Source organism: Ictidomys tridecemlineatus (assembly GCF_052094955.1).
Source record: "Ictidomys tridecemlineatus isolate mIctTri1 chromosome 12 unlocalized genomic scaffold, mIctTri1.hap1 SUPER_12_unloc_5, whole genome shotgun sequence".
In the NCBI taxonomy this organism is placed as follows: Eukaryota; Metazoa; Chordata; class Mammalia; order Rodentia; family Sciuridae; genus Ictidomys; species Ictidomys tridecemlineatus.
In genome coordinates, this window is record NW_027520963.1 from 755,416 (window position 1) to 899,594 (window position 144,179).

Consider the following 144,179-nt stretch of genomic DNA (forward strand, 5'->3'; position numbering starts at 1 on the left):
CTGAGAACACTTGAAATGCAGGTTTCTGCATGCAAGGAACTGTGTGTGACAGATGGCAAAGTTTGCCAAATGCAAACATGCCTACCAGCTCTGAGAAGCCATTCTCATTCACACTTCTTCAACCTGGGAAAAATCCCCATGTGCTCACTGAGAACAAGTTAGCTTGTGCTACTTGAAGCTGCTTCCACAAACAGTTTTACTTCTGCACTTCTAAGCTGTTCTCATCAAGCACATTCAGAGCACAGTTCAGGCATGAAACACAAAGTGCACCAGAAAGAGATCACCAACTTGCAGGAGGAAAGAGGACCAGCTGAGAAGATCAGTTCTCCAAAGTCTCACTGACATCCACTTATCACATTTGTTTACAATATACACTTGAAGTGCAGGTACCCAAATGAGTGAACTGTTTTTGATCAATGGCACAGAGGCTTCAATGTGAAAGCATGCCTGTCACCTGTAAGAAGCAGTTTTGCTTTCTTCTAGCTCACACAGAAGAAAACACCATGTGCCTACTTACAACAAAGTTAGTCTTGCAAGTTGAAACTGCTTGCAGCAAATGGCTTCCATTCCCCACTTGCAGCCATCAGTGGTTGACAGATGGCACAGAGGCTTCAATGTGAAACTGTGAATGCCAATCATTACAAGTGCTTCTGACACTCTAGTTGAACCAGGGAAAGCCCAAAGTGGTCAATGAGAACACACTTTGTTCCTGCAAGTGGAAGCAGCTTGCATAAACTGCTTCAGATAGAAAATTCCAAGCTCTTCTCAGCAAGCACATTCAGAAAACAGTTCTGGCCCAATGGAAAAAGGGACCTAGCAAGAGGATCCCATACATATGATTACCTTCATAAGGTAGCTTCCCAACTTCTGTGTGGAACTGTGTTTCTCCTTGGCCCTTATGCTGTTTTGGAGACCACTAGCTCAGCTTTGTGCAGGATCATCAGACCTGGACTTTTGGCAAGACCTGTACAGCCCTCACACATGCTCAGATGCTACAGGACTTTGCAGACCAGTCCAGACAACAGTAGGCATCCATTCATTGTCTGCAGTCTACAGATTCCTAGATGCATGGCATTCATTATCATCAAATGCAGAATTTTCATCAAAACCATATATATATATGTATGTATATATATATATTTCCAATCTGAATCAAGAAAATCAGAAATATCCCCAAATCCAAAGAGTGGATCTCCTTTGTGATGCTACCAGTGGAAAATTCCACAGCTGACCTCATGGGATGGTACACAGTGAAAACACAGCTGCATGAAAAATATTACATGACATGACCTTCTGGTTATGTAGAAAGTGGCATGTGAAGTACACATGCATGTCTTCTTCAGACATGAGATTCATTTGCAAGACACCTTATCAATGGAAAATACTCCAAAATGGGAGAAATCAGAACCACATCTCCAAAGTATTTCAGAAGAGACCAACTCCATCTGTGTATCTATCGCTCAGTCAGTGTGTGTGCTCTAGTGTGTGTGTGTGTGTGTGTGTGTGTGTGTGTGCGCTCTAGTGTGTCTTTGTTTGTATTTGTACCAAGATAGCCGATACTTCATTGCCCCCATTGGAAAACTGACTCAGATAATGCCATCTGCCAAACTCCTAAAAACCAAACTTCTTGCTAATACAAGGAAACATTCCTTCCTGTTGGTTTGGATGTGTCCTTTAGGAATCACTGCTACATTTAGTATACTCAAATCATCACAGTAGATCAGGAAACAAAAACATATATATTTTAAAATAATAATATATTAATGGAAACAACAAATACAGGATAGAGTAACAACTAGGTTACTAAACAAGGTCAAGGACAATGGCAAACTATAGATACAAACTTTGAAGAAAATAATTATCAATGTAAATATTCCTGGGCTGCCTCAGCCCTGCCCAGGCACACAGCAGCAGAATGGTTTTGCAAGCATCCTCAGGAGGGCTGGAGCCTTCTTTGTAGGATGAGAGGGAGGTTGAGGCTGGATCCACTCATCATTATTTTGGGGGAGGCTCCTTTTCCTCAGCACGAAGATGGGTTTTCTGTGAGGGTTCTTTGCGTAAAATACGTTGGCCTGCGCTGGAATCCTCAGCTCTGGAAAGAGAGGGGTATACAAAATAAGGTGGCTCAGGAGGTGCTCTCTGGGACACCCCAACATCTGAGAGCCTGTGCCAGAAAAGGCCAGAGCCACACACCTGAGAGCTCTCCAATTCAGCACCAATACCAACAAGACAGCCTCCACAGTCCTCCCTGAGGAAGAACTAGGCAGAGCACTTCCACAGACCTAATGTCGGTTCCTACCAAAAGCTTTGGACTCCAGAACATCCCAGGTCCTCTTACATCTGCCAAAGTACACCACTAGGGTTTGCATCTGAAATCTCCCACAAAAGGCTCCTGTGCCGAAGATTCAGTCCACACATGAGCCATCTTCATGAGTGGGTTTGGAGGGAAGCATAGGATGGTGAGTGCTCTGGTGTCAACATAAAATTCTCATTCAAGATGAATACACTACTGGGAGGTGGGAGGGACTGGAAGAAAGGTTGAGCGTGGTTGGAGGAAGACCTAAACAGGGGTGCGCCCTGGGCAATAATACCTTGTTCCTGTAGGCTCCACTGAATCCTCATTCTCCAAGTAGAGGTCCTCCTTCTCCATCTTTCTCTCTCTCCCTCTCTCCCAGCCTTGTTCTCTCTCTCCCAGTCTATGCCTGTTTGGCAAGGGCTGAGAAGCTCTCCACTGCCACACACTAGAGTTTTATAGACAGCCTCAGTACACAACCAAAGAGAAAGTTGTGAAAGCCAGAGAAAAGGCCTAGGATTCCTCAAGTATGGCCACAGTGAGGAAAGGCTGACCAGCACAAATACCACATTAGAGCCATGCTTCTGCATTGGTGGAGCCCACCTCCATGTGAACCAGGCTTCTGAGAATGGAGGCCACATTCCAAATGCTGCCCTATTGAGAACAATGGTTCCAAAGGCCAGCAAAGGGAATGCTTCCCTCCAACATGGTGTATGGTCCAGTGGTGCCATGACCCCAAGTGGGAGAATACAACAGCCCGCTTCTCCTTCCTCTGAACACGTGTTTCCTGTCACCCTCCTCTAACCTAGAGCCTGTTCTCCATCCCTTGTGGGTTGGATGTGAAGATCTCTGCTATGAATTTCTAAGGCTACCAAGGCCCCAGACAGACTTCCTCTTCCATTGATTCTACTAACCTAACAGTAGGTTAAGATAGGAGACAAGTGATTCTAGAACTCATAGGGATGGTGGTCTTCAGCATACATAGGCTGGGATAATGGCTGCTGTGGTGTTTGGCTCACAAAAACCAACCAACCAACCAACGAAAAAGTGCTGGCATTATTATCAGATGAGCTTTGTGGCTACGTGCTCAGGAAGCCCTCATCTGACTCTAGTTAGGGATCATAACCTGGCTATTGGGATCACTCCTTGGCAAGTGAACTCAGGTACAGAAGACCATGGAATTTATGCAAAGACAGATGATTCAAGCTGTCTCCCAGGCTGTGTTTTCTTCCCAATTTCATCCTGTTACTGCTTGCTAGAATCCTGGCAATGCTCTGCCAAGGCAGAGGTTTTCTGGTCACACAGAAGGCTTTCAATCCTACTGCTTCAGTCCACAAAATGCCAGTTCCCTCTTTAGCCCATGCATTCCATGTTCCTCTGAAACCACTCCTATCCCAGACCATGAAAGCATACTGCTCCTGGAAAGAGGCTTTCCTCCTCACTCCTCAAAGATGTCAGCTTTGGATGCCTGTTCATGTACAGGGGAGGCACCTGGTGGGGAGCCACAATATCCACTGGGGTATACCATTGGACCTCGAGACCTTCCACCAGCAGAAGTGCAGTTGGCTTTGTGCACGAACCCAACACACCTATTGGAGTGTTCTTGGGGGTCAGAGACTACACTTTGGTGCTAAGAGTTGACCTGAGTCCACATCCTGACCCTTGCTCTCTGCCATCTGATTGTCCCACTTACTCTGACGGTGAGACATGATTTGGCCCAGCTCATAATCCTCCGGCTTCTCCTGAGTACGCAAGTGTAGGTCGAGGGCCCTGCGGATGACGACAGGAGCCCGATCGTGGCAGGTCACCTGGAGCAGCATGGAAGACAGGCCTTCAGGAAATGGGCCTTGAAGTGACTACTCAAGGACAGTGGGCAGGGGCATTCTGGAGGCACCTCCACTCTAAATACAAGGGCAACATCCATGACCCTACTACCTGAGGCTGACCTCCTGCTCATCGCATGGGCTCTTCCCATAGGCTACTAGCCCAATTTTTGTACATAACTTCCTGGACCTGCCATTGCTCTTTGTGCAGCTGCACTTCTCTCCAAGTGAAAGGACCCCACTACCTGCATACAGATGCAATCTCATCCCACAAGTTGAGAGGAATTGGACAATAGCCTCCAAGATCCCAGGTCAGCCTGAGGATGCAGGCGGCATTGGGAATGGCCTAGGCACAAAACCTACAGGCTTTGGTCTGGATTGCCAGAGCCCAAATCAGACCCAGGAACATGACCACACACAGGAGTGCTGAAACATAGCCACGAGAGCTCCTGGCCTCCAGAGGCTCAGTGCTGGCTGGGGTGTAGGAGGGCACCTCATTCGGCAAGGGTGGTCATTGGGTTACCTGGACATTTAGTGTGCTTGTTCCACATCCATACTGACTCTGCAGAGAGACCCTCTCAGCTCCTTGTTCAAGGAACATGCAGAACCTCACACTGCTGTCCTCCTCCGTAGACGTCAGCATCCCATAGAGTGGAACCTGCAATCTAGGTCCTGGCCTGTTCTCATCTGTCACCTATACCTGCCTCTGCCCTTCTGGACTGCGTGCTGCCACCTGACACACAGACTCCCTCAGACATGGTGGTGGACAAGCTTCTGCTCTCCCTCATCTCAGCTCCAGCCCTTCACACTGACCTCTCCCTTCTTGATTCCCCTCTATCCTCCTGATCATCCAGAAGCTCCAAATTCAAGAGGGCATGAGTAGTCCATGGTATTGGACCAGTGTCTGCTCCCCACCCAGGTGTAAGCACCAGGGGACACCCCTGCTCCCAGGCTTACCAGGACCTTCTTAGCCGACTTTGGACTTTGTATTTCTAAGTGGACACGAATTAAGCAGGTGTCTCCCACCTGCTTGTGGGAATGCGGCCTGGAGGACTTGCAGGTTGATTCTGAGAACTGTGGGGGATGGAACATCAGCAAACCCAGAAACAGAAAGCCACCCCAGCCTGTCAGTTGGCTCTATGGGCTTCTAGCACATATGTCCAGGTGCTGAGGCTTCTTATTTCCCCAGGTGGGAGTGGAATGGCAACACAAGTACAGCTTGAATAAGGTAGGTGTTTACCTCCTTTCTCTTGACCTCGCGGCGTTTCCTCACGATGAAATATTTTATTCGCGGGGTCCTAGACTGATACATGGGTGAGTGGTCAGGGGCCTTGATTTCTGCAGAGCAAAGTGGAGAGAATTGTTAGATGGCACTCAAGGATTTTACCACAAAACACACACAACCCCTGAGAGTCTCCGCCAGGGCGAGCCTGCACCAGAATTGAGAGCCCTCCTATCCAGCTAAAGTGCCACCAAAGACTCCCTCAGTGATTCTTCCCTGGAGAAGATGATGTACAGGATTCTAAACCAAAAGAGCACCAGGCAATGGAAACAGCACCTTGGGCCCAGAACTTCTCAGTGCAGGTTGGATCTGCCAAAGGGACACTGCTAGGCTCTGCATCAGGATTGGCAAAGGCTCCTGTGCTTAGGCCTTTCTCCCCAGGGCAGCCATGCTCACACATGGGCATTCAGGGAAGCGTTGGATGGTGGGCGAATTCATCCCCTTGCCCTGGATGAATCCACTCATGGATGAATACGCGGAGGGGAGGTGGTATCCATCAGAGGTGTGTTGGGCATGGACATGGGAGGACTTCAGCAGGGTGGTGCCCTGGAGAACTCTATTGTTTTCTAGGTTCGCTCTCCTTCCCCTTGTTTCTCATCATGAGCTGTCTGCTTGGTACTTTTATTCTGGTTTTTGTTCTACTTCTGGCTCTTCTTTCTGTCCTGCATCTTCTTGTAGTTCTTTCTGGGTCTTTTTCTTGTTCTTACATGGTTCCTTCTTGTTCTTCTTCTTGTGTATCTCCCTCCACCCTTCCTTCTGTTCACTTCCTTCTTTTTCTTCTTCTTCCTCCTGCTCTTCATCGTGTGATCCTCTCCCCACTCAGTTGTGTCCTCTTTCTCCTCCTCCTTCTCCTTATATCTCTGGCAATGGTGGGGCGTCCTGAGGAGTTCAAATCTATCACACTCTTCTGCCCAGATGCAGCCTCTGTTCAGTAGTCCAAGATGAAATCAGTTCTCAATCAATGGCCAGGAGTGAAACCAAGACCAAAGACAAGTGACTTCCTTTCTTTGTCATTGTCACAGTCAGGAAAGACTTCCTAACAGACACCGTATTCTGGATAGGCTTCTACCTATGGAAGTCCGCACCTCATCTGGACCAGGATTGCTAAAATAGATTCCACCTCCATAAAGTTTCCCCAATGAAAACAAGGTTTCCAAAATCTAGGAGAGGGCCAGCATCACTGCCACCCTCCTGCCATAAGGCATAGATGCCATCACACCTAGTGGGTTCCAGGCCCCCCGTAGTCCTCCCTTTTGACGTCTGTTACACACAAACCTCCCCTGGTCTGGAGCCTGCTCTCAACTGATGCTTGGGTTGAAAGTCTGTTTCTGAAATCATCTTCGTAGATTCTCAGTTTGGTAATTCCTTATTGACTGGCTTATTTTTGTACTAGGGATAAAACCAGAGGCAATTAAGCACTGAGACCATTCCCAGGCCTTTTTACTTGGGTACAGGGTCTCCCTAAGTTTCTGAGGTTGTTTGGAAATCCCCATCCTCCTGCACTGCCTCCCAAGTCCCTGAGATTCGCAGACACTGCCCCTTGCCCAGCTCCTTGCACCTCAGTCTTCCTCATGTGTGAGACAGAGCCAACCCAAATGAGGTGGTGTGGGAAAATTGGAAAACTCACTTACGTGCCCTACAGATGGTGGGTTCTACTGTGGACAGGCTGGGATGGTGGAGGCTAGGAGTGTCTGGCTCACAAGAAAGGAAAGAGCACTGGCATTGTGGACAGCTCAGCATTGTGGCCTCTGTTCTTCAGATGCCCTTCTTTGTTGCTGGAAGGAATAATAACCTGGCCATTCTGATATCTTCAGGAGATGGGCACCCAGGCACAGAGGACTTGGAATTGTTCCCAAAAGAACCCAAACAGGCTGTCCCCTAGCCTTGACTTCCTCTTCACTGAGTCCTGTTCCCAGTTGCTGCAATCCTGACATTCCTGTGAGTAGGCAGGACTTCTCATATCCTGGCCATGGATTGGGACCTGTGCTGCTTCTGTCCATAGCAATGCTGATCCAATCAGGACCCATGTTCTCCTCCTCTTCATTTGAAGGCATCCTTATCAGTGAGCCATAAACCAAACTGATGATGGATTGAGCCTCTCTCTGCCTTGCCCTCATGGATATTAGCTTCACATTGCCAGACCAGGTCCAGGGGAGAACACATTTAGGGAGGTTCAACAGCCCCCTTGGGCCTCATTGAGCACCTCCACATTGGACACGCCCATCACTGCACTTGGTCTCCTGCACCAGGCCCACCACACTTTGGTATTTTGTGGCCAAGGCCCACTTTCTCTTGGCTGTGAGTTATCCTGAGCCCACTGTGGATCATGTCTCCCCACTGTCTGATTGTCCTACTTACTCTCATGCAGAGGAATCATTCTCAGCATCTCAAAGTTGTCCACATCCTCATGCTGCAACAAATTTTGGTCCAAGGCCCTGCGGATGAGGCTCTTCACTGTATCCACACTGGTCACCTGGATCAGGGTGGAATAAATGTCATCAGAGAATGGCTTTTAGAGGAGCTACCCAGAAGACTGTGGTCAAACATTCAGGAGAAATCTCAGCTACATATACAAGGGCACAATCTTGTTATCCTGCTACCTGAGTGTAGCCTCCATATAACCCCTGGGTTCTTGCAACGTGCTACTAGAACAATCTTGGTACAAATATCTGCCTGTACCTGCCATCTCCCCTCCCCCTGGGGAGCCACATTCCACTCAGGTCAAAGGACCAAACTGCCTATGCACAGACATACTCTCATCTCACTGAGACGAGAGCAATGGGCCAGGGATCTGTGCACCAAGTGTGCTCTGGGGTGCAGGCTGCCTTTGTGCGTGGAAGAGGCAGACGCACTGAAAATTTTGGTCCTGACTGCCACTACACAAAATAGACTCAGATACAAGAGTGTGTACTTGAGTGCTTCATGATAGCCTTGAGAGGCCCTGGCCTCTGGAAGCTCGGTGGGGGTCTGGTTGTAATGATGTACTTGACTCAGCACTGGCAGTCACTGAACGTGTCTTCTCTGCAGCTGGACACCTGCAGCATTAGCGTGTCTACTGCACATCCATAGAAATTCTGCCAAGAACCCCTTTAGCTCCGCATTTACATACATGCAAAGGCTAACATTCCGAAGCTTTGGCATGACCCCCCAGGTGATCCCGACCCCAAATTCCCACACCTAGTCATGCTAAGGAGGTTCTCTTCCCTGCTACAAGGAACACATCCCCTCCTACACATGTGACAAGTCACTGCCACCTCCTCTGCTCCAACCTCACTCATTGAGAATACCAAGTTCTAGGCACTGCAGCCTGCACCCTGGACATATCTCTGACTTCATCTGTCCACAGAACTTCCGTCTGCACTTCTGGCCTGCAAAACCCACACTACAACACCCACTCACCACTGGAGCTGGGCATGCTGATGCTCTCCCTCCTCAGGTCAAGCCCTTAAGATGGACCTCTCTCTTCTTTATTTCCCACCACAGCCCCGGGGTTGGCTGTGTCTCCTGCCTTCCACTGTGTGGACACCCAGGAGGCAGCCCTACTGTCGGGCTTACCAGGATGCGCTTTGCCTCTCTCTCGCTCTGTCCCTCTAGGAGGATATAAATAAAGCGGTTGTCTTCCACCTGCTCACTGGAGTGAAGCAGTGAGGAGCTGCTACTGGTGACTTTTCTCATGCAGCACTCATTGCTTTGGGTGGCCTGGGGCAATGATCCTGCAGCCACTGCAGAGCTGCTGCTCACAGCTGCTGGGGTCCTGGATGCCACTGCCACAGAAGGCTCCAAGAACTGTGGGGGATGACAACATCAGCAAAGCCCAGCACCTGCACCCCACCCAGCCTGGCAGTTGGCTCTGTGGGCATTCTACAACATCCATCCAGAACCTGAGGTTCTTGTCCCCTTGGAGGATGTGGAGTGGCACCAGGAGTAAAGAGTGAAGAAGGTGACTGTTTACCTCCTTTGGCTTGACCTTCAACGACTTGCTGGCATCTGTTTCCCGAAGAAGAAAGTCATAATGCACTCCTCCAATCAGGCCGTAATATACTTTCGCATCAGCAGGGATCCTCAGCTCTGGAGAGGCAGGGGCAGAGGCATGGTAGGTGACACTCAAAAAATACACTACCCAACATCCCCCACAACTGAGAGCCTCTGCCAGCTCAGGTCTCACACACAGACCTGAGAGCCCCCGAATCCAGCTACTGTTCCACCAAAGACTCCCCACTGATTCCTCCCTGAGGACCCTCTATGCACAGGAGGTCCAGTACAGGAACACCTTTCAAGGAAATAGCCCCTTGTACCCCAGACTCTCTTAGTTCACGTTGGACCCAACAAAGAGAAACAGCTAGACTTTGTATCTGGATTGGTCACCAAAGACTCATGTGTTGAAGGTTTTCTCCCCACTGCAGCAATGATCACAGGTGGGTTTGGGGAAAAGCATTTGATGGTGGGTGCCTCCACCTTGCCAGTGGATTCATACACTCATACAGGGCTACACTAATTGGAGGGGTATGGTTTGGAGGTGTGTTGAGCATGGGTGGAGGATGTCCACAGCAGGGCTGTGCCATCCAGAGCAATATATTTCTCTTGAATTCCCCACTACTGCATTTCCTGCTCATGAGTATAATTCTCATTCACATTTTTAATCAATGTATTGTTATACTTCTTGTTCACCTTGTGTTTCTCCTTCTTGTTCTTGTTCTTCTTCATCTTCTCCTCATGCTTCTTCTTATAGTCATCTTGAACTTCTTATTCATGGTCTTCTCCTTCAACTTATTTTCATTTTTCTACTCCTCCTTCTCCTCCTCCTCCTCCTCCTCCTCCTCCTCCTCCTCCTCCTCCTCCTCCTTCTCCTTCTTCTTCTTCTTTCTCTCTCTCTCTCTCTCTCTCTCTCTCTCTCTCTCTCTCTCTCTCCCTCCCTCCCTCTCTCCCTCCCTCCCTCCCTCTCTCTCTCCAAGAACAGTCTACAAGCTGTGAAGGGTTCTATTCTACTACACACTTCTCTCTAGAAATGGCCTCTGGTCCTAAGTGGACTCAGTTTGCAATGAATAAAAAGATTGGAAGCCAGAAATGATTCTTCATTGAACTGCTTTTCTCATGTACTCATCTAGGTCAGGAAAGGCTGCCAAAGTAGGCACCCTGTGGTTGTCTGTCTTCTTTGACACAAGACAAAGAAGCCTCTCTTCTTGGCCCTTTGTGGATAATAGCTTTGCAATGCCTCCTCAGGCCAAGGAAAGAACACGATAGGCAGGTCCACAGCCCCTGGGTAACATGAAGAACCTGCAGATTTATGCCCCATCATTACACTTTGTTTTGTGCACAAGTCCCACCATACTCTTCCTGGGCATTGGGCCAACGCACACTGTGTTTTGTCTCCCAGTTATCGTGAGCCCACTGTGACTCACTGCTCCCTACCCTCTGATGGTTCCACTTACTCTGATGGTTCCAGACAATATGCAGAAGCTCATAGTTTTTTGGATCCTTCTGCTGGAGCAAGTGTACATCTAAGGCCTTGCGGATTACGACTGGAGTCCTGTCCTGGGAGGTCACCTGAGCAGGGTTGGAGAAAGCTCATCAGAGAGGGAATTTGGGAGTAGCTACCCAGAGGACAGTGCTCGAGGACAATCAGAGACAAGAGAGCTCTCAACACAAGGGCAGCATCTTGATACCCTGCTACCTGAGGCCTTCATGTGATCATGTGGGGTCTTCCTATGAGCCTCTAGTCCAATCTTGGTACAAGAGTTTGCTTCAACCTGCTATGCCCTACAGGGACAAGGGAATAAGGACCAAAAGGCACACTCTAGTCCCCACAGATGGGAGGAATGGTCCAGTGGACTTCCATATCCCTGCTCTGGTCTGGGATGCAGCTGCATTTTTGTGTGGACCAGGCACAAACCCTAGGTGCTTTGGTCTTGACAGCCAGGGCACAACACACACTAGGACTCTTTAATGATAGGCATGGAAGCTGCTGGGCTCGAGAGTGTCAGTGCTTGCTGGGGTGTCAGGAGGTTTGGACCCAGCAGGTGCAGTGGTTCAACATGGCTCCCCTGGAGGTGGTCACCAGAGTCTCATGATGGATACTCCACACCCAGGAAGATCCTGCAGAGAGAGCCGCTAAATCTCTATTCACATACATGCAAACTAGGACACTAATGGGCCCCTCCAAGGCCCCCAGTTGTCTGTGACCCACACCTACCCACCCTAATCATTCTACAATGGCTCCCTTCCCTTCAACCAACAACATATCCCCTCCCACACACAAGAAAATGACTGCCAACTCCTCTGCTTCAATATACTCCTCCTCAATACCACGGTTCAATATACTCCTCCTCAATACCAAGGTCAGTAGAGGATGGCCTGTACCCTCGATATTTCTCTGACCTCCTCTGAACCCAGCACTCACTCCTGCACTTCTGACCTGCACACCCCCAAACACGCAGGCCCACTCGCACCCAGACCTGGCATGCTGCTGCTCTCCCGCCTCTCTCTTCCTCACTTTCTGCTCTCCTTCCTGACCTTCCAGAAGCTCCAGTTCAAGAACACAGGCCTAGTCCAAAGAGTTTGCTGTGGACTCGGTCTTCCCCACTGTGGGCTCCCAGGAGACTCCCCTGCTCGAAGACTCACCAGGATGCTCCTATACTGTGTTGTCCTTTCATTTTCCAGGTAGATGCGAATGACGCACCTGCCTCTCATCGGATTGGTATATTTGGGCCGTGGGGAGTACTGAGTGGAGACCCCTGATGTCCTGGACTCCGGCTCTGCCCCTTCCCTGGGAGAAGGCTCTGGCTCTGGGGTTGGCTGAGGAGCCGTGACAGGAACTGAGCTTGTAGCTAGAGGAGAAAAGATGCCAACATGACTGCCTTGCCCTGACCTTCGCACAGACAGACAATACCCCTTCTGCCAGGAAGAACTCAGGCCCTTAGCCCACACAGGACCTCTTTGCAAACTAGGGTCACTTCCTGAATGGACAAAGGCTTATCCTAATTTCCAACCCAACACCAGGCATACAGACTCCCTGCAGTGGAACAACAGTCAGACCTTTCCTCATATACCCTTAGGTACTCACCACAGTCCACCTGGCTCTCAGGCTCTGCCTGGCTTGATATGCCATCTTCAATTGGGGCCAGGAGGTGGTGTGCTTGGTGCTCCAGGTTAAAGCCACTCAGGAGGAGCCACACATATGGCAGCAGCTGCTGCAGACTCAGAGAGCCTGGAGGCTGATGGGAAGCCTCGGTGTGGAAGTTCACCCAGGTCCCCAGGAAAGAAGATGAGGCACTGTGGGGAGGCAGGTGTGGAGTCAGCGAAACCCTGGCCTTGCCTTCGCCATGGCCTCCAGAGCAAACCTCTGACCCTACCCTCCTGAACCGTCCCTGGTTCTGAACACACCAGTCCACCTCAGGAAAGACACAGTGGCTGTACAGGCAGGGACAGGACAGGTCGCTAGGCAAAGAACCTTCAATGAAGGAGCGTTAGATTCATGGTATGACCAGCTCTCCCCTCCTCTGGGCAGGCCCGACACTCTTCTTCCTCTTGGCTACCTGCTCTCCAACCTGGAATGCACCTTCCGGGAGTGTCTGTCCTCCTGCCCACTCTTCTCAGGGCTCAAGAGACACCTCCTCCCCTGGCGAGGGCTGCAATGCTACCTCATTCTCTGTGAGCTCTCACTGAGTCCCCCTGAGTAGCGGTGGACCTCTCTTTTCCCATGAGTGCAGACCACATCTCTGTGGCCCTGAGGGAGGACAGGGAGGTGTAGAGTAGGGGATCCATTATCCCAGGGCCTTCCCCAGAGGACCATGACTACCTACAACTCCCTGCCTTACCCCTCCTACTGTTGAAGCCCCACACCTTACACTGCAGGCAGAAAACTGAATTGGGGAGAGCAGTCTTTCCTCAGCCTTCCCAAGTCAAATCACCTTGCAGGTCCCTACTCTAGAAACAGGAGCCCACCCTCTTGACCCCAAGCCCATTCCATGTTGAAGTTGGTCCAAGGGTCCACCATAGTCACTGAAGAGGACAACGTGCAGTTATGCCCCATGGAGTCAGGGATGCAGTCACATGTAGGATATGTACTCATGGCACCTGCGGTTTGAGGCTGACCCCCATGAAAAGGGACACAATGGCAGTCATTTGCACCCCGTTTTTCACTGAATTATGAAACGTGACTGGAAACGTGTCTTCACACAGTGGGTGCTTTCTCCATGTTCATCAGTGAATGAGCCCAAACTGCTGATTCCCACATATCTCTGGGTGTGGGAGCTGCCATGTCCAAAGCCCCTGTCCAGCTATGTCCCAGCTAGGATGCTCTGTCCCACTATGGAAACTAACATGTCTTTATTAACCCAAAAGTGCTTTTCCAAGGCCCGAGTTTTGAGACGCCTCTGGCACAGATCTACGTTCTTCACAAAGCCAACATCACACCAGAAAGACCATCTGGCCTTGCTGAGTCCACCTGGGAATGAGCTCAGTGCACACCATTGAGCTGTGGTGCCCAGTGTGTGGGGACTGCTCCACGGACCTCTGTGGATCAGCTGGAGTCAGAATGGTTTCTCTGCCTGAGAGGGGAAGTTCACTCCCCTTGCAAGGCTGTGGCAGGCACCTCCAGGACTCGTCCCATTCGGGGCTGACATTCCACTATGAGTGTGGTCCTCTATCTCGCTAGGTATCACAAACCTTTGGGTCCCTGAGAGGTACATGGCAGCCCCAAGACCCAGGCATGAGGGGGCTACACACTTGGGCTTGGTGGTCTGGTGCTTACCTTGGGAACAAGAGATCCAGCACCTGCTGGGTGGGGATGAAATCCCAGGAGATTAACCCCATGTTGCTGCTGAAATGTAGGTTTCTCCCACAAATGACAGGCAGGAGCTCATTCCTAAGCTGGTCCTGCCTGTAAGGTTCAAGGCTCTGTACCCTGAAGGGCTCCTCCGTGTTCTCATCATTTTCACCCTGGGTTGGGACCAAGAATGGTGGGTTCAAAATGGAAATGGTGACAAACAGAAAAATGACTTGTGCCAATACACTAGAGTCAAAGCACAATGGGACAGTTCCCATCAGTACAAACACACACACACACACACACACACACACACACATACAGAGTCAGAATAGGAGTCCTGGGCCATTCATCAGGGATTAGACTAGAGGGCCTGCTGGGCTCACCTGCCCTGTGCTACTTACAGTTACTCTTGAGCTCCTCTGCGACAATCTCCAGAGGCTCTGGCGTCTAAGATGAAGCCTCACCCAGTGCATCCACAAAAGGGCTAGTTGGCCCCCCTGAGATTCCTGGGAGCCTGAGGCTCGGCATTGTTTGCAACCACAGGAGAACATCCTTCTCACTCCAGTTTCTCCAACCAAATGAGCTCGGATGGCTTGGTCAGTGAAGTGGGTGCCTGGATACCAGGGTTCCATGTTCTGTTTGATCCATTGTCAAGGCAATGATGTCATTTCCTGTGTCCATACCTGAGCCTCTTTTCACATAAGACCACTTTCAAAAGCCCTATGGGCTGCTGATTTCTCCTCCATGCCTACCCATCTCAGGTGCGCAGGTGTTCACCAACAACTACCCAAACATCCCCACCAAAATCTGCCCTGCTTGGTGCCACTAGAGTTCCAGCTTGGAGCCTTCAAAAATGCATTCACAACTAGTCCTTCCCTCTCAGCAGCTTTTGGACCCTGGTCCCATTAATGTGCAACTCATGCTGTGCCCAGTCTTTTCTGGAAAGTAGGGTAGCATCTAATCTCTAGGGTTTATTGTGTCTATTGGCCCATAACACCCTCTATTCTCTCTGAAACCAGAGATGGGACTCACAGGTGGCTAAAGCACAAATGTAGAGATGGGACAATCACAAGAAGGGCAGAGACAAGAATGCACCCCAACTCAATCAGGCCTGTGTCCCACACAGGAATGTGGCCAATGTCCGTCCCATCGTGGCTGCAGTTCCCTCTCTACACCATGGCAAGTTGGAGGGGACTGAGATGCAGAGGCTGCTCCCCTCTGCCATACAACTTCCCAAGGCTTCTCCTAAGATTTCAAAAGGGCCAAGTGTGTCTAGTGTTGGGGTCTCACAGAGACTCCGAGTTACCACAGCATCCTGCTGCCCAGAACCGGTTCACCCCTCACCTCAAGGGGGCTCAGCCTCTGGATTCATGGGAATTGAAGTAGGTACAGGTGATGGGATATCACCTCCAAGACTGAGTTATGCCAAGTCCATGACCCCTGTCTGCATCCCTGTCTCCAGCACCACTCCCCTCTCTCTCTTTCCTCCTCAGAGCAAACAAATCCATTTAGCAAGTGTGTCCTGTGATAAAGACATGACGGTCACCCATCCTCTCATTACAAAAACACTGAGGCTCAGCCAACATGGATCCTACCAGGAACACAGGCATAAACTCAGAGTCCGATCCTCCCAGCCGAGCCTCAGTGGAGCCTGGACTCCCAGCCTCCTGAGTCAAGGAAACAGAGGTGCCTAGCCAAGCCACCTTGGATGCAGCCGCACAAAAACTGAACTCATCAATGCCCCTTGCTCTCAGTTTTGAGTAAGAGGGGAGGTGGTGTTTCACAACCCTGGACATCAAGTGCAGTCTCCAGGCTTTGGGGTGTACCCTGACCTCTCTATCTGCCCAAGCCCTCCAACTCACACTGGCCTTTTACCCAACCTCCTCCTAGGGCCAAACTCAATCCTGCCTCTCAATTTCTGCTGCCTTCGCCAACACACTGCTCCCCAAAATGAGCAGGGCTGGCTCTCTGTTATCATGCTGGTGCCAGCAGCAATGCCACCCCACTGACATAATTCTGAGTCCCAACCTAGGCACTCCAGCTGTCTTTGCCACACCTGGCCTGTTTGGGCTCTGGCTCTTGCTCTTTTCTTTCATGTGCATGTGTTTTGAGGTTTTGAGTTTCTCCCACTGCAGAACTGCAGCTGTGGCAGGGTAGAGCTCATGAGGGTGACATTCTGAGACACATCCAATTCCATCAGGACTGTTAACTGGGGTGATGCTGGAACACAGTGATGAGTGAACACATGGGAGGTGGTTGGACCCACCTTGCCTCTGAGTGGCTTCCTTTCAGGACAGGAATGTAGGGATGGGAGCCCCTGGCGTGGGATGCTTTGCACAAGGCGTGACCATGGGCTCTCTTTCCTGGCAAAAATGGCTCCAATCAGCATGGAGAGCACTGTCATTCCTGGTGGCTAACAACAGCCCTGGACCCCAGAAAGGAACCCACACTCAAGATTAACGTCCGAGTGTGCGTGTCCTCGAAAAAATGAGGTCTCCTGATCCCAGGTGCAAAGGGGTAAGTCCTCTAACTCCAGGGGCCATGAAGGGACATCTGAGTTTCCCTTGTCCTTCTTTCCCTCTCTGAACCCATGGTGTCCTCACACTAACCACAGTTAGGACCCTGGCCTCATTCCCCAGTTGGGATCATTAGACTCCATAAAGGACAGTCTCTAAGATGCTCAGTAAACCACCACCCTCTGCACAACCCATAACCCTATTCACCCAAGAGGCAAGAGGATTTCTATTCAGGAAAACCAGGAAAGGGAGAGCCTTTCTCAAGGACACAAGGACATTAGTGAGTGAGGGAGTGATTAATGGATGGAGAACTATTTCCACCACCAACTTCCAGGAGCATATATGGCCCTTTGGGCACAGGTACGGACCCTTTTTTTCCAATCAAGTTTTTCAGAGAAGTGAGGCTGCCTTCTAGATGGCACCTCCACACTAAGGGGGTCTCCTACTTCTTCCACATGTATATATTGCAACGGGCCTCCCACTGTGCATCTGAGAACACTCTGTGGGCATCTGTAGCCTTTCAAGACCCCAGAAACCATGCGGGCACCCCAGCACCAGCAGAGCATTTGTGCACATCACAACAATCACCCCGGGTGAGAACTCTCCATTCCACTCTGTACTATGCCCTGCCATCTGTACTGATCAGTCCAACCCCTCTCCTTCCTGTTTCTTGATTATACTACCATGGTTCCCACACATGGATGCCAGGGTGCTTGTGGACCCCCAACCATTTGGGTTCCAGGAACAAATGCCACAGTGGAATGTGTTTGCGAACTTCTGGATGACAGGAAGTCCCACCCTCCAGGTTTTCATCTTCAATGTAATGAGTGCAGAGGGAGCCAGGAGGGCTCTGTCAGGTAGAGAGGTGGGAGCTGATGGAGCCTCAACTAAGTGCCCAGGACTCTGGGTTCAGAGCTGGTGTTATGTGGAATTGTTGAGAGATGTGACGAAAACCCAGCTCACTATATGCAGAGACAGCAGATGCCCTCACGTGGTCAGGCTGCTGTGCTTCTCAGAGCCCCAAGATGTTCCACAGGTGTGGAGGTGGGGAACCCACGTGCCAGCCCAGGCTGCTCCTGAGCACCTCTACCTGGATTCGAAGCACGTGACTCTGCATCAGAGTCATCACATCAATGTATCCAGGCCCCCCACCCCAAAAGTTCTCTCAGAGACACTGAAGTTCAACTGGCTCTGGATTTGACCTTTTCTCTGGGATTCTGGGGGCCCATTAATTAGGAGGTCACAACAATTCTCAGCACACAGGCTGAGCCTACTGAGATCCCAGGAGTATCCAGGCATTGCTTCTATTTCTAGTCCATCATGACCCATGACACTGTGGACACGTATTGCACTCACTAAAGAAACCACCAGGCCCAGGGCCTTTGTGCCACTGGCCTGCAGAGATCTGGAGGAGCAGGTAACCTATAGGCTGCGTGGAACCAAAGACCCTAGATCCTGAGATCTGAGCTGGACACACAGCTCATGTGCACACAGTCACCACTGTCACTGAGAGTGCAATTGAAACACCCGCAGAGTTAGCAGTGGACCTGGTATGCCCACGAGTGAGGGTGATCTGCATTTCTTGAAAATGATCGTGTCCAGAGAAAGGCAAATTTTGTAGGATTTCACTTATCTCAGATTCTCAATTATCAGGTTCATAAAAAGTAAATACCATGTTCTTTTCCTAGGCCTCAAGGGCACTAGAATTCAGCATTGATGGCAAGAGTATGTCCACGTGAGTTCTGGAGATGCATGGTGGTGACGCCTATACACCAACATGAACATGCTTAATGCCACTCAACTGTGTACTCCAAAATGGTTTAATTACAAAACGGATGTTTGGTGTCAATTACCACAATGTAAACACTTGGGAGACTGCTGATTGACTTATCTTAGCATAGTTTGTGTTGTATTGGCACTGGGTAATTCATAGCACAGATTTTATTTCTCAAACTTGGGAGGCTGGAAGACCAAGACCGGGGGCCAACTTGTAAGAACGTTCTTGTTGTGTCCTCCTGGGGAAGCAGGTGAAAGAAGGACAAGGGCTGATTTGAGAAGCCCTTTCCCAGGGAAGGAGAATCCATGGCCTAAGCACGTCTTCAAGTTCCCACCCACTAACACTTCATAATGCAGAGACAGAATAGAATGACAGCCCATGCTCCCCAGAACATCCCAACTTTTGGCATGAGTCCATTTCTGCAACATTTCACAAGTCATGATTTTGGATAAGACAAGAGTTAAGCTGAACACATGGGGAGCGGGCTCCCTTCTCGTCTGCTGCTTGCAGTGTTGCAGGTGGCCTTACAAGCCATCACTGAGGTTCTGCACAACAGCTCCGACTGCCCCCCCATCACATCCCCATGAGGCTGACTCACACACAAGTCCTGAACACTCCCAAGGCCAGAAACCAGAAATGTTACAAGAAATCCAAGGGAGATTTGTTCAAAGTCAGCCCAAAACACCAGTCCACACAGGCTCAAGTCTCTTACAAAAGTGCCCGAGTATTTGCATTTAAACCCTGCATATCTTCTTCCTGTAGCACTTCCATTATCTCCAGATGACTTCTGACACCTAATACAATGAAAGGGCAGTGTGATTCTCTGTAACACTGTAAGATCCAGGAAACAATGAGGAGAGAAGTATCTGTCCAGAGAGACACAACTCCTTTCCTAATAGTTTGGATTTCCAGCTGGTGGGGATCATGGATGCAGAAGAATGGGTGCAGGGCCAACTGCACTTTCTTGCTTTGCATTGAGGGGAGGAAACACTGCAGCCAGGATGAGGGCTTCTAGGAGCTGATATCCTTCAATTCAACATCTGGACACATCTGACCTTCAGGCTGGAAGACTTTCTAGCAGGGGATCCAAGGACTTGCCTACTGTGGAAGGAATCCAAAAGAATAACTTACTTTAAAGGACATCAAAGAGGTTCAGGAGGGAGGGAGCCAACCCAATTGTCTAGACCACTTTTAGAGGTCAGGGGGTGGGTTCCAATGCAAAACACCGCAGTCCCATGGAGAATTCTGCAGTGTGTTGGTGATTAAGGAGAATGTGTGAATCCAGGGGTCACTAGGTCCTCTCAGCCATAAGGAGGGAACCTGCCATAAAGGAACTAGGACAAGGGTGCGAGGAATGCTCACTGGGGGGAGATCTGAAGGAAGGAAAGTGTACTCATTAGAAAAGTGTCCCCTGAAAATTCTTAGCCAGCCAAAAGTCGTGCGAACTTGTGTGGAAAAAGAGTCTTTGCACAGTGATGAAGCTAAGAGCTCACATGATGGAACACGGCATCAACTGGGACCAAATCCAATTTCTGAGATTCTTGTAGGAAGAGGAGAGTCTGGACCCAGAGACCAGGGAGACTTGGGGATACAGCCTAAGTGAGGATGGAGTCAGGAGGGGATGCCCATATGGGAACCACAGATCGTGGGCAGCAGTAGGAGAGTGGGAAGGGCTGGGAGAGTTGGGGGGACAGTCCCCTTGAAACTTGGGAGGGGTTATGGAACTGGGACAGCCCAACACCTACTGTGATGAGCCTCTGGAGCTCAACGGAAGACACATCCTCTGTTGTCGGCCACCCAGTTGACAGAGTTTGGTTGCAGCAGCCTAGGACCCAGCTGAAGGTCTGAGTTGTTGGCCATGCAGGTTGGATCTGGACCACAGACACCCTCATCAGAGACTGTAGGGTCTCATCCCTGAGGCAAGACAAGCACCAAGTCAGGCCAGGTGGGGAAACGGCGAGGCACACACTCTGGGGGCTGGTGCCTGTGTTACTGGGAGCACTTCTGATCCCAATTCCCTGATCTGCTGCCAACACAGGCTACAGAGGAGGGTACAGGGACACAGACCACAGATCTGCCCCACTCAGTGGGCCCAGGCCAACACCACACCCAGCAGCCTCGTGCCATACCCAGTGAGTCTCGAAGCGGCCCCCTCTTCCCATCCTGAGAGCTCTTCCCTTCCTCATGTGCCACTAGCTCCCTACTGTCTCTGGCAATATCTACTCTGTGAGATGACAACATCCATGGGTACTGCTCTCTCATCCCAGGACAGTGTGGTCCCACACACCCTGGTGAAATGGGCCGCCTGGAAGCTGGACCTGGAGGTTGTTGAGGCTGAATGGCAGGTATGGTCCTCTGGCACTTTATTATTTAAGTTAAAAACACAAAAACAAAAACAAAAAACGGGTCTTGGTGCTCAAAAATGTTTGATTTGCATATTCTCATCCCCTAACCCCAATATTTTCATTATTTCCTCACATATGAAATCTTACTAGGAGAAAGTTAATTTCGTATTATACAAAGTTGATTGAAATAACATTGGTATAAATAATCAATCACCATACTTTCAATTTTTGTTCCGCTTTCCTCTTAGAAACCACATGGATACAAGAGAACAGAGGACAGACTCATGGAAATGCTTGAAATGACAAGAAGCTCCCACTCAAGCTCAGCATTTAGTCCTGGACAGGGTAAGACCAGGCCACTTTGACATCTGTTCCAAAGAGTCTACCAGACAGAATCCTCTGACTGATCCCTGACTGAGCCATAGGAACTGGCTAGAAAAGCCTTGACATCCTCAATACATTCTTCACTTCAGAATACTTGACAACCATTGATATCCATCTCTCGTTACCTTGTTCCCCAGCCAACCATTCTTCAACAAATTCAAAGGAGCAACTCATGCAAGCACACAGAGAGAGGTGTTCACTACAAACATCCATGCGTGAAAAAGATAACTGGTATTTCTTGTTTGGGCTATTTCAAATGAAATCCCTTCTGCATGACCTCCACAAACAAAAGGAAAATATTTGTGAAATTCCCACATAGAAGAGAAGATACACTTGCCAAGGAGGCAGTGCCAAGAATTTTGACACTCCAAATGTAGAGTGTGTGTTTAGGAAGCAGTCACAGTTTCCATGAGAGAGTCCCATGAAATCAATTGGGAAGATCCATGCTCTAGCCCTACCATGCACGTGATGTGACTTGAAAGAGTCATTTAGTCTTAGTAACCATCATCACTAACCACTAAGTCAATGAATAAAGGTCCTCAGGTGTCAAGCGACAAAATGTGGGATGAGCATGGATGAGGATGGGTGGGAGAATCCTCCCCCTCTAACACAATTAGGGAAGGATGTGCTGCCCTCAAGTGGCTGGGGGACCTGGGATCCTGCCACAGAGGGGGATTCCAAACCTCACATCCCCTGACCCAGGCCAGAAGACCAGGTAGAGTCCAAGGACCCTGGGGTGGCCCAATGGCAATAAAGGTCAAAAGGAACTAGGGATCTGCCTGGACCCTCAATCCCCTACTCTGAGCAGGGCTGCATGACGAGGCCAGAGGCCATCCACAGCAATCTGCCTTTATAGGAAAACAGGGACTGCAGGCTGCCTCTGGCTCACTGAATCAGGGTGGTGTTTTCATAAAGCAAGACCACTTCCTCACATTTGACCAGCAGCTCATGCGCTGACAGCACAATGGCTGGCTTGACTCAGGCCCTGAGAAATAAAATAGAAAATTCATAGCAAACACATCTTTAGCTCTTCCACATCATCAGGGGGTGCGATTCATCCGTCAACAAAGGGGTCTGAAATGGTGTCTAAACATGCTGGGGACTCACCTCTGTGTGAAACTCTTCAGGAAAAGGGGGATCAAATCTCATGAAGCAACTCTTCTCCCTTCTAGCCCATGGGCAATGCAAGGAACCTGCATGATACCAGAGGCTCACTTCTCTCTTCTGATGTCTTCTGGAAATGAATCATTAATGCTTCCTTCAAGGTGAAGCAGAAGCCTGCATTCCCAGCTGCACAGAAGTGTCTGAGGGCACTGTCTCCCTTAAAACCGAAGAAGAAAAACAGGTCATTAAAGAGGCATATGGATTAGAGTACATGTTCAATGATCCATCCTCCCTGGAGCCTTCCACACGCCCATCTTCCACATTCACAGAGCAATGCTTGGCCATTCTCAAAGACCAGGAGACCATGATGCTCATCACCAGGAAGTCATTAAAGGACTCGAACAGAGCAGCATGGGTTGTAGAAGGTGGCACACCAAGGATCTTCAGCTCTGCTGCTACAACACAAGACCTTAACTTCAGTATTGACTTTCTGCCACCTACCAAGTACGATATTAGTGTCAAGCACAACATGCAGACATGCAAGTAGCAGGTGACACCCCACATCCATTTACAGAAGTGGGCAACATCTGCATTGGAACAAGAAAGTATCTTATCCTTACTGATAAAAATCATAAGAAACAAAGAATAAAATGGATGCAAGATTTCTCATTTCACTATTACGTAGCTGTTGGAATTCCCTATTAAAAAATACCTCCTCCAAAATGAAAAGTATCTCAGACATGTGTCAACTATTCAATGGATGACATTTTAAAACTATGGCCTTTACTTAATATTTATGTATGCTATAGCCCTGCCTAATGCTCTTTGAGAAAGGAGCACATAGAATTGGATCTTTGAAAACCTCACATTTGCTGATAAATATTACTGCTTATGTCAGGCATGGTGAAGTGAAAAGTGGGACTTTGGATGCTCAAAGAACACAATGTTGTGGGATTGGTGTCCCTGATTCATAGACAGTATGTGGTTTCTATGAAAGCCAGTGAGGGAGCAGGAGTAAGGAAGCTCATTGAACAGATGACCTCAGGGGATACTGGCAAGTAGGCCAAATTGAAGAACATGTTCCAGCTAACAATGGTATTTGGGCTCCTGAGCCCAGACTGGTTGTTAAAAAAGGTGCAGACAGGCAGTGTTCATGTACAAAATGTCTACCATTTAAAGGTGGGTAATTTAAATGGCATCTAGTTACACATCTGAAAAAATGGTCTGCCAACTTATGAATTTCACTTTAACAACAACAAGAAAAAAAAAAAACCAGACAATTGTGGGAGGCCATCCTCGCACGTGATTTGATTTACTTCCCTGGCTGGGTGAGAGGCGCTCAAACATAGTTGTGTCAGAGCCATTCCCCACCCTTTCCCAGGTCCGAGGGCTTGTCCATGCAGAGGCGTGCCTGGCCACTGACCTGAAGACCCAATCGTTGCCCTTGACCTTGGGATGCTGCCCCCCTTAACGTTCACTGGATGGGATTTTCCCTTGAATTTTTTATTCCCCAATAAAAGCTTACTCCCTGCATGCTCTCCCTCTCTCCCTAGTCTCTTGTGTAAACCTCGCCACCACATTAGGTGGCTAGAAGTGGGAGCTAGAAGAAGCCGTCTCAGAGCTGTGTGAAAGGTAATGAGAGTCTTGTGTCTTTAATTTAAAACTCACTAGCAATTTCTTATGAACTGAACCTTCTTTCATGAAGCTCGAGCTGGTCGCAAGGCAGAAACAATGAGACATATAAAGATAAAACCTTGTCTTCACCAGGACGCCTAGAAATAGGTTTTATTTGGCTCATGCAAATAGCTTTCAATAGAAATTCTGATTTCTGAATGAACCCATTTAATTTTATAATGCACAGATCACAAGGCTTTCTTTACAGAATATTCTCTTCTTCCTCTTAAAGTCTCACATAGAAAATGTCTCACAGGACATCTGAGGGGAATGACCCAAAGGATGAGAGAATGGCTGGAACCGTTCTCAAATGTGCCCATGTAGCCTAAAGTGTAAAGGCATCTAATTGTTATCTAAAACAATTATGAACCTATTTGATCCATTATTAATAAATATCACCACTTTATCACTTGAAGCAAATCACAGAAAATTGGAAACAGATGATCATTGGCTTTGATACCTTTACTTCCATTTCATTACCCAGAGATGATCAACTCTATACTTCAAATGATGCAAATTTATTACAGAATGCCTAAGATCCTGAGGATTTATTTTGGCTCAGCCCATGGTATTGCTTCATTATTTTATTATTTTGTAAGTAATAAAATGTAACTTCATGTTGGATAATATATTCAAGTCATGAAAATATCATCCAACATCATTCTTCCCATTAGCCCAATTTCTCTGCATGCTCACTTACTCTTTAGGAATTTTACTAATTATTTGAAGGTTCTAGAGGACCTGTTAGACTCGTAATGGACAAACAATCCAACATACTCCAGGGTATGTAAGGGTGCCATAAGAAAATAAGGTCAGCCTACAGCAATGGGCAGCTGCCTGCCCCAGGGTGGGAGGAGCCCTGGCCATGGCACCAGGGCTGCTGGGCAGCAGAAGCCTCCACAGCCCTGCAGGGAGCCTGGAGCACAGCTCTGCAGAACCATGCCTAGCCCTGGACAGATGCACATGAGTTCCCATCACAGGCTAGAGTGACAGTCCCAGGTGCATGCCTGTCATGCCAGCCACCAGGGAGGCTGAGGAAGAGGAACCTTCGAGGTCAGCCTTGGCAACTTGACCCCGTGGCAGAGGGGAAAAAGTTTACAGGGGTCTCTGAGGGTGTAGCTCAGGTAGGTCACTTGCCTAACAGGCTCAAGGACCTGGGTTCAATCCCCAGAACCACACATACACCAAAAAGTGACCTTGGAACATGGTTTAAAATGATGGGTCAGGTACACAGAAGGAACAGGAGAGGGTTTTTAAAGCGAGGACTTAAAACAAAATCCACAGGTGCGACAGGAAAACAAAAGGACACAGAGTCAGTGAGACCTGAAATACCTGGGCAGGTCTGTCTTTTAACCTGCCTCCTGCCCCCAGGTCACACTGGGCTCCTCCATCGGCCCTCCCCTCTCCAGGGGGCCTGCGGATGGATCAGGCCACCTCTTCTCCTCTGAGGTCCAAGGCGCAGGCCACACTGCTGAGGCCACCGCATCCTGAACAGGACCCTGCAAATCAAAACCCACCAGCTGTGACCAGCAGCTCCGCTGAGAAAAGCCCTTAGGTGAGAACCAGGACAGCAGGGTTGGGCGGTGGGCGCTGTGGGGACCGCCCTGGGCTCCAGGGGACAGGCAACCCGGGGCCGAGGTTCCAGGGCGGCGTCAGAGTCCTCCTGGGGTCCCAACCTCCTGTGGGCGTCTAGACCTGGGCCGCTCCAGGCCAGCTCACCTTCTCCGCTCCTGGATCCCGGGTGCTGGACCCACCACACCCGGAGCTGCAGCCCCGCCTCCAGGGCGCTACTTCCGGGCTCCTCCCACACGGAGCTGTGGGGGACCAGGCTCCATGTTCCCGCCCTGGCATAGGCCCCGCCCCCGTCTCCCTGGGGAAGGTGGGGCCCTTGGAGCCCTGCCAGAGGAGCTGTCACCTCAGGTGGTGAGCTAAGGCGGGACAGCAACTAACTAGAGTCCTCACCTGTCCCCAGCTTCCTAGGAGTGAGGCCTGTGGCTGCAAAAACGAGATCCAATTATATGCTTTCCTATAAGAGACTCAATTTTACACTCAGAAGTTATAAAAGAAATCTTAATTTTATAAATTAATCCTCTATCTTAACCCCAGAGTTTTAGAACAATTATCCTAGGGGCCACATTCAGGCTTCCAGCTGGCTGGAAGGAAACGGTGATCATGACCCTGGGCTGGCCTGAGCGAGGGGATCCCCGTTCCTGAGCTTCCTGGGAACTGGAGCAGCACCTTGCCCACTGTCCAGAAGCATCAAGGCATGGTGCAGGCCACTTTCCCCCACCTCCAGGCGGGAGCAGCCTCAGCCCTCTTTGAAGCCACTCAGGTTCCCATGTCTACTCCTGACCTAGGAGCCGAAGACTGGCAGCCTCAGTGCCCCATGTGCACCCAGCAGTCATGCTGCGACTCCAGAGGCTGTTCTGCCCCAGGCCCCCATGGCCTGTGTTCCAGCTGCTGCTGAGTAACAGTGGTCGCTGTGCTGCGCAGGGGAAGGCTGAGCCCTCCTTCCTTCCTTCCTTCTCACCCCTCCTTTGCTGTTTGCTGCCCACCTCCCTGTTCATCTGTCTGGCAGGCTGGGCACTCCCACAGTGGGCACGCCTTTCCTTCTGGCACCTTCCCACTCCATGAGGCAATGCTGCTTACCTGTTTTTTTTTTTTTAAATTCCTTTAGAGAAACCTCCTGATTTTTCCAAACCTAAGATGGCCAGAAAGTTCTTTGTCACCAAAGGTTACCTGAGTTGAAGAAGTAAGAACATATCCTCTTGACCTCACACGGGGACCAGCAGTCTCTGGTGGCAGAGGTGCTGTGATTGGGGTGAATGGGCCTCAGGTAGGCCATATCCTATTTATTTTTAGCAATAATATAACAGCATTAAAAGAGAGGTAAAGAATGCATCAAGGAGAGTAACTAAGAACAGAGTAGGGACAAAGAGCATGAGAAGAAGATTAACATTAAACAGGGATGAGAGGTGGGAGGGAAAGGGAGAGAGAAGGGAAATTGCATGGAAATGGAAGGAGACCCTCAGGGTTATACAAAATTACATACAAGAGGAAGTGAGGGGAAAGGGAAAAATAATACAAGGGGGAGAAATGAATTACAGTAGAGGGGGTAGAGAGAGAAGAGGGGAGGGGAGGGGAGGGGAGGGGGGATAGTAGAGGATAGGAAAGGCAGCAGAATACAACAGACACGAGTATGGCAATATGTAAATCAATGGAAGTGTAACTGATGTGATTCTGCAATCTGTATACGGGGTAAAAATGGGAGTTCATAACCCACTTGAATCAAAGTGTGAAATATGATATATCAAGAACTATGTAATGTTTTGAACAACCAACAATAAAAATAAAAAAAAGAAAAAAGAATGCATCAAAAAGGCAAAGGGAAGTCCATTTCTAGCACCGCCACACACACGTGCACGTAGCTTCCTTCTACAGGCCAGTGCTTCTTGGTGCTCAGAACTCAGAGTTAAAATTCGGAGCTTCCCCTCCCCTAAGGGGCTGAGAACCTGATCACTGCAAATTGAACCCTTTGTACAAGAGCTCCAGAACGAGAGAGGTAATTCCTATTTAACCCTGAGAGAAGGCTAAACAATATAGAGCACTAAGTTAGATCTGAAACAGCTCCAGAGTCAGAAAGCCAAGCCTTGGGGAGCCTGAGACACCTGTGTGCTCCCTGCCACGATGACAGCGCCCCCTAGCCTGTCCCAGCCCAGCCAGCTCGCTGAACAGTCTGCTGGGCCCCTGTGCAGGACCCTGGAGCTCTCTCCAGGGAGCAGGGGTCTGCCCAGCTTCATCCGCATTTTCAAGGTCTCTTGACACCCACAGGCTACACTCATGTAAGGCTGTGGGCTGGGGCAGCTAGGACCCTAGGGGACAAAGGGCTCTGAGACAAATACTGGGCTTCCTGCTCTTGGCGCTGCTGCTCCACTGTTCTGTGCTCGCTGGCGTCCTGGAAAGACCCCTCGTGTCTCCTGGGAGCAGAGACATGGCTGAGCCAAGGTGGAGCTGGTAGGCAGGGCAGGTGGGGCTGGAGGTGGATGCTCCTTGGAAAGAGAAGAGAGGGCTGCAGGTGCCACACTCGCTCCCTTCTCTCTGTAGGTAGCAGGATGGGTGGCGAGGATGCCCAGTTGGGTCAGTCCTGCCTTTGCCCCTCCAGGTGCTCAGGCAGGGCAGCAACATCCTAAAGTTCACATCTGGCCCCTGACCTTGACCTATGTACACCGCAGCCCATGGTCCACGGCTTTGGAAAGGCCTAGGGCCTCTGGTTTCACTGCCATGGCCTGCTGTCGGTGAGCCAGCCTGTCCCTGGGTCACAACAGCAGGGTGCCCAAACCCACCCTTAGCATCACCAGGGACGCACACGGCAGGATCCCGCCATGTGCAGAGGCAATGCCAGGACAGCCCAATCTGGGTAAGGGGCAGGGGCGGCAGCAGCAGGGCGCCTGAGAGGCATGCTCTGATACCAAAGGTCTGGGTGCCCGTGTGCACTACACTCAAGCGAGAGCCTCAGTCCCTGAGGTTGGGGACAAGGACCCAGGGCCCTTCTTAGTAAGCCAACACACAGAAGAGTGCTCCTAGTTTCATCCACCCCCTGCACCACAGTCAAACCTGACCTTGAGATGGTGAAGGGACCTAAAAGCTAGTATCTGGAGCCACAGAAACTGCCGGAAGCGCTGTGCTGACAGGGCAGCGGGGGTGCCCTGGGCTCCCAGAGGAGCGGCTGGCAGCAGCAGCAAGAGGGAGAACTAGGCCCCATGGGTCCGGCTGGCCCCTGACAAAGACCGCTACTGTGCTGCTTCTCCTCACACTGGGAAAAAAACACAATTTTTCTGAGAAAAGATTTGCCAAAAAAGGGCCACGAACATCCAGGAAAGAAAAAAGAGGCGGGGCAGGTAAGGAGAGATTAATCCCCAGGAGCACGTTATTAACAGTTACTGAAAGACTCAACACCCGTGTGTGATGACAAGCACCTGTCAGCTCTGGAGAAGGAACAGGGGATATTTAAAGCAAGGCCCTGACCCAGGGGCGAAGCCACCACTCAGTCTGCTTCCCCTGCTGCTCCCCAACCTGCATCAGGCTCACCGTCTCCTGTCCCCTGTGTGACCTGGAGGAAGGCCCTCTCATCCCTCCAATCGGTTAACATCTGTTTTAAATTCCTCAATCCTCTTCATTTGAACAAATTTCAGGAAATGGCAGCATGTATCTACCTGGTGTGCACTGACATTTATTTGGATATAATATAATTATGATATAGACAATTATAGCCAACACCATTGTGTTTCCCTATAGCCACGGACTATAAATATGGACTAAGTGTTTTATATACTTGCTTTCAATTAAACCTCATTAGAGCTGGAGGGAATTGACATTGCTATTATCCCCATTTTAAAGAGGCAGCCACTGAAACCCTGAGAGAAGGTTACATGACTACAGGGGATCCAGTGAGAACTGGAAGTTCTGGGATCTCCCCAGGAAAAGGCAAATGAAACCATGGTGAGAAACTGCTGTTCCCTTTTTAAAATGGTCTAAACAGAAAAATCATATCACATGCTGCCAAGAACACGGAATCACTGAAACCCGTGCACAGAGAGGGGGAGAGGGTCAATGGCACAGGCGTTCAGGGAAGCAGCCAGACCAACACCAGATGTAACAACAAACCCTCTGCTAGGCAGTCCTACTTGAGATGTAGGTAGCCTCACATCCACACACGCAGAAACGTGTATGCAAATATTTAGAGCAGGTTTATTTATAGTTACCCAAACCTAGAAAAACCCAAATGACCACCAACTAGAGGATGATAAACACATGGTGGCATGTCCATGAAATGCAGCAGTAACCATTTAGAATGAACAGGAACAAATCACTAACAAAGGCAACAGCGTGGACGAGCCTCAGATGTATGATGGTCCAAGACGCCAGACTCAGAGGCTGCAGGCCGCAGGCCACATGAGTCCACCTATGGCATCTGGGAAAGGCCAAAGTGCTGGGGAAGAAAACTGAGGAGTGCTTCCCCAAGTCCAGAGCTGGGAGCTGACAACAGAGGGACACAAAAGAACCTTTGAGAGCAAAGGGAATATTCTTTGGATTGTGGTGATTGTCACGTGATCGGTACATTTGTCAAAACTCCAGGAACTGCAACCCCCAAATCATAAATTTTACCGCATGCAAGTAAAACCTAAATAAACCTAAGATTAAAAAAAAAAAAAAGTTCATACTGTAGTAACTTGGCCACATCAGTGTTTATAGCAGCTCAATTCACAGTAGCCAAGCTACGGAACCAACCTAGGTGCCCTTCAACAGATGAATGGATGAGGAAAATGTGGTATCTATACACACAAGAGAGCATTACTTAGCCTAAAGAAGAAGGAAACTATAGCATTTGCCAATAAATGGATGGAACTGGAGATTATCATGCTAAGTGAAATATGCTAGTCAGTCCCCAAAAACCAAAGGCCAAATGTTCTCTCTGATATGCAGATGCTAAAGCACAATAAGGGGAGGGGAGGGAAGAAGAAAAGTTCATTGGATTAGACAAAGAGTGTGAGGGGGAGGGAGAGGGGCTGGAAATAGGAAAGACAGCAGAATGAGTGGGACGTCACTTTCCTGTGTTTACATATGAACCCACGACCAGTGGAACTCCACACTATGTACAACCACAAGAATGGGAAGTCGCACACCATGTATGTAGGATATGTCAAAATACATTCTCCTGTCCTATAAAACCAAAAAGAACAAGTAAAAAAAGATTTCCCTGAAGATAGGCCCAGGCATTGGTAAGTCTCATTTGTTCAAAAGTAGCTGAAGGATTTATTACCAAGTCTGTCACTTGAGCTTAGTGTTAAAGAAGAGTAAATGATGCTAAGCTTTATTATTTTTCTATTTCTCTTCTGCTCTTTGGCAAAAATAATTAATTAGGTAAAAAGTAAATGACAAGAGACAGCCAAGCAGGGGGGACCCAAGGCAGATGCAACCTGGGGCCGAGTGCCCCGCGGTCACTGCCCGGGAAGCGGGACGCACCTGAGCATGCTCCGTGACCTTTGGGTGAGAGACCTCAGTTTCACCAGGAGTTGAGGCTGCCTCCGCATGGTCATCATCTGCTGGAAAACACTGCCTTGCGCTGTCAAACAGAAACAGACCCACAGCTGTCAGCGCTCGGAACGGGTAAGACTATTTGTTAAGACTATTAAGTGACAGGTCAGCACAACTGGTGGTTATAGCAGGCAGGAGGCGCCCACATCCCTCCGGCTGTCAGAAGAGACCTGGCGGTGACAGACACCTGCGGCCTCCCTACAGCACCCCTGGCCACTAGGGCAGATGGCCGCAGCAGCACGCAGGGAAAGGGGGAAGGGCACATGCGGCCCCAGGAAGAAGCACCTACACCCCAAACCCCAACTCCTTCCTGTTCCAAGGAGGAGAGAGCCTGCCACTGGGGCAGCAGCCAGGGTTGGTGTCCTGGACCACACAAGGACGGGAGGGCTGAGGCGTGCGAGGGGGCTCCAGCCGTCAGCCCACAGCTTCCCGGGGGAGGGCCCATCTGTGCTGCCCTCCACTCCCTTCCCTGGTGTCCCCTGGCCAACAGACATACTGACGGGTGCTCCATCTTCCTGGAGGGTGAGGTGGCATGCATGTCACGATTTCAATGCCTACACGCCCTGACCCTGAAATGGGCCATCTCTGAGGAAGCCGGCTTCACTCACTCTGTACCTGCCACAGCATCAGCTCAGCGTTCAGCGACAGAACTAACGCAGGGCCCCATTTCTCACGATTTTCAACATTATAGTCTTACATGTGCTACCAAAAAAACAATCACTGAGATAAAAATGACTAAGATCACATCACCAAATGGCACATCTTAAAACATGGGAATCCAAGTAGAAACTGTCATGCTTACTGGAATACGGCTGCCTTCTCTGAAGCCTCTGCCATTTGTTTCATCTTTAAGGAAAAGGAGGTGCCACGGTTTGGATCTGAGGTGTTCCCCAAAGGCCCACAAATTAAAGGCCTGGTCACCAGCCTGTGGCACTGAGGGAGAAGGTGTGGGACCTTTAAGAGATGGGGCCTTATGGGAGGAGGCTAGGACACTGGTCAGTTGAAGATACTGGACCCCAACCCTTCCTCTGAGTCCTGGCAACCATGAGATGAACAGGCCTCCTCTGCCATGTGCTCCCACCTTGATGTCACAGGCTCAAAGAAACGGCCAAGCAATCATGGACGGAAACCCGTGAAGCAAAATAAACCTCTTTCTTCTGAAGTTGATTATCTCAGGTACGTTGTCACAGTGACGGAAAGCTGACAGAAGGCAGCGCACCCCTGCAGTACCTCTTCTGGACACGGAAGGGTCCACTTCAACACCTTTTTCATAAGGAGTGCCACCATTCAAGAAGAGCTCGTAAGTCCTGTGAAGGAATAACATACTATGATGGCTGCGCATGGCGGGCATTCCGGAGACACCTGAACCAGAAGTGAAACATTTTTAGCACAAATGTATTCATTCTATTTATGTCTCATTGATGGATGAGAATGACAGTGTTGACCCTTCCATGGGGTGTCATCTCAGCAAAGAGACTCTGCCCCAAGCATCAACACAGAAAATGTACTTATATGAAAATGAGAAAGATTTTTGTTATTAAGATGGGCCTGAGGCTGTAGCTCAGTGGTAGAGCACCTGCCTTGCACACGTGAGGCACTGGGTTCGGTCCTCAGCACCAATAAAAATAAACAAATAAAAATAAAGATGTTTTGACTTGAATGACTTGTTAATAGCAAGTAATTACTGTTTTTAAATGTGTTGAATCAATATTTAAAATTAAGCCATTATGAATTTATATGATTTTTAAAATAAAACAGTAACATAGATCGTTGTAAAATGTTGGAATGGGGGCTGGGGTTGTGGCTTGGAGGTAGAACACTTGCCTAGCATGCGTGAGGCACTGGGTTCGATCCTCAGCACCACATAAAATAAAAAATAAAAATATTGTGTCTACCGATAACTAGAAAATAAATATTTAAGAAAAATGTTGGAATGGCATAGACAGGACACGTAAAAAGTGAAAAATTCCTCTGTCCTTCCCCCTACTTCAGTAAGTCTCCTGCCCTGTCTGTCACCCACCCTGTGACTCCCTGTGCCTCACAATACACATCAGAATGCTTCCCTATCGACCGAGCTCCACCTTCTAGGAAATAACTGGGACCTCACTTTGCCAAGGTGGAATTTTGGATGTTTCCTTATTTTTTTCTTCTAAGTATAAGTGAAAACCCTGAACATATTTTTTAAAGAATCATAAGAAACTTGAGTTTCTGTATTCACTCCTGATAATGGGGCGCCCCTCCTGCTCCGGCTAGGATGAAATTAGAAACTAGGGTTCAGTGGTAAGGAGGCTGTGCAGGGCATGTTATCCAAGTTAATCCTCACCAGGAGCTTGTGGGGTAGAAATTATTTCCCCAGATTAAAGGTGGGGGAATTTGGACACTATGGCGCATACCTCCTGTTATACAGGCAGTGTGGGACCCAGCACCCTGAGTTTCCGTAATGACAAATTTAGAATCTTGATCACCATCCTCCCTACTGCTTGTCCATCTGTAGCCCTCTGTGAATGTCCTGTTTATATCCTAGACTTAGATCTTTATTTTCCCCATTTAAAAATTCAGATGAGCTGGGTGAGGAGGCACATGCCTATGATCCCAGTGACTTGGGAGGCTGAGGCAGATGGATCACAAGTCAAAGACAGCCTCAGTAACTTAGTGAGGTCCTACGTAACTCAGCGAGACTCTGTCTCAAAATAACAAATAAAAAGGACTGGAGATGTGGCTCAGTGGTTAAGCACCCCTGGGTTCAATCACTGGAACCAATAAATAAATAAATACAAATTCAGATGATCTTTTACTTATTAGTTTTCAAGGGCTCTTTTTACGTTAGGGCTAACAACATTCCAACTTTGTGGTATGCATGAGGATATTTGCTTCTAGCTTGCACTGTGCTTTTAAAGTTTAAATTTGCTTACAGGAGGGCTGGGGCTGAGGTAGAGCACTTGCCTAGCAAGTGCGGGGCCCTGGGTTCAGTCCTCAGTACCACATAAAAATAAATAAATAAAGGTATTGTGTCCAACTACAACTAAAAAATAAATATTAAAAAAACTGCTATAATTTCAATGTCCTACACAGATTCACAGAGGACCTGGGGACCCTGGACTTAGCTTTTGCACTGTTTTCAGCATGGTGGAATGTGCCAGTACTTCAGGGAACAGTCCCAGCAGGCAGATAGTGCAAGCATATTCTAGAACATGTCCTATGTGTCCTTCTCCCTCTCTGGGTGAGGGTGTGTGTGTTGCTTTCATACACTACTTTATACAACACTAAAATCAACATTAAAAGCCCTCGCCCCAAAAGCTGTTGACATGCCAACAGAACAAACCTGAGTTCCTTGATCCTAAAAAAAGAACTTCTACAAAATCACACAACTGCTAGGAATTCGCAGAGCACTTACTTTGCTGGTATTGGAACGCCACTGGCATCGAAGAGCCTGAGAAACACCCAGCCGCAACTCAACTCTCCTCTCTCACCCGTTGACTAGGAAATAAAACAAGTCTGAGAAACAACATCTGAACGAGTCAAATTATAAGCACATGCAAGCCCCTGAAAGGAACAAGGCCAGTATCCCCGCTTAGGGCTAAGCAGTTCTGCCCCAGAAAATCAAATGAAACGTGGTGGGTCCCGGGTACAGCAGAGGTGGCACTTTAAGTGACCCATCATTAACTACCAGTCCAACATATAGCCACACCTGTAGATAGGCCTTTGTACTAGTGTGTGGGGGGGTGAGGTTCTTTGCCTCACCTCTGTTGGCCCCCAAATTTTAGCTAAACGACCATCACAGGGAGGAGGATACACCAGCTCCTTTTGGAAAAATTGTACCACCAATAACACCATCAGCAAAAATACCCCGGCACTGCCACAAGTTGCTGCACCAACAGATAGTTCACAATGCATAAATGTGATACATAGTCGAGGCAAGTTCTGTCAGCAGTTCAGTGATAGCTATTGTAACAATAGCAACAGAGTCTTGGGGTGGTGACAGAGGGGCTGTGAAAGCAAGGGGGACACAGGAGTACCCTGTACTTGCTGGGAACTTAAACTACACTAAAAATCAAAGTCTTAAAATATTCCCGTGTGGAATATGTGGAGAGGCCTGTCTTTGCTGCACAACACCAACTATTGCCATTAGAGTCTAAATTCTGCCCATATCATTGAGGCTGTTATCATGGTCACCTGCTGGGGCTGAGCTGAAGGAAAGAGTCAGGGTGCAGAGGAGCCCCCTGGATCCTTCCACAAACCCTCCCCGTGGCCCTGGGAACCTGGCTGCCTCTGAGGCAACAGGAGGAGCAGCTGGGGCAGCCCAGCCTCACACTTCTGCTCCCTGGGAGGTTTTTGTCATGGCCTGTGTCACTGTGGGAGGATAACTGTTACCTTGTTGACAGTAATAAGTGGCAACATCGTCAGGTTCCAGGCTGCTGATGGTGAGAGTGAAATCTGTCCCAGATCCACTGCCACTGAACCTCGAGGAGACCCCAGATTCCAAACTGGTTGCATAATAGATGAGGAGCTTAGGAGCTCAGACTGGTTTCTGCTGGTACCAGTATAAATAATTGCTAATGCCCTGACTAGCCCTGCAGGTGATGGTGACGCTGTCTCCAGAAGACACAGGCAAGGAGGATGGAGACTGGGTCATCATGATGTCACATCTAACACCTGCCATTAAAAACATAAAAAGAAATATCTTTGCAAGTAGTGATGTTGCAAGAGGACTTTCCTGAGTAGCCAGACAGCACTGACCACACTGTGATTAGTAAATCCCCAGTACTGTCCCTCCTTACCTGGGAGGCAGAGCAGCAGGAGCCCCAGGAGCTGAGCAGGGGCCCTCATGGCCATGCTGTGTGCTGACGGGGACTGACTCCTGCACAGGGTGTGAGCAGCCTCTTAAGAAGCCCTCAGGGCAGTGGGCTGTGCTGTGGGCACATGCAAATCAGCAGGGCTGGGCAGGCTGGGCACAGCTGCAGGGCGGGCTCCTCCTGGTCAATCAACACAGGCTCAGTGTGTCCAGGTGTCCCAGGTCAGACCAGGGCAGCTCAGATTTGCTTGGGGGGAACATGGTTCCCTGGGGCCACAGGACACAGTCAGCCCCCTGAGCTGTGAGTGGTGATCTGTAGTCACTTTCTGGTTGAGGACAGGCTGTCCTTGTGCCTTAAGCACAGTTCTGTGTTGGTGACCCTTGGAGGAGGAGGGGACATTACAGAAGCAAGGGGATAGTTTATGCTTTGGAGGTAAAAACAGAAATAAAGACAGAAAGAGAGGAAGATGTGTAAACTCACTGAGGGGTTTGGGGTTTCTGGACATTGGCACAGCATGGGTAAGAGGCAGGGAGGAGGGACCCACCCATGGACCCAGCCCTCTCTGCCTCAGAGCCCCACAGAGTACACTCACACCCATCATGGTGCCCATCTTCCCCAGACCAGCAGGTCTAAGGCCAGTCAGGCTCTTCCTCTTAACTATATCTTAGGAGAAGTAAGAATAATTTTACAAACTAGTGAAAGTACTTTAGAGATTGAAGATTGGAGAATATAGGTCATGTTTAGCATCTTAGTAAACTCAGTAAAGATCCAGATTTCGTATATAATTCTGCTTTACCAGTATTACCACATGTGTTTTTAAGTCTTAGTAATACCTCATGACCTCAAGAGGGCTGCAATGTTTCTAAACATCATGTCCTCCTTCAGGTCCTCTTGTAAATTTTTCAGAAATAAAGCAGGACAAAGTTCTTCACCCCTGCTCTTCTAAGAGTTATCAAAAAACCTTCTAAATAACTGTCCACAATCTTTTTTTCTTTTCTTTTCTTTCTATTTTTACTTTTCTCTTTCTTTCTTTCTTTTCCTTTAATTTTCCCCTTCGGTGCTGTTGACTGAAACTAAGGCCATGTGCATGCTGCACAGTTCTCCACCTCTGAGTCAGAGGTCTAGGGAGGAGTTTCACCATGCTCAGCTGCCCACACACTCAGAGGCTGCTGCAGATAGGGACATGGTTCCTGGAGTCTTGGCTGCTTATCAAGATGGTGACAGTCCTTGGAGTCAGCATGTCATGCTGCTTCTACAGGAATGCAGGGTGCTGAAGTTCAGGGTTTGTGGAGGCTTCCACTGATATTTAGAAGGATGTCTGCCCTCCCTGGGGGCTAGTGCTGTGGTGCTGCACCTGCAGAACCTGGTGAGCATCCTGCTCAGGAGAGTGGGTGGCAGCTCCAGGGCACCCACAGGGCATATGTAGGTGACATCCATACAATCAACACAAAGTGGAAACACCCAGAGTCTGTTCATGGACTGGGAGGTCAGAGGGGAGTCTTATGCCCTTCATGCAGGTGGAGGAGGTCATGGTGTCTCTTCATAGGAACATGGTCCTTTGGGGGCAGGTATCTTGTTCTGCATGTGAGATACTGAGCTTGTGACTTCTAAAGTTCCTTGGCCAGGACAGCTGGCATTGTCTTGCATTTTCACTGATGAAAAAACCATAGCAAAGTGTCCTTGAGTGGGTTCTGGAGGTTTTACCAGACAACTCCCTCAGTGGTTGGCTATTAAAGAAAGTCATGTCCAGGTGTGTTGAGCTAGAACTGGATTCACACTCTTTCCCATTCAGGGTCAGACACCAGGAGGCAGGAATGTGACAGGATTTTTTTCTTTTGAAAGGTAGGACAGGTCACTCAGATGTCAGCTCCATGGGATGGTCCTGGGAAAGCCGCCTTCCACAAATCCCCACCTCCTGGGAACCCTGGGCCCTCCATCTGTGGAGAAGCAGGAATGGCAGAAAGAGCCTCCTTGTGCTGCACACAAAGCAAAAAAGCTGTGGTTGCATCCACATCCCAGGGTCAGAATGTGGGAGATCCTCCCTTTTACCCTGGCTTCAATGTGAACAGGACCTGGGAGCAATTTCTGGAACCATTTGACAGTGTCTGTGCTTGGACAGATCTAACCCCATACTGTTGAGGTCAAAATGAGGAGGATATAAATGTCTGGGAATCAAACTGCACTGAGGGATTCACCTTTAACTGCCTGTGCTTGGGATCTCATGGCTCTTCCAGAGACTCCATCCTCATCTGGTAAATAGGAAAATAACACCAAGTGTCCCCATCCTCTCTAATCACTCACATTTCTTCCAGGGAAGCAAAGAGGGCCCAGGAGACCATGCATCTTTCAGACCTGAATGAACCTTGGTTTCCACTCACACAACCTTTCCAGGAGCAGTGGGAAGAGAAAAATGCAAACGATCTGACTGGCGGCCTCTGGGGGAAGCTGCTGTACCCCAGGGGGAGGGTGGCAGAGGGACTGTGAGGTTTCTGACAGGGATGGAACCACTGTGGTAACCTGCATGGTCTTGCAGACAGTAACACACTGCAGCCTCCCCAGGCTCCTGGCTGTGATGGGAGGGTGAAGACTGTCCCTGACCCACTGCCACTGAACTGGACTGGGATGCCACTGGCCCTGCTGGATGCATTCTAGATGAGGCATCTGGGAGCCTGCCCAGGCCTCTGATGGTACCAGAAAAAGGAGCTGCCAACAATCTGATTGGCCCTGCAGGTGAGGGTGGCTCTTTCCCCTGGAAACAAAGCCATGAGCGTGTAGTCTGTGTCAGCACAGTTTCTCCTGTGGTCCCTGAGATGTAAAGAGAACAGAAAGGTCACCTGTGCAGTCTAGGTCATACCCCAGTCTCCACAGTAGAGCCAGGACCTTGCAGCAACCAGAGCTTGAATCAGTGGGCTTGCTAAACAGAGGTGCCAGGACACAGGACCCAAGCACAATGAAAGAGTTTTCACAGGTGTGTAGAACCATCCCATGATCCCTCACCTGGGAGCCAGAGTAACAGGAGGCAGAGGAGCTGACTGGGGGCTGCCATGGCTCCCTCTGGGTCCCATCGGAGGCAAAACTTCCCAGAGCCCTGGTCACCATGTCCCAGCAACATGAAGTCATCCACGTTCCTGAGATTTACTAAATGAGCAACTTTAGCTACCAGGGAAAACTTGTAAAGGACACTATATGTACATCTATTGAAAGGAAAGGGGAGTGTATCTGTGAAAATGTTTTTCCAATTTGAAAAGTGACAGATGGCCCAGATGACAATGTCATGAAGTGACCTGGTTCAACTCTGCTGGGGTGGGAGAGGCTTCAAGTACCAGCTGTGCCTTCAAAGCTCAGAAACAGAGAATGGTGTAACCAAGTGTCTCTGTCAGGACAGATACAGGGACCAGCTACAGGGCCCAGTCACAGAGCTGACACTACCTGCCACAGACCTCTGGCTGAACTTGTAGTGTTCTGGAATCCACTGAAGCTCAGGCCTCAGACCTGAGCTCAGGCAAAGATAACTCTCTTGTTCTAGGTCAAATAACTCTCTTGTTCTAGCCTGAAGTAACTGTGGTCATGTGGACACCAGGCAGCACTGCCCCATGTGACTCTACATGGATGGCCTCATGTTGCTTGGACATGATGAGCAGGAAATGGCAAGAACTCTGGTGTCCAGAGAAAACCATGCTCTTCAGAGGTGGGCTGCAGACCTACAGCAACTGACAGGCCTGTCACATTGAAAAGATGTTGGGGCCCAGATATCTTATGGCTGCTGCTTCCTCTCCTTCAGAAGAAGGACAAGGCATTGCTCCTTGCTCCTCTAATCACTGAGAAGAAAGATCAGTGCTGGCTGGGCTCTGTGCAGAGCTGAGATGGCACCCTCCATGAGGTGAGCTGCACCAACCACTCATCAGCTACCTGGGAAGCCTGTCTGTGCTGCAGCGTCCAGAGCAGGACACTCTGTAGCAGGCTTGTGCTGTGACCCAGGAGCCCTGCTGTGTGGCCATGGGGCCCAGCACATTGCTAGGGGTAGGGGTGTTTGTACTAGATGAGGACAGTGTGTGTGTCTCTGACAAGTCCCCAATAAGAGTTACAGCAGAGACCTGCAGAGCACTAGAGAAGAGCAGGCCAATCCCAAGAAATAAAACAGAAGGAAAGAAAAAAAGGAAGGAAGGAAGGAAGGAAGGGAGAGAGGGAAGAGGGAAGGAGAAAGAATGACTACTGACTGTTCTAAAAGCAGCTCCAAGGCATCCCTGAGCCCTGGCACCATGCCCTGGGCACTGAGTGACTGAGCTGCTCACCACAGGGGAGTGTGGGACTCAGCACAGGGCAGCACCAACTGGGCCCAGCTCTGCTTACATTAAGATGGAAGTGGTACATTGAGATTGGACTTGAGGAGATGCAGAGGCTCCACTTAACACACACACAGTGTCCCAGGGTCCCAAGAGCCTTCCCTTTCCTTATAGCATAACTTGACCTCTGTGACCTCATTGATGTTACACATATGTTTATGCCAGAGGGAAAGAAGCTAGACTGTATTCAAATGGCACAAAGAAGGTGCACTGCCTTCCCGGTGCAGCCATGGTAATGGGGACAACTGACTTATTACTTGAGGTTAGCAGATGTCTGAGCAGAGCACATGGTCATAACCTTGATGTGGACAGAGGAGTGATCTGAGCCCAAGATGTGAGCATTGTTTTCTGGGGTCTGTGCAAGGCTGGTGAGCATGGCCCCTGTTAAGAGCAACAATACTCCAGAGCTCCAGAGGCTGCAGCTTGTGCTAAACCCACCTGCCTGCAGAAGCCAGGAAACTCCAGTTTCAAAACTATTGCAGTGACGGTCTCCTGCTTCTTACTAAATGGCTCATAGAAGTTCACCTGGGAGTGTATCAGGACCCAGGAAACTTGATGGACACGTGTCAAAAGCAGATGATAAGTTGCCACCAGAGAAGGTAAGGTAAGATTGGGAGCCCTCAGAGGATGAGTAGGTAGAACTGTTGTGGGTCCTGCCCAGGCCAAGGTACCACAGAGAAGAGGCACTGGCACCTGCTATGGGATGCCTGGGGAAGAGGAGGGTTCAAGGATAAACCAGCACAGTGAGCTGATATTGCTGTTGCTGTAGGCACCAGATATTGGTCCCAGGGGCACTTAACCACTGATCCACACCCCAGCCAGCACCTTTTCTGTTTTCTATGCTGCATGTGGGAATCACAACAGTTGTGTGCACATTATTGTCTGTGCTGTAGTTTGGGTGAGTGTCCCTGAGGAGCTCCTGGGCTAGTTCCGGAATCCACAGGCTCCACCTTCCCTCAGAGGAGCTGTGGTTTTTGAAAGTTGTGACTTAGACTGTAATTCCATGTATTTCAAATCTGAGGAAGGAATCCAAACTGACACAGAGAGCTGGATCCTTCCGTAAAGTGACAGTCACTCACTAAACCTGGAGGAAATGGTCATGTCTCACCTGTTGGGGCTGAGAAGGAAAGAGGGTGGGGTGCAGAGGACCCTCCCTGGCCCTTCCTACCACAGTCTACTAGAGACCTCCAGAGCCTGGTGTCCCTGAGCCGTGCCCTCAGCAGGTGGAGGCAGCAGGAGGAGCAGCTGGGGCAGCCCAGCCTCACACTTCTGCTCCCCGGGAGGTTTTTGTCATGGCCTGTGTCACTGTGGGAGGATAACTGTAGCCTTGTACACAGTAATAAGTGGCAGTATCTTCAGGCTCCAGGCTGCTGATGTTGAGAGTGTAATCTGTCCCAGATCCACTGCCACTGAACCTCGAGGGGACCCCAGGTTGCAGATTGGATGCCTTATATATCAGGGGTTTAGGAGCTTGCCCTGGCTTCTGTTGATGCCAAGCTAACCAACTGTTAATATTCTGACTGGCCCTGCAGGTGATGGTGACTCTGTCTCCTGGAGATGCAGACAGGGAGGATGGAGACTGGGTCATCATGATGTCACATCTGGCCCCTGACATTGGAAACATAAAAATAATTATCCTTAATTAATCATGTTTCAGGAGGACTTCCCTGAAGAGCCAGGCAGCACTGACCACTGGGCTGAGCACACCCCCCAGAGTTGTCCCTTCTTACCTGGGAGGCAGAGCAGCAGGAGCCCCAGGAGCTGAGCAGGGACCCTCATGGCCATTCTGTGTCCTGACTGGGACTGACTCCTGCACAGGGTGTGAGCAGCCTCTTAAGAAGTCCTCAGGGCAGTGGGCTGTGCTGTGGGCACATGCAAATCAGCAGGGCTGGGCAGGGCTGGGCAGGGCTGGGCAGGGCTGGGCACAGCTGCAGGGCTGGCTTTTCTCAGTCACTCATCACTGGCCGAGCATCCCCAGTGATCTCAGCTGAGACCAGTACAGCACAAATGGGTATGCAGAGAGCTTGTTTCTCCCTGGGGTCATTTTGTAACAAAAGATATTTTAGAGACTATTTTCAAACTGAGAAATGCACGGAAAGGTTTCTATAAATTAAGCATTTCATGGTGGTTTTTAAATGGTGATGGAGAATTTTTTTTTTGTAGAGAACACACAGTATAGTCTTGGCAGAGAGCTGGTGGGGCTTTAACTTACTCCAAAATGACCCTGATTGGTAAGAACTCTGTGTTGTCTGTGCATATCTGTGACTTTAAAGTGGTTTCTTCTCTTTAAATTAGATAATTTTTCAGAAACATGTTCAGTGCATTAAAAGCTATTTGAAATAGCTGTCATTCATTATGTAGGGCCAGTGAAAAGTCCAGCAGATGCTCAAACATGACTCTTGGTGAGTGTGTCACTCGCCGTCCCTGTCACCTGTAGCTGCAGATCTCTTTGGAGCTCAGGGGCTGAATGGCTGCAGCTCATCCTTGACTTGGGCTCTCCCCTATTCTGTCCCTTTCTGACATGTGGCATTGCTTCCCAGAGATCACCATCACAAAGGGCTGGTTATTGAGGCCAGGCCTGGTGACTAAGTGACAGCCACTGCTACCCAGTGCATTTCCCTGATATGCACCATGGATGCCCCCTTCTGCTCTTCCCTGCAGCAGTGAGGGGCAGCTCATCCTGACCCAGGCTCCACCTCCTGTGGGCCTCTCCAGGAGAATCTCAGCCTCCTGTGCAGCCAGCACAGATGCACATGGAGGAGAAATTGGACCCAGGTGAACTTGGGCACAGATTCAAACAGCTCCTGTGTCACCTCCTGTGCCTTTGCTTTAGACGTCCATCCCAGCTCAGCAGCAGGGGAAGTGGAGCCAGCTGTGTCTTCAGCATCCATACCCTGGCAGCTGAGGACCAGGGGTCTCCCTGCTGAATACAGGCTGAGGGGTCTGGCTGCAGTACCACGGGCTGAGCACACACCTGCTGCCTTTCCAGGGGCCTGAACTACAGGAGCCTTGCTAGAAAGCAGCCCAGACAGAGCCAGTTCCAACAAGCTCTGTTCAAGTTTGAGAGTCTTTCCCCATTTTTCTGACTTTATTGGCAGTCCTTACTGGTGCCTTGTCCTTTGATGCCACACTGTGTTTGTGCTGATTCCCTAGGGACACCTATGCTCAGTCTGCTCTCTGAGGCTCAGGAGGCAGCTGTGCTGCACACAAGGCAGACACAGGGCCTGGGCTGACCATTCCCAGGACAGTTCCAGAGGGAAATGGCAGGAGAGGCACACATCCCAGCCCCTCAGCTCAGCTGGAGTCACCAGGGGCATTTTCTCTGTTTCCATGTGGGCTTGAGCTGCCACCATCCTCAGCAGTGTGGCTCGTAATGGAGTGACTGCATAGTCCTCTTTGTCCTGGGACTCAACCTAGGAGAGAAACAGATCCTATTCCTGCAGGGCATCCCTGGTCCGAGATCTCACCTCTCCTCCTCTATTATTAAGAAAATTCCAGAAATATTTATTTTCCTTTGCCAATGTCTCCTAGATTGGATTTATGGAGTGATTCCTTTCTGTTTGTCCAAGATCAAGGCAGCCTTTATCAAATATCTGTGCAACATGAGGGCCAGTGTAATCAAATCACCAGCTTTTAAATCCTCAAGCCAGAGGACCCCGAGTCACATTTTATTCTAGTCTCTTTATAGATTGGCCTTGTGACAGTCAACTCAGAAGGGGAAGTGACAATGAGGAGGATGGTGCCATGATGGAGGAAGGGGCAAGGATCAGGGATTGGGAGCATCTTGGAGGAGGAAAGGCAGACTAAGATTCTCTCCTCGGGAACCTCCAGAAGGAACACCGTCTGAGAGAGCCTGTGACCTCCAGAACTGTGGGCTCCATGTGTGCTGTGTGGAGCCCGAGAGGTCCTGGGATATGTTGCAACAGCTGCAGGAAACTCAGGAGGAGAGAGAGGGCTTGCCATCCCTGAGTGGGTGGCTGTCCTCTCTGCTCCCAGTATTCCCATGTTTTTATCACCTGATGTTGGATTTGACAAGAGACAGATACAGTTTCACTGAAGAAGATCTAGCCCCAGAGTTTTTCTTAGGAAGACAATCTCATGGGCAAAGCCCCTTGATTACACTTGTTGCATTGTGGGTAAGTGACACTAAAGGGGAACCCACAGCACTTGAGCAAGGAGGAGACTCTTGTCTATGTGCTTGGGTTTCTTGGTATTTTTTAGTGGAAGTAGGGTTGGGACTCACAGGACCCCATCTGAGGGCACATCACTCAGTGGCGTCTCCTCTGAATTCACGAGGGCAAGTCACCGTCACTGCACACAGGGCTGCACTGTCCTCAGAGCTGTGGTCCTGCCCTCTCACACATCCTGGCCCACTGCTGACCCTTAGTTCTGACCCCACTCCATGAGTCCTCAGGGAACTGTCATCATTGCCAGGTTGTGGTCATTGCAGATCACAAAGTGAAATTAAAAATGCTCATAAATTGCTGATGGGGAGACTTGGCCCAGTGAGTACAGAGCCCCAGCAGTCCTGGGCCTGAGCTGGGCACAGCTCCCAAGATTGAGGGTCCCTCCTGGGCAGGACATAGATACTTCCTCAGGGCTTCTGAGATCTGGCCTCTGGGCTTTATTTTAAAAGTCAAGTTTGTTCGCATTCTCATGGCAGGTAGATGTCACAACAACGTGTGGGATTTGGGGTCTGTGGACCCAGTGTCTTGACTGTGGATTCATTCTTTCACATTTTTAAAAAATACTTTTATTTGTAGATAAACACGATATCTTTATTTTATCTCTATGTGGTGCTGAGGATCGAACTCAGTGCCTTCCACATTCAAGGTGAGCGTTCTTCCTTTGAGCCACATCCCCAGCTCTCTTTCACATTCCTGAAGATGATCTTCTTCCATCTGTCACTGGGCAGGATTCTGTAGGAAATGCAAATGATTTGTGGAACAAGTTAAGGAGAGAAGACTAACATTTCACAAGAAATTCATACAGATACCCTTACACAATTTTTAAACCTAATGGATATGAACCATTAGGATTTTAAATGGACTTGCCATGATCCAAACTCTTGATATAAAATCATTTCAAATTACTTTCTGTCCCCAATGGGAAGCAGGATCTTAGGTTCCTATCGCTGCATTCTGTGTATCACACTGTGTTCTGACATGTGACTGAAATGACCCATTGTTACATCAGATGTAAATTTGGAGCACTTCTTCAAATAGACCTGTTGAAAGCAAACCATCTGTATCCATTTACAAGTAAAATAAAATCAAATTCAATTCCATGTAATGATGATGTCATGAAAATAATCCACTTTTATATTTTCTTTTAGCAAAAGATTAAAATTCTCATCTTGAAAACTGTTGAAGATATTTATAAAATTCCTAAAATTTGAGGTAAAAAATAAAAACCTCTATTTTTTCTGTGCTACATGGTGTATACTTGTTCTTCATTATTCAGTTTCTGCCCTTTATTTTCAAAACTCACAATAAGAATGGGGTGAACTGCCTTTTCAATCAGTGAACAGTAACTGGGGCAAATAAAATATGTTGGATTAGGATCTATATCTGCCTTGATTGGGCTCAAAAGGCAAACATTGCTATAAATAATCCACTTCTTCCTTCTCTAAGGGTTGGTGTATCATATGATTTCCTAAACATGTTCATCAAAAGGGTAGATGGTAAAGTGGATGTGAGAAATTAGGTCAGTGAGAAAATGGAATTTCTGAATATTACTAAATATGTGAAAAATAACAGCCCACCATTCATTTCCAGCAGGTACTGGACTTCTGTTCCATTGATCTGCACCAATGACCTGCTTTTCATGTGGAGTAATTTCTCAACAACTGTGGGCAAATGAGGAAGAGTTGGGCTGAGCTGTCACTCAGCTCTGCCTGTCACGCCTCTCTCCTCCTGCTGCTCCTCCATTCAGGGCAGCTGCAGAATAGAAGCCTGAATATGTGAATCATGAGCTGTCAGCCTGTTCCCTGAGTTCCTCAGCATCTTCCTCTCACGCAGACTCAAAAAAAACTGTTGTTAGACAAGCAGCACATATAGCTTTCAACAGATCTGTTTAAAGTAGTGTTCCAAATTTGCATCTGATATAATAAGGAGCCATGTCAGTCACATGTCAGAACACAGTGTGATAGAAAGAACGCAGTAATAGAAACCTAAGATCCTGCTTCCTGTTGGGGACATAAAGTATATTTGCTGAGTCACCATAGCAAAGAGATTTTTGTTTGGGGCTGCACACTGTGGGAGGAGCTTGTGTACCTTGCCTGCAGTAATACACTCCAGCGTCCTCAGCCTCCTCCCTGCTGATTCTCAGTGCAAAATCTGTCCCTGACCCACTAACACTGAACTCATCTGGGACCCTAGAGAATTGGTTGGAAACTTTGTAGATGAGAAGCTTTGGAGACTTGCCTGGCTTCTGAAGAAACTAACACAAATAGGTGTTTCCATTACTATGTAGGAGATGGCAGGGGGCTGTCCAGGGGTGACAGGCTTGGAGACAGGAGTCTGGGTCATAACAACATTGCCACTGGATCCTGAAAAGATGACAGAAAAGCAAGGTTACATACCAATACTGTGATCAATATTCATTATTTTCAGTCTGCTACTTATTTCAATATTTTCTGATGCATGCCAGGAAAAAATAAACCTACAAAAATAATTTGCTATTTTATATATAAGTCACAAAGTGCTATTTGTTATTCATGATTTTCATTAGAACACTGGTTATTGTTGAGTGGATGCTAATGCTAAAAGTATCAAATAATTTTCTGATTCATACCAAGAAAACATAAACCTGTAAGAAATAATTTACTATTTTATATATAAGTCACAATGTGTTCTGTGTTATCCAAGATCTCCATTAGGGCATTGGTCATTGTTAAGTGGATCCTAATTCTAACAGGAAAAGTATGAAATACCATTCCATGGAACACAAAATACTTGCCTCTACTGCAAGGAAAGAATAAATATGACAAGAAATGGGACCCTTTTACCCCATTCTCCTTTCCTAAATCCCTCGGCCTCAGCAGGGACCCAGAGCATCAGCAGCCCCAGGAGCTGAGCAGGGCACAGCAGAAGGTTAAGTTGAGCAGCCCTGGTGAGTCAAGGCCAGATTAGAGCTGAGTGTTTTCTCAGATTTGTAAGAAAGAGCCTTCCTGTGGGACAGTATGCAAATCCCATGGTGGGTGCAGTGGGGTGAGACAACCTGCTGGATGAAGTGGGAGGAGACAGCAGGACAGGCCCTCCTCTGTGTACAAGGTGACATAAAACATCTCTTGCTGGTACATAGATACAGATTAAGTCAGTTTGTTTGTGGAAATATGGAAGAACCATGTGACAGCACCTGGTTAGAACATGGTCACATGATTTTGGAGCTGCCACTCTAAGACAGCAAGTCCCAGACAGTGCAGGGTGTCTAGGATTAATCTGAGAGCTGAATGCTGTCCAGCTTGTTTTGCTCCCAGGTAATGTGGAAAAGGACACAGCTCTCATACCCACAAGTCTGATGGGGGAAGCCTCCAGATGCAAAGGTGGTCTTGAGCCAGTTGAAGACTCTTTCATCTGCATCCCAGCTACAGTGCTGGAGAATGTTAGATGCAGGTTTTGGAAGCTGCTTTCCATGGGACCTAAAATCCACAAAAGCATTCTTTTGAAGGTCATGAAAAGGATAAAAGCATGAGTCTGTCTCTTGCACATCGAAAGCTGAAAGCCCCATTTAAGTAAGAGGAAAAGAAGATATAATTCCATGCCTTAGGTAATAGATATGAAATTCCTTGTGGTGAGTTGTTACGATTTGATGTATTTCCCATCATAACTTCCTTACAAATACCAGATAACCCACAGGTGTTTATTAGTAAAAGAACTTCTCAATTTACTGGTACAGAATGAAAAATCAAAGAAAAAAAGTTTTTTAAATAAGTGGTGTTAAGAAAAACTCTGGTAACAGTCTTACATTCTATCTGATCCTACAGAACCAGGTCCTTCAGGATTCTGCTCCTTGTCACTGTGTGAGGTCACTCATCTCTCCTCTGGCCTGTGTGGGGAGCAACAGCCTTAAATCAAGATGCAAGGGAGATTCCCTGTAAGAAAAGAACAACAATTGCATCCTAGGCAGTAGTGTCTTGGGGCACCCTGTGCCAGCACTGACATTTTCCTGGGCCTTCATTTAAAAACGGTGCCTGCTCAGGGATCATTCTACCATGTGGCTAGTCACCTCAATAGGGAAGCAACTTCACCTTTTATCATTTGTTATCGATACACTTAATATTGAATTCAACAGGTCATGGAAAATGGCTTCTACATAAAAAGGGGAGTCACAATCCTGGAAGAAAAAAACAAATCCTGGGAAATGGAAAGATGAGTTTGAACCACAAAGTAATCTTAAATAATTTAACCCAAAGTCATATTCAATCGCTAAAACAAACAAACAAATGAAATTGTACACATGATTTCACAAAAATAAAGATTGTTTTTAATATATTTTGGGAAAATGTACCAAACTAAGACTCTTTAACAAGGCTCGAACAGATAATTGACAAAAAATAATATTTACCTTTAAGGTTAGACATCATGGGAAGAATATGGATTTTCTTCTGTAGATATTAATCTCTCTGCTAAGCCTAGCTCACCCACACCAAACTGCAGTGAAGCAATATTCCATTTACTACCTAATCATTCAGTGTCTTACAAGTTCTCTTCCTGGTCTCCTAAGATTCCATGTCAGTTTACATTTTTGAGGACACAGGCCTCTGTCCTCCAAAGAAGGTGTCTATAAATATGGTTCACTGGTGAGATGAGGAATAGAGAACCCAAAAAGATTTTGAAGACTGTGAATTTCAATGTTTTAAACTGTACTTAAAGCTTCTTTTAAGTTTTCCTCATAAAAATTTATAGAATATGCCAAGAAGATAAAAGAAAAAGGTTTTGCTTTTTTATTTTAGATAAGACATTGAGACTGTAACATGAACAGTTTCATATTTATTCCTTCTCCTTTCATACTGAAGTCCAAGAATCAACAAAAGAGTTGTATGAATTTTCAATAAGGGAAATTCAAGATACTCAGGAAACTTAAGATAAAATTTATCCATTTAATATTATTTGTCAATCAAATGTTTCCTTCCTTTTTTTCCATAGTAAGAAAAAAACAAAAATTAAGAGCAAGAAAGATACAAGAAATGAATGGATTATTTAGTGCCTAATTTTTGTCTTATGACAACAATCAATGCAGCACAACTGCTGGAGGGTGACCCTCTGCCTTAAGGAAGCAGACCTCACAGTAGTGAACTTCACTTTCTCTTGTGTTTCCTGTTCAAGAGCTAAGAATAACCCAGTGTTGAAATGCATTTCAAAGTGTCAACTACCTTCAACCTTCAGAGGATCTAGATATTTGAACGCTGGCTCATCAAAACACCTCCAAGCAAAATAATTATGAAGAATCAGCAATACATATAAAATAACATATGCAGGCATGCTCCTAGAGAAAGCATGTGGGAAATCTCTATCATGTTGGTACTAGTAATAATTGTTTTTTATGTCACATCAAAAGCTATAATAACAAAATCAAAAATAAGCAAATGAGGGGCTGGGGATGTGGCTCAAGTGGTAGTGTGCTCGCCTGGCATGTGTTCGGCCTGGGTTCGATCCTCAGCACCACACACAAAGATGCGTCTGCCGAAAACTAAAAAATAAATATTAAAAAATTCTCTCTCTCTCTCTCTGTCTCTGTCTCTCTCTCTCTCTCTCTCTCCAAAATATAACCAAATGGGACTGCAGCAACCTAGGATGCTTCATCACAGAAAAGAAGCTATTGACAGAATAAAAGGACAGCCCATAGAATGGTAGAAAATATTTGTAAACCATATAACTAATAATGGGTTAATATCCAAAATATATGAGGAACTAACACAACTACATAGACAACAAAAAAGAAAGCAAAACAAAAATCATTAATCCAACTGAAAATTATGAAAATGACCAAAAAATATACTTGTGAATTATACATCAATCAAACAAATTAAAAATTAAAAGATTCCATCTTCACAGTATTGGCATAAACACAGACACCCAGCTGTGAGCTCCAGAGTTCACAAAGAAAACTTCACATTTAAGGTTTAATGATGCTCAGCCAGGGACACAGTTGAATGGGAGAGAGGACAATCTTTTCAGTAAAGTGTGTAGGGAAAATCAGATACTAAAAATGAATTAAGTTGAATACTTAACTTGATCCATGAATAAACAAATAACTCAAAATCATACAAAGAAATAATTGACCTAAGAGTAAGAGCAAAAACTGAAAAAGAAAATACAGGGAAATGTTTCATGACATTGGATTTGGCAGTTATTTCTTGGATTGACACTAAAACCAGCATCATTAAGAGTAAAAATTAGTTAAAAACATACGTGCATCAGAGAGTCTCAAAAACTCTTATCAACAGAGTTAAAAGTTAACCCACTGAATGGGAGAAAGTATTTGTAAGTCACATGGATGAAATTGCTAATTCTTTTTGTTCCTTTTGACTCACTTCTCCTTAGCATTCTCAATATCCTCTCCATGTGTCAATCTCATACCTTGTAGAATTTTCATAATTCTATCAAGTCTTGAACTTTTTAATGATTTTTTTTCATGTTGTATTTCACCTCATTCTGATAGATCTCCAGCTTTCTGCTCCAGCTAAACAGTCTTCCACTATTTAGAGCAACTGTTGTGTCTTCTTCAACAGATATTTCAAACATTGCATGTCTCCTGTTATAGTCTCTTATATTTATACATATAATTTATACATACATCTTATATTTATACTTCTAATTATTTGAAATATAGTTTTACTGAACTATTTCCTCTCCCAGTTTTCAAGGCTTTTAGCATTTTTCTGGGTACATTTTATGCTTCTTTAAAAGTAGTATGTCTGTAAATGTGCCACCTTTAGTAGATGTTCATATAACATAAGGACATAGTTTGGTCTTCAAACACAGAAAAGGCACACTGTATAAATTGAAGAAATATGAATTGTACAAACAAGCATTTTTTGTATATTCATCTTTCAGATCAAGATATAGAGCTCTCCAAACTTCCTTTGTATGTCTTCCAAGTCAACATTTGTCTCTAACCTCTAGCAAGGAAATTGTTACTCTGCAGATTGTCAAATAGTTTTCTTGTTCCTGGATTGGAACATCATGTACACTGAAGTAAGCATACTTTCGTTTCTAGCATCTTTCCCTTATCTTTCTGTTTGAGATACAGTGGATTCCTGCTGCAAAATAGTAAATGTTATAGTTGTTATATACAGTTGTTCTGTGAATATTCCACAATCTATACATTTGTAGTTAAGTCAGTTAGATTGTATCCAAAAATCGGCCATAAAGTTAGATCTTTTATGCACAGTCATCTACGTATCTCTTTGTGGACATATTCACTTGTATATCTTGGTTATAATCCTTGGAATTTACTGATGCTCTTATAAAACTTGGGCATAGCGAACACTTTTCATGATATTTTTTTCCAATGTACACAACCACATGCAATTTATGAGCACATCAGATTTAAATCTTCACAGATTTAAATTATGCTGTGCACTGTACATTCATAGTGTCAGACTTCTGTTACATTAAATTGGTAATTACGGATTCACTTACAAGAGATTTCCTTACCTACCTAACATCACATGATGCCTGTTTTCTAAAACTACTAGGTCCTTTAATTCCAATCACATCCCCTTTTTGTTAATTTCTCTCACATTGCTCTTATGTATGCACCTCAAATTACATGATATTGCTCTGGCTCTTACATGCAGCCAAGGCTAATCCTCATTTATACATATGTGTCCTCTTTCCAGCTTCGTATTTCTATCCAGGATTACATTTTATTTATTTTAAACCCTTCGGATGATTACTAATTATTTTGGTTTTTCAAACAACATGTGTTTGAATGTTCTTTCTGCCCAATTTTTTCTGCTCTCTCTTTCTGGAACTCCAAATATTCTTTTTATATCACTAGTTGTTCAAGACATTACAATGATCTTGACATATCATACATTTGATTCAAATAAGTTATGAATTCTCAATTTTCCACATATACAAATTGCAGGATCACACTGGTTATACATCTATGTGTATACATACAGCAATCTTAGTGTCAGTTGTATTCTGCTGTCCTCCCTATCCCTGCTCCCCTCCCCTCCCATCACCTCTCTCTACCCATTCTACTGTGACACTTATCTCTCTCTTTTTATTTTCTTCCCTTCCCCCCTCACACTAGCGTTTATGTATTTTGTGTAACCATGAGGGTCTCCTTCCATCTTCCATGCAATTCCCCTTCTCCCTCCCATTCCCTACCACCTCTTTTCTTTATTTCATGGTAATCTTCTTCTCATGGTCTTCCTCCCTACTCTGTTTTGAGCCACCTCCCTTATATCAGAGAAGACATTCGGCATTTTTTTTTAGGGATTGGCTAACTTTGCATAACATAATCTGCTCTAATGCCATCCATTTCCCTGCAAATTCCATGATTTGTTATTTTTTAATGCTGAGTAATATTCCATTGTGTATAAATGCCACATTTTTTATCCATTCGTCTGTTGAAGGGCATCTAGGTTGGTTCCACAATCTATCTATTGTGAATTGTGCTGCTATGAACATTGATGTACCTATGTCCCTGTAGTATGCTCTTTTTAGGCCTTTTGGGTATAGTCTGAGAAGGGGAATAGCTGGGTCAAATGGTGGTTCCATTCCCAGCTTTCCAGGGAATCTCCATACTGCCCTCCAAATTGGCTGCACCAATTTGCAGTCCCACCGGTAATGTACAATTGTACCCTTTTCCCCACATCCTCACCAGCACTTGTTGTTGTTTAACTTCATAATGGCTGCCATTCTTACTGGAGTGAGATGGTATCTTAGAGTGGTTTTAATTTGCATTTCTCTGACTGCTAGAGATGGTGACCACTTTTTCGTGTATTTGTTTATTGATTGTATGTCCTCCTCTGAGAAGTGTCTGTTTAGATCATTGGCCCATTTGTTGATTGGGTTATGTTTTTTGTTTGTTTGTTTGTTTGTTTTATAACTTTTTGAGTTCTTTGTATATTCTGGAGATTAGTGCTCTATCTGAAGTGTGAGGGGTAAAAATTTGTTCCCAGGTGTAGGCTCCCTATTTACCTCACTTATTCTCTTGCTGAGAAAAAAGCTTTTTAGTTTGAATACATCCCATTTGTTGATTCTTAATTTTAACTCTTGTGCTATAGGTGTCCTATGAAGGAATTTGGAGCCCGACCCCACGAGATGGAGACTAGGGCCAACTTTTTCTTCTGTTAGATGCAGAGTCTCTTGTTTCATTTCTAGCTCCTTGATCCATTTTGAGTTAATTTTTGTGCATGGTGAGAGAAAGGGATTCAATTTCATTTTGTTGCATATGGATTTCCAGTTTTCCCTGCACCATTTGTTGAAGATGCTATCTTTCCTCCATTGCATGCTTTTAGCCCCTTTATCAAATATAAGATGGTTGTAATTTTGTGGATTGGTCTCTGTGTCCTCTATTCTGTACCATTGGTCCACCCGCCTGTTTTGGTACCAGTACCATGCTGTTTTTGTTACTATTGCTCTGTAGTACAGTTTGAAATCTGGTGTTGCTATACCTCCTGATTCACACTTCCTGCTTAGAATTGCTTTAGCTATTCTGGGTCTTTTATTTCTCCATATGCTTTTTCTATTTCTGTGAGGAATGTTGTGGTCTTTTGATTGGCATTGCATTAAACCTATAGGGTACTTTTGGTAATGTGGCCATTTTAATGATATTAATTCTGTCTATCCATGAACAAGGTATGTCTTTCCATCTTCTAAGGTCTTCTTCTATTTCTCTCTTTAGGGTTCTGTAGTTTTCATTGTAAAGGTCTTTCACCTCTTTTGTTAGGTTGATTCCTAAGTATTTTTTTTTTTTGAGGATATTGTGAAGGGGGTGGTTGTCTGATTTCCCTTTCAGAGGGTTTGTCACTGATATACAGGAATGCCTTAGACTTATGAGTGTTGATTTTATATCCCACCACTTTGCTGAATTCATTTACTAGTTCTAGAAGTTTCTTGGTAGAACATTTTGGGTCCATTAGGTATAGGATCATGTCATCCACAAATGGTGCTAATTTCAGTTCTTCTTCTCCTGTTTTTATGCCTTTAATATCTATCGTCTGTCTTATTTCTCTGGCCAGTGTTTCGAGAACTATGTTGAATAGGAGTGTGAGAGAGGGCATCCCTGTCTTGTTCCAGATTTTAGAGGGAATGCCTTCAGTTTTTCTCCATTTAGAATGATGCTAGCCTGAGGCTTAGCATAAATAGCTTTTACAATGTTGAGGTAAGTTCTTGTTATCCCTAGTTTTTCTAATGTTTTGAACATAAAGGGATGCTGTACTTTGTCGAATGCTTTTTCAGCATCTATCGAGATGTTCATATGGTTCTTATCTTTAAGTCTATTGATGTGGTGGATTACATTTATTGATTTCCGTATATTGAACCAGCCTTGCATCCCAGGTATGAATCCTACTTGATCATGGTGCACAATCTTTTTGATGTTTTTGTATCCGATTTGCCAGAATTTTATTGAGGATTTTTGCATCTATGTTCATTAGAGATATTGGTCTGTAGTTTTCTTTCTTTGAAGTGTGTTTATCTGGTTTAGGGATCAGGGTGATGTTGGCCTAGTAGAATGAATTTGGAAGTACTCCCTCTTTTTCTGTTTTGTGAAATAGCTTTAAAAGTATTGGTATTAGTTCTTCTTTAAAGGTTTTGTAAAACTCTGCTGTATACCCATCCAGTCCTGGGCTTTTCTTGATTGGTAATCTTTTGATGGCTTCTTCTGTTTCCTCAATTGATATTATTCTGTTTAAGTTGTGTATATCCTCCTGACTCAATCTGGGCAGATCATATGACTTAAGAAATTTATTGATGCCTTCACTATATTCTATTTTATTGGCATATAAGATTTTAAAATAATTTCTAGTTATTATCTGTATATTGTGATATTGCCTTTTTCATCCTGTATGCTAGTAATTTGAGTTCCCTCTCTTCTTCTCTTTGTTAGCATGGCTAAGGGTCTGTCAATCTTATTTATTTTTGAAAAAATAACTTTTAGTTTTGTCAATTTTTTCAGTTGTTTCTTTTGTTTCAATTGCATTGATTTCAGCTGTGATTTTAATTATTTCTTGCCTTCTACTACATTTGCTGTTACTTTGCTCTTCATTTTCAAGGGCTTTGAGATGAAGTGTGAGATAATTTATTTGTTGGTTTTTTCTTTTTCTGAGGAATGAACTACAAGCAATGAATTTTCCTCTTACAACTGCTTTCATTGTGTCCCATAGATTCTGATATGTTGTGTCTGTGTTTTCATTTGTCTCTATGAATTTTTTAATTTCCTCCTTGATGTCTTCTGTAACCCATTGATCATTCAGTAACATATTGTTCAATCTCCAAGGGATGAAGGATTTTTCCCTCCTTCTTTTATTGTTGACTTCCAATTTCATTCCATTATGATCAGAAAAGATGCATGGTATTATCTCCACTCCTTTATAATTGCTAAAAGTTACCCTATGGCATAATATATGGTCTATTTTTGAGAAGTATCCATGTGCTGCTGAGAAAAAAAAGTATATCTGCTTGCTAATGGTTGATATATTCTATATAAGTCAGTTAAGTCTAGGTTATTAATTGTGTAATTGAGTTCTATAGTTTCTTTATTCAACTTTTGTTTGGAATATCTGTCCAGTGGTGAGAGAGGTGTGTTGAAGTCACCCATAATTATTGTGTTATAGTCAATTTGTCCCTTGAACTTGAGGAGAGTTTGTTTTATGAACACAGCAGCACCATTGTTTGGGGCATATAAATTGATAATTGTTATGTCTTATTGGTGAATGGTTCCCTTTAACAATATATAGTGTCCTTCTTTATCCCTTTTGATTAATTTAGACTTGAAGTCAATTTTATTTGATATGAGTATAGCCACACCTGCTTGCTTCCAAGGTCCATGTGCGTGGTATGACTTTTCCCAACCCTTCACCTTCAGCCTGTGTATGTCTTTTCCTATCAGATGAGTCTCCTGAAGGCAGCATATTGTTGGATCTGCTTTTTTATTCCAGGTTACTAGCCTATGTTGCTTAATTGGTGAATTTAAGCCATTAACTTTTAGGGTTACTATTGAATGTGCTTTGTACTTCCAATCATGTTTGTTTATTTATTTAATTATTTTTTAAAATTTGGCTTGTTTTTTTCTCTTTGATTAGTTTTTTATCCCCCACCTCTTTACTGAGGTACTTCCCACTGTTGGTTTTTGTTGTTGTTTTTCATTTCCTCTTCGTGTAGTGTTTTGCTCAAAATGCTTTGCAGTGCTGGTTTTCTGGCTGTGAATTCTTTTAACTTTTGTTTATCATGGAAGATTTTTATTTCATTGTCAAACCTGAAGCTTAGTTTTGCTGGATACAATATTCTTGGTTGGCACCCATTATCTTTCAGTGTTTGAAAAATGTTGTTACAGGATATTCCAGGTGAAATGATGGGATTATGAAAGTTTTATCCCAGTCAGTGAATGAATCCACCAATGCAGATTAAATGATGGCAACTGTAGGTAGACAAGGTGTAACTGAAGGAGGTAGGTCACTGAGGGTGTCTCTTTGGGTTTACATTTTGTCCCTGGTTGGAGGAACTCTCTCTGCTTGCTTGTTGCCATGTCCTGAGCTGCTTTCCTCCTCTATGTCTTTCCACCATGATGTCCTCAGTGCTATGGAGTCAGCAATCTGTAGTCAGAGACATCTGAATCCATGAGCCAAAAAATACTTTTCCTCCTCTGTGTTTTCTTCTCTGGTATTCTGAAAAAGTTGACTAAAACAAAAATTCATACCAAGAAGTACCGTGGTTGCTGTAACTAACCTAACCACATGTTTCAGATTCTTTTTGGAACTTGTGGGCACAATTTTGAAAAGATTAGGAATGCAAGTTGGAAAATCTTTAGGTTGTTGTGAGCAGAGTTTAATGGGTGATTCTGATGAAAACTCACAGACCAGAATGCCGATGGAACTGTGGACAGTAAAGACTGGGCTCATGAGTTTTCAGAGGAGGAAGTCTCTGTTCCAGGGATTGAATTCAGGGGCACTTAACCACAGAGCCACATCCCCACTCCTATTTTGATTTTATTTAGAGACAGGGTCTCATGAGTTGCTTAGCACCTCACTTTTGCTGAGGCTGTCTTTGAACTCCATCCTCCTGCCTCAACCTCCTGAACTGCTGGGATTACAGGCATGTGGTATGTGAATTGAGACTTTCTATGACAGTGAATTTAAAGCTGATGGACTTATTAGTCTGATGTAGAAAATTCCATCCCTCATATGCTTTAAATCATCTCTTTATGTGGTTTTGTTCTACTATATTATTTAGAGAATAATGTCATGGAAAGAGTCTGTTATATTCAGTACAGATACATTTTTTTCTGAAATATGTTCAATTTATTATTGATTGAATCCAAAGATGCAGAACTCATGAATGCAAATTTTTGATTTGTTTTTCAAAAAATATATTAAAATTCAAAAACAGAAAGCAAATTGGCAAGATATCAACTTAGAGAAGATATTCCAATGCATATTTCTAGCTGTGATAGTCAATTTTGCTGTCACCTGGACTGGACTAAAGAATGTTAATTCTCTTTTATTACTGAGTAATATTCCATTGTGTATACACACCACATTTTCTTTATCCATTTATCTACTGAAGGGCATCAAGATTGGTTCCACAATTTAGCTATTATGAATTGTGCTTCTATAAACATTGATGTGGCTGTGTCCCTGTGGTATGATGTTTTTAAGTTCTTTGGGTTTTATATATATCTTAGAAAGAATTTTTTATCAGTGTACAAGTTTGATGTTCTCCAGAGAAACAGAACACATACATATATACATGCACACAAGTACATGTCTATATACATATCTCTAATATTTAGGTATAGTAGAAAAATAGATTGAGTCACAAGGTCACATAGGCTGAAATGTTCACCAATGACTATTTTCACTCAGGAGAACCAAGTAAACTGGTAGTTACTCAGTACAAGAAGGTGGGGGTTGTGGGGTAGAAAATGCACCATATGCTCCCCTGTTTGTATCCTTAGGTATGAAAGTCCCTGAAGGTTCACTGGTGCAAGTTCACATTCAAAATCTAAGAAACCTAGTATTTGGCACTCACAGGGAACAGTAGTCAAGTGGGTCAGCACACTTGGTCAAGTGGGGAAGTGGAGAGAGAAGAGATGGTGGTCTCTCCTACTATTTTGCTCACATTCAGGCTGAGTCTTTGACTCACTTCCCTCAACTTGCCAATAATTTCTTGAAATACCTTCACAGTCACACCCAGAAGTGTGCTGTGTTCCTAAGGGAAAATATAAAAATGGAGGAAAGCATAAAGGTGAGAATGATTTGATTTGATCACTAGCTGTTCCTAAGGGAAAATATCAAAATGCTCAATTTCATTGCTCATCAAATAAATACCATTTTAAGATGTACCAATATGCATACAATTTCACAAAGTTAACAATATCAAATATTATTAGGGAAGTTTTATAGCAACTAGTACCTTTCTGTATGGTACAGGTTGGTAGACTGCAAACATGCTCACTATTTTAGAAAACATCACTCTATTATTTTAGTGTTCACTGAAGCTAAACTGCACAGAAAAACTCTGACTCACCACTTTCATACCTAGGAATATACTCAAGACAAGTGAATGCACACGTCTATAAAGGATGTTGCAAGAATGTCCCTAAAACATTAACAACAGTCTCAAACCTATGCCAACTCGTTAACATGAAGATTGACTGACATGTTCATATAATAGGAAATTATCCTTAGTTAAAGGGAACAAACTTCTACCATACCCACCACACAGGTGAATTTTGAAGAACATGTTTATCAAAAAGAGCAAGATGTCAGATATAAAATTCTTGGATGGCATTAATTTTCTTTCAGAGCTTGAAATATATCATTCCAGGACTGCCTAGCTTTGAGGATCTGGTTTGAGAAATCAGTTGAGATCCAAATTAGTTTCTCTCTATATGAAATTTTAATTTTCCTCTCACAGCCTTTAAGATTTTATCTTTATTCTGTGTTAGTCACTCTCATTGTAATGTGTCTTGGTGTGGGTCTGCTGTAATTTTGTATAGTTTGGGTCCTGTAAGCCTCTTGTATTTGATTTTCCATTCTATTATTTAGGTATGGGAAATTTTCTGCTATTATATCTTCGAAAAGATTGTGCATTCCTTTGGTTTGTATCTCTGCTCCTTCATCTATTCTGATACCTCTCTTAAATTTAGTCTTTTCATGTTATCCCATAATTCTTGGATGTTTTTTTCATGGCTTCTTACCAACTTTTCTGCAGTCAACCCTACTTTCAAGATTATATATTTTGTCTTCATTGTCTGTGGTTCTGTGTTCCAAGTGGTCTAGTCTGTTGGTGATGCTTTCTATTGAATTTATAATTTGGTTTACTGATTCCTTCATTTTGAGGATTTCTGATTTTTTCCCCACAATCTCTAACTCTTTATTGATTTTTCACTTCCTGTTTATTTTCTTTGATTTCACTCCTTATACTATTCTTTACTTCACATGTCAATTTAACTGTGTACAATCTGAACTCCTTCTTAGACATTATTCTACTGTTGTATCAGTGGCATCTGTTGTTGAAGCATCTTGGTTTGTTTGGGACACTTTATTCCCCCTTTTATTTTTATATGTTGTTAGTGTGTTTTGCCATCTAAAAGTATGGATTTAAGGCAGCATAAATTTCTACCCTGTAGACCTGTAGTGATCCTGAAAGTTTCTAGTGCCTCACTTTTAATGATGAGACCAATATCAACAGCACCCCAATGTAGATAATATATATCCTTAAACCTAATAACTCCCACTAAGGTGTCTACTGCTTTCTAGCATTAAACCAAAATGAAGAGTTCAATAACTATCTATAGTATAAATAGGAAATTTGTTAAAATGGTTTACAATTTCAAATGGTGAATGAGAGAACAGAGGTAGTGTAGTACACAATATTTGAGAGAAAGGAAGAGAGAATCTAGAAGTAAAAATTCACAGGAAGAAAGGAAGAGGAGTTGATAGAGATTGGCTATTGGTTGGAGAAAAGTTAGAAAGAAAATAGACAAGATAGTAGAAGAATAGGAACAAAGACAAAAAATTAAAGACATAAGAATACAATGAAAATACAAAACACCTTTCATAGATCATTGTCCTCCACGCACTGGTGCTTAAAAAATCTGTTCTAAATATGGTAGAGATATTAATGAATCAAAAAATAAAATAAAATAAAATAAATTTTGCTGGAAAGTCTACCTGTCTCTGTCAGTGTTCAACAATGTCTCAGCCCTGTCTCTGACATCTCTCAAAATCACCAAACCACATCAGCCATTGAAAACCCAGTCACTATTCCACCAATCTGGGCTTCAGATACCTCAGGCTCAGTCACCTGCTTGCCCAATATCTCAGTGCTGCTCCTTTTTGCAGAGAGGCCACCAGGGATACACTCATGAAAAGAAGCAACCCTGAGATGCAGCAGCAAGGAAGGGCCACCACCACTCTTAGCAGAAAGACCCCAGGCTCCTCCAAACCCACAGGCACCCCCACATTGGACCTGCAGTCCCAACTGGAGTCCCAAGACAGAGGCTCTTGTGCTGGTAACACCCAGATCCCAGGCCCTGGCTGGTGTCCCAAAATCACTGTAGCCATGTGCAACCAAACCTGGAGTCTCCCTATAACAGTCCTCTAGGCCATTGTAGCAGCAGTAGGGTGGTGGTTGTTGTCAGCATCAGTGGTAGCTGCAACTGAAGCTTTGGGGTCAGCATCACCAGGCAATCTCTGGGGTCAGAAGCAGTGTCAGCTTCAGGTGAATCTGGGGCAGCAACAGAGGGTTGCAGCTGTAAGGGCAGCATCACCCAGAAAGAAGATATCCAGGTGACCTCAGGCTAGCAGCAGTAGAATCAAAGGCAGCAGTGATGGAATAGCGGTGCAGGTGGAGTTTATTGACAGGATACCTTGGGTTCAGCGACAGTGACCACAGAGTAGCATCTGAGGTAGCCAAGAAGGTGCCCAGAGAAGAGACCTCCGGGTATGGCAGCAGCATTTGTGGCCAGCAAAATTAAGTTTCAGATTTGAAGATGAAATGAAAACCTTCCATGATAAAAATATATATATTAAAAAAATTCACAATAAGAAAGCCTACCCTAGAGAGCATTCTCAACAAAATATTCAATGAGGATGAAGTGAAGAAAAAAAGTGAAAACCAACAAAGGGAGGATCTACACTAAAGGGACATCCAAAGAAATGAGAAACTAAGACAAATCAAAAACCAGAAATAAATCAAAATGACAAAGCATACAAACCATATCTCAGTAATAACCTTGAATTTTAACAGCCTAAACTCATCAATCAAAAGACATAGACTAGTAGATTGGATTAAACAGCTAGACCCAGCAATATCGTGTCTTCAAGAGACTCACCTCATGGCAAAGACATCCACAGGCTGAAGGTGAAAGGATGTGGAAAACTTATCACTTATATGGATTATGTCAACAAGCAGAGGTTTCCATCCTCATATCAGATAAACTAGACTTCAAACCAAAGTTAATCAGAAGAGACAAAGGAGGAAATTTCATACTTCTTAAGGGAAGTATATAAGCAGAACATAAAAGTTATAAATATTTATGCCCCAAACAATGGAACATCTATGTACATCAAACAAACCCTTCTCAATTTCAAGAACCAAATAAACCACAATACAATAATACTGGGTGACTTTAACACAGTTCTCTCACAGACAGATCTCCCAAACAAAAACTAAATAAGGAAATTATAGAACTAAATGATACAATCAATAATTTAGACTTAACAGACATATATAAAATATTTTATCCATCAACTAGCAAATATACTTTCTTTACAGCAGCAAATGGCTCCTTTTCTAAAATAGGCCATATATTATGCCACAAAATAACTCTTGGTAAATACAAAACAACAGAGATAACACCCTGCATTCTATTAGAACACAATGGAATGAAATTAGAAATAAATAATAAAATAAAAAATACAAGCTATTGTAACAAATGGAGACTAAATAATATACTATTGAATGATAAATGGATGGTAGAAGAAATCAAGGATGAAATAAAAATTCTTAGAGGTAAAAGAGAACACTGATACAGTATATCAAAATCTCTGAGACACTAAGAGGAAAGTTCATTGCATGAAGTTCATTCTTTAAAAGAAAAAAGCCCTAGAAAAAGAAGAACAAATCAACCCCCAAAGCAGTAGAAGACAGAAAATAATTAAATCAGAGCTGAAACTGAAACAAAAGAAATAATTGAAAAAAATTGGCAAAAAAAGTTGATTCTTTGAAAAAAAATATATATAAAATAGGTAAACCCCTCACCATTCTAATGAAGAGAAAATTCAAATTATGAAAATACAAAATGAAAAAGGAAATATCACAATGAACATGTCTGAAATACAGAAGATATTTAGAAACTATTTTGAAAATTTATATTCCAATAAAATAAAACATATTGAAGACATTGACAAATTTCTAGAGACATACGACCTACCCAAACTGAATGAGGAGGTCATACATGATTTAAACAGATCAATTTTAAGTATTGAAATAGAAAATGCCATGAAAAGCCTACCAACCAAGAAAAACCCAGGACCAGTTGGATTCTCAGCTGAGTTCTATAATACTTTTAAAGTAGAATTAACATCTATACTTCTCAAAGTACTCCATGAAATAGAAAAGGAGGGAACTCTTCCAAACTCATTCTATGAGGCTAATATGACCCTGATACCAAAACCAGACAAAGACACATCAAGGAAAGAAAACTTGAGATCAATATCCCTCATAAACATAGATGCAAAAATTCTCAACAAAATTCTGGCAAATCACATACAAAAACATTAAAAAGATAGTGCACTATGATCAAATGGGCTTCATCCCAGGGATGCAGGGTTGGTTCAACATATGGAAATGAATAAATGTAATTCATCATATTAATAGACTTAGAAACAAGGATCTTGTGATCATCTCAACAGATTCAGAAAAAGCATTTGACAAAATACAGCACAACTTCATGTTCAAAACACTTGAAAAACTAGTGATAGTAGGAACATAGCTCAACATTGTAAAAGCTATCTATGCTAAACCCAAGGCCAGCATTATTCAAAATGGAGAAAAATTGAAAGCATTCCCTCCTTGAAACTCCAGCCACAGCAATTAGACAAAAGAAAAAAATTAAAGGTGTACAGATAGGTAAAGAAGAACTCAAACTATCACTATTTTCTGGTGACCTGATTCTATATCTAAAGATATATAAAATTCCACCAAAAAACTTCTAGAACTAAAATATAAATTCAGCAAACTAGCAGGATATAAAATCAACACCTATTAATCAAATGCATTCCTATACATCAGCAATGAATCCACTGAAAGAGAAATTAGGAAAACTATCTCATTCAAAATAGCCTAAAAAAAATTGGGAATCAATCTAACAAAAGAGGTGAAAGACTTCTACAATGAAAACTACAAAACACTAAAGAAAGTAACTGAAGAAAACCTCAGAAGATGGAAAGATATCCCCTGCTCCTGGATAGGCAGAATTAATATTGTCAAAATGCCCATATTACCAAAAATGTTATACAGATTTCATGCAATTCCTATTAAATTCCAATGGCATTCTTCATAGAAATAGAAAAAGCAATCATTAAATTTATTTGGAAAACTAAGAGCCTCAGAATAGCTAAAGCAATCCTTAGCAAAAAAAAAAAAAAAAAAGTGAAGCAGGAGGTATCACAATACCAGACCTTAAACTATACTGTACATTTACAGTAACAAAAATGGCATGTTATTGGCATCAAAATTCACTTGTAGAGCAATGGTACAGAATATAAGACCCAGAGACAAACCCACATAATACGGTTATGTTATACTAGACAAAGGTGCCAAAAACATTCACTGGAGAAAAATGGCCTATTTACCAAATGGTACTGGCAAAACTGGAAATCCATATGTAGCAAAATGAAATTAAACCTCTATCTCTCACCCTGCACAAAAATCAACTCAAAGTGGATCAAATTTACAGACACTAGAACAGAGACCCTGTGCCTAATGGAAGAAAAATAGGCCCAAATCTTCACTATGTCTCTCTAGGATCTGACTTCCTGAACAAGACTCCTAAAGTGCAAGAAGTAAAATCAAGAATCAATAAATGAGATTGATTCAAATTAAAAAACAACTTCTCAGCAAAGGAAATAATTAATAATGTGAGGAGAGAGACTACAGGTTGGGAGAAAATCTTTACCACATGCACCTCTGATAAAGCATTAATCTCTAGGATATATATAGTACTCAAAAAACTTAACCTCAAAAAACAAATAACCCAATAGATAAATGGGCTAAGGAACTGAACAGACTCTTCACAGAAGAAGAAATACAATCAATCAACTAATATATGAAAAAGTATTCAACATCTCTAGCAATTACATAAATGCAAATCAGAACTACTCTAATATTTCATCTCACTCCTGTCAGAATGGCAATCATCAAGAATATAGCCCATAATAAATGTTGGCGAGGGTGTGGGGAGAAAGGTTCACTCATACATTGCTGATGGGACTGCAAACTGGTGCAACCACTATGGAAAGCAGTATGGAAGTTCCTCAGAAAACTTGGAGTGGAACTACCATTTGACCCAGCTATACCACTCCTCGATTTATATACAAAGGACTTAAAATCAGTATACTGCAGTGATGCAACCACATCAATGTTTAAAGTAGCTCAATTCACAATAGCTAAACTATGGAACCAAACTAGATGTCCTTCCATAGATAAATGGATAAAGAAAATGTGCTATGTTTATATACTGAAAGGAATATTGTTCAGCTTTAAAGAAGAGTGAGATTATGGCATTTGCCAGTGATTGGAGTTAAGAGAATATCATGCTAAGTGAAATAAACCAATTCCAAAAAAACAAAGGCCAAATATTTTCTCTAATATGCAGATGCTAATTTACAATAAGGTTAGAGGCACTAGGAAAAAATAACACTACCTTAGATTAGGTAGAGGGAAGTGATGGGGGAGAGGGAAGAGGATTGGGGATAGGAAAGATAATAGATAGGAAAGATAATAGAATGAAACAGACATTATGAATATATATATATATATATATATATATATATATATATATATATCTGCATCCAATATGATTCTACAAAGTGCACATTCAGAAAAATGAGAAATTATATCCCATCTATATGTATCAAAGTGCATAAATACATTCTAGTGTCATGTATAACTAATTGAAACAAATAAATGAATTAACTTTTTTAAAAGAGCAAGATGCCAAATGCAGTGTCCAGGAGGTCCACTGACAGAAAATTCCAGTAGATCTGACCTATGTTGATGGGAAGTGGAGGTGGTGAGTGAGTGGGAGGAGCAGGAGGGCCTGTGAGGGGCTGGAACACCTGTATCCCCCACGGGGCAGTGGCTAAGGGGTGTAGGAAGTTCATGTTCGCCCAGCTGGTCACTTTACATTCACTTACTGGAACTCGTGTGCTTTTCTGGATTTAATTGCATCTGGCTTTAAATGAAGGCATGAGTGGGAGTTATGTAGCCAGAGCCTCAGAGTCTGTTTCCATCTCCTCCTGCAGACACAGGAAGCAAGCTGAGCTCTGAGAACCTCCAAAGCCACATCTGTACAGGATTACTAGAGGCCAGTCACACCAGACACCTGAGCCCTTAGTGTGGTTTCAACACCCAGCAATCTCCAAATCTCAGTCCCTGGCCACTGGCTGTGGAGTGTGCGCTGCTGGTCAGTGTCCCTCGTGGTGGTGGTAGTGGAACAGCCTGCTTTCAGAAGTCTGATGTCCCTTTCAGGCCTTTACCATGAACCCAGCCAGTGCTTTCAACCAAACCCAGTGCCTCTGAGCATGCCCCCTGGCAGAGGGCAGTTGGTGACACCATGTGACCCCCGTACCATCCCTGGGAGGAGGGTTTGTGCATGGGGCATTGACTATGTGGGAGGGAAAGCAGAGTTCTGCTGGTAGTTAGAGCTGGCAGCAACCTCAGCGTCTACCCTGCTGATTTTGAGAGTGAATTTAGTCTGAGACTATACCCCAGCAAAGCCATCTGGGATGCCAGATTATCACTTATCAGCTTCATAGATGACAATCTTGGGAGCCTGGCCTGGTCTCTGCTGGTACCAGGTGAGAGTGTCACTGATGCTCTTATTGGCAGTGCAGGTGATGGAGGTGCTCTGTTCTTGAGACACACCCAGGGAGTCTGGTGACTGTGTCAGCCCTGGGCTCCCACTGGCACCTGGGAAGAAAGAGACAGCATTCCTGTTTTAACTCCATTTCCCCCAGCACACCTGGCTGTCCTGGTCCTGTAACCTGAGAGCACTGTGGGCCATTGACGCACAGAGCCCTCATATTAGAAGAGGCTATTCCTCAGGCTGTCCCCTGTGCTCCCTCTTCACCTGGACTCCAGAGCAGCAGAAGGCAGATGAGTGCAGCCAGGTCACCCATGCTCTGTCTGGCCCTGCCTGAGGCTCCTGCTGCCCAGGCTCACCAAGCAGCCTTTTCACGAGGACTCTGAGAAGCAGAAATTGGCTCTGGGGAAACATGCAAATCAGCAAGGGTGGGGCAGGCCTGCTCTGGCAGCTGCAGGGCCGACAGCCTGGGGGTCAGTTCCAGCTGACTTCCACATACAGTCCCAGAGGAGTTTCTTCTTGGCCAGTGAAATGAAAACACCTCTAATTTGTGTGGTCCTTCTTTGACCTCAGGGTATGAGAGTTTGTAGTTAGAATAGGGCATCTTCCTTCTAAGACAGAGGGTGGGGGAAGCTATCTGATCCCATAACTTAATTCTTAATATGAACATGTAATTGTCCTTCTAGAATTCCATGGAATATCCTCTTATATAGGTGGCTATGAAAAAAAAATGGCTCCGTAGTGTAGAGGATATGCTAGGTGCCCTGGAGGGAGGATGTCCTGAAGCAAGTCCATGGCATACCAATTGGGGGCGCTGTGCACCAGAAGAGACTCAGATTATGGAACATCTTCCCATAGCCAGTGTGATCCTTTACTTTGGATATCATGCATTTTGCTTCTTAACTTTTTCTCATTTTCTATATTATTTCTCTATTTCTCTCACTTTCTCTTACTACACTGTCTTGGGGTAAGACTGTCTTCTTTGCCTGAGAGGGTTCCAGTGTAATTATTAACAGCTCTGCCTTTCTATCCTCACATAAAATTTTGTGACCACTATATATTCTGATTCTCCTTCTTCCAAGTACACTGAGATATTTCTTAACTGAAAGTCTTACATGTAAAATTAACAAATATTTTATATCATCTATTAATATGACTGATTTTCATCTTCTTCTGTTACCTATCATTATATTTGGTGACATTAATAAACATCCTGGACTCACTAGAGTTCCTGGGCATCATCATTACTATGGGTAAAAATGCAATTTCCAGTAGCTCCTTAAAAGAGTATCTCACCCAGGAAGCAGCTGAATTTCAAACCACCCTCAACTGCTAGTACAAGACACAGTGATAATTAATTTGAGTCTTGCTTTGTAAAACCTGGTTTGTGGGTATGTTTGTGAGGAGTGCATTTTTCCTGTTTTGTCTTTGTCTTTTTAAAATCTTTTTGAGTTGTTGATGGACTTTTATTTAATTTACTTTTATGTGGTTCTGAGAATCAAACCCAATGCTTCACACACACTAGGCAAGTGCTCTACCTTTCCTGTTTTTTCTTAACATCTAGACCTTCATGTGTCTCCCCTCCTTTTGGAAATCTCCTGGGATGCTCCTTAGTTCCCTGCAATTTCCAAGCAGGTGGCTGTCAGTCTTCCTGAGGTCCAGCCACAGTCTTCAGAGGAATTTTAATCACACTACACTGCAATAGTATTCTCATAGGACCAGCCTATGAGAAGTTCCTGTAATTACATTTTGCATAAGTGATGAGGACTATGTATGAATCTCAGCCTTCCCAAAGCACCCCCTGCACAGTTCCCAATACTCTATTGTTGCGACCCCCGGCCAGCAAAGGAGACGCAACACAGGATTCTTCTTTCAGCAGTTTATTCAGGCCTTTATTCAAAATGTATCTTCAAGCTTCTCCTCCTCCACCCGTGCCTCCTAGCCTTAATAAAGCATCCTAAGCCCCAATGCAAAGCTGCCACGTGGATCTTTCTCATAGGGTGTTATCTCAAAATGCGCCAACTCTCCCTAATAAGGAGTTGTTTATCACTGACCACAGTGGCAGCCAGCGCCATATTGTAATGGTGGCTATGGTCCGCAGAAACGGCTCACCACACTCTATCTCCAATTTCATGTCATATTGTATCAAACAGAAAGCACTTTTATTTACTATATATAAACTTCTTAGTACTGATGTGTTTTTGCATTCTTGCAAGTTCTTAATATTGCTGCAATTTACTATATTAAAATATATTGTCACATCATACTTTAATATATGGAAGAAATCTTAACATGCACTTTCTGTTTATGCATTTATAGTTCTGAATGAAATGGTTTGCATTTTCCTTTTATGCTATTTTTTCATATCTTAATATTAAAGTTAATGAACTTTTATAAAGATATAGAAAGATGATTCTGGGGTGGGAGGGGAGTGGATCCAAGATGGAGGGGAGTGGATCCAAGAGGGAGGCAGAATTCTGTGTTACTCTGTGACCTGGGTCTCAACTAGTGGGAATACTGCTTTTCTGAGAATGATAGAGGACCCCTCAGCAGCTGCTCCCTCACAGAAGTCATGGGCTGCCATGCCCACACAGGGCCCCAGGCCTCAGCTTTAGGAAAGGACTCCCAACTACTCATCCACACAGGTCTTGCAGGTGCCTTAAGGGACCACTGGCATCAGCACTGGTGCAGAATTTCCAGATGCTGCTCCCACGCAGGGTTCTCAGCGGCTACCCATACTCAGAAACCCGGGCCACCACTCTCATGTGAACCTCCATCTACCATCATCTTGGCAGCCACTGCCAGAGTCCCCTACTCACAGTAGCTTGCCTGCACCTGGGTCATCTCAGGCTCTGAACACAGCTGAGAGCTGCAACACTGCATGCTACAGAGCTCATCTCTGAACGCATGGCACAAGGCCATCACCCAGCTCCCCCCACCTGATCTGACACCCCAGTGCTGAAAGCAGCTGCCTCCATCTTGGGTCACATCTATCATCATCTTTAGTCGGGGCAAAGACCAGTTTGGAGCACCAGATAGCCAGGTACCCATAGTTTTCTAATTCCCCCTAATCCCCAGCAGCTGCTAACTCGCCAGAATGACTGCTCAAATCAAAACAGCCCTCTTTGACAGGTGTGCAACCACCAGAGTGCAACACACAAGACCCCCGGAGAGCAAGGTTCCTGATTAGGAAAGAGAAAAGGAGAGAGTGAGGGAGACACACTTTACAGACTAATGCAGAGGCCAGGAACTGTGAGGTCTACAGGCGAGATGAGGAGATAAGATCAGGTGCCCACAACACAGGAGCAGACCCCAAAGGAGATCCTTGAGGTGCGGTCTCCCATCAGGACCAGGGGTGCCATACCACACTTCCAAGTGTCCTGCACCCAAGACCAACCCTCACACCCTGGTAAGCCCCACCATCCTGAGGGCGGAGATACCAACTAAGAACCGACAACCCCACCTATAGGAGAAGAAGAGAAGCGGAAAGACACTGATCTCCAACCAAAACAATTCATGTTTCTTCCTTCAAGATTTTTTTTTCTTTCTTCTCCCTCTTTATTCTCCCACCCTCCCATCGCCAATATATGTAACCAAGTGCTTTGCATAAATTAGGATATTTAGGACTGAGATGAATGAATAGTATATTATAGCTGCATTGTATATTCTTTTTTTCTCTGTTTTATTTATCTCCAATTTTTACTATTTTAACATTTTTTATTTTTCTTAATATATATGTGTGTTTGTTTTATGTACTCTACTGTATTCCCTCTTACTTATCTACCCAAAATTACTACCTCTCTATTCTCCTGCTACTAACTTTCTTCTTTAGGTTTCTCTTTCACACTTCCTAAGATATAATAACATTATGTCCTCATCTCGTACCTCCTCATCATACCTTCCTACACCTCATTCCCGGTTCTTTGTCCACCATCAGAGACTGTAGATCATTTTACAAACCTACTGATTGTATTGTAGATAATAATTGAATTCACCATTTCTGCACATTGTGACCAAACTGTAAACATCTTAATAGCAACTATTTATTTTTAGATAAATAGATCCCAATATTTTTATATTGGGATCTATTAACATTGTCATTCCCCTCAAAGGAGAGGTATTGGAATCCTACAGGGGCTCTATAAGTCTATAGGGTAAAATGATAATGCCTTGGATCCACAGAGCTAGAAAGGAAGACACACAAGCAACATGAAAAAACAAAGGAAGAAAGTGCCCCAAACAAATCAAGATATCACATTATTAGAATCCATGGCCAGCACAGCAGATAAAATGATTAAAGGATGACATAAGAGAGCAAATACAGGCAGCTAAAGATCATTTTGACAAAGAGATACATAAGCAAATACAGGAAGCAAAAGATTACTTCAATAGGGAGCTAGAGGTTCTAAAGAAAAACCAAACAGAAATCCTTGAAATGAAAGAAACAATAAACCAAATTGAAAGCATCACTAATAGGTTAGACCACTTGGAATACAGGACCTTGGACAATGAAGACAAAATATATAATCTTGAAAAAAATATAGACCACACAGTGAAAATGATAAGAAACCATAAGCAATCAGAACATTCAAGAAATGTGGGATAGCATAAAAAGATTAATTTTTTTTGAGAGAGAGAGAGAATTTTTTAATATTTATTTTTCAGTTTTTTTTCAGCGGACACAACATCTTTGTTTGTATGTGGTGCTGAGGATCGAATCCGAGCTGCACGTATGCCAGGTGAGCGCGCTACCACTTGAGCCACATCCCCAGCCCCAAAAGACCAAATTTAAGAGTTATTGGGATAGAAGAAAGCACAGAGTTCCAAACCAAAGGAGTGAACAATCTCTTCAATGAAATAATATCAGAAAATTTTCCAAACATGAAGAACAAATGGAAAACCAAATTCAAGAGGCTTACAGTTTACCAAATGTACAAAATCATAACAGATCCACACCAAAGCACATTATAATGAAAATGCCTAGCCTACAGCATAAGGAGAGAATTTTAAAAGCCACAAGAGAAGATTACATATAGGGGAAAAGAAATTAGATTCTGTGCAGATTTTCAACCCAGACCCTGAAATCAAGAAGATCCTGGAGCAATATATATCAAGCTCTGAAAGAAAATGGATGCCAACCAAGAATCTTGTATCCAGCAAAATTAAGCTTTAGATTTGATGATGAAATAAAAGCCTTCCATGATAAACAAAAGTTAAAATAATTTACAGCTAAAAAAAAATCTACACTGTAGAACATCCTCAGCATAATATTCCATGAAGAGAAAATGAAAAATAACAATGAAAATCAACGGAGGGAGGTATTATACTAAAGAAAAAAACTAATCAAAGGAGAAATCAAGTCAAGTTAAACAACAAAAATGGATGGAATACAAATTATGTCTCAATAATAACTCTGAATGTTAATGGCCTAAACTCACCAATTAAAAGACATAAACTTACTGATTGGATCAAAAAAAAAAAAAACCCAACAATATGCTGCCTCCAAGAGACTCATCTCATAGAAAAAGACATCCACAGATTGAAGGTGAAAGTTTAGGGAAAATCATACCATTCACACGGACTGCAGAAGCAAGAAGGGGTTTCCATTCTTGTATCAGATAAAGTAAAATTTAAGATAAAGTTAATCAAAAGGAATAAAAAAGGACATTTCATACTGCTTAAGGGAACCATTCATCAAAAGACAGAACAATTATAAATATATAAGCCCCAAACAATGGTGCATCTATATTCATCAAACAAACTCTTCTCAAGTTCAAGTGTCAAATTGACCATAACACAATAATGCTGGGTGACTTTAACATGGCTCTTTCACCACTGGATAGATCTTCCAAACAAAATTGAACCAAGAAACTATAGAACTCAATACAATCAACAACTTAGACTGAATTGACATAAATAGAATATTTTATTCTTCAACAAGTGAATACACTTTCTTCTCAGCAGCACATGAACCTTTCTCTAAAGTAGACCATATATTATGCCACAAATCAACTCTTAACAAATACAAAAAAGTAGATATATTACCCTGCATTCTACCAGATCTCTAATTTGAAATTAGAGATCAAGGATAAAATAAAAAATAAAAACTACTACAATACCTGGAGACTAAATAATATTCTACTGAATGAACAATGGAGTTGCAAAAGACATCAAGGAGGTGATTAAAAAATTCTTAGAGGTAAATGAGAACAAAAGCTCTGGGACACTATGAAGCAGTACTAAGAGGAAAGTTCATTGCATGGAGTTTATTCATTAAAAGAATAAAAAGTCAACAAAAAATGACCTAACATTACATCTCAAAGCCCTAGAAAAAGAAGAACAAATCAACAATTAAAAGCAGTACGAGAGGAAATAATTAAAATCAGAGCTGAAATCAATGAAATTAAAACAATTGGGAAAATTGACAAAACAAAAAGTTGGCTCTTCAAAAAAATAAATAAAATTGATAAACCCTTAGCCATGCTAACAAGGAGTGATAAAACTTAAATGACTAGCATACATGATGAAAAGGAAATATCAAAATAGACACTACAGAAATACAGAAGATAACCAGAAATTATTTTGAAAACTTGTATTGCAATAAAATAGAGAATACTGAAGATATTAACAAATTTCTAGATTTATATGATTCACACAAATTGAATCAGGATGATATACACAATTTATATAGATTAATTTCAAGCAAGGAAATAAAAGGCGTCAGAATCCTACCAACCAGGAAAAACTCAAGACCAGATGGATACACCGCTGAGTTCTACAAGACCTATAAAGAAGAACTAATGCTCATACTCTTCAAATTATTTCATTAAATAGTAAAAAAAAAGGAGCACTTCCAAACTCATTCTATGAGGCTAATATCACCTTGATTCCAAAACCAGGCAAAGGCACATCAGAGAAATACAGCTTCAGACCAATATCGCTAATGAACACAGATGCAAAAGTTCTCAATAAAATTCTGGCAAATCAAATTAAAAAAAAATATCAAAAATATAGTGCACCACAATCAAATGGGTTCATGCCAGGAAGGCAAGGTTAATTCAACATATGGAAATCAAAAAATGTAATTCATTGCCGCCCCCGACCTGCGTGGGCAGCTGAACTTAAGGTCGCTTGTGTGAATTTCCAGGGACACCAAATAAAACACAGACACACTTTACCTTTGAGCAAGCTTCAGGAGGGCTCCTCCGCTCTCAGCCTCAGGCTCTCCAAAAGGGAGAGCAAGAGAAAGTCACGAGAGTCTGGAGAGAGCAAGCAAGCACATTCAGAAGTGGGCTTTTATTGGGGAAACTCTTGTTCTTTAGAAAGTTCTATCCAAAAAAGGCCAGAAGGGGCAGGGTTACAAGGGATAGATGAGTGTAATTCAACCTCAGGCTGACACCTACATCTGAAGACACGTCTTATACTTCTAGAGCTGGGACAATGCCCACATCACCACAAAATGTAGTTAATTGGTCACAGCTTCTTGCTTCAGGACTGGAAGGCATGGGTCATTCAGAGTGGCTCCCCACAATTCATCACATCAGTAGACTCTTTTTTATTTTATTTTTTATTTTTTTTTTTAGTTGCAGATGGACACCACATCTTATTTTATTTATTAATTTTTATGTGGTGTGGGGATTAAACCCAGTGCTTCATGTGTGCAAGGCAATCCCTCTATCACTGAGCCACAACCCCAGCCCACATCAATAGATTTAAAGATAAGAATCATATGATCATCTCAATATATGCAGAAAAAGCATTTAACAAAATAAAGCACCCACACATGTTCAAAACACTAGAAAAACTAGGGATTACAGGAACATATCTCAACATCATAAAAGCTATCTATGCTAAGCCCCAGGCCAAAATCATTATAAATGGAGAAAAATTGAAAGCATTCCCTCTAAAAACTGAAACAAGACTTAAATAGTGGCCAGAGCAATTAGACAAACTAAAGAAATTAAAGGGATATGGATAGGAAAAGAAGAACTCAAATTAGCACTATTTGCTGATGATTTGATTCTACACCTAGAAGACCCCAAAAAATTTCACCCGAAAACTTCTAGAACTAGTAAATGAATTCAGCAAAGTAGCAGGATACAAAATCAACATCCATAAATCAAAGGCATGTCTGTATATTAGTGACAAATCCTCTAAAAGGGAAATGAGGAAAACTTTCCCTATCTGCAATAACCTTAAAAAAATAAAATAAAATACTTGAGAATCAACCTAACAAGAGATGTAAAAGACCTCTACGATGAAAAGTACAGATTTCTATAAGTCAGCCTCCTTATATCAGAAAAAACATTTGGTATTTGTTTTTTGGGGGAGGGAATTGGCTAACTTAGCATTATCTTCTCCAATGTCATCCATTCACCTGCAAATGCTATGATTTTGTTCTATTTTATTGCTGAATAAAATTCCATTGTGTATATATGCCACATTTTTTTTATCCATTCATCCACTGAAGTGCACCTAGTTTGGCTCCACAGTTTAGCTATTGTGAATTGTGCTGCTATAAAAATTGATGAGGCTATGTCCCTTCAGTATGCTGTTTTTAAGTCTTTTGGGTATAGAACGAGGAGAGTGATAGCTGGGTCAAATGGCCGTTGCATTCCCAGCTTTCCAAGGAATCTCCATATTGCTTTCCATATTGGCTGCACCAATTTACAGTCCCACTAGCAGTGTATGAGTGTATATTTTCCCCCACATCCTCGCTAACACTTATTGTTGTTTGTCTTCATAATAGCTGCCATTCTGACTGGAGTGAGATGATATTTTAGAGTAGTTTTGATTTGCATTTCTCTAATTGCTAAAGACGATAAACATTTTTTCATATATTTCTTGATTGATTGTATATCCTCTTTTGAGAAGTGACTATTCAGATCCTTGGCCCATTTGTTGATTGTTTTTATTTGTGTGTGTGTGTGTGTGTGTGTGTGTGTGTGTGTGTGCTTAGCTTTTTGAGTTCTTTATATACCCTAGACATTAGTGCTCTATCTGATGTGTGAGGGGTAAAAATTTCCTCCCAGGATGTAGGCTGTCTGTTCACGCCACAGATTTTTTTTTCATTTGCTGAGAAGAAACTTTTTAGTTTGATTCCATCCCATTTATTGATTCTTGGTTTTAATTCTTGCACTATAGGAGTCTTATTAAGGAAGCTGGGGCCTAATCCCACAGGATGAAGATTAGGGCCTACTTTTTCTCCTATTAGACACAGAGTATCTGGTTTAATTCCTAGGCCCTTGATCCACTTCAAGTTGAGTTTTGCTCATGGTGAGAGAGAGGGGTTTAATTTAATTTTGTTGCTTATGGATTTCCAGTTTCCCAGCACCATTTGTTGAAGAGGCTATCTTTTCTCCAATGCATGTTTTGGCACCTTTTTCTAATATGAGATAATTGTAATTCTGTAAAATGAGATAATTGTAATTCTGTGTCCTCTATTCTGTATCACTGGTACAGTTTAAGGTCTGGTTTAGTGATGCCACTTGCTTCACTCTTCCTGCTAAGGATTGCTTTCGCTATTCTGGGTCTCTTATTTTTCCAGATGAATTTCATGATTGCTTTTTCTATTTCTATGAGGAATGCCATTGGGATTTTGATTAGAATTGCATTAAATCTGTATAGCACTTTTGGAAGTATGGTCATTTGTATAATATTAATTTTGCCCATCCAAAAGCAAGGTAGATCTTTCCATCTTCTAAGGTCTTCTTTGATTTCTTTCTTTATGGATTTCATTGTATAGATCATGGGAGGAATAGATGAATTCTAGATAGGGCAGAGGGGTGGAAGGGAAAGGGAGGGGGCAGGGGATTAGCAAGGATGATGGAATGTGATAGATATCATTATCCAAAGTACATGTATGAAGACACAACATACTTTATATACAAAAGAGATATGAAAAATTTGAGCTGTATACGTGTAATAAAAACTGCAATGCATTCAACAGTCATTTATTTTTTTAAATAAATTTTTTAAAAAAGAAAAGTTCAAAATGCTAAAGAGATAATTTAAAGAAGAACTTAGAAGATAGAATGCTCTCCCTTGTTCTTGGATAGGCAAAATTAATATTGTCAAAATGACCATACTACCAAAAGTACTATACAGATTTAATGTAATTCCAATAAAATGAAATTATGGCATTCCTCATAGTAAAACAAAAAAGAGTCATAAAATTCATCTGGAAGAATAAGAGACCCAGAATAGCTAAAGCAATCCTTAGCATGCAAAGTGAAGCAGGTGGCATCACTATACCAGACTAAACTATACTACAGAGCAATAGTAACAAAAACAGCATGGTATTGGCACCAAAAACAGACTGGGAGACCAATGGTACAAAAACATGCATTGGAGAAAAGATAGCCTCTTCAACAAATGGTGCTGGGAAAACTGGAAATTCATATACAACAAAATGAAGTTATGGGGCTGGGGATGTGGCTCAAGCGGTAGTGCGCTCGCTTGGCATGTGTGCGGCCCGGGTTCGATCCTCAGCACCACATACCAACAAAGATGTTGTGTCTGCTGAAAACTAAAAAATTAATAAAAAAATGAAGTTAAACCCCTATCTCTCACCATGCACAAAACTCAACTCAAAGTGAATCAAGGACCTAGGAATTAAATCAGAGACACTGTGTCTAATAGAAGAAAAAGTAGGCCCTAATCTTCATCATGTGGATTAGCCCCAACTTCCTTAATAAGACTCCTATAGCACAAGAATTAAAACCAAGAATTAATAAATTGGATGGATTCAAACTAAAAAGTTTCTTCTCAGCAAAAGAAACAATCTGTGAGGTGAACAGAGAGCCTACATCCTGGGAGGAAATTTTTACCCCTCACAATTATATACCCTAGAGCACTAATCTCTAGGGTATATAAAGAATCAAAAAGCTAAACACCAAAAAAACCAAATAGCCCAATCAATAAATGGGCCAAGACTTGAAAGACACTTCTCAGAAGAGGATATACATTCAAACAAATAATGAAAAACTGTTCAACATCTCTAGCAATTAGAGAAATGCAAATAAAAACTACTCTGATTCATCTCACTCCAGTCAGTTTGTTGTTTGTATTGAGAACACAAACAACAATAAATGTTGGCAAGGATGTAGAGGAAAAGGTATACTCATACATTGCTGGTGGGAATGCAAAATGGAGCAAACAATATGGAAAGTAGTATGGAGATTCCTTGGAAAGCTGGGAATGGATCCACCATTTAACCCAGCTATCCTCTCCTTAGTCTATACCCAAAGGACTAAAAACACTATACAACAGGGACACAGCCATATCGATGTTTATAGCAGTACAATTCACAATAGCTAAACTGTGGAACCAACCTAGATGTCCTTCAGTAGATGAATGGATAAAAAGAAAATGTGGTATATATACACAATGGGATATTACTGAGCTATAAAGAGAATAAAATCAAGGCATTTGCAGGTAAATGGATGGAGTTAGAGAAGATAAGTGAAGTTAGCCAATCCCCCAAAAACAAAATGCTGAATGACTTCTCTGATATAAGGAGGCTGATTCATAGTGGGTTTGATAGAGGGAGCATGGGAGGATTAGATAAACTCTAGATAGGGGAAGGGGTGAGAGGGGACATGAGGAAGCATGGGGGTCAAAAAGATGGTGGAATGAGATGGACATCATTACCCTAAGTACATGTATGAAGACATGAATAGTGTGAATACACTTTATGTACAACCAGAGATATGAACAATTGTTCTCTATATGTGTAATATGAATGTAATGTATTCTGCAGTCACATATAACAAATTAGAAGAAAAAATAAATTTTAAAAAAAAGGAAAGATAATTCTCACTGCATGATCTGGTCTAAAACAAAAAACCCACATGATGATTCAGTTCATGTTTTTAAAACCAACTTATTCAATACAAAATATTCTTATTCTTCTCTAATATACTGTTATAGTAAAAAAACTGTATCAAGGAATATGAAATATATTTTCACTCCCTTTGTGCTATTGAAGTTCTACACATTTTTTGTTAAATATATATATTTTAGAATTGTTAGTCGTCAATGGACCTTTATTTTATTTATTTATATGCTGTGCTAAGAATTGAACCCAGTGCCTCGCACATGGTAGGCAGGCGCTCTACAACCGAGCCACCACCCCAGCCCCTTGTTAGATATTTCTAATTTATTTGTTCATGAAATTTTCATGTAACTTTCAGAGTCAACTTGTTCTTAATAGCTTGCTATGATAATTATCATAATTATCATAACAATTATCAAAATTTTGTCTGAATGAGAGATAACTTCTTTCACCTGCCCCCTTCTTCTTCCTGTCTGTCCCTATAGGGCTGCATAGGGTCTTTAGGAGCAAGGAACTGAACCAAGACCCCTTCCTTAAGGGTACAGTTGGGAGTTTCTAGTCTCTAAAGAGGGTCCTGGAATGGTGGCTTTACTAACCTGTTGGTGTTAATAATTAACCATGTCATTACCTGCACACTCTTGGCTGGAAAGTACAATCTGTGGTCTAGACATTTAACTGCCAACACCAAGTGGCCACCATTGAGATGCAGAGTTGACCCACACACTAGGGCATGGATGAGTAGCCTGGTTTCTCTTGGCAGCATGTCAGGGGATTGCGGACTCTGTCACCAGTCTCTGTCCCGCAGGTTCTGCTATAATGATTCTGACTGTTGATATGTATAAGGCAGTGTTCCTCTGGTGAGCAAGTTCCTGGAGGGTAACAGCCACCCTGTTATCCACATTTGGAATATTCTACAGTTAATCTCTGGAACTAGTAAGATGATTAATACATGCTCAATGCCTAGCTGCTATGGTAATGTCCTTCAAGAGGAGGCTCTATGCTAGTGTCTTACCAGCCTCGGCCTTAATCTCAGACACTCAGTTCTGGAAATAAAGGAATTCTCTTAGACAACACCAATGTGTCACTGTGCCTAAACCTGCCCACGTAACAGTAACTTTATACAATGAGCAATATGCACCAATGATGTCAATGGCCTAATGTAACTTATGGATATAAATAAAGCTGGCAGCTTAGATGAGAAGCCCCTTTTACTTTGCCCCTACATGATGCTCGCTTTTCTGTCTGTCTCTCTTTTTGTTTTTCTTTACATTCTGCTGATGGTGGTAATGGTCTCCCAAGGAGAGAAGCAGAAAGGGGAGAAGGAGACTTAGTCAAAACTTTGTCACCAAGAACATGATATCAATGTTAAAATAGAACTCAGGACCTTGGTGGTGCAGAATACTAGGAGCTTCGAGGTCACACTGTACCTCAGCACATGGAGAGATGAGCAGCCTGGGGCTTCAGCAACTCTTCAACCTGTCAGAGAAGCAAGGTCACAGAGCAACTGCCACCTCCAAACTTGGACAGACAGATGGGATTGTACACAACACACAAGTCACAGGGCAGAATCCCTGAGCAGACACGTCTGTGAGAATCAGTACAAGGTGAGAAAAACAAACTGTACCTGGCAACTTGCTGGTGGTTCAGCGTGACCCAGTGTGAGAGTCAAACTCAGGAGAACCGAGTCCAGGGGCCCAGTCTGTGGGTTTCACTCTAGGAGTCCCAGCAGATCCTGACAGAATATGTCCCATTTTGCTTCTAGCAGGAAACGGGAAAGTTAACCATTCTAACTTGTTCAGAGCATTCTGTTCCTGTTAACAAGGCCTGTCCTCGGGCGACAGGCGATTTCACCATGACCTTACTCTCCAGGATTTCTTCACTCTCCTGTCTGAGGGAAGAAAACACTCATCCCAGGTCTTTCAATAAGAAAGGGAGGTGCTCTCCTCAAGCTCCATCTCTCCATCTTCTGTACCGACAGGGAAGGGGCTCCTGAGAGGCAGCCAGTAAGCATCACGGTCCACAGGCGCAGACTCAGGGTGGACTGAGAACTAATCATGTGGACAAAGAATGCACCATCTCCACACCCCTCCACTGCATTATCCAAGGCCGGTTTATGGGGTTTCCTTTTAACTAGGACATCATGTCCATTTTCAAGAAAAATATTAAACAATCTTACACCGCCCCTCCCCACATACACACACATAGTTTAAAGATACAAAACATGTATAAGAACTGGAGTCAGATAGGGAAAGACCTTTGGAATTATAAGACCAAGAATTTTAGAAAACTAGGATTAGCCTGCAAGTGATGTAATAGGGAAACTGTCACATAGGGGAACATGGTTTGTGTATTCTTTTACTTAAGTGAAATGGATGACAGCAATAATATGAAGGGCAGGAAGAAGAATTTAGAACTAATTTTATTACACATTCCTTATTATCCCTGAAGCAGTATAATTTTATTGAAAATGGACTTAGAAGTAGATGCAAATTTAGGGAAACCACTAAAAGAAGTAAATAAAAATATGTTATATGCTAATAAGGGAAAGAAAAGACAATCATATAAAAAGTTTAATTAATATTACAAAAGGAAGAAATATGACAGAAAATAAATGAGCAAAAGCTAAGAGCACAAATTGAAAACAATGACAAATATCATAAAAATGCATTCCACTACATCAATAATCACTTTAGGTGTCAAATATCTAAATATATCAATTAAAAAAGAGACTGTCAAAATGATTCAAGGAACAAGGCTCAACCATGTGTTGTCTATTAGAAATCCAACCTAAATGTAAGAAGATATAGACTAAAAGTAAATGGATAGAGAAAGACAGACCTTGCTAGCTAAAAAACAAAGTTGTAAGGATTACATTAATTCCAAACAGAGCACACTTCAGAGAAAGAAAAATGGCCAGGGATAATGAATCATTACATAATTACACAGGAGTCAACTCTCAAAGAAAAAATAATTCTCGATGTATGTGTATGTATGTATGTGTATGCACCTAATAGCAGAGAGTCAGAACAAGGCAAAAAACATAGGAAATGCAAGGTCAAGTAAATGAATCTACTCTTAGAGCTGTAGACTCCAACAGTCCTCTATGAGAGGTGGAGAGATTTAGCAGGTACGTAGGAAAATGAGTAGACATAATTGAACTCAATATCACAATCCACCAATTGCATATGATTGGCATCTGTATACTGCTTCATGCAATAATCAGAGATTATAAGTTCTTCTTAAATGCACATGGGACATCCACCAACATATACCATATCCTGGGTCATAAAGCACATCTGAATAACTGATTGCATATATGACAAATAAGGAAACATCTAAAGTCATTAATATTCCACAGTAGAAAAACTGGGGGGAAAAAACAACTTATATCTAAAGTAAGCCAGATATAATGAAAATAATTTAAAGAATTAGACATCAGTGAAATTTAAAACAGGTAATCAATAGAAAATATCAACAAGACAAAAAACTGATTAAAATATCAATAAATATTTAAAATATCAATAAAATTGATTAGCCTATAGCCAGGATCACTAAAGAGAGAGAGAGAGAGAGAGAGAGAGAGAGAGAGAGAGAGAGAGAGAGAGAGAGAGACCAGACACTAACTGCTAACATCAGATGAAGGAGAGGACATCACTACAAATCCTAGGGACACTGATGGGACTGGAGCAGGGACAGGGATATTGCTGATGATGCTGATTGGCCAGAGAAGGATCTGGGGAAACCATAGGTCTGCGAGTGACATGCCCAGAGCTCAGCCTGGGGCGATTCCTGTGCTTCCCTTCAGACAGAGAAGCATGAGTTTGAGTGGCTGCGTGATCACAGGACAAGCCACTCCACAGGTGCTGGCAGTCACCCCTCTGATGAAGTGACACGGGTGTCTCTTCTCAGCTTCCAGGTTCAAGTGGCTGCAGGGACTCTGTTAACTGTGGGCCCCATGTGCGCTCCTGAATGCTGCTTTACTTTGTGGTTTCCAATGACCACAACCTACCATCTCTGAGCTTCCTGCAGTCCTCGTCATCATCATCATCATCATCATGGCCTGGCCTCCAGCTTCTAGTTCCCTTTGGCCACCACACTTCTCTCTCTCCCTCCCTTTGTATTTGGCTTTGGAAGAGCTGCCCACGCCCAGGACTCCCCTTCTTGGTACCCTCTTCCTCCTCAGTCAGTTAAGACCTGACTTCAGTCCTCATCACTCACCGAAGCTGCAAAACCAGCATCAGCAAATCAGCATGGCCGGCCATTGCCAGCGGCATCCTGACTCTATCTCGGGTCTCTTCCGGGGGTGGACACTGCTGCCCACTTCCTTCTGAGAACGCTGCCCCTCCTGCGTGTCTCCTCTCTCAATTCTCCTCCGACTACCTCCTTTCTCTTCCTCTCTTTTACTGTGTGCATTGTGTTCTTACTGCCCCTTAAATATTAGAGACCCGGAATCCCTCTTCAGTCCCTCTCAGTTTTCTTTGTCCCTATAGCTGACATGTGTGACCTATGTCACTATGACCGTCAGGGGTGGCCCTGAGCTGGGTCTACCTGTACAGGAACCCACCAGGGATCCCGGAATTAACCTCAGCTCTGCCATTCTCCGAGAAAACCGAGAAAACCGACCTGTCATTTAATAGAAGCTCCCTCCTCAGAGGATCATTATTATCATAATGTCATCATGATCATAACCCCTCCCGGCCTGACCATACCGGGAGAGGAGGTGCACAGAATACGCCTGACCTGCGGGCACCGCGGCTGAGCCCCACCTGCTCCGGCGCGCTGAGAGCCTTCCTGGTCTGCGCAGTAGGGCACAACCACGACAGGGGACAGTCCATACAGAAGCACTGGATGGCTCGTCTACACGCGAAGGGGAGTTGTATAGACATGATGAGATGAGAAAACGCAATCGCCAAAAAATACTGGCCAGGCAGTTAGGGAGTCTCCCCAGGTGACTCCCTAGCGGGGACCCGCTGATGCTGGCCCTGGAGAGTATCCCGCCGAAGCCGGGGAAAGATCAAAAGTCAAAATTGGAAGCAGATGCATTAAATTCATGTTCGTTCACACCACCACAAAGTTTAAAACCTGTCATTCGAGAGCATTGTCTGTGGGGCAGAATCCATCTCTGTTGAGAATGACTGGGCTGAGCCGCACCTCCCTTGAGGTTTGAGGCTGACCGGGAAGGAGCAGTGGTGGACCGCTGGCCTAGCCCTGAGAGACCTGCCCGGAGCAGCCCCTCCCAGCCCCGGTAAAGAGAGGCAATACGGAGAGCCCCCATCTGCTCGCCCAGGGCGCTCCAGGTCAGCCTCCAGGGACAGACTCTCAGGCTGTGCAACACTCGCTTGCAGGCTAGGTGTCATGGCGCCAGTACAGCGGGAGGGATACTGAGCCAGGCTCACGCTGGGGCGGGTTGAGGAAGGGAAACCTGTGGTGCCATCTGAGGGTAGCAGCTTGTTCGTATGGAGCTCAGACTATCCAAGAGGAAGGACTCCTGGCGCCCACCTTCCTGCCCACACATGCCCGCGGTCAGGGGAGCATGTGTGGGCAGGAAACCAAGAGTTGCAGCATCCAGGCTAGACCTGGCCCGCAGGAAACATTCATCCAGCATTAGGAAGCCAAGGATCTATTCTAGGCTGTTTGCAACGCCTGGCTTTGGGCAAGTCACTTCCCTATTCTGAACGTAGGGGTTTTTTCCCTTTCTTTTGCAAATGAAGAAACTGAACCTCGCCATCTCTGAGGCTCCACCTATTTCTTCATTTCCTGAGACCTCAAGGGCATAGTGAGCAGCACTAGTCTCTTTGGGACTGGAAACGCTGCATGTATCCACTTCAGCCACTAGAGGGGGACGTGCGATCGTTACATGGCTGCGATTGAAATTTATTTCTCTTGATTTAAATGTGGCAGCTAGAGGGCACTCCTACCCTGCACTTGCATCTGACCATGCCGTGCAAAGGAATCCTAGATTTCCCCTTTCTCCTGTCAAAGTCAGAGAAAGTCAATTAATCAAAAACTAAGGAGTAACGAATGCTGACTGCCTACCTCCTATAGAAAGTACTTCAGAACGAATGCTGTAAGTAGAACTAAAATCTCTTGAAACTTTGCATTAGCTAATTATGACTGCAACATTTTCTGATAGGGTTACTTATATGATATTTATTCAAAAATGATTAGAAGCTGACAGAATCTTTTCATCTCAGCATTACTTACTGTTTCAGTCAGCTTTTTTTTTCTTTTTTTTTTTTTTTGCAGCTGTGACTAAAGGATTCAACCAGATCTACTTTAGAGGAGGAAAAGTTTGAGTGCTCATATTTTCAGAAGTCCTAGGCCATAGAAGATTGGCTCCATTTCTTGGGGCTCAAGGTGAGGCTGAACATCATGGCAGAGTGTGTGGCAGAGGGAAGCAGCTCACATCATGGTGATCAAGAAGCAGAGAAGGATTTCCACTTGCCAGACACACACACACACACACACACACACACACCAAGCCCTAATTCCCCCCTCCTCCAGCCACACCCACCACTTCAGTTACCACTCAGTTGATCCCTATCAGGGGATGAATTCACTGATGGGGTTAAGACTCTCACAACCCAATCTTTTCTCCTCTGAACTTTCTTGAATTGTGTCACACGTGAGCCTTCACACTTACATAAAGGAAAAATTAGTAACCAAGGATCCAAAAGCAGGGCATCCTACTTTGGGTTGGCTCTGGTTTGGGCAACATTACTGGTTTGAAGCCACAGTCTTTCTCTTCTATCAATCAGTCAGTTCTGCCTCTGACACAGAGCCCAGGAAAGACCTTCACAAGTCTGATCGTCTCTGTCCTGTTGGCTCTCTTCTCCAAGCTGAGTAGCCACAATCCCTTCAGTGGCTATTTATGGGCTACATCTTGTGTGAAGCCCTGAATTTCATCAATGAGCACAGCTGAGGATCTGCTGAAGGAACAAACGTGTGGACCAGGCATTTGGAAACCCAGTGTGGTGCGGACACAGTAACCCAGAAATACATTTCAGTGAACTTGAAAGCCAAAGACTGCCCAGAGAAATAGCCCCTAAGCTGAGAATCAAGAGAAGCAAGGTAGGAAAGCAGTACAGGTGGTACCGTACAGGGGGACACTCGGGGGACCAGAGAGGGATGGGAGAGAGCTGGCGTTGAGTGAACGCTTTCCATGGTCTGACCCTCTGTGAACTCTGCCTTGTCAGGTCCCTCCATCCTGTGAGCTGCTTAGGACAGAGACTGTGTTACTAAAGTTTCTATTTCCTCCCTTCATCCGCCCTAAACACCTCCCCAGTACATGGAGCACAGTTAACCATAATAGATTTTTGCTTATGAGTGAACCCCTGAGCAGGATAACACTTGTGCAATGTGTGAGAACTGGGTAAAGAAGCTCAGCCCACAGTTGAAGTTCGTTTCTAACCAAGAGCCAAGACTGGTGACCTCTTCCATCCTCGAGGTGCTTATACATACAGATGTTGTTTTTATGCATTGTGACATCATTGAAGCCCTTGGCTCATGATGCAATTTTTCATTTTTTTCTTCTTCCATTCCAAGTAATGAATGCCTTTGTCCAGAGGAAAGGAACACGAGCCGTACATCCTCAAGCCTCCCAGACCCCCAGCTCCTCTCTCGCTGGCATTAGCCACAGTTTGTGGTTTCAGGAGCAGCTTCTTTGGTTGAGTGTGTTGTTCATGGTGTGAAGAGGTGGACGACTGGCCATGAGGACTCTGCCTTCGTGAGCAGGATGAAGTGCCCTCACCCAAGGACCTGACAGGTAGAGCTTCGCCCTCTGCTTCCCACCTTCTGTCATAGGAGGACACAGAACTCTGGAGTCTGCAGAGTTCAAGGCTGTCTTGGAAACGCAGATGGGACTGTCCCCAGACACCAAGCCTGCCGATCTTGGACTTCCCAGGCTCCAAGACCATAAGAAAGGAATCCTTCTTCTTTACAAAGTCATTAGCGTGTGGCTGTCCGCCATAGCAGCACACATGTACTGAGACAGCATCCTCTGGAGAACTGGGAGCCCTCCCCAGCGCAGGCTGCGCTTCCTCCTACAGGGCAGCAGGGGGCAGGCGTGCCCCGCCAGAGTTCCAACTTCCTGAAGGGACTGCCCAGCTGTGGGTTCTGAGCGCACAGGGTGCCCCCAGCTCTGAGTTCAGCAGAGACAGAGGGCTCAGAAGGGAAGAGACAAGTAGGAGAGAGAGGAGGGTGGTCAGCGCTCACCCTGGTTCCTTTCTCAGGGCTGTAAGAGAGACAGAAAGGGCCTGAGACTTATGGGCCTGAGTGTTCTGCTCCTGAGCTCAGCATGGTCAAGGCCATTCCCCCCAGGACCACTCTGTTCAGCTGCCCAGGAGAAGGGGTAGGGGGTGGGCGTGGAAACAATACAGAAAGTGTCTGCAGAGTTATTTCTTATTTGATCACAGGGCTAAGTTCTGCCATGATCATTCAGTACGGATCCTCCCAGAACTTACCACCCAGGGAGCTAGGCTAATTGGAAGTATCCGACATTGGATATAAAAAAATTTAAATGTACCAGCATAAATAAGGAGAATCAGGTCCGTATTTTAACTACCACAAGCTTGTGTGAGCCAACAGTTGGCTGGTGGTGAGCAGAATTCCTAAACTCATGCCCCTGACATCCCTGGTCACTGCAGTTCTGAGTGGCACACTATGGACCACGGGTCTCCACATAGAGTGTTTTTCTTGCTATGGAGAGGCCAGCGAGAGTCGCTGCAAGTGCTTAACCAAGAGAAGCCTAAGCTGAGACAGCCAGCTGGGGGCTGTTGGAGAAGGTGCACAGACATACCTAACATGGTGGTGGAGAACAGTTCAGAGGAGAACTGACTGGTCCTGTGGTTTGAATGTGTCCCCAGATCCACCTGTGGGAAACTTAATCCCTACTGCAGCCACATTGGGAGGCAGGGCCTCTGTGGCATCCAGGTCATGTGTCTTTGTGAATGAATTCATGCCCTGTGCAAAAGGCTTTTGGGAGTGGGTTCACCTGCCCACTGTTCTGTGAAGACACAGCATCAGGACGCCACCTTGGAAGCAAATAGGGGGCCCTTACCTGACTCGGAACCTGTGGCCCCTTGACCTTGAACTCCCAGCCTTCAGAACTGTGAGAACATAAATTTCTCCTTTATAAATCACCCAGCCTGTGGTATTCTGTTATAGCAGCACAAAGCAGACTAAGACACTGGGGAAACAATTTTGTTCAAGACAATGACAAAATCCTTTATAAATAGGGCTGCCCATTCACTGAGCAAAGGTCCCCATTGACATGGGACATTGAGTAGCATGGACATAAACTCTGAGGAATGACCACAGGTCACCACTGCAGTAAGCCCCAACTTATACACTAGGTGAAAGGAAGATGCCTTTGCCATGAATTTCTGGTATTTTTTATTTCCTTTATTCAACCAAGAGCCTGATTCTGTTTTAATACCTGGAAGAAGTATACATTAGCAGGGGGAAAAATGACGTTTGTTGCCAAAATGATCACCTGAAAAGAAAGGAGAGCTTGCAGGATCTACAGAAAAGGTGAAGAAGAGGATTACTCACCAAGTGTTTTAAGGGAGGAAGCTGGTGGGGGACGGAGACACCTTCTTTACCAGAAAGCGGCAAGACTGCAGAATTCCCCTCCCCAGCGCTGACAAAATTAGAGAGCCAACATTTAAAACCAATAAAAACTTGACTCACAGCAATCAAAAAGGGAAAGGGACATAAATACACAAAAACGTCAAGAAGCTGGGGACTCCAAGTGGAACAAACAGAGGGGCAGTGGTGCTGGGCGACCACCGGCTGGCAGAACCCCCTCCACGCCCACCCCAAGTCTGGAGGATTTTCCCTAGGGCACCGGACGTGGGCAGAGCAAATGGGCCCTGCAGGCCTCCCTGGGGTCCTCTCCTGGCTGATGCCTGGTGGAAAGGGACACTAGGGATAAGTGGGAACAGATTGGAGAGGCTTTGGGGTGGACCTTCTCTGCCAGAGTCAGAGCCACACCTGGATTTAGGAAGGTGCACCAAAGCCCCGGTGCCTCGGCTCACACCTGGCAGCCTGGAACCTGCACTCGCACCCCCGCCCTGCTCCTTCCCCTGGGACTCCTCGGCCCCCTGGGCTACCAGAACAGGGCAGTGCAAGTGGAGTGGGCAGGGGAACCCGGGGTCTCACTAAGAGCAGGAAAGGACAGGAGCCTCAGGACTGGGGGCCTATGAGAGTGTGGGAAGCAGGTGATTCTTGATCGGGCATCCTCATAACCTGATTGGGGCGGGGGGGCGGGGGGCGTGTGAAAGGCGAGGAGCTGCAGTCGGAGGTGGAGCCCGTGTGGTGGTCACTCCTGAGATCTGAGCTGGGCCTGCTTTCTCGGCGCCCCGCAGCCACCACGGAGTGGTCTTCCTTGGTCTTAGGTTTGGGCACAAAGCGGTCTCCTCCATTGTGGATGTTCTGGGGAATTGTCTGTCCGGCAGGAGGACTCGCAGGCCCTGGGTGGGCGCCAGGCAGCCCAAGGCCAGGCCAGCTCAGCCATCAGCTGCCTGTTTCTCTGGGATCACAAAATGCCTGGTCTTCATCAGGTGGCTCAACAGATGCACTGGTGTGTGGGGGCAGGGAATCAAGAAGTCCAAATGTAAACAGAAAAGTCTATTTACTTTTAGCTTTTGGGACTACTAGCAAAAAGCTAAAAGTAAATAGATCAGTGGAGCAGAGGAAAGGGAAGAGGGGGGAGGGGAGGGGAGGGGAAGGGGGAAGAGGAGAGAGGAGGGGGAGGAGGGAGGGGGAGCGGAGGGGGGAGGGGGACAGGAGGGGGGAGGGGGACAGGAGGGGGGAGGGGGACAGGAGGGGGGAGAGGGGAGAAGCAGGGACTGAGTTATAGCAAACTACCTTCTGAGCTTTTATAGTTACGTCAAAATGAACCTTAATGTGATGTGTAACTAAAAAGAACCAATAAAAAGGGGAAATAGTTTAATTTCATCATCTTTTTTTTTTTTTTTTTGGTACCTCGGATTGAACTCAGGGACACCCAACCACTAGGCCACATCCCCAGCCCTTTTTATAGTTTATTTTGAGACAGGGTCTGGCTGAGTAGCTTAGGCCTAAGTTTCTGAGGCTGGCTTTGAACTTGCTGTTCTCCTGCCTCAGCCTGCTGAGGGGCTGGGAATACAGGCGACTGCCACCACACCCAGCTCATATTCCAATCTTTTATATTTACTGTACTCTATGTAAATACAATATTTTATGTATTGAAAAAAAATCCAAGACATCACCCATTTAATGACACAACATCCAGAAGCAATTTTAAAAGACGAATACATTCAATTGCATTAATGAAAAACAAAATAAAAAATTTTTCATGGCAAACAAACAAAAATGACTACAATCAATCAAAAAATGAGAAAGTGGGAAAGTGTATTTGCAACCTATATTACAGAAAAGGACTACTGTCCCTAATATACAAATAACTCTTAGAAATTTAGGAGGAAACAGGTCAAGTAGCCATTGAGTAAATTTAAAAGATAAATGCACAGAAAGTTCATAGGAAAATAATTGAAAAAAAACTTTGAATTGAGAAAAATTTTTCAATAGGGCTCAAAATGAGACAAGTAAAAATAAAAACTACACCATGATGACATCACTTTCCTCCAAGTTCACTGGTGTATTCTGTTGGGAATCTGTTTGAAAACAACACTGCTTGCACAATTCTGGAAGTGATATAGAAGCTTCTGCAGAGGAAGTTTGGCGACAACTAAAATGTTGCATATGCACTTTTTATACTCCCTCTACTCTCTCTCTCCCTCCCTCCCTATAGTGAGCACATAGATTTCATATGGTTGGTTTATTTTAATCAATACTTCATTTTGTCTGTAATTCCAGCAAATCAGGAGGCTGAGGCTGAGGCAATGTGAGATCAGCCTCAGCCACTTAGCAAGGCCCTAAGAAACTTAGCAAGACCCTGTCATAAAATAAAAACCCAAAGTTCCGGAGATGTAGCTCAGTAGTTAAGCGCCCCTGGGTTCAATCTCTGCTACACAGAAAAACATTTTACATAGGTCTTTTCTGATGTTCTTTCTGTCTGCTGTGGTAAGACCCTATGTCCTTTCAACTCAAGTCTTTACTCTTTGATAACTTTCAGCTTTCCGGCATGAAAGTTGTCTGGGCATTGTCCTGTGTACTTCCTGCCCCAGTCCTGGAACCATCCCTTTAAGGAATCTCGGCTCCTCTCCTGGAGATGATTGCTCAGGGTGCCTGGGTTCCGGCACAGGCATGGCTGTTGGGTTGTATTGCTTCTGTTTTCAGCAGAAAGAGGAAAACACTCAGGTTCATTGAACAGCAATAAAAGCAACCAGTTTACCAACTGCTTAATATGAAAATCAGCAGTTTAAAGGAAAAAATAAGCATTTATCCTGATTTTTCTGTATGAAGCATCTGAACAAATCTTTCCAAGTGTTGAGGATACTGCTACAAGAATGAACAAAGTAGGAAAATCACGGTTTTCAAGACCAGACAAGAGCATTCTCCAGCAGCAAAGTTGAAGCATTTAATTATCATCCATCACCACCTGAATGTCTTTGCTGATCTTAGCGTCACTATAGTTGGGACATCAGCCGTTAGGCACCTCTGTAATAACAAGACACGAAGCAATATGACCCTGCCTTTGACGCATCCTTACCCTGAACATTCAACATGTAGATACGAAGCCTGAACAACTAACTTCCCTAACAAGCAATGTAGAAAATGGAGAAAGAAGATAAATGCCACTACAAAGAATCAAACAGGTAGCTATAGACAACCAGAGTGGCTAGGCAACTAACGTTTCTGCAAAAGGTCATCAGCGTCAGCGTGGGGCTCAGGGGAAGAAGGGGCACCCTAGAGACTCAACAGTCTTGCCAGCCAAGCACAAGGTGTTAACCCCACAAACCAGCTAGAAACGATAACTCCAACACAGCCAGGGACATTCAGTTAGGATCCAGGTGATAAGTGATACCAAGGAATTCATGTTAATTTGTTAAGTAAAATAATCAGGGTCACATTATGACTTTTGTGGTCACAGGGAATTTTTGTCTTTTTGAACTCCTTCCTACATAAAAATGTCCTTCCTCCATAAAAATGGTGTTCAAAGTATACTTTATGATCTCATTGGCACAAATATTAATATAACACCAGTATAGATTCAATGTCATATTTTTGGTATTATTTATTTTTCTGACTTTGAAAGAAATAAAAACATTTCTTTTCTGGGCTCCTGTCAGTCCTGTGGGTCAAGGCAGAGTGCTCCAGGGACGAATCATCCCTGATGATAATGCCACAAACAACTGAAGGAATGCCTTCAGAACCAGCTTAGGTGCTAAGGTAAATGAATAAGAACTTAGTTCACAGAGACAGGAGCTCAAAGATAAGCACATAAAAAAGAATATGCAAATATGCCATTCTAAGGGGGGAACTTGAGAGCCCACGTAATCAATGTAGAAATTAGAAACAGCAAGGAAGAGAATGGTCATCACTAAAAAAAATGCTGGCAGCATTAACACATGGGTGACGATCACATTGAACTCAGAAAACAAGGACTAAGGCTAAGGAATCAGTCTAAATAGCCTCAGTGCTATTGCTGATCCACAATGAAGTGGCGCTCCCACAGGTCAGAGCTGTGCTCTTCTGCATGAGCCATGCATGGCCTATGTCTCCCTAAAAGAGCAAAGGGCAGCCCCGGGAGGAATGCTGTTTCCCAGTTACTGTCAGACCACTAGATGGTAGTGTACAGCCCTGGAGAGTCCTCATCTCCAATTGGTATAAGCCAATGGTGATCACTGTATATCTGGGTCCACGAAGGAAACAGACCTCAGGGGAATCTCAAGACAGGAGGCACTGCTATTTGGGAATTATGTGTATAGAGTGGGAGCTGGCAATGCAGCACCTGGTGCCTAACTAGTACGGTAGCATTTCCATAGGGCGGACAACCAGGTAGTGCTTGGCCCAGGCACATGCCTTCCCATACAAAATCCCCATCCAAGCCTCTTTCCTAATTTCTATCCCTTACCCAGCCTCTGTAGAAAGAGGTAAACAGGCAGAATTCTCATCCAACAGATAAAATTACCATCTCTATGAGAGCATAACTGTACATGTGTGATAAAGAGACTTGGGAGCAAGTTCTCTGGTTCCTGCTAGAGTGGGGTGAAAGGTGCCAAGCATACCTTACTTCTCTGATCAACGATAAAATTGAACAAGATGCTAAAGCAACTCTTCTTCAGGCACCGGGCAGCAGACAATAGAGGAATGTGATCCTAGAAAGAAAGAAAAAAAAAACACTCAATATAAGTCTTCCATCCACCCCATGTTCCTGCTTAGGGTCGTTTTCCAAAATGCAGCTCTAGGAGTTCAGCCCAGGGCATAGTGCTCTATTTGAAAGGAGGAAGCAGATATGACAGATGGAACTGACCGAGAAATATCCCCAGAAAACTGCATTTTAATTCACCTTGAATCTTGGCCAAATTCTAAAATCCTGGTAGAGAATAGCTACCGGGGATGAGGACAGCATTGTGAGCTGGCCAGAGATCCCAGAGATCACACATTTTGGGAGAGTTTGATATTCTGACCATTTAGAAGGAAGAGATCTTGCTAATCATCCTGGGCATTTAATTTAGATCCCCCCCAAAAGGCCATGATTTTAAGAGTAAGGTTTTCTCCAACTAGAGACTAAGAAAAATTCCAGACCTGCCCTGAAGTCTACAGTGAGATCCAGTCTACACACCAGTAAATTAATAAAGCCCACTACTCTCTAAAAGAAGACAACGAAATCTGGACTCCCCTGACGAGTGCTCTGGCTTGAGTAGGTGTCCACTCCAAAGGCCCACAAGTTGAGGCTTGGTCCTCTGGGCCCACTGTTGGAAGCAGCACTGTATGGGCATGGTCACAACTGGGCCACCTTCTTTCAGAGCATGGGGCCCTAGGCCACAGCAGCCACTGGACAGGAAGCCGGAGAGTAGCCAGCAGGAGGGGAGTGGCAGTGGCACCAGGGTCCCAGGCTCTGGTCTCCCTGCTCCCACACCTCCTCGAGGTCTGGAGAGTGTGCCTTTGATGACACAAGGCCAGACTTCCCAACAGTCTGGATTCTCAAGTGGCTTATTTAATTTGCACAATCATTCTTAGCAGTTACAGCTACACGAACTTGTAGATAACATTAAGAAAAAAATGTTTTTTCTATGTGGTGACTGCCTTTTTAAATGATGATAATTGCCTTTTTAAAACAAGTTAATATTCTCATAATACTCTTTCTCTTTTGTTGGTTGGTCAAGCCAGACTATTTCAGTCATGCTTTTAAATAAAGAATCAAATCTTGGTTTCCATTCTTGGGCTCATATTTCTTTCTGTTTCCATTTTTTTTACTCTCTTTTTTTTTTTACTGGTACAATTATTATTATTTTTTTGCAAGGGCTGACTGATTTGTTGATTTTCTAACCATTTTAATTACTTGGTTAGGTGTTCCATGTAGGATTGTATTTTTCTTTTTCTTTATTAATGCTACCTATTTTAGCCTTTCCTGCATGCTCTCTGGTTGCTAGTTTTATTTCTGGTCTATCTATCATCGCCGGAGAGTTTGATGCCTTGTTCCTTTAATTTGTGATGATGAAGTTATTTAACAACGCATTTTCTTTGTTTGCAGGTTCATTTGTGTGTGTGTGGCAGAACTTGATACTGCACTCTGACCACATCTGCAAAAGACGAGGAAACCACCAAAAGCAATGCCCAGCTTCCACCTCCAGGAGCTCATGGTAGGACTCCCAGTGAGAGGCAGGGAGTCCTCAGCCCATCCGCATGAGACCCTGGGGTGTAACTCAAGAAGGCATCCTGTGTTTACTGCAGAACTCTTCACCACAGCCAAGATGTGGAATCAACCTAGGCGCTCACTGGCAGATGGACAAGTCAGGAAAGCATGTTGTACATACACAATATTAGCCACAAAAAGAAAGTCCTCTCATTTGCAGCAGAGTGGACAAACTGGAGGACATTAGGTGACATAAGTAAAGTATGCAATACACATACCGCACATCTCCTTCACATATGGAAGCTGAAACATTGGTCTTGGAGAAGAGAAGAGTGGGAGAGTGGTCACCAGAGCCTGGGTGAGAAGGGGATGGAGACAGGGGGCTGATGGCCACGGGGTTCTTCTGGAATACGCACGGGTAGGAGGAATAATTCCAGTGTTTGCAGCACAGTGGGGTAACTATGGTTGGCAACAACAAACCGAATATTTCAAAACAGCTAGTGACCCAGGAATCACACTGTTATGTATTTTCCCAAGCGAACAAAAATATACTCTCATAAAACTTTGTGTGTGTGAATATTTTAGTCATAGATTTTTTGCAGTAGAAAAAAAATGGAAATAACCTAAGTGACCATAAACTAGTAAATGGATAAATTAATATGGTCTATACACTCAGTGGAATACTACTTGCCAATAAGAGAGGACAAACTACAGGTGAAGATAACATCAAAAAATCGCAAAAGCATGTTAATTGACAAAAGAGTTTACATTGTAAGTTAACATTTGTATGAAAATCTAGCAGTTCAATTAGTGGTTGCCTGAGGTAAAGAACGAGGAAAGAGAACTGAACCTACATTGTAAAAATGTTACGCGATGATGAAGATATTTTATATAATTTTTTCCTACAAATCCTTCCTATGTTTATTTTAAAACATCAAGTCATATACTTTCAATGTATGAATTTTACTACTCCAATTCAAATATACCATAATGAAATTCAGAGTATGTAGTCAAGCTATCATCCAGCATTGTCTTTTGCTTATCTAACAAATGTTGACTGTTATAAATTGAATTCACCCTCTGACACTGTTTTCTTTCCTAGACTCTCAGATGCAAATACATTCTTAAATAGCTAAAACTCAAGAATTGCCAATCATATTAATCCACTCTCTTGGCAATGTGACAAATTTCTCTCTGGCTTTGTTTTGTTCCCTTTTTGTGGTACTGGAGTCCAGTGGCATTCTCCTACCAAGCTGCATCTTTAGGGCTTTTTCAGTTTTTAAATTTTGGGATAGGATTGTGCTAATTTTCTCAGGCTGCCTGTGAGTTTCTAGGATTACAGGTGCGTACCCCCACACCTGCTGCAAAGTGACTGAGCTAAATATGTGCATGAGTCTGGGGGGGAAAAACAGCTAGTAAAGGAGAGTTTGAATGGTCCTAGGAAAAGTAAATGTCTGAGGTAATAGATACGCCAAGTACCCTGATCTGTTCTGTGCATATTTGTATGCATGTATTGAAGTACCCCATAAATATGTACAATGATTATGTATCAAATAAAAATGTATTTAACTTTTTTTAAGTACCTCTTCATACAAAGTCCTGAGGAAACCTCAATATTCTTGAACTCTGGCAACTGTGAATTATAGAATAGGCCCTCTCACAGGGCCAGGAAAGTTCTCAGCCCTCAGCGCACATCAGAATGACCTTGTGACTTTTTAAAGTTCACCACCTGGGTGCCCCCAGTGAGCACAGGGATCCAGGGCCAGGTTTTCAGATGGCTCTTCCCAGCAGCAAGGGTGGGGGCCAACAAGTCAGGCATGAAAAATGTTGACTTAGAAGGTACAGTTGCTGGGGAAAGGGATCCTTCCTGATGCTGAGGGCCATGAGAGAGGCAGGGCCGGCACCAGTGGAGAATAAACAGTGGGGAAAGATGTCTGTGGAGGCCCTTCTGAAGGGACAGACAGCATGAGGAGGGCACTGGGCAAGGGCTAGGGTCCATCAGCCCCTCTGCCAGCTCTACTTGTGTCCTGTACGTCTTTCCCAACCTGAGACAAATTGGCAAGGACAGTAGCTTTACACCCATGATTGTTTTGAAAAAGGTACTGCTTTTTATAAATGTAAGATTATATTCTCATTCATTCTGTTTTTTTCTTTCCCTTGGGAGCTCCTGTGCCTTGAGGGTTAGTTCTCCTCCACAAGCCTTCCAGGATGTCAGGGTGGTTGTGAAACTGCCCTGTTGCCTGCATTGTGGAAATGAAGTCACCTGCTTCCAGCTACCTCTTTCCCCGATTCTGTAGGTCAATTTGCAGTCATCTTCGTTCTGCTGTTAATGACTTTTGCTTTCTATATGAGGTTCTAATTATATCACGTCCAAGAAGCCAATTCTGTAAGCTTTTAGGTAGAAGAGGCACAATGTCCTGAGCTCACCGTGTGATCCTGGACAAGGTCCCGGCTGCCCGGGCCTCTTGCTCTTCCTCAGGTAATGAGGTGGGGCATGACTTCGAGCCAAGCAGGCAGGTAGGAGGTGAAAAGGAGCCAGCTAAGTTTTCCTGCTGTGATTGCCTTCTTCATTTTTTTTTCTTTTGCAGGCCTTGGGGTGGAATCCAGGGCCCCAAGCATGGTAGGCAAGTGCTCTGCTGCTGAGCTCCACCCCAGCATGTCTTCAATTTTAAGCCATCTGGAAAGCCCATAATAGCAAACTTTCCTCGTTTCCTGCTTCCCTGCTTGCTTGATTTCCCCTTCTCGCCTTTCTCTTTTTATTCTCTTCCCATCCTTCTTTCTGTCACTGTCTTTCCCCCCTCTCTTCCTTTTACATTTGGCTTGAAACTCAGAACTGAGGAGGCTCAATAAGGCGGCTTGTTCATGATGCTGTCTGATCCAAATTGAAATCTTTCAATTTTTTCTTGATATTTGATCACAGGTCTGGATTCACAAATATTAGCAGAAAAAAAAAAAAGAATTCAGCATTTTTCTTTCCAATCTGAGCCCATTGATTCCAATCAGAGAGATTCCAGCAGTAAGGGCTTTATCAATAATGACAGCTTGAGCCCTTAATGATCAGCCCCGACTGGACATTCTTACAGCCATCCAGACCTGCCCGGCCCATGTCCGTGGTGCTGTCACCTCCAGAAGCTGCTCCCTGCTCACGACCTTGAGTGCACTCTCATCTGGTGATTCTAGTTGCTGAGCCTTGCTTCCTCTTCTTGCTAGCTCAATAAAAACCCACCATTAGCCAGTCCAGTGCCGGGGCTCTCCATTGGTGTTCGCACCACATGGCCATCACTCTAGCCCTGGAGACAAAGATTTCTACTGTTTAGGACCAAGAGAAAGGCACTAGCTCAACTGTCTGCTTCAAGAGAATGAAGACAAGCCACAGATTGAGAAAACTTTGCAAAAGACATTTTAATAAAGGATTGCTACTCAGAATATACAGAGAATTCTTAAAATGAACTTGGTAAGAAAACAAACCTTTTGGTGCAGCCTGTGGGTCAAAGGCCTGATCAGATAACTCACTAAAAATGGCAAACAAGCATATTAAAAGATGCTCCACATCAGATGTCATCAGAGAATTACAAATTAAAACAATAAAGAGACATCACTGCGCACCTATTAGAATGGTCAAAACCCAGAACGCTGACAGTACAAAGTACTGATGGAGCTGTGGAGCAGCCAGAACTCTCTTGTATTAATTCCTGGGGCAAACTGCAAACTAGTAGACAGGCGGTTGGGCAGTTTCTTACAAAACTAAACATATTCTTACTGTACAATCCAGCAATTGCACTCTTTGGTATTGACCTAGAGGGGTTAAAAATGTGTATCTACATAAAAACCTGCAAATGATGTTCGCAACTTTATTCATAATTGCCAAAACTTGAAAGCTAACAAGATGTCCTCAGGATAAATAAACTGTGGTTCATCTAGACAATAAAATATTCCTTAGTACTAAAAAGAGGCCACAAAAAGAGGTGGATGAAGTTTAAGTGCACATTGTTAAGTGAATGAAGCAAATCTTAAGACTATATACTGCATTTCAACTAAAAGGCAAAACTGTGGAGACAGTTTAAAAAAAAAAAGTTCCAATGGTTGCCAGAGGGAAAGGGGAGAGCCCTCTGGAGGAACAGACAGGGTAAAGAGGGCACAGAGGATTTTGAGGGCAGTGGAAACCACTCTTCTGTGATACTATAATGGTGATGCCTGCCATCCTGGGTCTACCCAAGCCCTCAGAGTGCCCACCGTCATGGACCGTAATGCGAACCATGAACTTTGGGTGGTAAAGGTGCGTCGCTGTAGGTTCATCAATCCTAACACACGTAACCTCCTGTGGGGGAGTTGGTGGGGCAGGGATCCTGTGGGAAGTCTGTACTCTTTGCTCAAATTTGCTGAATGTAAAACTGCTCTGGAAAAGAAAATCCATGTTGAAGGGGAAAAAAGAAATGTCTACAAATCACCTTTTACTCCTTGTCACTAAGATGGGCCTACCTTGGAGCAAGGACTCACCTGGAGGAGGAGGCTTCGCGGGGGGGAAGCAAGCGAGACAGCCAGGCATTTTCTAGTATGCGTGTCACTGGAGAAGTTGGGTCACCTGCACCCTACAACAAGCATCGTTGGCCGTCCCTCAACCAACCTGAGGCGGTGGCCACGGTGCTCCTCGAAATCTTCAAGCTCAACCCACAGCTACTCAAATCCACCAATGGGACAAGGAAGATGGTCAGCTCTGCGCTCTTCCTGGGTATGACGAGACCTCGCAGGGCATGTTGGCTGGCTTGGATCACGCCAGCACCCTTGGCCCTCACTTGGGTGTTACAGTCCGTGATGACTGTCTTCAGGTGAACTGCTGCTGTCTCTGGGTTGAGCTCTTCTCTTTGTATGACACCCCCACCACACCAGCCACTGCTCCCATTGGTCCAATGTGACTCTGGTTCGACCAATCAGAGCCCTGTATTCCCCTCCCACAGCGATTGGCTTCAGGAACTAGACCACCAGAAACCACACCCCTAAACTCTTCTGTCATTTGAGCCTATAAATTCCCTCCGGCCTGAGCGGTTTGGGGTTGGATTTGCGGTGCAGATTCACCCACAGGAAGCCTAGCACCTGCCAGGGTGTGCCCATGGAAGGCAGCTGGCAAGACGCAGGAGCCTGTCCCTTGGCCTCGGGGTGTAGGCAGCTGCTTCTCCTGGAAGCTTCTGGAAGAGAGGTAGCTAAGAGGCCAGGTAGAGTGGGATGCCTGAAGGCAGGACAGGTCCATGAGGGGCCACCAGAGTGAGCCTCCCAAAGCTCCAGATCCGCCTCCGCAGATCAGGCCTCCACCCTGACTCCCCTCTGCACCTTTTCTGTACCATCTTTTCCTCCAAAGTAATAAAAACAGTTCTGTGTTCCTTCCCGTGTGTCGCTTTTCAAACCCAGCCAGCTCTTTCTCATAATACCCAGCACTTTGCAGTCTGCTTTCTCCTTCTCCCTTCACAGCCCACTAGAGCAAAAGTCAGCCCGCCCACCCCCAAATTAGCGCTTTCCTACTACCCCGGGATTTCTGGAACCCTCGCCCTGAGAGTCAGGCTGTCGCTGACCACCCTCAGCTGAGGCCACGTTTCCCACACGCTTGGCAGTCCTCAGCTCTGGTGGTGCACTAAATCACTCACAAATATTGGACCAAATACTAGTTCTGGACCCCATCCACAATTAGGATTGAGTTGCTCAGGCACCAGGATTTCATAAATTCCCCAGGTGACCCAAACGTGCAGCTCCGCAGTGTGAGTGTTTAGTTTCTGGGGCTCTGTCATCATGGCTCCTTGCACCTGCATGAAGAATTTAGTGAAAAGTCCAGACAAAAAGTCTCAAAGAACGTTTAAGACTAAAATCTTCCAGTGGATTCCACTGTACATGGAATGTTCTAGAAGGCTCTGCATGTCTTGAACGTCTCTCCTATTGTAGCCTAGGGGCTCCCTCCCATCCCCCCTGCTCCTGGGGACCTCCTATCTGGGGCCTGATTCCCACTCCTGGTCAGTTCTGGGATTAAACACCCTTCTCAGGAGGCCTTCAGTGACACCTGGCTGAAGTGTTTCCTCAGCAGTTGCTCCAGTGAATTATTTTGCTTAATTGTGCTTCATGCTTTATTTTCATAACATTTAGCACTAGGTAAGGAAGTTATCTTGCCTTTTTCTGTGTGTAGGTACTTATTTTTCATATCACTTCCCACCCACCCACCCCCAGAATTTCACTTGTATCCCCAGCATAGGGGATCCGGAAGTAGAACCTGTGTTCACTAAGTGAATAGAAAAGACCAGAAGATCTATTTCTCATCTAGAAAAATAAGAGACCCAGAATAGCTAAAGCAATCTTTAGGAAGAAGAGTGAAGTAGGTGGCATCACTATACCAGACCTTAAACTATGCTATAGAGCAATAGCAACAAAAACAAAATGGTATTGGCACCAAAACAGACTGGTAAAACAATGGTACAGAATAGAGGACACAGAAACAAGCTACACATAACTACAGTTATCTTATATTAGACAAAGGGGCCAAAAACATGCTTTGGAGAAAAGATAGCCTCTTCAACAAATAGTGCTGGGAGAACTGGAAATCCATATGCAACAAAATGAAATTAAACCCCTATCTCTCACCATGCACAAAACTCAACTCAAAATGGATCAAGGACCTAGGAATTAAACTAGAGACACTGTGCCTTTTAGAATAAAAAGTAGGCCCAAATCTCCATCATGTCTGATTAGGCCCCAACTTCCTTAATAAGACTTCTATAGCACAAGAATTAAAATCCAGAATCAATAAATGTGATGGATTCAAACTAAAAAGCTTCTTCAAAGAAACAATCAGTGAAGTGATGGTATAGTGATGCCACCTAGATTTGGGGAGCAAATTTTTCCCACATGCACATCAGATAAAGCACTAATCTCTAGGATATATTAAGAACTCAAAAATATTAACACCAAAAAAACAAATAACCCAATCAATAAATGGGCCAAGAAATTGAACTGACTCTTCTTAGAAGATGATATACAATTAATCAACAAATATATGAAAAAATGTTCAACATCTCTAGCAATTAGAGAAATGCAAATCACAACTACTCTAAGAGTTCATCTCACTCCAGTCAGAATGGCAGCTATTATGAAGATATAACAATAAGTGTTGGCAAGGATGTGAGGAAAAAAGTACACTCATACATTGCTGGTGGGACTTGCAAATTGGTGCAGCCAAAATGGAAAGCAGCATGGAGATTCTTTGGAAAACTTGGAATGGAACCACTATTTGACCCAGCTATCCCTCTCCTCGGTCTATACCCAAAGGACTTAAAAACAGCATACTACAGGGACACAGCTATATCAACGTTTATAGCAGCACAATTTACAATAGCTAAACTGTAGGACCAACATAGATGTCCTTCAATTGATGAACAGTTAAAGAAACTGTGATACATACACACACACACACACACACACACACACACACACACACATACTATTCAGCATTAAAAGAGAATAAAATCATGGCATTTGCAGGTAAATGGATGGAGTTGAGAATATAATGGTAAGTAAAGTTAGCCAGTCCCCAAAAAACAAATGCTGAATGTTTTCTCTGACATAAGGATTTCTCTGATATAAGGATGCTGATTTATAATGGGGTTGGGTGAGTAGCTTGGGAGGATTAGACAAACTATAGGTAGGGAAAAGGGAGGGAGGGAGGGACAGGGAAATGAAATAGGAAAGATGGTAGAATGAGATGGACATCATTATCCTAACTACATGTATGAAGTCATGAATGGTGTGACTCTAATTTGTGTGCAACCAGAGGTATGAAAAATTGTGCTGTATATGTGTAATATGAATTGTAATGCATTCTGCTGTCATATATAACAAATTAGAATAAAATAATAATAATAATAATAATAATAATAATAATAATAATAAAAAGAACAGAAGATGCCAAGTTTCACCGGAAGGTGGCAGCATGTGCACAGTCAAAAGAGAGTTCCTCTGTCTGGGTCCCCACCAAAGAACATGCAGAGGAACTGTCAGCCTGGAGGCATTTCCGGCTTCTCATCCTTCCATATCTACCTAAAGAATCTAAATGCAATGAAGTCCCCCTTCACACCACTGGAAAGGAGGGTAAGCTTTTAAATTGTCCCTACTGGGCCCAGGTGTTGCCTCTTTATAACAGACTCATCAGTAATCTCCCTAAATATTGGACATCATTTAAAAAACAGTTGCAAAACATTTTTTTTAATTCCAAATGTTTGAGAAGTGAAGGGTATAGAAGACTTTTAAAGATGAGCTTAGATACTCTTGTTTTGAGAGGAAGTCAGCTAAGGCTGGGAGTCAAGACCTCATTTACAGATATTTTTTGATTAGCTACAATACTGTATGCCTAACCATGTTGCTAAGCCTAACGGGGTTTTTTAAAACAACTTTCACACAACTTGCCATAAATGGGTACTAATAGTAATAAATTGTAAGTGTAGAGTCCTTTCATAGATTTTTCCTGGGGGATGAGAAAAATGAATATTCATAACCTGCAGAAGTAATGTGCTGAAATTTGGTATTTGCATGTTAAAAAAAAATAAGGTGGCAGGGAGCTGGGACATATTTCAGTGGTAGAGTGTTTATCTAGAATGCACGAGGCCCTGGTTCCATCCCCAGCAATAATAATAATAATAATAATAATAATAATAATAATAATAATACAGTGCCTTGTGGATCGGGGAAAGGTACACAACTTGGGGAAGACCTGAGTTTGAGTGCAGCATAGAGACCTAGCCACTTAACCCCTGAGTCCCTTGTTTGGGTGCCCAACTGACCCCAAGCAGACCTTATTTTCACAGTATTTAATACTATCTGCTCCATGTAAGTTTGCAGAACAAGCTTGAATGATAACATTAATGCTATCAGTGTGGTGGGGAGGACTGAATGAGATAATAAACACAGGCAGGCATTTTCTTCATAAAATGCTGCGAGATGGTGTGTATTGTTATAGGCTAGTTGTGTTAGTCAGCCAGAAGGGAGCCTGGAGCAGGAAGGGAGGGTCACTGTCCACTGAGACCCTGGCAAGGCTCCTTAGAGGTGAGAAGGGTTTGAAGCTCTGAAGCATCTTTCTCCATCACTACCAGCCAGGCTGAGTCCGGTGGACGTGTACCAGGCAGCAGGGGCCACTGTGCCCTCCGTCATCTGAGGGGGACTTGAGCCCTAATCTGGCCCTGATTCTGTGCTCCAGAGCATGGAAACACATCCCTCTGGGCTAGGTCCTCTCTGCACAGCCAGGAGTGGTTTTCCAGCCAGTTGGGCCTCATCCTGCATCTGCAGGACCCCTCCCATCCCCACCTCACACATATTAGCATCCTCAGAAAAAAGAGTCTCAATCCATTCAGAATCATGTTATTGCCACTATGATTATTATAGTTATGACTATGACAGTCATTGGGAGGAAGATCACCCAAATGCATGAAGGCAGAGGAAGCGAGGCCTCTGTGTCTCTGGGCCAAGCTAGACAGCCAGCAAATAGAGGCATCAGCGTGCCTTCTGCCAGGCTCCCCCAGGTATGTGGGGAAGCAGCATGTGTCCAGGGTGTGGGGCAGCTGTACTGCAGTGGGAGGAAGTCCTCTCTGTCTCCTCCACTGGAGACATGTGCAATGACCTTCCTTATTGTCCCTGGTACGCCCCACATCCTCCTCACCCGCTCTGTGAGAGCCCCAGGCCAGCCCCTCATCACCTGTTGCCTGTATCTTTACCCCCTCATTGCCCTCTTCTGGGTTCCCCCAGCCCCTCTAGTCCAGCCCTGTGAGGACCCTCTCTAGCACCAGGTGTCCAGTCATTTCCCTGTTCAAAATCAGCAGGAGCTTCTCCTTGCTCAGAGAAGATATGACAAAGTCTTCCCCGTGGCTTGAAAAACCTTCAAAGACAGGTGCCATCATCTGAATGTGCACCCCCAAATTTACATGTTGATATCCTAACCCCCAAGGCCTTGAAAGATGGCACCTCTGGGGAGGTGATTAGGTCCTGAGGGTAGAGGCTCTGTGATTGGCATGAGTGCCCCATAAAGAGGCCCCACAGGACCCTCGCCCTTCCATCACTCGAGGACACAGCAAGAAGGTGTTATCCAGAAAGTAGTTCCTTCCAAAGCCTCTAGAACAGTGAGAAATAACCATGCTGTTTATAAGCTGCCCTGTATATTAAAGTTAAAGTGTCCCAAGCAGACTAAGACACTGGCCACCCCCTCCTCAAATGCAACCCCAGAAAGACAGATGCCCCACCTGAACAGGCCCAGCCTCTTCACATCCCCACTCCTGCTCTGGAACCAGGTTATTCCCACAGTGCGATCTTCTAGAAGTACCTCATCACCCTGCCAATAGCCTCTCAAGGTCTTTCAAAGCCCACCTTCTCCAAATATTTGCCAGTGTTGGATTATTTCCTCCTTGGCCTCTCCTGCCTGTCTGTATTCAAGATGCAAGCCCTCAGCTCTGGGCCACTAAGCTCACACTGCTGGTTCCCTGAGCCTGCAGTCCCTGGAGTTCTGGGTCTGAGTTGTGGTCCCCTTCAGTACTAAGCACCAGCAATGGTTGGAGCTGTACACATTTCTGGTGAGTTGAAAGTGGATTTCTCCACTTGCTTTGATTTGTTCTCACAGTGGCCCTGGCTGGAATGAGCACGGTGCTGTAAAGGGACATAAGAGGCCTAGCGACTTGGCCTGAGTCATGCACCAAGGTGACATAAGCATGCACAGAGCCTTGTGCAGTCCAGAAGAAGCAAGGTGGGCCCACCAAGATGGCATTCTCTGTGAGCACGGTCCTGTAACACGGTAAGAATCCAGATCTTGTATCTGGATCCCGGTTTCATGATTTCCCTTCCACCTGTACAGTCCTGGGGACATTTCTTCACCTCTCTGAATGTCAGTCCCCTTATTTATAAAATAAATGTCATCATAGCTCCCTCATAAGAGTGCTGGGGCCTATCGTCGTGTGGAAGAGCAGCATTGATTCAGGCACACACCGCCACAGAGGTAAAGCTTTGTGAGATAAGATCAGCACCAAAACCACTCAAAAACAACAGGTTCAGGCTTCTCTTTGTGCCTGGGAATAGTGGTGGGGTCCAAAGTACCATCCCAGGAATGGGGAGGAGGAGGAGAGGCTAGAAAAACATCCCCTGGTCGTCTGAGTACATTCCCAAGATACCAGGCCACCATCAGCAATTCCCAGGCCACGGTTGCTGTCCTTGCCTCCCCCAGGCCCTGGGAAAGTGCACAAATTGAGCTCATTCCACAAGCTGCTGTCTCCTGTTCTCAGGCCCAGTCATGACCCTCCGTGCTATTTGATACGCAGAGAGCCAGGTATGGGCCTAAGTTGGACGCGATCCTGTGGCCGTTCCCGGGCTTGCCTGGAAAGAGTTGGAGTTGGCAACTGGAAGAGATGTCTCTGTGCTTCTCCAGATACGTTAACTGAAAGGGAATCCAGTTTCCCAGGTAGCAGCAAGGAGGCTGAGGAAGAGTTTCAACCTGGAGTCAGCCTGCAGGATCCAAATTTCTGCCCATCCCCACCGAATTTCATGGCTCAATGAAGAGTACCGACAGCGGACACTCCGCCAAGGCAATCAGCAGTCAGCATCTTGAACAGCTGAAATTTCCACCGCCATTCTCCGACAGATCTCAACAACAAAACAGGTGTGTGGCACTCAGCCCATCCCCCATACATCGGGAACTCGCATAAAATCTCTCCTAGGCCTGCCGGGGGAGGGAGAATCAGAGTGAGCCTGCATAAAGACTAGGGGGGAACTAGAGGCACCTGACCTGCAACCCCCCCTACCCATCTGCAGCCAAAACGAAACCTGTCTAGCTAGAGCTGGGGGAGGGGCAAGCAGGAAAAATCCAATGGACAGAGTGCCTGGGATCCCAATTGCCAACTGTGGGACCCCGGAGATCCAGGCCCACTGATTCGTGCGGCCTGCCCTGCGGCTACAGAAGGCGTGGCGCCCCAGGGAAGCCATTAATTAGCAAGCAGGGAGAGGCTCGGCTGAGACCAGGTGGAATCCCGCCAGCCAAGCCCACACTGACCCCCGGGCTGAGTTCGGGAGTTTAGACGGGGAAGGAAGCGGTACAGTCCCATCCCCCACAGCGGACACTCCGCCAAGGCAATCAGCAGTCAGCATCTTGAACAGCTGAAATTTCCACCGCCATTCTCCGACAGATCTCAACAACAAAACAGGTGTGTGGCACTCAGCCCATCCCCCATACATTGGGAACTCGCATAAAATCTCTCCTAGGCCTGCCGGGGGAGGGAGAATCAGAGTGAGCCTGCATAAAGACTAGGGGGGAACTAGAGGCACCTGACCTGCAACCCCCCCTACCCATCTGCAGCCAAAACGAAACCTGTCTAGCTAGAGCTGGGGGAGGGGCAAGCAGGAAAAATCCAAAGGACAGAGTGCCTGGGATCCCAATTGCCAACTGTGGGACCCCGGAGATCCAGGCCCACTGATTCGTGCGGCCTGCCCTGCGGCTACAGAAGGCGTGGCGCCCCAGGGAAGCCATTAATTAGCAAGCAGGGAGAGGCTCGGCTGAGACCAGGTGGAATCCCGCCAGCCAAGCCCACACTGACCCCCGGGCTGAGTTCGGGAGTTTAGACGGGGAAGGAAGCGGTACAGTCCCATCCCCCACAGCGGACACTCCGCCAAGGCAATCAGCAGTCAGCATCTTGAACAGCTGAAATTTCCACCGCCATTCTCCGACAGATCTCAACAACAAAACAGGTGTGTGGCACTCAGCCCATCCCCCATACATTGGGAACTCGCATAAAATCTCTCCTAGGCCTGCCGGGGGAGGGAGAATCAGAGTGAGCCTGCATAAAGACTAGGGGGGAACTAGAGGCACCTGACCTGCAACCCCCCCTACCCATCTGCAGCCAAAACGAAACCTGTCTAGCTAGAGCTGGGGGAGGGGCAAGCAGGAAAAATCCAAAGGACAGAGTGCCTGGGATCCCAATCGCCAACTGTGGGACCCCGGAGATCCAGGCCCACTGATTCGTGCGGCCTGCCCTGCGGCTACAGAAGGCGTGGCGCCCCAGGGAAGCCATTAATTAGCAAGCAGGGAGAGGCTCGGCTGAGACCAGGTGGAATCCCGCCAGCCAAGCCCACACTGACCCCCGGGCTGAGTTCGGGAGTTTAGACGGGGAAGGAAGCGGTACAGTCCCATCCCCCACAGCGGACACTCCGCCAAGGCAATCAGCAGTCAGCATCTTGAACAGCTGAAATTTCCACCGCCATTCTCCGACAGATCTCAACAACAAAACAGGTGTGTGGCACTCAGCCCATCCCCCATACATTGGGAACTCGCATAAAATCTCTCCTAGGCTTGCCGGGGAGGGAGAATCAGAGTGAGCCTGCATAAAGACTAGGGGGGGAACTAGAGGCACCTGACCTGCAACCCCCCCTACACATCTGCAGCCAAAAGGAAACCTGTCTAGCTAGAGCTGGGGGAGGGGCAAGCACGAAAAATCCAAAGGACAGAGTGCCTGGGATCCCAATTGCCAACTGTGGGACCCCGGAGATCCAGGCCGACTGATTCGTGCGGCCTGCCCTGCAGCTACAGAAGGCTAGCAGGAGAAACCAGGAGGCTAGAGGCAAGGCCCTCGAGACTGGGCAGCTGGAAATTGCAGGCCCGCCGGCGACAGTTCACCCACTGCCCGCATAGGTGGGCGGTAGGAGAACACCCGGCCGCAGGTGACCGATCACCCGCCTGCGGCCTGTGATACTGGGCGGCTGGAGACCGCCTGCCTGCCGCGACTGGGAGCTGAAATCAAACAGAGACAGTTCAGTCATACCACCTCCTCAGGACACCCCGGCAAGGAACTGGGGCCAGTCATAGCGAAGTAGTGTCGTCACTGGAGCTCGGACGTCGGATCTGCCTTCACAGTGGAACCCACGTCAGCAGGCATAGTTTAACAACACTAAGGAGAGGCATCAGAGTAATACAGAACCGAAACAAATCTATAGAAGAGAACAGAAACACGACAATCAAATAGAGCTGGAAAGCAACGGGGACAACATGAGAAAACAAGGGAAAAAAGGAGTACAAACAATGCAAGACAACTTAATTCTACAAGAGGACATAGAAACATCAGAAGCAGGGATAGGGAAAGAACTCAAGGCATACCTAACTCAAATGGAAAGGAATATTAGAGAAGACATGAGACAGCAAGTCCAAGCAATAAAAATATATTTTGAAAATGAGTTAAACAAACAAATTCAAATGGCAAAGAACGAGCTCTACCAGGAGATAGAGATCTTAAAAAAGAATCAAAATATAATCCTAGAATTGCAGGAAACTATAAACCAAATTAAAAACTCAAACGAGAATATTACAAATAGACTTGATCAAGTAGAAGTCAGAACATCAGATAATGAAGACAAGGTTTATCAACTTGAAAAGAGTATAGTCAACACAGAAAAGATGCTTAAATCCCATGAGCAATCTATTCAAGAGATATGGGATGCCATTAAAAAACCAAACTTGAGAGTCATCGGGATAGAAGAAGGCACAGAGATTCAAACCAAAGGAATGGACAGCATATTAAATGAAATAATTGTAGAAAACTTCCCAGAGATGAAAGATGGAATGGATTGCCAAATCCTGGAAGCCTACAGGACCCCAAACATTCAAAACTATAATAGACCAACTCCAAGACACATAATTATGAAGATAGCCAACATACAGGACAAGGAGAGAATATTAAAAGCTACCAGAGAAAAGAGACAGATTACATTCAGGGGTAAACCAATTAGGTTAACGACTGATTTCTCAGCACAGACTTTGAAAGCGAGAAGATCCTGGAACAATGTATTTCAAACGCTGAAAAATAATGGATTTCAACCAAGAATACTGTATCCAGCAAAATTGAGCTTTAGATTTGACAACGAAATTAAAATCTTTCACGATAAACAAAAGCTAAAAGAATTTGCAGCAAGAAAACCAGCACTGCAAAGCATTCTGAGCAATATACTACAAGAAGAGGAATTGAAAAATAGTGCCCAAAACTAACAACAAGAGGTATCTCAGTAAAGGAGGAAGAAAATAACCAAAAAAGTAAAACTAGCCAAACTAAAATAAATAAATAAAGAAGCATGACTGGAAGTAAAAATAATATCTCAATTGTAACTTTAAATGTTAATGGCCTAAACTCACCAATCAAGAGACATAGGCTAGCAACCTGGATCAAAAAAACAAATCCAACAATATGCTGCCTTCAGGAGACTCATATGATAGGAAAAGACATACACAGGCTGAAGGTAAAAGGTTGGGAAAAATCATACCACTCACATGGCCCTCGGAAGCAAGCAGGAGTGGCCATACTCATATCAAATAAAATCAACTTCAAACCTAAGTTAATTAAGAAGGATAAGGAAGGACACTATATACTGTTAAAAGGGACCATCCACCAACAAGACATAACAATTATCAATTTGTATGCACCAAACAATGGAGCTGCAATCTACATAAAACAAACGCTCCTCAAGTTCAAGAGTCAAATAGACCATAACACAATAATTACGGGTGACTTCAACACACCGCTCTCGCCATTAGACAGATCCTCTAGACAAAAACTGAATAAAGAAACTATAGAACTCAACAGCACAATCAATAACCTAGACCTAACTGACATATATAGAATATACCAACCATCATCAAGTGGATACACGTTCTTCTCAGCAGCACATGGATCCTACTCAAAAATAGACCATATATTATGCCATAAGGCAAATCTTAGTAAATATAAAAGTGTGGAGATAATACCATGCACCATATCTGACCATAATGGAATGAAATTGGAAATCAATGATAAAAAAAGGAAGGAAAAATCCTACACCACATGGAAAATGAACAATATGTTATTGAATGATCAATGGGTTACAGAAGACATAAAGGAAGAGATAAAAAAATTCTTAGAGTCAAATGATAATACAGACACAACATACCGGAATCTATGGGACACAATGAAAGCAGTTTTAAGAGGGAAATTCATATCCTGGAGTTCTTTCATCAAAAAAAGAAAAAACCAACAAATAAATGAACTCACACTACACCTCAAAAACCTAGAAAAGGAAGAACAAAACAACAGCAATTATAGTAGAAGACAAGAAATAATTAAAATTAGAGCAGAAATAAACGAAATTGAAACAAAAAAAACCATTGAAAAAATTGATAAAACTAAAAGTTGGTTCTTTGAAAAAATAAATAAGATAGACAAGCCCTTAGCTATGCTAACAAAAAGAAGAAGAGAGAGAACTCAAATTACTAATATACGGGATGAAAAAGGCAATATCACAACAGACACTACAGAAATACAGGAGATAATTAGAAACTATTTTGAAACCCTATATTCTAATAAAATAGAAGATAGCGAAGATATCGATAAATTTCTTAAGGCATATGATTTGCCCAGATTGAGACAAGAAGACACACACAATTTGAACAGACCAATAACAAAGGAAGAAATAGAAGAAGCCATCAAAAGACTACCAACCAAGAAAAGCCCTGGACCTGATGGGTATACAGCGGAGTTCTACAAAACCTTCAAAGAAGAACTAATACCAATACTTTTCAAACTATTTCAAGAAATAGAAAAAGAAGGAGCTCTTCCAAATTCATTCTATGAGGCCAACATCACCCTGATCCCAAAACCAGACAAAGACACTTCAAAGAAAGAAAACTACAGACCAATATCTCTAATGAACTTGGATGCAAAAATTCTCAATAAAATTCTGGCGAATCGAATACAAAAACATATCAGGAAACTTGTGCACCATGATCAAGTAGGATTCATCCCTGGGATGCAAGGCTGGTTCAATATACGGAAATCAATACATGCTATTCACCACATCAATAGGCTTAAAGACCAGAACCATATGATCATCTCGATAGATGCAGAAAAAGCATTTGACAAAATACAACATCCCTTTATGTTCAAAACATTAGAAAAACTAGGGATATCAGGAACTTACCTCAACATTGTAAAAGCTATATATGCTAAACCTCAGGCTAGCATCATCCTAAATGGAGAAAAACTGAAGGCATTCCCTCTAAAATCTGGAACAAGACAGGGATGTCCTCTATCACCACTTCTATTCAATTTAGTTCTCGAAGTACTAGCCAGAGCAATTAGACAGACAAAAGAAATTAAAGGCATAAAAATAGGAAAAGAAGAAATTAAATTATCGCTATTTGCAGATGACATGATAATTTACTTAACAGACCCAAAAGGATCTACAAAGAAGCTGCTAGAGTTAATAAATGAATTCAGCAAAGTGGCAGGATATAAAATCAACACGCACAAATCAAAGGCATTCCTGTATATCAGCAACAAAACCTCTGAAATGGAAATAAGGAAAACCACTCCATTCACAATATCCTCAAAGAAAATAAGATACTTGGGAATCAACCTAACAAAAGAGGTGAAAGATTTATACAATGAAAACTACAGAACCTTAAAGAGAGAGATAGAAGAAGATCTCAGAAGATGGAAAAATGTACCCTGTTCATGGATAGGCAGAACTAACATCATCAAAATGGCGATACTACCCAAAGTTCTCTACAGGTTTAATGCGATGCCAATCAGAATCCCAAAGACATTTCTTGTAGAAATAGATAAAGCAATCATGAAATTCATATGGAAAAACAAAAGACCCAGAATAGCAAAAGCAATTCTAAGCAGGAAGTGTGAATCTGGAGGTATAGCGATACCAGAGCTCAAACTGTACTATAAAGCAATAGTAACAAAAACAGCATGGTACTGGTACCAAAACAGGCAGGTGGACCAATGGTACAGAATAGAGGACACAGAGACTAATCCACAAAGTTACAACTATCTTATATTTGATAAAGGGGCTAAAAACATGCAATGGAGGAAGGATAGCATCTTCAATAAATGGTGTTGGGAAAATTGGAAATCCATATGCAACAAAATGAAATTGAATCCCTTTCTCTCGCCAGCCACAAAAGTTAACTCAAAATGGATCAAGGAGCTAGATATAAAAACAGAGACACTGCGTCTGATAGAAGGAAAAGTTGGCTATGATCTACATATTGTGGGGTCGGGCTCCAAATTCCTTAATAGAACGCCCGTAGCCCAAGAGTTAATAACAAGAATAAACAAATGGGACCTACTTAAACTAAAAAGTTTTTTCTCAGCAAGAGAAACAGTAAAAGAGGTAAATAGAGAGCCTACATCCTGGGAACAAATTTTTACCCCTCACACCTCAGATAGAGCCCTAATATCCAGAATGTACAAAGAACTCAAAAAATTAAACAATAAGATAACAAATAATCCAATCAACAAATGGGCCAAGGACCTGAACAGACACTTCTCAGAGGAGGACATACAATCAATCCACAAGCACATGAGAAAATGCTCACCATCTCTAGCAATCAGAGAAATGCAAATCAAAACCACCCTAAGATACCATTTCACTCCTGTAAGATTGGCAGCCATTATGAAGTCAAACAACAATAAGTGTTGGCGAGGATGTGGGGAAAAGGGCACACTTGTTCACTGCTGGTGGGACTGCAAAATGGTGAGGCCAATTTGGAAAGCAGTATGGAGATTCCTGGGAAAGCTGGGAATGGATCCACCATTTGACCCAGCTATTGCCCTTCTTGGACTATTCCCTGAGGACCTTAAAAGAGCACACTATACGGATACGGCCACATCAATGATTATAGCAGCACAATTCACAATAGCTAGACTGTGGAACCAACCTAGATGCCCTTCAATAGACGAGTGGATAAAAAAATTGTGGCAGCTATACACAATGGAGTATTATGCAGCACTAAGAAACGACAAAATCATAGAATTTGCAGGGAAATGGATGGCATTAGAGCAGATTATGCTAAGTGAAGCTAGCCAAGCCCTAAAAAACAAATGCCAAATGTCTTCTTTGATATAAAGAGAGCCACTAAGAATAGAACAGGAAGGAAGAGCATGAGGAAAAGACTACCAGTAAACTAAGACGAATGGGGGGAGAGAAAGGAAGAGAGAAGGGAAAACATATGGAAATGGTAGGAGACCTTCAGTGATACACAAAATTATAAGAGGTTATGAGGGGAAAGGGGGTGGGGGGAAAAAAGGGGAGAGAACTGAACAACAGCAGAGGAGGTAGAGAGGGAAGATGGGAGGGGAGGGGAGGGGAGGGGGGATAGTAGGGGATAGGAAAGGTAGCAGAATACAACAGTCACTAATATGCCATTATGTAAAAACGTGAGTATGTAACAGAAGTGAGTCTGTATTATGTATTTGGGGAGTTCAAATCTCAATTGAGTCGAATGTATGAAAGATGATATGTCTTGAGCTCTGTAATGTTTTGAACAATCAATAAAAAAAAAAAAAAAAAAAATGAAGAGTACCGCTCACATGGGCACCATAGAATTCGAGGAGGATTAATGGCTACTTCCAGAAGAGCTTGCCCAGCACCACACACGGCAGATTCCCACTTGGCTGAGGGGGTTGTTGGTGGTGATGGCAGTGTGGACGGTAGTTGATGCTGACACAGGCCCAATGGATATTTCTACCCCCACTTCACAGTTCAAGATGCGAAGTGCCTTGCTCAAGGTCACGGCATGGGTCCATGGCAGACCTAATTCCGGTTTCACTCTGTTTCAGGTGCCCTAAGAAGGAGGAGCTGGGCCCAGAATGGCAGTCTTCCCAGAGAATCAGTGACTCAGGAAGATCCAAACCCAAACCAAGCTGAGCTGAACAGCCAGGTGAAACACCCAGGGACTCCAGACCCTTTCTCGGAACCAGGAGGTAATGGCATCAACTGTTAGGAAGGTTGCTCTGCTGCCCAGACACGCCAGCCCAGCAGAGCTCACCACCAGCCCCGCCCCGTGCCTGACATTTAACTGGCTGCAAGCAGCGGGCGGGAGGGGTCTCCTAGAGGAGCCCCACCCACACCAGTGACTCCCAGCAGCAAAGGCAGGAGGCTCAGCCTTGCCTGGGCCACAGAACATGCCACCTGTCTAGGCCCCGTGGGCCATTGTTCTACTCCAGGGGGAGCCCACTCAAAAGCAGCATTTACCACCCACCAACTCAGGCCAGAGGTCAGGAACTGGGTCAGTGTTAGGACTAAAAGGAGGAGTGACCCCAAGAGTAACAAATGGCCTGGGGATTTACAGGCTAGGGCACCAACTGCGCTGTGGTTATTGTCCTCTGGTTGCTGGGAGCTCACCTTTGACTTGTCTTTGCAGAGGTCCAGGCACCTATACCATGGCATGGCAGGTGCTCCATAGACACCTGTTGGAAGAACAAACAGGAGTCATTATCATTGAAGGGAGCTTGTGGTGCCCTCTGGCAGCACTCTGTCTGGTCCTCCCAGCAGCTCTGAGGGTTGACCTCTGTGGGCCTTCCTGTCCACCCATCCACATGAGGCTCCTCCAGACCTCTCAACCATAAGCATCAGCACTGAGGTTTCTGAGCACAGACCCCACAAAAGACCCCTGATGCTGCCCTGGAAGGTGGGCAGCTGCCTGCATGCTCTGAGATAGGGGCCAACTCTCTGCTTCTTTCTCCCCGTTCTCCTGCACTGGCTTTGGGGAGCCGGCCATTTGGGCTCCTCCTGGGCTGCTCCCCCGGCTGTGACTCTCTGGCTTCTCCGAACACCAAGAACCCGCTGAGGCATTTTCGAGAGTGATGGCTTTTGAACAGGAGATCTGGGCTCCCCGCTGGCAATGGGTCCCTGGCAAGTCACAAAACACTTCTGTTCCTCGTTCCCCACACCTGTTCTACAGGCTGTGGAGACGTGGATTAAATGAAATGGAAATGGGAAAGGTCCTCGGTTATCTGGTGCTAGAAAAATTGTGAGGGATAAAGAGAAAATGCGTTCCCCGCAGTTATTGTTAGGCCAGACCCACAGATGCTGCAGCCGCAGTAACTGGCTCTGGCCAGGGCTAATCCCTGGGGCAGTGTCTGTCTGCACCCTCACACCAGAGGCTCTCCCCCTGGCCACTCCTCCCTGGCTACCCCATGACCACCCACTGCCCTTTCACCCTCACCAGGCTCCCTCACCTCCAGGGCCTCCCAGTGCCCAGTGAACTGCACGTGAGTCTCGTCCAGACTAGATCCTGGCATCTGGCCCCCTCTACCATCCTCCCTGACCTGCTGCAGCCCTTGCCTCCCAAAGTCCCATCCAGTCTGTGGCACAGTTGCAAAACCCGGAGATCCTGCCTGTGATGTCCCTCCCATGTCCATCTTGAACTCCTCCTCTCTCCAGTTGTTTGAGAGCAGCTCCAGTTCTCTGGGGCGCCTGGTTCTACCCTCACCTTCCTTTTGAACCAGTGGCTGAACCTCTGTCTGTTCCTCCTTGGGGAGAAGGAACCCTCCACATGGCCCATCTGTGGGGCAACAGAGAGTGGAGGAGAGACGGGAAGGGCGAGGCCGGGATGGACGCCTGACGTCACATGAGTGGAAATGTGCCTGAGAGAGGCCCTGGTGACTCATTGACCACAGGGCCCTGAGCCTGGCACCTCATAACTACCCGGTAAACATGCAGTTGCTCAGGCTCACACCGACATGCAATATGTGATTTTTATTGTTTTCAAAACCATCCCAAGAATGCGGGCATCGAGGATCCAGTGGCCCCTTCTGCAGCCTTCCCCTGTGGACCCTGTGCTTGAGCAGCAGTGGAAGAAGGGCAGACGTCCCCCATCCTAAAACACATCGGCAGGCCAGAGACGACCCTGAGCCCTTGGTGAGGCCGCTGTCTGGGTGGTGCAGGGGAGGCTGCTTTCCCAGTCCCACAGACATGTCCAGAAGGAGGCCCGGGGACAGTGGCCTCCTACTGTGTTCTGAGTTTTAGCACTTACATTTCCTCCCAGATTGGAACTTCTGAAGTCTGGTGCTGCTCACTAAGTTGCAGGCAACATGGCCTCCCACAAGCAGGGAGATGTTGCTATGAGACACTGGCCATCAGCCGCCTGGCCTCTGCACCCTCAGAAGCAGAGATTGGAACTGTTCTGTGGGGGGTCAGCAGGGGCAGGGTGGTGGCAGGAGGAAGTGCCCAGGACAGGAGCCTGGGAACTGGCTTTACATTTGGAGTCTGCTGCTCACCATGTGTGTACCTTGACCCTCTGCCCACAGGACCTTAGGGAATTAGGGAATTGACTCAAATCACTGGCCCTCAAACAGGTGCACATTGGAAGCACCTGGAAAGCCTATTAGAACATGGATGCTGTCCCCAAGCTTCACACTCAGCAGATCAGGTGAGGCCTGAGTCATTCTAACAAGTTCCTGGATGGGACCACCCACCCAGGGACCACACTTTGAGAACTACTGGCCAAACTGATGACTGGGGCTTCTTCCAGCCCTGAAATGTATGGATTTTCTCTTTGAGAAGCAGCATAATATGGGAAGAAGAAATTAAGGTGGGAAAAGGAATTTTAGAAGAAGCAAGAGAAGTTTCCAAACACTTTGATTAATCGTGACAACCAGTAATGCCTCGCTACCGCCGGGGCCCAGCAGCTGTGGGGCCAGGGCCTAACGGGATGGCTCTCCTCCCTCGGCTCTCAGGGGTTCTTTTTAGTTGGTCTTCATGGATCCCACATCTGAGACCATTTTTATGACAGCATCTGCATGAGTCTGTAATGAAATACGTTATGTGAAAACACGTTGAAAATATGAAGAGCAAGGCAGGGGGTTTATTTTTAACGTATGTTTATATTTTCTGCTTTATCTCCTCCAAAAAAAAAAAATGATGATTGAGATAAAAGACACAGACATCGTTGATGGGAGACGGTTGAGTGGGGTGGAATTGAATTGACTTGAATTAAATAAGAGTCTCATTATCCTTTATAGTATCCAAACACTGAAACGTGGAGGGAAAGCCAGGATAACACTTCACCATGTCAAAGTCTCTTGCCTGGGCTCCAGAGACACTAAAGACCATCTCCCTCGGGTGGGAAGTAGGCACCAACAGCAACTGGTGCATAATGACTGTGGGTACCCTGGGAGCCACGTGGAGGTGTGTTCCTTCCTACCTGTGACCCTGGACTCCAGCTGCCCAAACACCTTGGGTCAGAGCATTCAGTGGCCAGGTCTCACTGTTACAGTCTGCGCTCCCCAGCCCTGGCCAACGTCTGTCCCTCCATCTCCACACCCTTCATAGTGCCAAGGTCTCTGCCTGTATTTGTAAGTACAGCAGAGCACTTAGAACTGTCCTAGGCCCCGGGACACAGGCTATCTGTCTATGCAGCTCAGCTTCTCCGTCCCAACATCTACATTTGCCTCTCCCTGCCCCATACAGAAGCTTATAGATCTAGAGGCTAAAGGCTGATTTCAGAGTTTTCCATGAGCAATGTCACCTCAGACCCTGGAGCAGCCAGGGTTTCTGCAGCAGGCCGTGTGCCTTTGAGGGCTCTGCTCAGCCATGAGTCTTTCCAGAAGGTGAGGAGTCTGGCGAACAAGGGGCCAAGCCCACCTGGAGCCCCTCAACATCTGGACAGGCTCCTGTAGACACATCTGCACCTGGGAGTGGCCAAGGCTTGACTATTTCAGAAGAAATGTGAAGGGGCCGAGACAGCCACATAGCTGTGTAGGAAGCCTTTGGGGATCAGGTCAGAGCTGGAGCAGGGGGTACGATAGACCTTTGGCCACAGGTCCTGCCAACCCTCAGCCTGCCTATAACACTAAGGTTAAATGGCAGCTTCACAGAGGAATTGCATTCTATTTGCACAGGGAAAGAGGCCAAAGGGAGGCAGAGGGGGCTGGAGTCCTGGCAGCCCCCAGACTCGCCTCTGTGTCTGGCCGGAGGAGCCAGCCAATAGCGCACCACCCCCCACCTGCTGGCAGATTGTCCAACGTCACCTGAGAGCCCTTCTCAGGGAGTCAGCTGCACCCTCCACCAGAGTTGTTTCAAGCCAAGGTCCTGGTTGCTCTTGAGAACCTCTGTAAGTGGACAGCCGGCCGAGGTGGCGCCAGGCAGCCCAGGCCTCAACAACCCATGGCCTCCTCCTGACCTCTGCACAGGGACAGGTTGAGCCCACAGGGTCATGTGATGTGGTCTCACTGGAGGCACCAAGGACTGGCTTTCAGGGGCCTCGCTGGCATTTAAACAAGCTGCGGCATTGAACTGTCACACACCAAATAGAAGTCCTGGGTCTGGGCTCCAAAAACCAGCCAAACAAGCAACAAATGAAAGAAACTCTAATTAACCAGAGCATTGAGGACTCTGAATGTCCCCACACCACAGGCTCCTGTGAGCCTCACGTGAGCTGCTGAGACAAAAACCAACAATAGAACAGGGTTCAAAGCAAAGGACGCAACAATGGGTGAGGGCACACTAGGTGTACTGTGTTCTGTCTAGGTGGCGCCTTTTTAAAACCATAATTACAAACCAGAATATTCCGTAATCCCCAGACTGTGAGGAGCTTGGAGAGTAGACTGTGCAGGATTTTAAAGAAATGGCTGTTTAGCCAGTGAGTGTGGGAAGCTGGGAAGTCTGAGAACTACCTTCCAGTATTTGATGGGCTATACACAGTGTGCTTGCTTCCACCTGGGTGTTACCAGGGGGTGCTGAGAAACACTCCCCACCATGGAGATGGACCTAAGCTCTCTAGAGAAAGCATGCTCCTGCAGGTCAAGGCCCCCAAAGTCCTGACATCCTTGGGCCAGGACTCCTGCTGCTAGGAATTGCTCTCAGAGAAGTGATCCAATGTAGCACATATTTCCCTCAAGTTCCTGCAGTATAACATGGAAAAGTTTGAAACAACCTCAGCATCCAATACTACGGATTTGTTTCACACATCATAGCATTTAAGTTCACGGCCTCAGTGAAGAGAACAAGGTGCACACAAAATCCACAGTCCATGTGATTCAAATTCTGTAACACGCATGCCTGCCACACGCCAAATGTGAATAAATACGCCAACCAGCTGACAGTGTGCTCATCACCACAAGCTGCATTTATCAGTGATTTCTTCCACTTTGATTTTCCTATATATTTAAAAAATCTACTGCAATGCATAGGCATCATCTTTATAATTTAGAAAAATGTGTACTAGTTACTGATAATGTTCTGAGAGCAGTCATATGCAGAATAGGTGGCGGATCCTGAGCTCCCGTAGCTGGAGCTGCTCAGCGCAGCTTCTCCTTGAGTGTGTTCCTCATTGGGGACCCAGGTCTGCATTGGGCGGAAGTGGAACAAGAGCGTTTCCAGGGGTTGGTGGGATGAAAAGGGGAAAGAGCATTCATGAGTACCTGCTGTGGGCTAGTTGCTGTGTTCCAAAGGTGGGCTTCAGAGTCAGGCAGCTCCTCCGTGAGCTACGGCTAGTGGGATCTGAATCCAGGACTCTGCATCTTCAGCTCACCTTGGAAGCAGTCTCTTCTGCCCACATGTGCCCCGGCCTGCCTGGCCTGTTGGGATCAAGACAGAGACAGGACGTTTGGAAAGGCTGGTGAAGAGTGTTCCTGAAGGTTCCTCTGGCCTCTGGGAGTGGCAGGAGACATGCAGCCCAGACTCCAGGGTCCTGTGGCCAAGCCTCTTCAGGGTCCTCATGTGGATGAAAGCCCCAGGGGATGGACTCCTTCCTAAGTCCCTTCTGTCCCTGATGCAGGAAGCTCCACCCAGGGCAAATCAGCTGTCCCTGTTCAAAACAGCCTGCCTCACCGTGGGCATCGTCCTGGCCTGCAACGGAGGGGCTGTCTCAGGACAGCTGGCTTCCTTTCACAGATGAAAACACTGTCCACCAAGGAGGCCCAGCGCCCAGATGAACCTGGCATGCTACAGAGAGCCCACAGGTCACACCTGGGAGAGCAGTTTCCCAAGGGCTGTCTGACTTTCAAAGGGTGACTTGAGTGAGGGAGCGCCACATTTCAGGAGGGATCTTCTGTGGACACCAAAACAGCAAGTCCTGGATAGTAGTGTTTGGAGTATTGCTTCCACCTGTGCATTCCTCAGCCCCGGCCACCAGCCACACACACAATACAGCACACACACCAGACAACCACACACAGCACATACAACACACACACACACACCAGACAACCACACACAACACATACACCACACACATACACACACACACACCAACCACACACAACACATACCCATGCACACACACCAAACAACCACACACAACACATGCACCAATGCAGACACACACACCAGACATACACACACAACACATACAGCACACACACACACACATACACCAACCACACACAACACATACACCACACACATACACACACATACACCAACCACACACAACACATACCCACGCACACACACCAAACAACCACACACAACACATGCACCAATGCAGACACACACACCAGACATACACACACAACACATACAGCACACACACACACACACCAGACAATCACACACAACACATACACCACTCACACACACATACTAGACAACCACACACAACACATATACCACACTCACAAACACACACCAACCACACACAACACATACCCACGCACACACACCAAACAACCACACAACACATACAGCACACACACACACCAGACAATCACATACAACACATACACCAGACAACCACACGCAACACATACACCACACACATACACACACACACCAACCACACACAACACATACCCACGCACACACACCAAACAACCACACAACACATACACCACTCACACACACACCAGACAACCACACACAACACATGTACCATGCAGACACACACACCAGACATACACACACAACACATACACCACATACACATATACCAGACAACCACACACAACACATACACCACACACACACATACACCAACCACACACAAGACATACACCACGCACACACACCAAACAACCACACACAACACATACACTACACATATACAAACACACACACCAGACAACCACACACAACACATATACCACACACATCAGACAACCACACACAACACATACACCACACACATCAGACAACCACGCACAACACATACACTACACACACCAGACAACCACACACAACACATACACCACACACACACACATACACCAACCACACACAACACATACACCATTTACACACACACACCAAACAACCACATATAACACATACCACCATGTGCACACACACACCAGACAACCCCACACAATACATACACAACACACACACACTAGACAACCACACACAACACATACACCACACATATACATACACACCAGACAACCACACACAACACATACACCACACATATACATACACACCAGACAACCACACACAACACATATACCACACACACACCAAACAATCACACATAGCACATATACCACGCACACACACACACACCATACAACCACACACAACACATACACCACACACACACACACACACACACACACACACACACACACACCAAGCAACCACACACATCTTCCTCTGAGCACCGACTGACTTGGGCCTTCCTGGTCTATCCAGCAGAGTACAGAAAGCAGGTTTTCTGGTTTTCAGGAACATGTTGCCCAGATGCAGAAGAGGTGGGATCTCAGTGGACGGGCCCAGGAGCAGCTCCCTCCTGTGGGCAGTGGAGGTTCAACCTGCCCCCGTAGTCCCCAGATAGTCCAGGGACTCGGCCTCAGGGCCAGCATTACTTTTAGGGACTGTCAGGAAATACAGTTTCCCCCCATCTCAGAACTAGGGGTCAGTTGGAGAAGCTTAAGGAATGCTCTGTTTCTTATTTTCTGATTTGTGTGTGTGTGTGTGTGTGTGTGTGTGTGTGTGTGTGTTACTGGGGATTGAATCCAGGGTGTTTTACCTCTGAGCCACTTCCTCAGCTCCTTTTCAAAAATTTTATGTTTTGAGACAGGGTCTTGCTAAATTTCTTAAGGCTTAGCTAAGTTGCTGAGCGTGTCCTTGAACTTGTAATCCTCCTGTCTCAGCCTGTATAGCCACTGGGATTATAGGCATGGGCCAGCAGGCTCAGCTGATATCCAGGAATTTTAAAGTATCCCTCAGTTTTCTTGAGGCAAGCTATACTTCCATATCCTCCCCCTGAGATATTCTCTAAGAAAAGGCAGGCTCTGACCGTGAGAATTTATTTAAAAGTCAGAAATGCCCAGCCCAAGCACACTTTGTTACCATTCTGCTATCCATTTCTGAATATCCCCTAGGCAACCTCAACAGTCCACTGGATGACCTTGGGGTGTTTATTTGATGTATCTGAATGTCACAGTCATGCTCTATAAAATTAGGGTAGAACCACCAAGATACCTCTCAGTTTGGAATCAGACCACTGAGCCCACCCTGCATTGGTGTAGACCAAGCATTAACAAGCTATGCCTCACTGGTCAAATACGGCCCCCATCTGTTTTTGTGAATAAAGTTTTATTGAAACACAGCCTGCCCATTCATATATATTGCCCATGGATGTGACTGTGCTGCAGTAGCAAAGTTGAGTTGTGCCAACAGACTTGGCCCACAAACCCAAGCATTCACCCTCTGATCTTTTACAGAAAAGGTGTGCTGGCTCCAGGTGATGATGGTTAGAATCTAGGAGCTTGGGTTAGGCAGCAAGAGGCCAGTCGCTCTGCAGTGGTGAGTCTATTTATGTTTCCTGGCTGTGCCCCACCTGGAATCACACAGCAGGTGGCAAACTTATGGGACGTGGTAAGTAGAACTTTCTCCTCATTTTCCTGAAACGACTGCTTCTTGGCTCCAGTGGGTATCCTGTTGGCAGGCACACCGTCCCTCCCACTCCTGTCCCCCCTCCATCACATCCTTTCTGATGGCCTCTTCCAGACTCGGCTGCTGGTAGTTTTAAGTCTGTCCTCAAACAGAAGTCTCCCCTCCCCTCCAGTGTTTTAATTGCTCTTCTCTGGACCACGTCCAGGTTCACTATTTCTTCACAAGTGCCTGTGATCAGAGCTGGGCACTTTCAGGAGAGGCAGACTGTGACTTTGAGCAAGGAGAGCAGCCTTGGCCAGGGCCTTAGGGCAAGGGCCAGGTTTCACATTCAGACAAGGGCTGGAATCCTGATTCTCACCTTCCGGTTACACGACCCTCAGCTGCAGCTGAGGTGACTGTGCACAGTGGCCCGCAGTCTGATGATATGGTGCTCCCAGCCAGCCCTGCAAGACACAACCCAAAGTGCAGAGCTGGCTGTTGGTGCTGTGGGAGACTCCATCAGCAGGGAAGCCAGCTGTGACATCAACTGTGTATATGTGTGTGTGCGCGCACATGCATGTACATACGTATATGTGTACACATATGCATATAGGGTTGAAATCAAAGCTGAGTACTTTAAAGACACAAGTCCACAAATACATGTGTGTACACACACGTGCACACACACTATGTATATACAGTTTTATAAATATGCATTTGTATAGTATATATATATATATATATGCACTGCCTTATACATATACACATATATTTATTTATATTTATTTATTTATGTATACTCATATTTAAAACTAATAAGATGAATCTTCCCAGCTGGGCACTGGGCTCCTGGCAGGGACCTCGCCTCACCCCTCCTTCTGCCCAGCCAGGGGCTGGCCTGGTGTGTGACTTATTGGACTGCCTGAGAAAGAGGATACTAAAGACCACCTTGCAGACCAGCAAAAGAAAATCCAGTAGAATTTAAAGCTATAATGAGGAACTCGATTGCTCAGTAATTATGTGTGAATTCATGTTTTAAACTGAATGCCCTCAGACCCTTGTTTAAAAGTCATTTCGAAGGCTTTCGTTGATGTCCAGTGAGTGGAACCCCTTCCAGTAGGGAGCGTCCTGTCCTTTGCATTCCTAAGTATGGTTTTTGGCTCATCGGGGTTTGACAGGGCTGCTGGGAGGAGGAGATAGAGAGGGAGATGTGACCCTGGAGTGTCCCGAGCCACTGTCACCTGGAGACAGTGCACCTGTGCAATGCCCCGAGAATGTGAGTCTCCAGCCACAAAGACCTAATGCTCACCCTGAGGTTCAGCAGTGCAGAATGCCCCGACTCTTTCGAGGGCCCGACTTCAGCACCCAGCATCCCTCAATGTACTCATGTGATTTTCCCCGGGGAAGATTACCTGAGATGGGTTCTCGGGAGCTCACATACCCCTTATCTGCTAGAGCCAGCAACCCCAGGGTCTGGCAGCCACAGCAACAGGTCCTGACATAAGAGGCTCCTGTCCCTCAGCTAAGAGTCCCCCATCAAAGACACAGATAGTTGGAGGAAGACCATCTGAGAGCCCAGGAGCGCCCCACATGTCTCCCTGTCTCAGCCCCCATTTGCCCTGGGTAACTCCGGGTGTTTTTAAAAAGCAAAAAAGTTGTCAAAGGCCTCTGCTTGCGGCTCCCATTACCCCAGCAGACCCCCTATCTCTAATAGGGATCACCCATTAATGACAGAGACAAGTCCTCAGGAAGATTAAAGGCCTTGTATAATTAAAAAGATAAGAGCCGGCCTGGGAGAAGGAAATTGGGATTCAATTAACAAGAGGCCTCTCCCCCCAGCCTCTCCCAGCTCCGCTATCAAATGTTACACTCAGAAGTGCCCTCTCCACTCGCACAGAGCAAGAGGCTGAAGGCTCTTATTTATGGCTTGCTGGGAGTGGGCCTCGGGCCTCACTTGGCGGGGGCTTTGTTTACTCAGAGCTCAGGAGGGGTGGGGACAGCAGCACAAATCCTGCAGGAGGGGCCGCAAGGTGCTTTTCACTCCTTTTCTTTCCCTTCTCAGTTCCTCTGATCTTCTTGACAGGGGAAGAAAAATACTCAATAGAAGGTCTATTTCCTTCCTCCCTCAGCCTGAGGCTGACACAACAGGCTAAGGGTCACGGCTGAGAAAGCTCTGCGGGGTTATTTGTGTTGGGAAACCACGCTACTTCCCCCTTTCTGTCTTTCTCAGGTTTCCGTGGAGGCAGAAGGAAGATAAGGTTGGAGAGGCAGCTGCCCAAATGGCCCGTGGGACTGGATATGTGGGGTGCCTGGCTCCCAGGGAACCTCACTTATACTGGCCTTCCAGAAGGTTCTGAAGCTGGGATCAGCACAGGGCTCACAAGGGCTGTGCATGAAGCTGGCGTCTGCAGATCGGGACCAGCACCTTGGGCCCCAGCAAACACCAGATCTGTGGGAGATAGCCCTGGGGGCTTTACCAGTGGTCCTGAGAGGTAACCATGAGCTGGGCCCCAGGGCCTTGCAGGAATACCATGGGAGGTCCCTGGATGGATGGATGGATGGATGGATGCATGGATGGATGGATGGATGGATGGATGGATGCATGCATGGATGGATGCATGGATGGATGGATGGATGGATGGATGCATGGATGGGCTATACTTTGAAAGACCCTGCTCTTTCTGAAGGCTGGTGAAGCCCCCACTTGCAGCTTACCCAAGCCTCTCTCCTGGCAGGGACTCACAGAAGCTTGTCAGGACCTCCCCAGTAGGTAGCAGCCTTAGTCTGTCTGTGGGGTCCTCAGAACAGTGAGGTCCACGAGAGCCAAGGAGAACATTCCAGGACATCTGGACAAAGAAGGCAAAACACAGTTGTCAGCTGAGAGGAGTTAGAAACACACAAACAGGGTAAGATCCTCTGGCTATGAGAATTTGCTCCGTGCCCGTTGGCCACCTGGAAGCTGTGTGGAAGGTGGCACCTGAACTTCACCTGATACACCACAGACACTTCCATCTCAAGAGGGCTTAAGCCAAACCCCATATTTTAGCCACCCAATATCTTTGCTTTCCGGGTTCCCTATTCCTGCATGTGCCTCAGGAGGACCTGCTGAGCCCCAGGTGTTTTTCATTCCTCACCTTAGGTTTTCAGTCCGTACCTGGAGGAACAATGCCAGCTCTGCCTACCCCAGATGACAAAACCCATCTGAGGCCAGACACCAACTCCTGTGGGAACATATCAAATTCAAACACAGCACCAAGGCTGGAGACCCCAGCACTGCCCTGGACCCTCTCTCCCATAGGAGTCGCCTCCTTATTGGCTCTCAAAGCAGGGATTCTGTCACACATGATGGCTCTGTGTGAACTACGGAGGGGCTGGACCGGCAAGAGGCTGGCCAACTGACGCAGCTCAGCACAGCAAATCAAGAGCTCCCAAGACCCCCCTCAGAGGCAAAGCACCGCCATTTCTACATAACGCCATCAGGGACTAAAGCAGAATTTTTATTATGGATCAAGGGGTTGACAATGATAGGAATTTTTAGTAGACAGTAGAGGAGAGCAGACTTGAGGAAAAGATATTGGAACAAACAGGGACGTGGTTTCAGAGTGAAGACCAGAGAGAGGATCAGCTAGCTCCCTCATTTCCCAGAAGAAACTGAATGACAGCCCCCACCCTCACCCCACCTGGGTCACCCCCTCCAGGTTCAATGGAGCTGAGGCATGGACTCAAAGGCAGATTGTGCCTAGATCTTAAAGCCACGGCGGTGTCTGCCTGGATCACTCGCTCTTTGGGAAGCCTACTGCCATGACAGGAGGACCCTCAAGCCATGGTGAGGCCCACATGGTGAGGACCTGCAGTTCTGGACAGCAGCCACAAGGAGCTGAGGCCTCCAGCCAGCAGCTGAGCGAGTGAGCCATCTTGGAAGAAGACTCCCAGACCCTGTCAAGCCAAGAGATGACTTCAGCCCCAGGCTGTGCCCTGAGCCCTGTGAGCAGAACCTTCTCATCATGCCAGCCCCATAAAACCATGAGATAATAAATGCTGGTTGTTCGAGTTCACCAAGGTTTGAGGCCATTTGCTCTCTGACGTGGATCACCAGGACAGAGGGCAGATCCCCTTTCCAGTTTCGTTCTGGAGTTTCATGACATACCCACAGTGACTATCTCGTTTCCTTGGTACCCTTACTCACTCTCTGGCGCAAAGGTTGAGGAGCTGCAGCTTGGAGAGATTGAATAGCCCCTTCCAAGTTCACTTCATGCACTGGCAGCAGAGAGACATGAAGAAAGCACGCATCTCGACTTCCCACACATAATCAAGCTGCTGAAATCACCGTCTGTGGACCTCTGTGCCCTGGGCCATTGTCTAGGGCCTGGGTAACTCGTGGCCTGGTGTCTAGGGCACAGGGGCAACTTCAGGTGGAAGTTGTCTGGTATCTCACGTTTGGCACAGCCTGCTAAACAGGCCGCGTATCCCAGCCACCCTCTGACAAGCCTCAATTGAGTGCCTGCCCCATGACAAGTGTCAAAGAAGCCCCGTCTGCAGGCTGCCTTTCCTGGAGGCACAGTTCAATAGGGTGCCAGGGGGTGAAAAAAGAAGAAGAAAAGAAAAAATAAAAAAGCTATAACATTTGAGCTTGAAATGTCACATGGAGCCAAGGCAGTTGTCTGATGGATTGCCCTGTCATCCCCAAGCCAAAAGAGAAAAAAACATCCAGAGCCATCAATTGGTTCCTGCCCTTTTAATCCAAACAATATTTTACAGCATCAGAAAGCAAAGAAATTATTTTCTTAGACATTCGGCTCTGTGTGTGGATTGCTGAGCACTTAGCCAGAAAAGCAGCAAGGAAGCCATTCAATGTCTGCATGTCTGACTGACCCAGGTTGGACGTGGAACAGGCTCCAACAGAGACGAGAGGCTCCGTGGACACAGCCCCACTCACTCCTTCATTGACTCACGCGGAGCCTGCTGTGTACCTAGCTCTGCCCTTGACAGTGAACCTACATGACCCCCGTGTGCACACACTCCAGCTGCCCAGGTTGAAGACTGCTCCTGCCTTCTCTCCACCTGCTCCTCTTTCTGGCTAGATATGTTCTCCAGGGTCTGTCATCTCCTCAGGACACACTCTAGACTTCTGACATCCGTCCCTTGGCTCAGATGCTTGGCTCTTGGATTCAGACCACACTAAGAGCCTTCATCTATGAGGATAAAGCTTTGTTTGCAGGATGGGGTGAGAGACTGTCTCCCCAACAAGATGACCAGCAGCATGAGGTGTGCATGGCAGAAATTTCTAGAAGGACAAGCACTTACGATGGCTTCCTGGGTGCGATGAGTTTGAGGAGAGATTCACCAGTCCTCAAGATTTGCCCTTCCTCATTCCCAGGGCTACACACACACACACACACACACACACACACACACACACACACACACACCCTGCTTCACCCTGAGGCAGTCCCTTCTCCCACGCACCCCAGTGGCAAGACCTTTCCCTACCCACCATGCTAGCTCCTCTACCTCTGTTTTAACTCTGTATGTGAATTACATTGTGTGCATCCACCCCTCCCACCAGGGCGCAGGCTCCACTGGGCATGGTCATGACTCTGTCCCTATGTGATGACCAGCTGAGGAAGCAATAAATCTTCATCACAACGACTGGAGTAGGAAGAAACGCAATGGGTGAACATGGTTATGGAGATCAGACAGCACAAGGCATGATCAGGGACAGTCAAAGGGTGAATGGGCTGGTGTAAGAAGGGACTGAAGAGGGTCACACAGTCCTTTAAAAGTTAGGCACTTGTCACAGCAGCCACTGAGTTCACTGACATACTCACAATAAATTAAATATACTCATACAAAGATATGTACGTGAATATCTGTGGCAGCCTTAGTCATAATAACCCCAACTGGAAACAGCCCCAGTGTCTACATTAATACATTGGAATACTGCTCAACAGTAACAATGAATGAAGGAACTGCTGGTACGTGTGACAGTGTGTACGAATCTCAGAGATGTCGTGCTACACACAAAAGCCAGGCATAGGAGACTATATACAGTCAGATTCTACTTAAAGGAAATTCTAGAAAATGCAAAACTATAGTGACAAGAGGAAGACTGTGGTTGTATAGGGCCACTGGTGTTAGGGAACGGGTTGTAAGAGCAGGAACATCATAGGGACAAGTGAACCTTGTGATAGCATAGACTAAACTTAGTCGGGGTTATGGCTCTATGGAGTATACCTCAAGAAAGTTGTAAGAAGAAAATGGATCCAGTATGGAAGATTTGGAGTGACTCTTTAGGTGATTTGGCCTTCTACTATCTGTGCAAATACAGCAATGCTTGAGAAAGGGGGGAAATGGGTGGTATTGGGGAGAAGAAATTGGGTCTAGAAGGTTTTTGTTTGTTTGTTTGTTTGTTTTTAAGAAGTTATGGAATGGAGGAGAGATTACAGCCAGGGTAGCCAAGGAAACAGAAATGGTCACATGGATACAGTAGACCAGGGAAGAGTCATAAACTCTGATGACTTGGGACTCGAGGGGTGAATGTTGGGCTTATACTCCAATATGTGGTAATCTTGGTGAGAGATGTTAGAACTGTTCAAGTCAAAGCAGGGCATGGGCTGGGCTCAGCTTGAGAAGAAGGTGAGTGGAACCAGGACCTCGGATTCTACCATGGAAGCAGAGTTAGGATCTTGATCAAGGTCAGGCGCCCAGAGGGTTCCACAAGGCAAGCCAGATCTCAGAAGCACAGGGGACAAAGACTCTGGCTTTGGTGATAAGAGGGAGTTGAGGCTCAATGGGAATGGAGGCTCATAGACATTGCTTCCCTTCATATGGGCCTGACCCCAGAAAGTCTCTGGACCTGCCATGTGCAATGTCTGAGAGGGGGCTATGGAACTGGAGGGATCATCTAGAAAGGAGTGCCAGAGAGCACCGTGCCACCATAGATGGGCGCAGGGAGCTGCAGAGTGAACCCAGGAAGGGGCATCTGGTATCACCTAGTGCTACCTCAGCAGCAGAAGTTTCTGCCATATCCCAGCATGGCTTAGCTTGAACACTCCGCTAGAAATGAAAAGTTCACTGCTTTGTGAAGAGGTAGTTCTATTGCTGAACAGCTATAAATGATGGTGATGATTACAGTGATGATAATGGTGGCGGTGGTGATGACGATGATGTTGTTGATGTGATTATGGTGAGATGATGGTGATGATTACAGTGATGACTGTGGTGGTATGGTGATCGTGGTGGTGATGACAATGGTGATGATGATGATGATGATGATGGTGATGGTGATGGTGATGGTGATGTTGATGGTGATGGTGCTGATGATGGTGATGGTGCTATGATGGTGATGATTATAGTGATGGTGGTGCTGGTGATGACAATGGTGATGATGATGATGATGATGATGATGGTGATGGTGATGGTGATGGTGCTATGATGGTGATGGTGCTATGATGGTGATGATTATAGTGATGATGGTGTTGGTGATGGCACTGGTGATGGTAATGATGATGATGATGATGGTGATGATGATGATGATTACAGTGATGATGATAATGGTGGTGGTGATGGTATGATGCTGGCGATGATAGTGACAATGGCAATGGTGGTGATAATGTTGATGATGATGGTGATGATTATGGTGATGATGGTGGTGATGATGGTGATTACAATGGTGATGGTCATATTAATGATGATGTTGATGACTATAGTGATGATGATGGTGGTGATGGTGTTCACAGTGGTGATGGTGGTGACAATGGTGATGATCATGGTGATGATGATGGTGGTGATGGTGTTTACAATGGTGATGATCATGGTGATGATTACTGTGATGATGGTGGTGATAGTGGTGATAATGGTGATGATGATGGTGATAATTACTGTGATGATGGTGGTGATGGTGGAGACAATGGTGATGGTGATGGTGATGATGATGGTGATGATAGAAGGAGGAGAAGGAGGCGGGGATTGCTAATATGTGCCACACAGTCCCCTGGAGCGGGGCTTGTGCGAGGCACTCTACATACATTAGTTTGTTTGATCTTTGGAAGAACACTGTGATAGGAATGCCGTCATCATAGGTCTTCATTTTGCACACAATGAAACACAGGAACCTTGCCAGGGCCAACGGCTGCGAAGTTGCTGGGTGGATTGAGCCCATGCTGTCCGAATAAAGACGCTTGAAGAGCTGTGGCCTGCTAGTGACCCCACACCTGCCTGTGGTCAATTCCCATCAGAGTCTGTTTTCTGTAGGGGTGAAAATCAGTAGATGAAACTTTCTTCCATCTTTCCAAGTGTATTCAGACAGCAAAGACAGGCTCCCCTGTAGGTCCAGCATGTCCATCTCTCCAGTGTTCCCTAAGGTTTTCTGTGCTCCCTCGCCATGTGGTCGCCTCTCTTGAGCATCCCTGAGCTTGTGACTGTGCTCATTGAAGGTGAAACCTAGATGTGAACAATACTTCCAGGTAGCTCAGCTAACTTGGAGCAAAACAGAGGGATGCTTCTCAGTGTGGGTGGAGCAGACGGCAGGAGGCTGGGCCTGGGGAAAGTGAGGAGATGGGGTGAATCAGGAAGGGGCCAAGAGACAGAGGGTTGACAAGAGTCAGAGAGGCCATGAGAGGGTGCCTTACAGGGAGCCTGAGAGAAGACAGGATTAAGAAGCAGGGTCTGGCCTGCAGCACTGGGTTTGCAGAGCAGCTGAGGAGGCTAGGAACTGAGACGGTGGGAGATCTGCTGGCTTGGGAAGAACAGCAGAGAAGAACCGCAGGATTTGAGGAAAGAGTGTGCAGGAGTCAGGGCGACCGCTGGCCATCCTCTCTGCTGACAAAACGAAAGAGAGGAGGTCAGAGGCTGTGGAGGCAGAGCAGGCAGCGGGTTACATAAATGTCCTTGAAGTACTGAGGCGGGATGTGACCACAGAGAGGGAAAGATGGAAGAGCTGCATAGACGGGAGAGAGTAGGAGAGGAGCGAGGTAGAGGAGGCCGCTCGGGGTGGACCTGGAAATACCTGGGGGTCTGAAGGTGCAGGGAAGGGGGCTGGTAACACCTCACTTTGTGTCTGAGGTCTGAAATGTTTCCCATGTTCATTATCTCACTGGATGACATGCCACCTAAGACGGAGGCGTACCTACTTCTACCTGACAGGTAAGATAACGCAAGAGAAGGTATGTGACTCTCCCAAGGCTATCGCGACATAAGATTTCCTGATGGCTAGTCCCTTTCCCCTAACTCTGTGGTTAAAGCTTGTTATGTGGTGCACCAGAGAGCTCACTAAAGGGTGAACTGAGACCGTGTCCCAGAAAGGAAGCAAGAGAAGTTGGCTGTTGAGAGGAATTAGGGGCCAGGAGAACTGAGAAGATGGAGCACAGAAAAAGGGGTCAGTGAGGGACACATGGAAAGCTTGTCTGGCAGCATCAAGAGAGCTCCAGGAAGATAGCTTAACCCCACTGGGCCAAGAGAGCCCAGCTCAACTTTCTGCTGCACTCATCCATCCACTGATTCCACTGAACTTAGTGCCACTGTATGTCAAAGAAACAGCAGGTGGCTCAGGTGGGAGTTTTGTATGGCCAGAGACAGCAAAGAAGGTACGAGGTATGCAGAGATCAGTGGCCACGCAGGGCAGATGTTACCAAAGAGCAAAGAGTGAGGAAGAAGGAGATGTGGACGCTAACCCTTGATCATCAATGAAATGTGGCAGCATTGATGGGTAAAGAAGAATCAGAAGCACCGTAGTTCGTGAGGTACCCAGAGGTCATCTACAAGGACAGGCGCACGACTCCTGGAGGCTGGGCTACCAGGGAGGGAAGCGGAGGCCTGAGTCTTAAGCCTCACCAGGAGGAAGCACAGCCCAGGGACGCGAAGGGGGCCCAGAAACATGGAATTCTTTCAGGCAGCTTTCAAACTCCCTTTGCTCCCGGGGTGCTCTTCTGGAGGTGCTGCCAAGGTAGGACCAAGTGGCCAGGCCACATCTTCAAGGTCACTAAATTCTAGCCTGGATTTCCAGATGCCATGTTGGCAGATGAGCAGGCCTGTCTAACCAGTCTCGCCATTGTCCCAAGACCAGTGTACCCAGGGGACCTTGGCCAGAACTAGAAATTCATAGGAAACACACAAGAGGCAATCCCAAGGGAAGCCCTTCCATCTATATGTAATTAATACCTTTAAAAAACCTGCTGGCATTTTAGGAGTTGGGGGAGTTCAGCAGTTCTCTGGAAATTGCCCAACCCCAGCTCTACTGGAAATATCAGCTCAGTTACCAACAGTCTTTTCTGAACCCCAAATTGAACCATGTGGCAACACATTTGAAATGATCCCAGCCCATCCTGATACAGTCACGTTTGTGTAGTAAAAAGAGATTCTGAATGGCCCGACCCGAGTCTGCGTCTGGTGACCTCATGACTGGCTCTGGGAACTTGAGCGTGTCTCAGACTCCCAGGGCCCACTAACAATCTCAGACCACCTCACGGTGTTAAGAGAATTAACTGGACCCCTAGACCATTCCCCTATTCTTTCCACCCTGGACTGCCCCTGTAAAGAAATGTTGCTGTGAACCGAGAGAAGTATTTTGGCTCCTTTACCCAGGGTTTTTGACTCGTGAGATCTGTGGAATCTGCCAGTCCCTTGGCAGGAATCACACAGGTGAATAAAATGGACCCATCTATTAAAATGGACTCAATGCTGCAGGAACACTTCATTAATTATAAAGTGCCACATTTGTATTATGGCATTGACAAGGAGAGGACACCGAGCCTAAGGTTCAAGTACTGGTGGACGACTCTCTGCTCAGCTCTCTTCCTTGTCTGCCATTCCTGACTCAGGAATACAGAACTAGTTTCCTTTTGCCAATTATCCTCAATCATTCTTAGCAGGAAACGTCACAGCCCCATGCCCTCCGAAATGAGTTTGGAACTAAGGCAGGAAGTATGGGAAGAAAGTTCGGTGAACTGAAACAAATAATTCATTTGGGGGCCCATGTCTCATTTTCTTGTAACGTAATTCTGAGACCTGACTCACTTTGGACTAGAGATGTTAGAAAACATCCGTGTGGCTGTGGGTTGAGAAGCTCATCCTCAGGCCTCTCTTGAGGTCAGGTACTTGCGTCTCCTTTAGCATGCAAAATGCAGCCCTCTGGACAGCCCCTGAAGTTGGACAACTATTCCCACTTAACAGATGAAGAAAATGGAGCTCAGAAAAACTGGGGCGGGGGGAACTGCACCCAAAGTCATGCAAAGAATGTCAGAGTTGGATCTTAGCCTTTTTTCTTCAAGTTCAAAAAAATCCTGGACTGCCCCTCTCAAGAAATGTTGCTGTCAACCAAAATAAGTATTTTGGCTCCTTTCCACAGGGTTTTGATTCATGAGCTCTATGGAATCTGCTGGTGATTCCACAGGAATAACACAGGTGAGCTTCCCAGTGGATCACTGAATGAGAGACAGGTTGGTACATGTACTGACACCCCTTAAGAGGAACACAACTTCACTGCAGGTAAGAGAGGGAGGAACCTTCAGCAAACCTCACCACTGCTTAACCATAAAGAGAAACAAAACTGAATTCTCCTCCACAGCACACACAGAATCCATCCTAGATGGCTTCCTAACTTCAATATGAAAGGTAAAGTGAAAACTCTAACAGACAATATGGGGAAATATATTTATGACCTCAGAATAAGAAATTTTCATTTTAAAACCCAATGTAAAGAATAAAGTTCACTAGGAAAAGATTGTTGGCTGGGTTGAAATTAAGAACATGGATTTATTAAAAGACACTAAAGATGACAAAAAGACATGTCATAAACTGGGGGGAAACATGTGACTATGTGCAACAAAAGCGTTTCAGAACAGAATTTCTGCAGATCAGTAAGGAAAAGACAAATAACCTAACAGCGATCATCCAAAGACATCATTTTGGTCCATTCATAGGAAAAGAAAACATGCAAAAGTCTACATAGCTCATTAATGACCTAGAATATTAAAATTACAACTAAAAACAAGTTCACACTCAAAATGTAAAACTCTGATCACACCAAGTGCTGGTGAAGAATTAGAAGAGGCCGACAGGGTGTAAATTGAGACCAGCACACTGGAAGACAATCCTCAGGACCGGCTACACCGAAGCCAAGCATGGCTTGCACTCAAGTGACACTGAGGGTCACACCACCAAAAGATCACTCACCAATGCAGCAAGAGACAGCGAAAAGAAAATTCTCAACAACGTTGCTCTAACAGAGGGATGTACTACAGCAAAGGAGCACTCGTGATGTCCATTCACAGGAAACTGGACAACTAATGACTCATGCACTGGAACCTCACACAGCCGCTCAGCAACCTCAAGCACAGCACTGAGCAGAGCAAGAGAACACTAACCTACCCAAGAACACCCACAGATATCACATGACCCCATTTATGCAAACTTCAAAATCATAAGATAATTAGGGATTGCTTAGGATACATAGAGATGAGACCAACTATGATAAAAAGGATAATAAACCCAGAATTCAAGAAAGGCCAATCCTGCTAGGAGGAAGGGAGCCAGGGCCTCCAATGACCCTAGGGGTGAGGTTTGCTTGATTCCTCAAGTGGCGTGGTTTTCTATTGGTGTTTACTGGATCTGTCTTTGCATGTTGTATATGCTGTGTAGGCTTATTTTGCAGGTCTGACTTGCAAACATGAGTTTGGCAGAGGATCCCTCAAAGAAAGTTGATAATTATATTGCAGGGTCTCGCACAGGCTGGCCTAGGACTAAGGGTCAATGATGCTCCTACCAAACTCTCCAGCCAGCACTTTGCATAATAGCTAGGACCTTAAAGTGCATAATGATACCTTGACAAGGGAATGAGTGGTGCAGGACTGGCTGGAGGGACAGCCAACTGGCTGAGTGGGTGGGTGAATGAATGGAGTGGCCAGCTAAAGCCTAAGTCATATAAAGGTATCTAACAGAAGCTCTGGGTAACATAGGATGGGAGCCTGGCTGGATGTCAGGTCTGCATCCAGAACTCCCTTCTCTTCTCTCCTGCCCTCTCGCCATCAGATACAATGAGAGCCATCTAATTTAACGGAAGCCTAATTGAATCCTTCCTTCCTGAGTGGAAAGAAACATGTGTATGCTAATTCTGCAGGGCCCTTCCCCCACCACACCATGCTCTCCAGTCTGCCTGGAGAAGCCCCTCTTCCTTCTGGACTCCCCTTGTGCCCCCATCCCTCTTCTCCAGTCAGTGCCAATTCAATCCTTCAAATGCACTTTGTGGACACTGTTTACTGGTTTGCAAGCTTTTGCCCTTCTAGGCCCCACCAGGCTATAAACTCGATAAAATGGGTCTTATTCATCCTTTAATCTGCACCTATTACAGCACTTGGCAGATCACGTGTGCCGGACAACACATACTTCTTCTGAATCTAACAGACGCTGAGATGCGGACCATGAAGGCGGTGAATCTAAAGTCAATGACTCAAAGCACAAGAATTAATAGATTAGCAGAGTAGAGAATCTCAAAATCAAAAGAAAGGGCAGAACTACAGAGTAGGCTCAAAGCTGATTATGGCTAAGACGTAAAAAAGCAATTTAAACCAGGCCCCGAAGTCTTGCTGAGTCCTCTGCTAAGCCAAGCAAGTCCAATACACATAAGATGCCCAGCGGGCCACACACAGCCAGGAGAAAGAGCAGTTCCATGAAGTTTGGGCCGGGATAGCTTGGAAGATGGAATAAAAGTCAGCTTTGTCAAAAATACAGCATTTCAAATGAAAATTATTTTGTGGTATTTTTCCCTAGAGGACCCGCACATGAGTTGTACCCTGGAAGGAATAGGCAGGTGTCAAGGTCAGGAGGAGGTGCAGAAAGGCAGGCAGGTGAGTGTGGATTTAGAGACGCTATCCACAGAAGGTGGAACTAATGATGGAACTAATGATGCCCCTCACCTCTCGGGCAGTCATCTGTGCGGATCCTGTACTCATTCTGCCTGGTGTCCAAAATCCAGTTGAAATTCTCCAGCAGAATCTACTAGAAACTGCTCTTCTAAAAACCCATCCAGGAACTTGGGATATAGCTCGGTTGGTAGAGTGCCTGCCTCACATGCACAAGGCCCTGGGTTCAATCCCCAGCAACACACACACACACACACACACACACACACACACACACACACACACACCATCCAAGTTGCTTCATTTGGGTTATACATTAAATATGTCCTTGCATCCAAATTCAGTGCAGAACTTGAGGTTGCAATTCACAATAAAATCAGATGATTTATTTCCTTCTTCCATTTCAGACTACTCTCAAACTTCAGCTAGTCTCGCCTGATTAGTGACAACTATTGTCCATGCTACTGGATTAAATGCCTAACAAGACAAAATAGCAGCCACCAGCAAATGTGCCCTGGCCTTGTAAGAGGCACAGTGGTGTCCTCAGGTCAGTCAGGCTTGCTGGTCCCACTTTCTGTACAAGAAAACTGAGACCTTGAGGGGTCAAATAGCATGGAGATCATTTTCCAGGAATAAATGATTTAATCTTCTTCTACTTAATATTTGCAAGGAGCCATCTCTATGGAACGCTGGACCCTCTGTAAACACCAGCAGCTCTTTCTGCCCACTGTGTTGACCAGCAGCACCGTGAAACCATGGACACTCGTGGGCAGGAAAGAGCAGAGAGCCGGGCCTCCTGCGACACAAGAGGGCTACTGATCCAAGCTTGTTTAGAAGCCGCGGAGAGCATGGGGCTTTGACAGCATCAACCTATGACGAATTCCCTCCTCCGGGCTCCTCCTTCTTTCCTTTTTCTGTTTTCTCTTCCCATTTTCTTTCCCTCCTTCCTCCTGCCCCTCCCTCCTGTGTGCTGCATCACCTGCTCAGACCTCAATCGCAGTCAGAAATGACCAGAGCCCTCTCTCCAGGGCTTGGCATCCAGACCTGAGAACACACCACAGCAACTCCAACCCCAGGGGAGAGAGTGGACGAATGCAGGCGAACCCACCGCCTTCTCCACGTTCACCATTAGGACCACGTCTCCATGGCACCCAGGAAACAAGAGGAGGCATCCTGGGTGCGTCTGTCTGTCATGGGAGGGCAGGTCTGCAAATGAACTGGACCACAGTGCACCAAAAAAGGGCAGCACAGCCCCAAGGAGGAAGTGCCAGGAACCAGGGCTGGAGGGACAGAGAAGAACCCCAAGCAGGAGGATCCCTGGAGCCAAGGGGGAAGCGGAGAAGGGGCCATGGGCCTGGGAAATCACTTGGGGATCAGCAAAATTCCTTCTGCCTGGTCACGCCCCCACTCTCAGGGCTCAGCCCACGTCTCCCAAGGAGGACTTTGACTTCTCTCCTCTTTGCCCTTAATCTTGTAAATAAGAATGGAAAATGTAAATCTAGCCGGCACTGGAGACTAGACGGAGGCTGCCTGTCCAGAGGAGGGGGGAAGATCCATTCCTGTATTTATTTATTATTATTATTTCGAGGAGAGAAAAAAGCCAGAAATATTTCCAAAATGTCAACACTATTAAGGAAATCTGAACACCTTAATCCATTTAAATGTCATCCAGAACCCAGCACGGGTTTGGAAGTGAGGAGGGGCAGAGGAATTAATGCCAGATTCCACATAATCTATCAAAGTTTCTTTCTTTTCTTAATATATTAAATATTAAATGCTTCTTTGCATCTGAGTGAGAGAGGAGAGAGAGAGGGACCAGGGTGGAACTCATAAATGCCTAGATAATTGGTTTTGAGGTTTTTTTTTTTCTTCTTCTTCTTCTTTCTTTCTTTCTTCTTGGTGGATTCTCAATTTCCCTATAAAAGAGAAAATTCATTTCCAGCCGCTAATGTAATGTCAGCGTGCTGTTTACTAAGCATGGATGATGTATAGGGGGACACTACTTTCAGAGGACTACTTAATGATGCATAGAATTAAATCCTGGGCTCCTCAGCTGAGCCTCCTCCCTCCCCCCTGGTTCCCAGGCTCCCAGTGCATCCTGGGAGAAGCAGGGTTGGCATACCCTGCATCCCTCCTTGCTAGAACTCTGGGGTCTCTGCCGAGGACACTTGAAAATGGACCCTTAACCTCCACAGACACGTCTGCCCTTAACAGAGCCTGGGATGAGGGCCTTACACTGACATGTTAGGGAAAGACGGCCACTGCTCAAGGGGACAGAAGTAGGGAGTCCATGCACCACTCCAGAGTGTCAGGGGCAGCAGGAAGAGGTGCAGGGCTGAGTGGACCATCCCAGTAGGGAAAGGGCTGGCCAGGAAGAGGCAGAGGTGGAGCTTCAGGCTCTCCCTCTGCCTTTGGAGACCACAGCATTCAGATGTCAAGGAAAATAGATGTCTACTGTCCACTGTGCCCTGAGGCCAGTGTGGCTGCCACTGCCAGAGTGGCACCCTGGTCCTCTGCACCGGCCAGGAGCTACTGACAGCTCACTGTGCTCTCAGGGGCATGGGAAGCCTGATCACCAGCCCCCCCAGAACCGCACCCTGCTGAAAGACTGTCCTGGCCTCCTCCCTGGGGAAGCTGATCAACCATGCCATCTAAGGAGACCAGCCATTCTGGCTGGCCACCTCAGCCACTGGGGAATTGGGAGCTAAGGTACTTAGGCAGACAGCAGGTGAGGAGGGCTGAGGTGCTCAACCTGGCCAGGCATGGAAGAGGGTACAAGGACCAGCAGGCCCTTCTTCATCTCCTCCAGGGGCACTTGGACTCGGTCCCTGCCGATCTCCAGAGGCCTTGGTTTCTCTGACCTCATGAACATTCACTGTCACTGACTTCAGTCTCTTTCTAGAATCCCCTGCTCCAGGGGCTCCTCCCTGTCCTCTACTTCCAACAGCTGATTGTCCACCCACCATAGACTCTTCGGTTTCCTGTCTGCACACTGTAGGGTTTCTTCAAGATTCTTCTTTCCAGGCTCTCTGTGGATTTCTTTGCTCTGTCCAGTCTCCCTGCCTAACTTGACCTCAGAGCCCATATCTCTAATCTAATCACTTGCCCAGACTCCCAGGCAGCTGTGCAGCCGCCTCCAGGGGGCCCGGTGCTCTGCTCTTGCGGCAGCTACGGTCTTATCCCCACCCCCATCATCTGCCCTTCCGGTCCTCCCCAACTCTGCCCATACGTTGGCCATTCCTCCAGGCTCTCGGACTAGAACGTGTTCCATCATGGCATCTCTCCTCTCTCAAAGTTTTGGGATTGACCTGGCTGCATTTTTCCTACTCTGTCGTGACCCAGCCTGCTCTGGTCGGGGTCTTGGTCCTGGGCATGCCCCAGCTCTTACCTGTCCCCAGTCCCACCATCACAACCCAGGAACTCAGATAGGTGCCATTTTCACAACACACCACTTCCAACATGTCATTACATGGAGGCCGGTCACCAGCCAGTGCGTTTTGTCCAGACTGGAAGCCCTGAGAAGATTCCACTCCAAAGAAGAAATGAGACCCAAGCAACACTGGGAAGAAGCCCCAGGCTCCAGCCTCCTTGGGGATGGGCATCTGGAGAAAGTGAGTTTTCAACCTGGATAAAGGGAGGCTAAAAAGTTGCAGAGCTTGATTTGGAAAATAGAAGGGTTGTTCTGCAATACGGGGAGAGACAATGGTGGGCACAAACGATACAGCCCGAAGACAGACCCTGGCACGGTCTCCGTCATGGAATGAATACAATCCAGCCTGGCAGCATGTCACGTGTATCCCATCTACCCTGACCTTGAGATACCTTGTCAAACACCCCAGCATCCCTCCCTGTGTACATGGGCCAAAGCAGAATCCCTGCCAAGCTCTGTCCCCACTGTCCCCTGCCTGGAATGCCCTTCTCATCTTGGTTCACCTGGAAAATTCCTACGCACTCTTCAAAGGGCAACTCAGAAACCTCCTTCTCAGAGGAGCTTTTCCTGATGACCTCTGGGCGGCTTCTCACCTCCCTCCTCTGTGCTCCCGCGACACCTTGGGCAGATCTCCATTATATCGCTCACCATGTTTTATTATAGTTAATTGTGTACACACCTGCCTTCCCCCCTGCAGGATGTGCATGCCCTTCAAGGGAAAGGACAGTGTCTCCCCCCTCCTCATCCCTGATACCAGTTAGAGTGAGTAATTAATAGAGAAGGGGAGAGGAGAGGGTAGGAAGCAAAGAGAGGACCAGGGGAGAGGACGGAGGGAAGGAAGGAAAGAAGAGGAAATAGGGTGGACAGTGGGGTTGTCATGGCCAGGGTCTGATCAGGCAATGTCGCCTGGCCCACAGGTAGTAAGTGACCAAGAAGGCATTTCATGAAACTTCCTGGGTCTAAACAAAGAGATCTCTGCCTTCTCTCGGGAGTCCACTCTGTTGTGAACTGGCCTGGTGCTTGGTTCCGATTTCCTTCATCATAGTTCATGCTACTGAAAGCAAATCTCTTTCTCCCTTTGGAGTCCCTAGCATCTCCCATGCATAAGACAGAAGAGGAGCCCTAATTCCAGAAATACTGGAGGCTCTGCACAAGGGGACACATGTCTTGCCTGGAAGTGTGTTGGGCCATATTGGCCGTGGGGAAAGGTGGACCTAGACCTCAGGTGGTCTCTGGACAAGTTAGGATACCTGTCTTCAGAGGAAGTTCTCAGCAGAGGTGTTCAGGAGAGCCCTGGCCTGGGACCTCTGCCCAGTTAATGCTCCTAACCGGAAAAACATTTGTCCTAGCTGGGCAGAGCAGAGACTTGGGTATTGTCTGGCAAATGGATATGGGACATAACCTCTTGCTCAAAATTTACTTGAATCTGTGACTCGGGCAACAGTGAGATAGCTTCCAGGAAAATCTTGAAATGAATCTACAGGAGTTTGTGCATAAACAGCTATTTGGTGGCTCCTTGAAGATGGCCATTTTCAGGTAGAAGTGCCAGGGACCCATGGAATAATTCACCAGGAGGGGAGAAGACTTCCCATGCTGCTCAGCAGGCTTAGATGTCATGTAATTCTGTGTGCAGCCCAAGAGTGGCACGAGGGTCTTGTCCAAACTCAGCTGCCCTGAGGAGAGGGGAGAGAAGAAGTCTGCATGTTTGTAAGTTGGAAGAGGTGTTTTTCTAAACACTGGACCTTTGGGGTACAGACAACATGCTCTGAGGGCTCCCTTCTGTAGCTGGTGCAACACGTTCACTTCCTAAGAGTCAGCAGTGGAGGCAGTGAACAGTGGCCCCAGGGGACTAAGCTCCTGGAGGTAGCATCCCAGGGAAAGCCAAGACTCTTGCTCAACAGTGGAAATGACAGCCCCAAATAACAGAAGCCAGCACCAAATGGTTAGGCCAGACTAAAAATCCTGCGAAATGCACGTAGTCCAATTTGGAGAGGAGAGAACACAGTGAGAGTTGTGGAACATGAGCCCAAGGCAACCAGGTCAAAGTAGTGATGGGGGTGCCATCGTCTGAACCTGTTGATGACCTTCAAGACACTGAGAATACACTGTTTTGTGGTGCTGGTTGCTTTACCATGCTATGTTTGTTTAAATACATTATCATCACTGCGGCCAGAGAATAGAATATAAAATAACCATGGCATATATTCATACATTAGACCAAATGGTAACACCCTACAGATGGGCTCCCTGGGTGCAGGATGTGCATGGGGTTGTGCACACCCTAAAGATGAGAGGCTCCACCTAAGAGCCCTAGCTTCACCCTGAGAGTCAGGGAGGCCTGGAGGTGTTGCCCAGGAAGAGGTAGAAAGTGGGGAGAGTCAGGAAGGCCTAGAGGTATTCCCCAGGATGAGGTAGAGGCTGGGGAGGCCCAGCTCAAAGGTCACCTGAAGAATGTCAGGGCACGTTCTCCCTGTCCTAAAGGCTCCTTGGCATCAAAAGAAAGGGATTTAAAGACCCCTAAGAAGCCAGCACCCTGGTGTCCATCAGTAGGCGTCCAGGCACCTGGCCCCGTGGCTTAGGCACAGCCTGCATTTCTTTCTCTTGTTCTCTTGACTGAACCACTTGGTTCTCCCCCCTGATTATTAATTCCTTCAGACTATGCCCCTGGGTTTTGTCCTCATCTCCTTCCTCTCACCTCCGTCACACTCCAGCCCACCTCCACTGCCAGGCCCCAGAGGCAAGTGAAGACCACAGCTGCCCCATCCCTCTGTCTGCTCCCACTTGGCATTCCTGTTCCCAAACTGTCAGGTCTTCAGTGCCTCCAACCCTCGCCTCTAGGGCTCCGGTCCCTCCCTTCCCTCAGCCCCATCCTTTCCTGCCTGTGCCAGGATCCAATTTCCTGGGTCCGGAACACCCAAGCTAATCTGATAAACTTGTTTGAGTCTGAATGCTAATGGGGGATGTGAGTCAATGGGAGGCATTTCTCCTGGGATCTTCTCAGGAGATGTCCACAAAGGTTGAAGTTCCCAAAACACCCACACTCAGGTCTGTGGACAGTACCGTGATCTCCCCACCTGTGACCTAGGTGACAACACCCCCACCCCACACCCTTCTCCTGGTCAGTCTTAAGTCCGGGTGGATCTTGTTGCTCCTGGGATTCTCCACACTGGGACTGGTCAGCAGCCCAGGGGGCAAAGTCTCAGATCCACAGAGTCCTGTTGACCTGGTCATCGACCAGCAGAGAAGCCTCTCTGATCTCCTCCCTCCTCCCTCCCACTTTCCCTTTCTCTTTCTGTCTTTCTCTCATAGCTTTCTTTGAAAATATCCCCATGAATTTGTTTTCAAGGTAAAAGATTTTAAAAAGCTTGAATCAGTCCATCCCATAAGGGCAGTTTCATCCATGTGTGGCTTTTGAGTCCGTCTAAATGACTGGATTAGAAATCTGGAAAGAGAGGATTCCCCACTGCTACTCAGCCCTTCCCACAGGAGCGCCGGGAGGGTCACTGAGAAACACTGAGGAGCCCAGTAAGCCTGGCCATGCTTGGAAAAGAGAATCTGCCAGGAAACAGGACTCCAGGCCCTCCTCAGGCCATAGAGACTCCTCCCAGGTCCCCACAGGGCACTCCCCCACATGTATAAACATGGAGGGGCTCCAGGGAGCTGGCCCTGACAGAAAGGAAAGGAGGGAGGGAAGGAGTCTCAGCTCTGAGGCTCTCAGTCCAAAATCTGCAGCGGCAGCCCTCAAATGGGACTTGGGAAAGGTGCCTCAGTTTTGCCATTTGTAAACCATGACACCCAAAGCTAACAGCCTCCCCAGGAATGGGGATGGCAAAGGCTTTTATGGACACCCACTTAGTCATTCCTCATCAACCCCATGGGGTGGGTCCTGGTGTTAATTCCATTATAAAGAAAAAAAAAAAAAACTAAGGCTTGGGGAGAGTCATCAGCCAAGGGTCAGATGGTGCCTCAGCACTGCAAACCCACGTCTGGCTGTGTTCCTGGGTGGCTTATCCCCCCACAATGCAGACGTCTTCCGGGGCTTCTCACCTCCAAGTGCTATTCTCCTAGCTGGCAGGTGAGAGGCGGAAAGAGGGTGAGCACATTTCCCTGGGTACTAAGTGGCCATACAGGCCAAACGGGAAGCTGGCCACTGGTAAGAACTATGCACATGGACAAAAAGAATCCATGGACTTCCCGGCCACCATAACAT

At 45.7% G+C, this 144,179-nt stretch overlaps 1 protein-coding gene and 3 long non-coding RNA genes across 14 annotated transcripts; all 4 read right to left on the reverse strand.

The window, feature by feature from the left end:
- Window positions 1–1,720: 1,720 nt before the first annotated feature.
- On the reverse strand, window positions 1,721–9,525 carry LOC144372331 (uncharacterized). Its single transcript, XM_078035711.1, has 7 exons — window positions 9,519–9,525; window positions 9,351–9,466; window positions 8,954–9,184; window positions 7,757–7,871; window positions 5,357–5,454; window positions 3,987–4,101; window positions 1,721–2,092 (listed from the first exon to the last, which is right to left on the reverse strand). Exons 1-7 carry the CDS (start codon window positions 9,523–9,525, stop codon window positions 1,887–1,889), a joined length of 888 nt encoding a protein of 295 aa, XP_077891837.1. The 3' UTR covers window positions 1,721–1,886.
- Window positions 9,526–10,336: 811 nt separating this feature from the next.
- LOC144372341 (uncharacterized) lies at window positions 10,337–13,507 on the reverse strand. Its single transcript, XR_013432356.1, has 3 exons — window positions 12,459–13,507; window positions 12,017–12,222; window positions 10,337–10,942 (listed from the first exon to the last, which is right to left on the reverse strand). It is a non-coding gene; the product is annotated as an uncharacterized LOC144372341 (long non-coding RNA).
- A 4,976-nt stretch (window positions 13,508–18,483) lies between these two features.
- LOC144372340 (uncharacterized) lies at window positions 18,484–34,675 on the reverse strand. 9 transcript variants are annotated; one of them, XR_013432350.1, is made up of 6 exons: window positions 34,455–34,675; window positions 32,291–32,367; window positions 30,989–31,088; window positions 22,295–25,464; window positions 20,204–20,372; window positions 18,484–19,559 (listed from the first exon to the last, which is right to left on the reverse strand). It is a non-coding gene; the product is annotated as an uncharacterized LOC144372340 (long non-coding RNA). The 9 variants fall into 9 exon arrangements; XR_013432351.1 differs by having other exon boundaries at window positions 32,209–32,367; XR_013432354.1 differs by having other exon boundaries at window positions 22,295–22,508; window positions 34,455–34,657.
- A 10,002-nt stretch (window positions 34,676–44,677) lies between these two features.
- Window positions 44,678–114,428, reverse strand: LOC144372342 (uncharacterized). Of its 3 annotated transcripts, none has more exons than XR_013432359.1 (7): window positions 114,269–114,428; window positions 92,487–92,576; window positions 73,655–73,735; window positions 48,165–48,291; window positions 47,707–47,838; window positions 46,622–46,746; window positions 44,678–45,115 (listed from the first exon to the last, which is right to left on the reverse strand). It is a non-coding gene; the product is annotated as an uncharacterized LOC144372342 (long non-coding RNA). The 3 variants fall into 3 exon arrangements; XR_013432358.1 differs by lacking the exon at window positions 73,655–73,735 and adding an exon at window positions 87,865–88,891; XR_013432357.1 differs by lacking the exon at window positions 73,655–73,735.
- Window positions 114,429–144,179: the final 29,751 nt, after the last annotated feature.

Coding starts and splice junctions, on each gene's coding strand:
- LOC144372331 (XM_078035711.1), bottom strand. Junction 5,455..7,756: donor AATGATTCCTCTGCATGAGA/GTAAGTAGGACA, acceptor TTTGCTCTGCAG/AAATCAAGGCCCCTGACCAC. Junction 4,102..5,356: donor GCGAGGTCAAGAGAAAGGAG/GTAAACACCTAC, acceptor ATGCTGCTCCAG/GTGACCTGCCACGATCGGGC.